The 144,179-nt window shown below is 36.4% G+C and overlaps 4 protein-coding genes and 1 pseudogene across 6 annotated transcripts; 2 read left to right on the forward strand and 3 right to left on the reverse strand.

Moving 5' to 3' along the window:
• Positions 1-3,734: 3,734 nt before the first annotated feature.
• LOC149820511 (coatomer subunit beta'-1-like) lies at positions 3,735-48,128 on the reverse strand. Of its 3 annotated transcripts, none has more exons than XM_089983139.1 (26): positions 47,952-48,128; positions 47,472-47,492; positions 47,246-47,307; positions 46,291-46,345; positions 44,569-44,605; positions 44,146-44,471; positions 43,890-44,021; positions 43,640-43,788; positions 40,230-40,298; positions 39,869-40,019; positions 39,690-39,755; positions 38,084-38,272; positions 24,184-24,324; positions 23,921-23,995; positions 23,557-23,733; positions 23,366-23,457; positions 23,171-23,287; positions 21,266-21,380; positions 21,058-21,129; positions 18,238-18,434; positions 18,022-18,115; positions 17,797-17,903; positions 14,679-14,814; positions 6,533-6,647; positions 4,865-4,984; positions 3,735-3,911 (listed from the first exon to the last, which is right to left on the reverse strand). In XM_089983139.1, exons 1-25 carry the CDS (start codon positions 47,952-47,954, stop codon positions 4,965-4,967), a joined length of 2,718 nt encoding a protein of 905 aa, XP_089839265.1. In that variant the 5' UTR covers positions 47,955-48,128; the 3' UTR covers positions 3,735-3,911; positions 4,865-4,964. The 3 variants fall into 3 exon arrangements, with proteins under 3 accessions (XP_089839265.1, XP_089839264.1, XP_089839263.1); XM_089983138.1 differs by having other exon boundaries at positions 6,481-6,647; XM_089983137.1 differs by having other exon boundaries at positions 6,458-6,647.
• A 6,708-nt stretch (positions 48,129-54,836) lies between these two features.
• Positions 54,837-70,084, reverse strand: LOC149820512 (sulfate transporter 3.1-like; annotated as a pseudogene).
• A 15,750-nt stretch (positions 70,085-85,834) lies between these two features.
• LOC149820513 (uncharacterized) lies at positions 85,835-86,765 on the forward strand. Its single transcript, XM_089983511.1, has one exon. It carries the CDS (start codon positions 85,839-85,841, stop codon positions 86,442-86,444), a length of 606 nt encoding a protein of 201 aa, XP_089839637.1. The 5' UTR covers positions 85,835-85,838; the 3' UTR covers positions 86,445-86,765.
• A 40,360-nt stretch (positions 86,766-127,125) lies between these two features.
• On the reverse strand, positions 127,126-129,831 carry LOC149820514 (uncharacterized). Its single transcript, XM_089981815.1, has 4 exons — positions 129,601-129,831; positions 129,414-129,518; positions 128,962-129,315; positions 127,126-127,327 (listed from the first exon to the last, which is right to left on the reverse strand). The coding sequence occupies exons 1-4, from the start codon at positions 129,829-129,831 to the stop codon at positions 127,241-127,243; spliced, it is 777 nt and encodes a 258-aa protein (XP_089837941.1). The 3' UTR covers positions 127,126-127,240.
• Positions 129,832-137,766: 7,935 nt separating this feature from the next.
• On the forward strand, positions 137,767-143,714 carry LOC149820515 (putative sulfate transporter 3.4). The gene is made up of 11 exons (XM_089983140.1): positions 137,767-137,900; positions 139,165-139,336; positions 140,527-140,592; positions 140,708-140,821; positions 140,895-141,011; positions 141,134-141,260; positions 141,503-141,789; positions 142,207-142,397; positions 142,710-142,795; positions 143,298-143,374; positions 143,545-143,714. The coding sequence occupies exons 1-11, from the start codon at positions 137,782-137,784 to the stop codon at positions 143,680-143,682; spliced, it is 1,494 nt and encodes a 497-aa protein (XP_089839266.1). The 5' UTR covers positions 137,767-137,781; the 3' UTR covers positions 143,683-143,714.
• Positions 143,715-144,179: the final 465 nt, after the last annotated feature.

Here is a 144,179-nt window from a genome sequence, read left to right on the forward strand (position 1 = left end):
TTTTATATGCCATATAATAGATCCTGTTCTTTTAACCTTTACGAGAGTCCATAGCTGTTCATTGGTATTATATTGACGCCAAAGAAAAGTTCATATATATATATATATATATATATATATATATATATATATATATATATATATATATATATATATATATATATATATATATAGAGAGAGAGAGAGAGAGAGAGAGAGAGAGATTAATTTAACTTTGAATCTTTTTATCTTGGCATTAGCGACTAATAACTGACTAAGCTGATCAAAACACTTTAAGAAGTAATATCAAATTTGAAAATAGGAAACTACTCTTAAATATAAATTAGATACTTTATTTATGAGAAAATAATGAAGGATACTTCATAATTCTAACTTAAAAAGTGAAAAGGGACCTTTTGAGTTTAAATGTAATATATTTTAAACATATCAATGTTTTGGTCAGCCAAACAGTTCACTTTAATACAAAATATTCAAGCCATAAATGATTATTATGTGTATATGTGTAAGGGATAAAAATTAACATTGACCATTCTCAATCCTTAAAAACATTGTTGATTCTTAATCGATTGAGATGACTAAATCACTCTCAAAAGCACTAGCTTTTTTAAAAGCATATGATTACTTTTTATTGTTGGCATGCTACTTTCACTTTTTAAATTAAATTACTAAAATACTTTAATATTTTACAAAAAATTTAGTCAGCTTTTTTAAAATATAAAAAATTAATTAATTTTCAGAAAGCAATTAATGTACATTTTCAAAAACCAATAAGAATGAATAGGATAAAATACAGATAGGTTGGATATGGACTTGACAAATAATGGATTTGCCCCATAGCGGCAGATCTAGGCAATATTTTGAAATTACTGCCATTTTATCACAATGTTATAGTTGGAATGTCACAATATTTTTATTTATTTTTTCTCTTTTTATATCTACATAGGCCTTTCATAGTCTCGTTTTTCTATGATTCAAAAACTTGTGTTCATTTTCTTTTCACCTTTTCTGAAAATTAGCAAAATCTTTCCTTGCTTATCTTTTGCAATTTTTTTATATCTGCCAAAAAAAGTGAACCTATTATAATATTTCTTGAAACTTTTGTAAAAATCCTGTATGCCGGCAATATTTTAGTGATTATGACACAAGACCAATTCGAGAGTATGGTTTACCTAAACGCACTTAACCTTAACTGAACTGTATCTTTATCCATTTTCAACCCCATAGTGAATATGGATTAACTCCAAACAAATTCATATCCAACCTGTTTTCACCAATGAACTTGTGGAGAATCATGCAACTTTTATTATGAGTGTCAATGGGTCCGATCTGGTTCAGACCCAGGTGGAACTGAATCCATATCCGACTTTGAGGTGTAGGCACTGGGTCCAGACCTCGGGTGCACCATAAGGAAAACCATAGCTGTGTCTTATAAGGATTACATGAACCAAACCCGGTCCATAACCTTTAAAATAATAACTTGTATATCTTTTACATTGAAAAATCATGGATTTTATGTGGAAGTCAGGTTGGACCTGTGTCTGGTACAAAATTTCACAAACCATACCCGGCTCCATATACTATTCTGACTTTTACAGTTCAACCCAGATCACCAAACCCTGGCCTTATAGGCTATAGGGTTCGATACGGGTTGGGTCTGGGTCAAACCCGACCCATTGACTGAATACCCAGAAATTGTACCCAGTAAGAATTAATTGTACCCAGAAACCTGCCAACTTTCAAAACACAGGTGCAGGAGAGGTACTGAATACCCAGAAATTGTACCCAGTAACATATGCCAGCTCAGCAGATTCCAACACATATATTATCTTCTATAATAATCAATTGTTTACTGCTTTCTTTAGCAAGCAACATAGCAACAAGCTGTCTTCATATCAGAAGTGAGCAACCCCAGTTTGTCTGAAACCGAAATAATATGATCCATGGTCCCTGAATGGGAGGGACTTGGGTTGTCGGAATCCAACCTGAAGGGTCCACTATTCAGGGAGCTCTCTCCTGATAAGATTTAAGTAAGACCTGATCCAGATGGAACCCAACATGATTATTGTGCGAAGACAAAGTTCATGTCCACATCAAAAACACCAAGGCCAGGTCTCTGTCCAAGAAACAAGTGGGCTAATTCCCCATCCAATGTCACAAACATGGCATCAGGATTTTCTTGGTGAGGAAAAAATATCTCAGGAAAATCTCGACAGGATATTCACATGTTTCATAATAAAAATATTTAAAATATAAAGAAAAGCAAAAAACATACACTACAATTTGCACTTAGTTTTTGAGGGGTTGATTCATTTTCAGATACAAAACAAATACACCCTTTGTGATTTTCAAAAGTCTGACAAACATTTTATGCATGGCTAATATTCAGGGTTTATAGTTGGTACTAATGAAGGTACAGAATCGGATCAATCTAACAACATATATGCATTCAACATGGTTTGTTTAGTAAGAATTGGACCTTGGATCATGTATTTTCAATGTAAAAATATGATCTTGAGTCGTGAAATTTAAGTACATTGTGGGCCGTTCATTTTTTAAGCCCTAGAAAACATTCCCTACATGTTCCAATCACATGATTCAAAACCCATATTCTACGTAGATCACATCTATGAGGTACGATCTACAAAAAGTTATAAAAAAATCTGAAACAAATGTGATAATAAACTCAATAGTATGTACCTTTATTAGTATCAAATGTTTACCCTAATATTCCTGCTTTAGTGTTCACACTTTTCAAATGAACACCCCCACTTCCAAGAAAAAAAAATGAAACAAAGGTGATAATAAGCTCAATAGTATGTACCTTTATTAGTACCAAATGTTTACCCTAATATTCCTGCTTTAGAGTTCGTACTTTCCCAATGAACACCCTACTTTCCAAAAAAAATGAAACAAAGGTGATAATAAACTCAATAGTATGTACCTTTATTAGTACCAAATGTTTACCCTAATATTCCTGCTTTAGAGTTCACACTTTTCAAATGAACACCTCACTTTCCAAAAAAACAATCGTATAAACCTTGCCTTGATGTTGCTGAATGTACGAGACAAATAAAGTGGCAGAAGGCTGATGGGTTAGCGGTTGGAGGCAAGAAAGTGCAAATATGAACCTGTCATAGCAATGTTAAGTCAAATAGTAATTAGGGTATTTTTTTATTACAGGAATTTGCGAATATTTGCCTCACTCAATTGAAACAGTTTGATGGTATCTAAACAGTGGAAGAAATGGTGGATATACTAATTAACGCCAGACAGCCTGAGAGGCATTTGAAAAATACCCAGTACAAATTGAACCTAGGGTTATTGGATGCGGACCAGGACTTGGGAAAGTTCACTGACAAAACCATAAAGTATCCAGATCCAGTTACCTCCACCCTAGATTCTCATGAAGTACCATAATTAGGTCTGACTCTGTATCGGATTCAAATAGATCTGGATTACTAATGCAATTTACCAGATCTGATCATTCGTGCAAAGAGGTGATAGAAGCGTACCAAATCTGCAAACGTAACTTGTTTTAAACATCCAAATGCGAAAATGTACTAATGACATCCCTAAATAGCTTTGCAAAGTTTTCTTAGTATTGAGCAACACTACTTGGTTACAATGTTAGTCATGCTAGCAAAATCAGTAACGTGTTTATGATTTTTATCAGATCATACATCTTCAGGTAAGATACAGCACTTGCTCATTTCGGTTCCCATTGCAAAGTCCAATTTTTTCCCTTGGTAAAATAGGTATTTATTGCTACAAATTAATCTTGATAACAGTTACATGAGAAAAAAAACAGAAAAAGAAGGCGCTTTTTTACTGGACAAATCTAAACAAATCAACCAAAAAAACTCTTAAGCAAAGCCAACCGGCCACACCACCCACAACCCTGCCACTAAAGCCTGAAACCAAACAAGATAAGAGGAAAGAATCATTAGCATCACAGGTTGCATCAGTTAGACTTGCTTCAAAACAATGTAACTGATGCCCTAACATGTAACTGAACCTAGATAGGATCTGATTCACTCAGGTCCAACCAAGACATATAAGACTGGATTGGAGTTAAAACTGACACAATCTAACACACTGAGAACATCTGATAAATCCTAACCTATATTGAAAACCAAACTTAGACTCGGCCACCCTCAAGCACCACAGCCCAAGTAATTGGGAGTCCAAGACTTAAAGGTGCACACAGGCCGCGCAATTTTGGCTCTGTGTCCTTGGTGACAGGACCAGACACACTATGGCCCTGTTTGGAAACTAGGCGTTGGAGGTAGCTGGAGCGGGAAGTGGGGAATACCCAGTTTCAAAGTTGCTTGGGAAGGATGCAGTTGTAAGAAATGATGGAACTGGGGCAGTATTTGACACTTCCAATTTCACATTTAACTTCCCACCTAGATGAGGTGGTAGTTAACAAATATTACACTAGTTCCAACACCCATGACTGCTCCTACCTTGCAAATGCACTTCCAGTTTTAATTGCAGTTTTTCAGCTGCATTCCAAACAACTGCACCAGTGGAAGTGATAAATCCCCAGCTGAACCCTTCCACTTATCTCAAACAACCTTGTGGATTTGCTAAAACCACAAATTTTGGGGATTCCATAGCTGCATCCTTAGCTGCCACAGATTGGCAGTTTCCAAACAGGGACTATAACACGCTGATACAGATTCAATATTATAGTTTCTAATGGTTTTTAATGATATTTCAAAAACAATTGCATGTTTATATAATAAAAATACCAAAAAACTATTTTTTATTGATTAAGAATTTCTTTAAATGCATATTTTTCAAAAACAAAAGACTGTCAAACACAGGTCACATTAAAGTACTGGCTAGAGAAAACACTCACATTAAACGGAATCTTGGTAATTCCACCCTTAGATGGATCAAGTGGAGGTTGGTGGTCACCTGCAGCATCAAACATGAAGTCTGCTAACTGCTTGTGAGAGCTACTGACGTGACGCTAACACTGCCAGTTCAGCAAAAGAACGTGTAATCAGTCATAGCTAGCTGGAGAGCACAAGCCCTTATATCTACCCAAAATCCCTCAACACCACAAGGAATCACCCAATTTCACAAACTACCGAAAAAGAAATCAAAATTCCAGCCCCTGACAGTACTGGCTTTTGACTTTCTCTAATGACAAAAGCACACCCCCTTCTACCGTTCATAGTCCACACACTCAAGGTGCACTCTGCTTTGCATCAGAAAAAGTTAAAAAGAGTCAGACGTCATGCCTTGAACCTAGGGACGGCTGTTATCATTTGAGCGCAACAACAGAAATTGATAATGATGGAATGGCTATCAGCGATAACATTTAATACTGATGATGATAACAATTCAAATATTCATCAGACAGATGATTAAATGTTCCTACGCAAACGCGTACGTTTGAACAAACGATTCACTGCTAAAGTCAAACAAATGATGTAACATTTATATGCTTTTCAAGTAGCTAAAGAGCTTTACAGCTATAAGAAATGTATTTAGAAAATGATTGATAGAAATCAAGAGCTTTACAGCTATAAGAATATCTCTAGAAAACAATAGATAGAATAAGTAAAGACAAGCCATGTTGACCTCTCCAGCTGTGTACGAATTTGGATAAGCTAACTCAAAAGTTCCAAAACGATTCTCATGGCAGAATCGGGCAGGCTGTAATTCTACAAAATCTTTAGAAAAAAACAGGAGAGATTGAAATCCGCCGACATTTGATTCCCCTACTGCCAAATTCTCAACACACACTACGACTAGTCATTTTGGGATATCAAGAAGCATGTAGAACACCTCTCTATATGATGAGTGGTCATGAGCACAATGTTCATGCAGCTTGGACAGAGCCAAATCATCTGGACAGTCAGAACTGAGAGGGCGTATATTTCACTCTCAAGATCGGATGATCCACATTGAAGGCTCATTTGATAAGGGTGGGCAACTGGCCAGGTACCCGATATGCTCTCAGGTATCAGCCCATGGTCTGGCCCATTAACTGGTTGGGCTTAAAGGGCCCAAACTGACCCACCTAGACCAAGCCCGATATGTTTTGGGCCCAGTCCAACCCCCCAGCAAGACTAGGCATGTTGGGCTTTAATCGGCTTCAGGTCGGGGCACTGTTACTCATCCAATGCACGTGCACAGTGCTCATATCCTTGATTCCGTATTAAACAGAAACGATAATAAAAAAGGATAAATAAAATGGATTTTGTGACCGAGCTCTTAGGTTTCGCATGTGTCCTAACAGCAGTTTCTTTCCCAAAATAACCTTCATTCTTAAATCGAAAAAAGCACTCCGGTTTTCTAGAAATGGCAGCATGGTACTGTGGTCCTGACTTTTAAGCTCTAGTCTCAGCCACTGTACCCACACTACACAGGTGATGATGAATGATAAAAGTGAAAGCGGGGAAAAACTAAGCGGATTTTAGAGGAAACTAAAATTAATCACCAGAGACAAAATTTGGATTTTACACTGCCAAGCAGTGGATGTATTATGCTGATGGAGTGCCTTCGTTATTCATACCCCACTGTTCATCAGCCTCGTTACCATTGACGAGGATGGCACTGTCTGTTGAATCCTCTGCCTCCACATCAACCGACTGCTCCTGACCCTCTTCCTCCGCCGCTACCTCCTCTTCCTGTTAAAAAACAAATCCAACTTCAACCACAACTGTAACAACAGGTAGGCCAAAGTGACCGTGATCTCAAATTGACCAATGAAATTAGAGCTGCCTAATAAACAAACTAACATTTGTCAAAAAGAATGGTGTTCTTCTTAACTTTCAAGGAATTCTTTAAACCTGCATTCACCTAATCGATCCAAATACATTGCAATTTGCCTACAGCGTTCACAAGATACAAAGAACCATGTACCAACGGGGTCTAATCAGTTCAGATGTCCATCTGACAGGCTCCATTGGACAGGGGCAGTAATGCCATTCAGGCACTAGTGGACAAAACGCCTTCCACGCTTTCCCGTTTTAACAGGGGCCCAGCACAGCAGCTTATGATGTCATTCATGGTGTGCTTTGACAGCATCATGCACCTCTTGGATCAGAGTATCCCCAATGGACACTAGAGAGAGAGAGAGAGAGTCCTGGATTCAGTTCCAAGAGCCTGCCCTTAAAATTAGGTCAGAGGCAGCTCTGACGGAACACTTCTTTCAGCCATTCATTTTTTGCACTGTAGATGCCGCTTATCTAAAATTTGAATGGCTCTCAAAATATTTGTGGGGACCCATCTAAGAAACAACCTATCCATTCATGGTGTTCTGGCTGCCGTTAATCAAATGGATGAACGGCATCCAAGGCAGCTCTCCCGGTATACCGTCAGAGCTGCCTCTGACCTCTCTCGATGCATTTTGCTGCTAGACAGTACAGAATCCAAGAGTAATTTAAGTAGCAGACAACATTCAATACATGGTCAAATTTGGGTACAGGTTTATCAATTTTAAAATGCAAACTTCATAGCTGTTCATGCATTACCAAGTAAACCCAACTGAACATCTAATAAATCCGGCTTGCAAAGATACTTTCATGATGGAAAGAACATACTACCCTGATGCTCCTTTATTAGGCATCACACACACACACACACAAAGGAACATTAATGGTGAGGTGTATGGCTTCAACTGTGATAACTCATTTCAAAAACCATGCATACCACATGCAAATCAAACACATTTGAAACTGTCCTTTCCTCATAAAGACAATAAAAAAATACTGCTTAGAATAACAATGATAATTATGTTAATATGATGATGATGATAACAAGGACAAATAGACACCAATTACTGAACAATAACCGTGATGAGGATGAGGATGAGCCAAGACAAACGAAATTATGATTTTCAGTGGTAATAACTTAATTATTAACCAGCAAACTGTTAGATTTAGGTTTTCTGAGGTTCCTGCAGAGAGAAAAAAGATGAGAAAGGTTTGGGTTGAACTCTCACGATTCCCAATATGAGAAAATTGTACCTCATTGTAACTTTATATTCACTTTACACTAAAATACATCTTTAATAAAACACCCTTATTAACACAAAATACAAGAAGACTAATAAAGGGTATTTTAGAAACACAATATATAATGAAATATAATAGAAAACTAAGAGACGTGAACAGTAACATCGTGAACACTGACGTTGTGAATAGTGACGCGAGTGATATGGATCTGGATCAAGATAAAGATCCGATCACCTCAAACCTCACGCTCTAATGGCAAAACTTGTTCTTTGTGAAGCCTTTAGTGAACAAGTCAGTCACTTGGTCTTCAGTCCAGACATAACTAGTCTCAATCTCATGCTCCTCCACTTTCTGACGAATAAAATGTTGATCAATTTCAATTTTTTTGTCTTTCCATGTTAAATAGGATTTACTGAAATCTTGATAGCTCTTTGATTATCATACAAGAGTAACTTGGGGATGACTTCTCCCAAATCATAGAGCATGTGTCTAATCAATGTCATCTCAATTATAACTGCAATCATGGAATGATATTCAACCTCTGTACCAAACCTCGCAATAGCCTTTTGTTTTTTACTACTCCATGAGACCAAAATTCTTACAAGAAAAACACAGTATCCAGAAACGGATCTTCTCTCATCCGGATCTCCTGCCCAATCAACATCTGAATAGGCCATAACCATTACCATATGTTCATGTGGCGACATATTTCTGTAAAGCAAGTCATCTCCAACAATGCCCTTTAAATATCTCAAAATTCTTTTCACACCCTCCTGTTCTAGGCTCTAGGCTGATACATGAATTGTGGCACCAGATTAACAACAAAAACAATATTTGGACGAGTGAAAGTGAGATATTGCAACATTCCAACTATGTGTTTGAACTGTGTTGGGTTATGGAACAATTCTTCATCATTTGCGCTCAATCTCTGATGAATGGGAACTGAGGTTCCAGTAGATTTACAATCTTTCATGCCCGTTTTATTTAGGAGATTCATCGTGTATTTATGTTGAGTTAAAATAAGAAAATCAGCTTGTCGATCTACCTCTATCCCAAGAAAATATCGTAACAAACCAAGATCTTTCATCTTAAATTTTTTTTACAAGAACCTCTTCACTTCTTCAATATGTTCACTACAACTGTCAGTAACAATTATATCATCAATATAAATTAGTAACACATTGATAAAATTGTTACTTTGTAAATGAAAAGTGAATGATCTAATGGAGACCGAGTAAAACCATAGCATTCAATTACAACCGAAAAACTCTCAAACCAAAACCTTGAAGCTTGCTTCAATCCATAAATAGCCCTTTTTAACCTACAAACATGAGTTCTTTGATCCTTTTTGTTATACCCGGGTGGTTATTCCATATAAACTTCCTCCTTAAGATGCCCATGTAAGAACACGTTTTTTATATCCAACTGACTTAGTTGTCACCCATGATCAAACTGTATAGTGCCTATTTTGACAACAGGACTAAAGGTTTCATCATAATCATGCCCATACACCTGAGTGAATCATTTTGCTACTAGGAAAACTTTATATCTCTTGATAGTTCCGTCAGATTTATATTTTATTTTATAGACCCATTTCAAACCAACTACATTTTATCAAGCGGTCTTTTCACTATCTCCCAAGTCTGCATTCATGCAAAGCCTGTATTTCTTCATTCATAGCTTATATTCATCTATTTGACTGCACTGCATGCTGAAATGTTTTGAGTTCTTACTATTGTCCGATTTGAGTAAAGAAGCATTGGGGATCTATGCTAAATTTTTCATAACTCGCTCATTTTTCAATCAGATGTCTCACCCTGCTTGATCTTATTGACTTAAGTTGTCTCTCTTGATCTGAAGATTGTTGTTGTTCATGTAGAACCAATTGGCTTTGATTACGCATTGTATAAATGCATCTCTCTTTGAATCTTCCTGATATGCTTTCTCCATTGCCTGAATCGATTTTTGTGTCACAATCCAATTCAGTTGGTGAATCTTCTAAGACATCTTGACTTTGATCAGGAAAAAGATTCGGTTGTTGTACCTTATCATTCATTGCTGAAAATAGGTTATTATTCAGCCAAGGCTAATATACGTCAATATTATTCTTGTCTTGCAAAACATAATGGTTGCACTGATCATTAGAGAAGTTGCACTCATCAAACACAACATTTTTACATATTTTAATTATGCCTGACTTGGAATCATAACACATGTAACCTTTGTAATAATCACAGCATATCCAACAAAATGGCAAACATGGGCTTTATCCTGAAATTTGTTTCGCAGCTGGTTGTTCACATGAACATAACACACACATCTAAATGCCTTTAGCCCATTATAATTTGGATGCTTCCCATATAGCATAAAATAGGAAGAATTGTTCTACAAAAGTTTCATGAGCAATCTACTTATGACATATACAATTGTATGAAATGCCTCTATCCATAACTTTATGGGAACTTTACACTCATGAATCATGGACATCGCACTCTCTACAATAAGACGATGCTTTCTTTCAACAATGTCATTTTGTGGAGGCATCAGCGGGCATAAAACTCTTTGACAAATTCCATTATTCTGTAAAAAATCAACAAATTCCTTTGACAAGTATTCACCACCAACATCACACCGGAGATTTAGAATATTTGATGAAAATTGAGTATGAACATAGGCCCAAAAGGTTTTAAACACACCAAAAACATCAGACTTATGCTTTAAGAAAAATATCCAAGAGTAACGAGAATAGCCATCAATAAATGATACATAATATTTGCTAACATAGGAGGAAGTGGAAATGGTCCCCAAACATCATAATGAATAATATCAAAAGGTCACGAAGCTCTTTTATTAAATAAATTAAATGTCAAAACATGACTCTTACAAATTTGACAACTAGGACATAAACTATCACAAGACTCTTCACCAAATACAGATTTAGATAACAATTTATTTGAAACTAGTCTTTCAAGAAAAAATTCACCACAATAACCTAACCTACTACGTTAAACATTTGACTGACTAGACTTTGAAATACTGAAAACACATGCAGAGGACTCAGGCTTCGAGTGACTATCCAATATAGCTAGAGCAGTTAAGGGATCTTCTTTGAAGACATACATGTTGCCACATTTTTCTTTCTCAACGAACGCCTTCCTCGTTCGAAGATCCTTGACATACACAGAAGATGGAGTAAATTTAGCATACGAATTGGTATCATTAATAAGCTTAGAAACAGACACTATATTCTTTTTTATATTACGAAAACACAATACATTAAACAACTTGACAGAATGAGATTTAGATGAAGGAAGGACAATATCTCTGGCGTTTGTAATGCGGTGGTGTCTACCATCTCCAGTAACAATATTATTTTTATCAGAATAAAGAATCGGTTTGAAAATTTTACCTGTGTCACATGTGACATGGCTCGCAACTCCTAAATCAATGTACCAAACACCCTAATCGTTTTGCTTGAAACTGAGTCTGGAAAGAGCATCCAACAAAAGCTTCTTGTCAGGGTCAGTTTGTCCCTTGTTTTGCCCTTGATCCTTAGGTAAATATTTGCCTTTAGCTTCAAGATTGTACCTCGGATCATTTTTAAACCAACACTTTGCTTTTACTAGTTCTTTGTTCTTGCAAATATAGCATGTAGGAATGTTATTATTGATTGCACTTCTTTCTCCTGGAAGGATGTTGGGACTAGCATAAATTACTCATCCTCCATCTTCAACGACATCTCACAACTGAAGAGTTTGGCTTTTAAGTCATCAAAAGTACAATGGTCACAATATACTCTAAAGTAGTGAACAACACATAGAATTTGAGTCCCAAGCCAACTAGAGCTTGCTGAATTTTGTCCTTCTATGACACTTGACATCCAATTCACGCTAGTTGATCTATAATGGACTTGATCTTGTTGAAATACTCCATAATAGACATGGATGCCTCCTGAAATTCTCTTTTCAAATAAATGATCTTAGCCTCTGAAATCTATGAATAGGTCTGCTATAATGTATTTCATAGCATCATCGCAATGCAATCATATGAAATTCTCACCAATACCTCTTGATATAGGGTCGAAGTGATGTAGGCCACTAAGGCTTGATCCTTATGACAATATTTGGATTTTTAACGGTCTTCGATGCAGTTATAGCCCCTTTGTCATCTTTATCTTCTTACATAAGAAACTAAGATGGATCTGCAACTGATCCATTGAGGTGACCAGCGAGATCCTGACCCCTAACAAAAGGAATAATCTGTCTTTTTCAAATAAGGTAGTTGGAGTTATTCAATTTTGCATAAATTAATTGGCTGAGAAAGTTAGCAGAGATGGATCATAAAGAGGATCTTGAATCCATGACATGTGAATAAAGCATCAATGCAAAAGGAACAAAACAGGGCAACAAATAATTAAAAAGAAAATGAGATAATCAATAACCAAGATACAAAAAATTATCGACAGTAATTGGCTGCAATAACAGTCGTGTCTGCTTTTTTTTAGAAAAGAACGTGAACAGTAAATCAAATATGCCGCTGCAAATAGAATATTTTAATGAAATCACCCGTCAAGGTCAACTTGGAATCCCTTTTTTTTTGTTGAATGACGCAAAACAGGAATCGCTAGCCTTAGGTGGCATCAATCTATTTTTCAAATTTGATATATTTTTCAGATCTGATAAATCTAGTTTGGCCAGAAAGATGAGACCCAAAACACAAATGAGCCAAAATTTATAAAAGAAATTTCAAATCCAAGATCTTAGGGAAAAAGGAAAGAGTCAAGAAATACTTAGATCTGATTTGAAGGGGAAGAAATAACGAGAAAACGAAGACGAAGACAGATTAGGGAATCAAGAAATACGCAGATTATGATTTAAGAATCAAGAACTAAGAGAAGAGACGTAGATTTGAGAGAAAAGGAAAGAAAAGAGAGGAAGAGAGAAAAAGAATAGAAGACTCAATTGTTACCTAGAGAAAGAAAGATAGAATCTTCAAGGTCACCAAGATTTTCTAGCCCCACTCCGAATCATAGCTATGATACCATGTTAGATTTAAGTTTTCTGAAGTTTCTGTAGAGAGAAAGAAGACAAAAGAAATGTTTGGGCTGAACTCTCACAATTCCCAATATGGGAAAATCATGCCTCATTATGACTGTTTATATTCACTTTACACTAAAATACATTTTTACTAAAACACCCTTATTAATACAAAATACAAGAAGACTAATAAAGGGTATTTTGGGAACACGATATAATGAAATACAATTGAAAATTAAATGATGTGAACAGTAACGTCGTGAACAGTGACATGAACAGTAACATCGTGAACCACCTCAAGCCTCACGCTCTAATACAAACCTCATGTGCATGGCACAAGTCATTCTAGAAGAAGCATATAGGAACCAAGCAAAACTCTTGGCCACAAACAAAAATTCTAAATATCAAAAGGACAAATATTTGTGTTTTGGTTTTTACAAAATTATGTGAGTGGACCATCGTTAACCCCTGAAGAAAATAAAAAGAAGCATGGATGTTCTCCACGTAAAAATTATATCCTGGACTTCCAACAAGAGATAATGCATTAACTAATTTTCACAGAACATGGTTTATCCTCCTAGAACAACAGCTAAAACCAAAAAATGTCAAGAAGTGTAGATGACATCAATATACAGAATCTGAAGTCAACTCTTTTCAGGAAGCAAACTACAGAATAAGTCAATTCTACGCCAAAGAGATAAAGATGAAACAATAGTGTGCATGTGTTTGTGTGACCGTGAAGATGTTTGCATGGATGCAGCGTTAATATTATTCTGAATCTTAGACTCCTCAACAGTATGGTCACTTTGCCATGGAGCTGGGCCAAAAGCCATACAACCTGATTCTGGTCTGATGATCACCGAGTTAATGCAAGTCATGTATGTGTAAAAGTATATATATATATATATATATATATATATATATATATATATATGACTTTTGTAATGTCCACTAGGGGCAAATTTGTCTTTTCACTTGTAAATATGCATGTCCATTAGGAACTTCCTTTTTTTATTTTTATTATTTTTGTTTTTATATTTTTATTTTCTTTTTGTTCTTTGTATTGGAATAGAGCCCACATAGAGTCGTTGGGGTGTGACCGTTGGAGGAGCTCCCAATGACTCTATGGGAGCCCCTTTTTGCTCCCTCCTGTTGTATAAATAGGGGGTCTTGCCCCACTATAATGTAAGGCTTTAGAGAGCCTTTTCAATAAGAAGTTCATTTATATTTTTAACTTCTCTCTCTCATATTGTGTGTTTGTCACTTGCCACTTTGTGGCCTATTGTATTTTGCCCATTAATGGCCTCTTTCGTGTATGCTTGTGCATCTCTTATAGTCATTTTTTGACATTGTTCTTTGCCTAGTGTTCCATTACAGTATGGACTCCATTTCAGACTTCTGAAATCTTGAGCAAAATTCAAAAAACTTTAAGTGCTGAGATGAATTACTTCAAATGTATGCGGACTTGGCCCCAGATTTGGGCGGTCAACTTAGATCCCCAAATCAGGGTGGAGGCTAGGAGATTAAAAGACGGTACATTCTCTTGTAACTTGAAACACTCAAACCGCATCTCCAAGTGGATGAAGAGACAGCATTGAAAATGCCATACAGTAACACCAAGAGAAAAGTTGACCATTGAAACTTCAAAGAATCAACTACTACATACCTCATAGACCAAATCACCATTTTCCAAGGGCACAGCTATTTCATCACCGAGTTGCATACTTTTAAATGCTTCCACAAGATTGATATGGCGTCTGCCTGACAAATTCAAGTACTCCCCAGCTGGTGGATGGTAGCCTCTGTTTGACAGCATTTACATCAGTATGTTGTCAAGAATTCCAAATAATGCAAGACAAACAAAATGCAATAAACCTGATTGATGGAAAATATGGAAGCTCAAACTTCAACAGTTGAATAAGTAAAACAACATAAAATCAAGTTAGAAGTTTACAGTATTTGGGAGCCTGTACATGTACCACTACAGTGACATAAGTTGTCAGTCTTGGTGTGAATATTTAGTCCATACATGATGCATGAAATAGTTTTGCCATTTCCAAGCAAGAATGATTTATTAACGGTCACAGCATGAATTGATAATTATGGTGACATACTAAAATGAGCAACACTGAAAGATTCAATAAAGTATAAGACAGAAGGATATAAGCGGACAATATGCTTGTCAACAACAAACAAAATCATCAGACACTTCAAATCCCATTACTCCAAAAGCAGAGTGTGGAAGACAGAGATGCACAACAAGCTTAATTTGAAGCACCAGTAAGACAAGACTTGCCAAATCATAAACCAAGTCAGCATCCCAAGAGAAGGCTATGCCACATGGACACTTCACTTAGCACGTGTATCTCGAGTCAACACAACACGGCACTAGACACAATTCTGGACACACCATGACACTTCATCAAATGATCAAACTTGTATCAGACATAGTTAACACCATGTCCTTAACTTTATTCTTTTTTTGTGATACTAATTGTATATTTTGTATTTGTTTTTTTCTTTTAAAGTACTGTTGATTGTTACATTTCACTTTGCAACCTGCATTTACACTTTAATGCTTCTAATCATTACTTATTTAGAATTGTTCACAAAATTGCACTCAAGATGATATTCATGCTCTATTGCTCTAGATTAAGAATTTTGAATCACATAATTACACACAAGTGTGACATACTTTTAGAAATTCCTGTATCATACCCTTTGCACGCACACTTGAACCTGTACCTGTACTGGTACCTCTGTAACATAGATGACATTTTGTCATCCAATGACTCACATAGATATGTGTATTTTTCTTATACATAATTTCAAATTTACTTTTCTTTCTTCACAAAGATCATTATACATAGGAATCTTCAAACTGAATCAGCACTTATGTGCTTCCATTAGGTGGCCGAACTAAGCTTTTTCTTGGATTTGCCCATCCAGATTTTGCAATCCTTGTGCTGTACTTTGGTATGCCTTGTCAGCTTAAATGCTTCCAAACCACTGTCACCAATATCGGTGATATTTTGAAAATATCGCGAGATATACCGATATTTTAAGGTAGCCAATATTAAAGGGAATATCTCATGATATTTTCAAAATATCGCCAAAAGACAAAGTATCATGATAATATACTTTGGGGAAAAACCCTTTTTATTTTAAGTTTGCATTTCCTATTTTTTTGTTTCTTTTATATTTTAAAACCTTTAAAACATGTTTCTTTATATTATTGGAAGAAAAATAATGAAAAACTAATTAATTTATTAGCTTTTTATTGTTATTTATATTTTTTCAATTTTTTAAACTCTCGAGATTTTTCAACTTTTGAAAATCTCTTCGAGAAATATCCTCGCCGAGATAATACCTTGAACAATATATGTGACTACGTTCCAAACCTTCAAAAGTGAAAACTCTATTTCTTCAAATTTTTCATTTGTTTTTTCACATCTGATTCTCCAGATGTGATCTATATTTAGGGCTGGTAAACGAGCCGAATGAGCCGAGCTTGGGTTTTTCGGGCTTCACTTGTTAAGGGGTGTACCCCAGCTCGAGCTCGATCCGTGTGCTCGTCACAAGCCGAGTCGACCCCGAGCTCGTTACGAGCCAATCACGAGATGGCTCGTTTTCTTTAAAAAAATATATTGTTAAGTTTTTTTAATCTTAATAATATATAAATTATATATAATACATATAATATTTTTAATAAATGTATAAAAGTAAAACACACAATATGCACATTAATATATATAATATATGTATAAACTATATAACATATAAGTACATAATATGTAAAACCAGACTATACGAGCCAAGCCGAGCTTGCCATGTTCATGCTCTGCCTATTAAACAAGCTGGCTCATAGCTCGGCTCAGAGAGTTCAATTTCAGAGTCGAGCCAAGCCGAACGGCAAGCTGCTTGTCTCATTTCCCAGCCCTACCTACAAGTTCGGTTTAGTAGAAAGCGGTCCTTTGGTGACATTTTTCCGACATGCATGTTGGATTTTTCAAGGGTTGAAAACTCAACAGCCTACAATATACCAAATTTTCAACCCTCAGTCTTATTTTTTGTCCAAAAAAATATTGATCCAAGGGTCAATTCCTACTATTTTGACCATGCTAAACACATCCATGATGTCAGATTTGGTCAACACAACCTCCCTATGAGTTTCAACTGCGAGGTTTGGAACCCATGAGGGTAGCTAATATCCCCCCCCCCCCAATATATATAGTGTATTGCCCAATGTAAAGCCTTGCGCCACATTCAAAAAATTGTTGTTTAGCCGCGGTTTTGGTCTGCTGTTAAATAATGTAAACACGCAAAAAAATTTGTGCCACTGATCGCGTTTGAGATCATCGACACAAAAACTGGCAGATTTTGGTCAAACTTTTTGGGTGTTTGATGATACACCCTACTCATATGTGTGTGTGTGTGTGTGTGTGTGTGTGTGTGTGTGTGTGTGTGTGTGCGCGTGTGTGTGAAGTTAGAACATTATTGTTGTCACCGCATGGCATTGTCATTCATGAATTCATGTGTTCAAGATGAAAATTTTCAAGATTTGTTTTGACTTCACCAAGCACCTAAATACGCATATGGTTCCCATATCTGCCTACGCAGTTCAATGAAGACAAGCCAAGACTAAAACGCATGACAGGATGAGCGTCTATGTCCATTCAGTTAACTTTTTAAACAATATTGAAAAAATCATGAGGGCAACATGGGTAAATTGGCAGAAACAAGAATAACATTCAAGTGAGTGGACATTAAACAGAGGGTGGTACCTTTGCTTAGCAAGACCAGTCTCAACAGAAAGAGCAATTTGCCAATCATCAAATAAATTAGGGTATTCCTCTGGATCTGCCAATGATTCTGCAGCTTTTTGGTTCACCTTCAGTCAAATTAGCATTTAATCAATGTTAAGAATAAGAGGTTTTCTTGATCCACGTACTATAGCAGCACAGGAAAAGATAATTGCAGTAGTAGTAAATCAGAGAAAAAAAAAGGACCTTATTTAGATCATTCCTCCAAAGAGATACTATTTCAGAAACTTTGCTTGGAAGATAGGACCGTGCCATCAAAGCAGCCTCTGGTATCCTATTACTGCAAGGAAAATAGGCATATCATCATTAAAGAACAAGTCAGTTATGAAATTTAGAAAAAAAAAAGTTGTAGAAAGACCTGGGCCAAATATCAAGTTTGCAGAATGAAGCAAAAATAGTTACCTATCCACCAATAACTGAAGACACTCCTCCAGTCTACCAAGCATGAAAAGACAAAGAAAGGCAACATTGTTCTTCCCTTGTTCCTTAGCAAGTGCTGCAAGTTTTGACATTCCTTCAGCATCCCCAAGAGCTGAATAGAGAAGCAACAAGCCACTCAAGTCCATAGCATGGACCAGACAATCCTCCGCCATTTCTAACTGCAATAGAAAATGATCACATTTTCCCAAGTCAAATTTCTCGGCATGCTACTTTCAACTGAATGCCTGATTTTTCATTAGGCCAGAAACGGAGAACATTTATTCTATTAACAGAGGACAAAATGACAAAATTTTCCCCAGTCAAACTTCTGGGCATGCTTATGGAGCTTCAGAACTTCTAACTGAATGCTTAATTCTGCAATAGCAATGAAAACAAAGAATCTATTAATGGGCTCAGAACAGTTCTGATCAAGTGGACAACCCTAGAATTAGGATCAGGACTAGAGAGATGAACTGATCAAATAAGGTGTTGGCTTGGGATAAAGACAAATACTAGGATCAGGTTTAGTCCATGTATCTGACCTGACCTTGATATGGTTGGGAGCAATGAAGAGCATTAGCATTAGCAATGTTGTAAAATTGTACCAGTGTGTCGGAAGTGTCTAAGACACGAGTGTGTCATACTGTATTGTAAAATACAACACCAAAAGAAGTAAATTACTTTAAAAAATTAATAAAATTTGAAAATAAAAGGTCAGTGAAATTAGAAAAAATCATAAGTTAATGAATAAAAAGAAAATATATTTAAGTACTAAAACTACTAGAACATCAAATAAACCTAAATGCAAACTGACTAGAACATGTTAATATAGGTATTTAATAAGTAACAACTAACAAAATAAAATAGTTAAACAAACAAATACATACAAATAACCAAAGAATTTGACGTGAATAAATAACCAAAGAAAGACAATTATAATAACTAAACAAAAATATTAGACAACTATAAGGTCATATTTCATGATTATACAAAAAACATTAAGGGATAAAGCCACTAGACTACTTCCAAAATCTTCTTAAGGGCACGCTTGTTTCATTCATTTTGGTAAAACAAACATGACAATTTGGTGAGAAAAATGTGAAAGAGAACTTTCCTTCCCTTTCACCACATAATTCATATAAAAGTCAGAATTTCTCACTTCCTTTTCTAATGGTGGGTCCTCTTAATAAATGCAAAATGTACTTTTTGTATATGGGACCCTCCAACTTTTTTACTTTTTCTCACAACATGAAACAACGGTTCTCACTAATAAATGCATGGTTGCCTTTTTGCATGTAGGGCCCACCAAGGTAATGACTTTCTCACTTGAAATGAAACACATATAAAACAATATGGTTTCTTACAAAAATTATTTCACATGATTGCAATATCATGTGAGGTTTGCCTTTCTCTCTCGTATGTGAAATGCATGCCCCTAAGTAAGTCTTTAATGTTTCATTCTTGTTCTATCTCTTGTTTCTTCATATCCCTGATTTTTTAAATTTGGCAGAAGTACATTTGTTAGTGATGATGGATCATCCTCATGAAACATTTCTTCAAAATCTAATATGACTTCTTGTAACAGTTGTCTGCTGCTTCTATTCATTTTGTGTAAGCTAGCAGTCATTTCCGCAAGAACATTGGCTGGAATACTAAGAGAGCTACATCATGTTACAAAGTCATCATGTTCTGCAACATGACATTTGAATCTATATAATCCACCATGAATAACCATTACACAAAAAGTACATTTCATTGATCTCTCTCCAACCAGTTCACAATATTGCCACATCAGGTCATTTCTAGATCTTAGATTTCTTGCTTCTGACATCATCAATAGATCTAACCCAAAAGTCCCCCAAAAAAGGTATTTCTCATGCACAATTACAACAACAATGACAATTTCAAAATTAGAATATCTTAGTTGCAAACTCTACACAAATTCTTGGGGGGAAAAGCTTTTCCAAATAATTTAACAAACAGTTCGCACTCAATGATGTTTTTGTTTTGGTAATGTTATGTTCAATATTGACAAGCATAATGATAAAGAGCATCGTGATGAAAACCATTTAAAGCTTACACTTAACATGAAAATTAAGATTTTTACTCTTGCATTCTTCATTGTAAATAATCAGCGATGTTGTGGCTGAAACAAGAAAGGAAAAACCTCCACAAAATTCAGAGCAATCTGCAAATTTTTATTAGCAAAACAAAAATAATGTCACCTGATTTGACCTTGTGAAAAGAAGGGAATGCCTCAAACTGAGGAGCAACTTTGACCTAAGGCATGTGCTTCGAGCCCCTGTTGCCTCAGGGAGTTCTGCTCCTCAACCTCACGCCTTGAGGCATGAAGGGCGACACGCCTTGAGGTGCAGTCTTGTGGCTCACACTTCATGCTTAAGGCATGAATGTTTAACATCGGCTTGGACTACAATAAAACTTGCAATTCTTTTCTTTTATTATTGCTTTTTTGCCTCTTTTTTACATGTCATGTGCTTCTAATCATAACACTTATTTGTAGAACTTTCTCACCTAGTATGGGGTTCCTCAAATACCATACATTTTTTTCTTGCTCAAAAATGACTAGAGAGTTCATGATTGTTCATCACAGGGAACTGTGAAAATAACTTATCAAGAATACTAAAACTACATGGCATAATTTCGCTAAGGCATCCTGAAGATATGAATAGCAAGCATAAGGACAGCTCTCAGTACCACACAAAGGCAATACGCACTGGAGCACAACTATAAGTTCTCCAAAAGAACATACAAATAAAGCACTTGGTCAAACAAACAACTTACCTTCCCGGTAGACATAGCCAATTCTCCTAACTGCTTCCATTTTGATTCACTCTGTACTTCAATGGCAATGGCCTGAAGAAAGCACATGTTCATTTATATAACCAGTGATTTCTGAAGATAATTTTTATTTTCCTATAGATAACAAGCAAAAAATACACAGCAATTTAAGCTTACAAATATTTTGTCAATTTAAATGGCACAGGCATACCTTTGCCACCTCCAGCCTTCCCAGCTGTACAGCCAGATCAAATCTATAATTAGGGTCAGTTGCCACTTCCAATGCATCCTCTATCATTCCCCGGGACTCCAAGAAGCGAGCCACACTTTTAATGAGAAGAATAATCCGTTAATAACAAAAATACAAATCAAGACCTCAACTTCAAAGTATCTCAGAGATAATACAGATGTCACTTTTGTGTTTTGATACTTTAGTAGTTTTTTTTCAATATTGCCAATATAAGAAGAAACAATATCTGATACAACCAGTGTTGTGAAAAGCGTTGAGGCGTAGCGAGGCGCTCCACCAAAAACCGAGGCGAGGCGTAAAGCGTAAGCCTCAATTTTTTTTTTTGAAAACTTAAAAAATATTATAAAAAATATCTAAAAATATAAATAAATAAATAAATGCTTTATTGATTAAATAACAATCAATAAGAAATAGAAAATCTCAAATAAGTACTAAATAATATGAGATTAACATATAAAAGTAACTAAAAACTGATTACATAACTGAAAATATATGAGATTAACCAACAAAAGTTAAAATATATGAGATTAACATATAAAAGTAACTAAAAAAATGATTATATAACTGGAAAACATATGAGATTAACCAACAAAAGATAAAATATACTAAGAAACCGATTACATAACTGGAAAATATATGAGATTAACCAACAAAAGTTAAAATATATGAGATTATGCTAAAAAATATGAGATTAACATATAAAAGTAACTAAAAAACTTATTACATAACTGGAAAATATATGAGATTAACAAAAAAAAGTTAAAATATACTAAGAAACTGATTACATAATTGAAATAACTGGAAAATATATGAGATTAACCTATAAAAGTTAAAATATATAAGATTATTCTAAAAACTATGAGATTAACATATAAAAGTAACTAAAAACTGATTACATAACTGGAAAATATATGAGATTAACCAACAAAAGTTAAAATATACTAAGAAACTGATTACATAACTAAAATAACTGGAAAATATATGAGATTAACCTACAAAAGTTAAAATATATGAGATTATTCTAAAAAACATGAGATTAACATATAAAGTAACTAAAAAACTGATTGCATAACTGGAAAATATATGAGATTAACCAACAAAAGTTAAAATATATTAAGAAACTAATTACATAACTGAAATAACTGAAAAATATATGAGATTAACCAACAAAAGTTAAAATATACTAAAAAACTGACTACATAACTGAAATAACTAGAAAATATATGAGATTAACCTACAAAACTCTTATTGATTATGTCTCGGAAGTATTGTTGTAAAAAAAATTGTTTTTTTTTGCGCCTCGGGCTTGTGCCTTGAGGCACAGAGGGCCGCGCCTCAAGGCGAGGCGCGCCATTTGTGCATCAAGGCGCGTTTTTTATAACACTAGACACAACACTAAGTCAGGTTGATGGTAAACCCGAGTAGCTAACATAATAATGTCATGAATTTATGACCATATTTCTTATCAAGGCATGTATACTCGCAAAATCATTTCTCATAGTTCAAGTACTAAAATTTACAAAAAAAAAGGAAGTTGGAAAGAAAAGTAAAGGCAAAAAATCAACTTAGGAAAGAGGGAAGAAGATAAAAAAAAAGAAGGAAGAGGACAAAAGACAGATAATGTATTCTTTCGCCTTATCTTACTTATTCTCTTCTCTAACATGTTCCACATTTCCCTACTTTTTCTATTTACAAAGAAAACCATGGTTTAAATTTCTTGTTATAACTTCTCAAATAGAAATTTGAATCAAAATTTTCTACAGACTAAACCTACCTTGAAAAAGAGAAAGAATATGCTTACATGTAAGGCTGAGTTATAGCAGATATACTGCACCATTTACAGTATAATTCTTGTCATAGATATACCTATTCAGATGCTCCTGGGGAATTGAAGGCAAGACTTCATTTGCACGTTCCAGATCCCCACGCATTACAAGAGTTTTGTATTCAATCAAACTAAGAAGCAATGTATATCCTACAACACTGGAAAGAAAGAGAAACTATAAATAGAATATCTGAGTATCGGAAGGATGATTACCAACAACTTTCAAGTGGCCTTACTTAAACTCTTTGTCTATAAGATAAACGCGGCTCTGATTTGCAAGATACCCAAGTAGGTACATCGGTCGATCCAAGTGAAACATGGTGGTTACCTGCAGTAGTTACAGAACAACAGCATCACATGACATAGTACCATTGATAGATTTCTGCACTTTGAGTGTTCACAATAATCAAATAAAAAAATTTCATACCTCACCACCAACACAGTAATTCAACCGCCAAGAATAGTTGTTGTAGATGAAACAATCTCCGACCCATATTCCTGTGCGCACACGCTCATTCATTTCATGAAGAACCTCGAATGCTTCTTCAACACCCTGCTCATCTATTGACCTTCCACTATCTAAATGCTTTGATACTATGTCTCTCTGTGAAGTTAGAAGACAATACATATCACAGTTAATAGTTGAAGACAAAATGAAACACAATATAAGTTTTAAAGTAACTCCCTATCCCAACAAAAAGCCAGCTAAGAAGCCTTTTGCAAGGAAAGAATGGCACACAGAGGAGAAATGGAAAGCAAAACACCAGTAGATTCATCATCTAATATCTTACATTATATTTCAGAATGTAAAATGAAGTATCACTTGCAACTGAAAGTAGATCGCCACTATCTGCCCAATACAAGTTCTGTTACAAAGATGGGAATGAATCATCAGAAAATTAGTGTATCTTAACTCTTTTGAGAGGACAAAAGCCCATTAATGAACGGAAAATTTTTACAAGTTAGCCAATGAAACCTTTTTCTCTTCTTTAGAGAGAGAAACCAACAAAACTAATTTGTAAGTAAAGCTCTCTAGAATAAGCTTTTCACTTACTTTAACAACAACATCAATTCGGCGGATAAGTCTGCAATCAGACCAATCATAGAAACAAATGAAGTCATTTGAACAAATGGCCAATAAAGTTCCCCCAAATATGCGTTCTGAAGAAAATGTTGGTCTGATGCTTTTCTTCTCCTGAAATTATATTTTTTTTAACTGGCATGTCAGTTAAAAGATAATAAAATCAGCAAGAGAACCAAGAAGCATTTCATCTAATAATTTAAACGTCCTATTTAAAGTGACAGATACCTACTAACAATAAACTGACAACAGATGCACAAAACAAAAGGAATATAACAGAAGGATCAAGAAATTATCAAGTGCATAGGCACACAAACAGGTAAGAGAGAGAGAGAGAGGGATGTTCCTCTGCATAAACGAACATAATTTTAAGAAAGCAGCAAGAACTTAACACAATGAAATAAAGGAGAATTTTTTATCTAACAATGAATACCCAAAGGACCACTATGCAAACCCGTAGGAACTCTTTTTTATTAATTTACACAAATCCCTATTCCCTAGGTACTGCTACAATAATCTTTTCTTCTCATATTTGTTATAGCCAGCAGCTTTTTCATTTTTTTGAGGATTATAACAGGTTTTCTTATTACTAGGCTAGCTCAGAAAATGTGAGGCCATGCTCAGCTAAGATTAGCTTTATTTTATGCAACCTAAGCCATTCCTGACTGGTTTTCATATTGTTTTCTTTTCTTTTTTGAATGGAAAGTGAGCTCTCAATAAATGAGAATAATCAAAACAAGATTGGGAGACCCAAAATCAACCCCAAGAGACAACAACAACTATGCCTTCATCCCAAAACAATTGGGGTCGGCGATATGAACCAACAAAGAAAATCATACTGGGTCTTCCACATGAATCCTTCTCCTCCAATCATTTCTATCTAATGCCATGTCCTCGGTGAGGTTCAAAGCCTTCATATCCTTTCCTATCATCTTCATCCAAGTCTTCCTAGGCCTACCCTGGCCTCTTTTAACTAATATATTCTCCTATTTCTCCATCCTTCTAACTGGAGCATCATTAGGCCTTCGCCGAATATGTCCAAACCACCGTAAACGATTCTCTCTTATCTTATTTTCAATGGGTGCAACGCCTACCTTCTTACGTATCTCCTCGTTCCGAATCTTATCTTTTATTGTATTTCCACACATCCATCTAAGCATACGCATCTCAGCTACACTCATTTTTTGAATATGTTTTCTCTTGGCAGCCCAACATTCTGTACCATATAGTAAAGCGGGCCTAATAGTCATCCTATAAAACTTTCCCTTCAACCGCAATGGCATTCTACGATCGCACAATACTCCAGTTGCACTTTTTCATTTCATCCACCCTACCTTTATCCTATGATTTACATCTCCATCAATTTCTCCATACTTTTAAATGATAGATCCCAAATATTTGAAACAATCATCTACCGGTATTTCTTGCTCACCAAGCTTCACTACACTCCCATCACTACTTTGTTGCTTACTAAACCGACATTCCATATATTTTGTCTTACTCTTACTCAACTTAAAACCTCTTGCTTCCAATGTTTGTCTCCATAATTCTAACTTAACATTAACCTCAGCTCTAGACTCATCAATCAAAACAATATCATCAGCAAACAACATACACCACAGCACATTTTCTTGAATTGATCTCGTAAGCTCATCCATCACTACAGCAAATAGGAAAGGGCTTAAAGAAGATCCTTGATGTAACCCAACCGTTATAGGAAAATTGGTTGTCACCCCTCCACAAGTGCGGACATTGATTATTACTCCTTCATATATATCCTTAATTATACTAATGTACTTGAGAGAAACACCTTTCTTCATCATTGTCCACCAGAGAACGTCCCTAGGTACTCTATCATATGCCTTCTCCAAATCAATAAAAAACATATGCAAATCTTTATTTCTCTCTCTATTTCCTCAATAAGTTGTCTAAGAAGATGTATAGCTTCCATAGTTGATCTTCCAGGCATAAAACCAAATCAACCCTAAGAGAAAAGAAATAAAACATGAAAAGCGATTTCTAAGTACAATGTTATGAAAACTGAAAATGTAGGATAGCCACTCCAAGTTTCTTGTCCTCCTTCCAATCCAGTCCAACCTAAAACTCACCCATTTTTGGGGCATTCTGCCGATTTTCCACTCTAATTATTTTTATTGAAGGAAATTTTACATTCATAATCATAAATTAAATTAACATCAGATTTTGATTCCTCGAAAATCCTTTTGTCACTTTCTAGCCATTTGAACCACTAGTCAAGAGACAACCATTTCCAAACTAAGTCATAGTGACATGCCAAAATGTAGGTGTGTTGCACATGACACCGTACAGACACGGCATACAATGCCATGTACATTATGACACGCCCATGACTTGTGTCATATACTTTGCTCATATATTCTAAACATCAAATAAAACCAAAAGTGTTAAGTTCGTATGAGTTATGAGAGAGTGACATATCACTTTTTGAATTCTCATGAATCATGTCACACTCAGTTGAAACTTGGGAGAGACGGGGTGAGGGTCCATCACATCTCATTTAATATGAGAGAGCATTCTCATCCCATTTATCAAAATTTACAAAAATACCCTTATAACTCGGCAATATAAAATGCTTTATGCTAATTATATGCTATTAATATTTAATATAAAAATACTTTCGGAATACAAAATACAAATTAAATAAACAAAGAACAAAAAACACCTTCTAAGTGCAAAATATAAAATAAATTTATATTAATACTACACACACACACACACATATATATATATATAACCAAATCAGCACAATGTTTATGAGTAACGTACATGTACATACTGTTAAATTATATCATGTATACATATATTTATATATAGAGAGGGATACATATGCATATTATATATATATATATATGCATATGTATCTACATTTGCCCCAGGGGCATTTCTATCATTTCTCATTTTACGCATATTCACACTTGTGAATGTGCATGTAACTTTTCTTCATTTTCTTTTCTCTTTTCTCTTTTCTCTTTTCTCTTTTCTCTTTTATCTTTTATCTTTTATCTTTTATCTTTTATCTTTTATCTTTTCCTTTTCCTTTTTCTTTTTCTTTTTCTTTTTCTTTCTTTTTTTCCTTTCTTTTCTTTTTTACCTTTTTGACTAAAAGTCAAAGGAAGGGGAGACGTTGGACCCCCCTCCAACGGTTAGATTTCTAACCGTTGGAGGGGCTCCAACATCTAGTAGGAGCACCTCATTTTGGTCTCCTCTTGTATTATAAATAGGGGTGTGTCCCCTCTAATTGTATTCTTTCTTTTGGGAGCCTTTGTGCTCACCCTTGCTCAATAGATTCAATCTTTTGCATTTCAAGTGTTCTCTTTGTACCTTTGTGTACTTTTTATTCAAGTGTTCTTGGTGTGTCTTTGTACACGTATCCCTTCGTGGAGCTTGTGCTTGTAGTGCACATCTTTGAAGATATTTTTACATGGTATCAGAGCTTGGTTGGGAGAAAAGAAGATCGTGTGATTTGTTCTCTCTATTGGGTGCTTTGAAAAGTGTGCCATCAAGTTTGGGTGATTGGGGTGAAGACTCGTCTCTTCATTCAATATTTTAGAAGCATCCTACCTCAAGTAGGACCTTATATCTCATTGTGGTACGCATCTCTTTCTCTTTTTCTTCTCTCTAATGGGCGAAAAAGACTCCCACTTCTCTCTTGGCTTCAAATTGAATGGATCTAATTATCATGTATGAGCCGAAAATATGGAGGCTCATATCAAAGGTAAGGATCTTTGGGGCTATGTTCAAGGAACTATTCCCGAACCCGAACCTAAAATTAATATCATTGAGAGAGAAGACATTAAGGTCCTTGACAGTGAAGAAAGAGAAAAGGCATTTAAAGAATACAATAAAAGGCATGAAGAGTGGGAGATGAAAAACTACAAAATTATTTCGTGGTTTTTCTCTTCGGTGGAAACCAAGATTAATGCCAATATATTGAAATTCAAGAAAGCATATCAAGTATGGGAGTATCTTGAATGAATGTATACGTCAAGAGATTTGTCCCATAAATATTACCTCCAAAAGAAGGCTTTGACTCTACAACAAGGAGAGATGTCGGTTAGAGAGTATTTTGCCGAATTATCTGCTATATGGGATGAACTTGCTATCCTTGAACCTAAATAGAGTGGAGAGGCAATCGAACTGAGGCAAAAACAACTTGAAGAGGATCACTTTTTTAATTAACTAAATGGGCTTAGACCCAAATTTGAACAATCTAGATCCTCTCTTTTATCTTCCTTTTCTTCTTCACCTTTAGAAGATGTTCTTATCAAATTAAGTGGAGAAGAGACTAGATTGGAAATGAATAAAACCAATCAAAATGTGTTGGCCGTCCCCTCTAAAAACGAGGATGAGGGAGCTTACGTTGTATCTAGACCGGGGAGCAATGTTAAACCTTATAAACCTCCCCACTTCAACAAGAATCAAGGAGGAAGAGAAAATAACGGGCAATATGGAAGAAGAGACTACAGTAAAATCGTGTGTCATTTTTGTAAAGAACCAGGGCACATAAAACCTGTGTGTCCCAAGTGAAAAAAGATGGTGGCAATGTCAACAACCTTCAGGGAAGAGACGTCGTCTACCTCCAACAATGTCAATCTATCTATAAATCAAATTATTGAAGCTCTTCAACCACTCCTCAAGGGATCTGTTTCTGGAGCTGTTGCGTCCTCTTTCTCTCCTCCAAGTATAATTCTTTGGCTATTAGACTCAGGTGCATCCTTTCATATGACTCCAAATGCTTTTACACTGACCAATTATTCTAAAAACCTCTCACCATCCTTTGTCTCTATTGCGGATGGGGCTTCTCTTGAAATTAAAGGAATTGGAGATTTTGAAAAACAAATTTTTTTTGTTCCCAAAGTTAAATTTATTCCAAAATTAAATTTGAACTTGCTTTTCGTCTCTCAACTTTCGGATCATGGATGTAATATAAAATTCTCATCACATAAATGTTGGATACAGGATCGCCAGTCCGGGAAGTTGATTGGGGAAGGCTCTAGGAAGGGTGACCTATATTTTATAGAGTCTCTTCAAGTTCCAAAAACTTCTTTTTGTAACATTGCCCAACATAAAGATATAAATGTTTGGCATAAACGCCTTGGGCATCCAAATATTGACAAGCTTTCTCATATTCATTTTGCTAAAACATTATGTAAAGAAAAAATCAATTGTAATGATTGTATTCTGGGAAAAATGAGAAGCTTGCCTTTTGGCTCAAGATCTATGTTTTCAACTAAGCCGTTTGAAATTGTGCATTAGGATGTATGGGGACCCGCACCTGTAGTATCTAAGGGAGGGTTTTCATATTATGTTATTTATGTTGATGACTATTCAAAATACAGTTGGATATACTTTTTAAAACATAAACATGAAGTCTTTTCCGCTTTTAAGAATTTTCATGTAATGATAGAAATCCAATTCAATAAAAAGTTACAAATCTTTAGAACAGATTCAGGGGGTGAATTCCTCTCAAATGAATTTAAAGACTATATAGAGAGTAATTGGATCATTCATCAAAGGTCTTGCCCCAAAACTCCCCAACAAAACGGTTTAGCCGAACGAAAACATAAACATATTATTGAAACTATAAGGACTCTACTTATTTCTCAAAAGATTCCAAAAATATTTTGGGCCGAAGCTGCCCTGGCCTCTGTCTATCTTATAAATCGTCTTTCTTCTAAAAATTTAAACCAGTGTTTTAAAACTCGCCGAGTCAACTCGTTGACTCGGTTGACTCGGCTCGCCCCTCCAGCGAGTCAACCCGGCAAGGCAAACTCGGTTTGCCAAAACTCCGGCCTGACTCGGCCTGACTCGAGCGAGTTTTGTGATGTTTGAAATTGGTTTTTTGAGTTTCAAATTACAATTTTTTGAGTTTTGGATGCCTATGGGAAGTCACATTTAGGTTTCATCATCCATTTGTTATGTGAACAAGCATTGTAAATATTCAAATATTAGTAGTCTTTTTATAGTTGTGCCATTAATATATTTCCTGCATAGTTTTATACATGAGAAAATTGCTTATTTATGTTGATATTGGGCATTCTGTAAACTTTCAATATGCACATATATCCCTGTTTTACATTTATGGATTTGTTAGAGAGGGAATTAAAACTTTTAAAACAAGCTAGCATATATGATTGGCCATTTTAGGAACCTTAGGTAGTAGCAAACTGAACTCATGGTGACCAAATCCTCTAATTCAAGTCATGAATTAGTCAAAGTGCTTGTATAGATATCAAATTCAATTATTCAAGCAAACCTCTATAGCTCTTTGCAGTTGTTTTTATATTCTTATAGACATTTGGAGACTATGTTTACTCAAAAACATGGTTTCAAACAAATTATATATTGTTTTTCTTTTAAAATCAAAAGTTAACAAAACCCGGTACGAGTCACCGAGTTGACCCGCCGAGTCACGAGTCAATAAAGAACGAGTCGAGTTCCGAGTCACGGGTTTTAAAACCTTGATTTAAACCAAATATCTCATTTTGAAGTTTTATATCAAAAAGAACCCGATTATAACAGATTACGAACCTTTGGCTGCAAATGTTTTGTTCTCACTGATAAAAATGATAAGTTATCTCCTAAAGCCATTCGAAGTGCTTTTCTTGGTTATTCAGAAACATAAAAAGGTTTTAGGTGTTATGACCTTCAAAATGATAAATTGTACGTCTCAAGGAACGCCACTTTTTTGAAAAATGAAAGTGGTTTTGAGAAGGACTCAACCCTCCCCGATAATGTTGATTACTCCTTTTTATTTGAATTACTAAATAGGAATGAAGATTTCTTCAGTGATGATGAGACAAATAATGAGAATGTTGATAATGAAGCTCCCCTATCTATTCAACCAGTAGAAGTTGTAAATAAACTAATTACATACTCACATAGAGATAGAAATACGTTTAGAAGTGCAATGAAAGATATAGTGATTTTAGTGAGTCCTCTTAAGATAACAACTTACAAAGAACTGAAAGAGCTAGGAGAAACCCTTCCAGATTTATATCCTATGAATCTTTTTCCCCAAAACATAGGGCTTGCCTTAGTGTCATTCACTCATACGAAGAACCCAGAAACTTCGAAGAAGCTAAAGAAATATTAGAATGAAGAGATGCAATGGATAATGAACTTTATGCCCTTAACAGAGCCAAGACTTGGGAATTTCAAAATCTTCCTGAAGGAAAAAAGACAATAGGATGTAGATGGGTCTTTAAGGTTAAGACCAAGAGTGATGAAACTCTTGAAAGATATAAGGCTTGGCTGGTAGCTAAAGGTTATAGCCAGGAATATGGTATTGATTACGAAAAAACCTTTGCTCCTGTGACAAGAATGGTCATTGTAAGGTGTTTGATCACTACTGCATCTATTAAAAAATGAAACATATATTAAATGGATGTTAAAAATGTCTTTTTGAATGGAGACCTAAATGAAGAAGTCTACATGGAGGGCCCCCTGGCATGGATATACCAAAGGGTAAAGTTCTTCGTCTTAGAAAAGCCTTGTATGGTTTAAAGCAAGCTCCAAAAGCTTGGTACAATCGATTTAATGAAGTAATGGTTGAAACTGGATTTAATTCTTGTTATACCGACACCTCTCTTTGTCAAAAAGTCTGATGCAGGAATTGTAATTTTGTTGTTATATGTTGATGATATGCTAATACCAGGCAGTGATATTAAGGGAATCAGAAATATCAAAACCACTCTAAAAGAAAAGTTTGAAATGTCAGACTTAGGGTATCTGACATACTTTTTGGGTATTGAGGTTGCTTACTCTCATAGAGGTTATTTTTTGTCTCAAACTAAACTGGCTTGCGAGATTCTTGACAGGTTTGGCATTACAAATGAAAAGATTTGCGAGACTCCTGAAGTTGTGGGCTCAAAAATGAAGGGTGATGATGGGATTTCTTTGGAAAATCCTGCTCCCTATCGGCAGCTTGTGGGATCACTTATGTATCTTAGTATCACACGGCCAGACATATCTCATGCCGTGCATATTGTGAGTCAATTTCAGCATGCCCCCACTTCAGTTCATATGAGTGTTGTACTTCGTATTGTCAGATACATAAAGGGCACAATAAACAAGGGAGTATTTCTTTCATCGTCTTCAAACTTAGAATTGATTGCATATACTGACTCTGATTGGGGAGGTGACCCAAATAACCGTCACTCCACCACTGGTTTGTGTATTTTTCTACGTGAATCACTGATCTCATGGATATGCAAGAAACAACAGAAGGTGTCTCTTTCATCAACAAAAGCAGAATATCGAGCCATGGCCTCCACGAATATGGAGACTGTGTGGATTTATCAATTGTTGAAGGATATGGGAGTACTAATCCAAGGACCTACAAGACTGTGTTGTGATAATAAAAGTGCAATCTATATTGCTAAAAATCACATTTTTCATGAGTGTACCAAGCACATTGAGATGGACTGTCATTATGTTAGAGAAGCCTACTTGCAGAAAATCATAAACCTTCCTTATGTGACTTCAGAATACCAGTTGGCAGACTTTTTCACAAAGGCGTTGTGTTCCCCCATATTTCATTTTCTTCTTGGCAAACTTTCGGTCATTACGCCCTAAGTTTGAGGGGAGGGTGTTAAATTATATCGTGTATACATATATTTATATAGAGAGAGAGGGATACATATGCATATTATATATATATATATATGCATATGTATTTACTTATATATATATATATATATATATATATATATATATATATATATATATATATTTGCCCCAGGGGCATTTCTGTCATTTCTCATTTTACGCATATTCACACTTGTGAATGTGCATTTAACTTTTCTTCATTTTCTTTTTCTTCTTTTCTCTTTTTCCTTTTTCCTTTTTCTTTTTCTCTTTTTGCTTTCTTTTCTTTTTTACCTTTTTGACTAAAAGTCAGAGGGGGAGACGTTGGACCCCCCTCCAACGGTTAGATTTTTAACTGTTGGAGGGGCTCCAACGTCTAGTAGGAGCCCCTCCTTTTGGTCTCCTCTTGTATTATAAATAGGGGTGTGTCCCCTCTAATTGTATTCTTTCTTTTGGTAGCCTTTGTGCTCACCCTTACTCAATAGATTCAATCTTTTGCATTTCAAGTGTTCTCTTTGTACCTTTGTGTACTTTTTATTCAAGTGTTCTTGGTGCGTCTTTGTACACGTAACCCTTCGTGAAGCTTGTGCTTGTAGTGCACATCTATGAAGATATTTTTACACATACTTGTATCTTTGTGTGACATAGTTTCCAAATAACCACTTGTCTCCACATTTGACCCAAGTTGTCAAGATGATTCCCTTAATATTCACCAACCATTCCAAGACTATATCCCACTCTCCTCATGCCAATTCTAGAAGGTTTCTGAAGAAAGGACAAAGCCAATAGGTGAATAGAAGTTCCTCCACCACATGGCATAACCAGCACACGCCAGCTAAGGAGAACCCCTATTCAAGTTCAGCTGTATTAGAGTGTTGTCTAATGAAACCATCCAAGAGAACATAAGGGCCTTTTTCCCAAAATAGAATTACTAGAAAATAGTCACAACCTAGGTTATAGCAGATTATTATAGCATGATTTCACCTTGATCAATGCTGCCCCACAATTCCAAAAGATAGTCTTCCACACCTGACAGCCTGTAGGGTCTGTGCTAAAGGTTCCCATGCGCCACATTCTTCTAGAGTGTTGTTTTTGCTAAAAGCCTAAAAACAACAGCCTGCATCCCAACTCTAGTGAAACACTCTATCACTTAACAATCTCTCTCCCTTTCCAAACCAAAAACTAGAGGGAATCTATTGGATAATAGAATATTTTCTAACCACATGTCTAACCAAAATAGTGTTTTCCTCCCATTAACAACTTTGATACCAATTGATGCCTTCAATTCTTGCAACCCTTTAAGCCACTCTCTCCAAATACCTGATCCATCTCTCTATTTGGAATTTGATTTCCAAGAGACTGAATCATTTCTGAAATTTTGTATTTAGATTTTAAAAATGGGTGATCATTGATTATCCTCTTTGAAGAGGCACCACCACCATTTAATTAAGAATGGCTTTATTTGCGGGGATTCCAGGGGAGAGTCTCCTAATTCCAGTCCCCTCAATTCTAAAGGAAATGAAATTGGACCTCAAGATACCAAGTGAATATCTTTTCAATCAGATTTCCTTTTTTTGAGGAACAAATAAAGAAGATAGGAGACACTATGGCGTAATAACTAATACATGTTTTACTAGAATTATTCTACTGCTACAGAAAGACAACTTGTTAATCATAACAATTTCCTCCATACACACTCTTCAATGGTACGCCATTGAGCAGCTCTTCAAAAAGCATCAGCTAGTGATATGCCAAGATATTTCATAGGAACCTCTCCAAACCTCACATCAACAAAATGTTGATGCCTCCCACCTTATGGTAGTATCCACATTAAACACAAGTAAACTACATCTGGATTCACCAATGTTGAATTCTCAAATATCTGTAAGATAAGGCATATGTGCCACATTTGGTAACAGTTGGATTCCCAAAAGGTTAAAATGTTGTTAGTGACTTGAATATGAGTGAGTGGTGGACTGCCCATGATGGAAACCTCATTCATGAGTGAAGTAAATCCACATTGTTTCCATAAGCCAATCAATTCAGCTTTGGAGGGATAAAAAAGTCATACAAAATTTTCAAAAAGTAACAAAGGCTATTTTAGCAATTTTAATTTGAAAGGTGAAAATGATTTTTTTACAAATAACTTCATTTTTTCAAAACTGCCACCACTTTGGAGAGTGTTTTGATCAGCTTGATCCGTTGAACATTGTTACTACTAATATAAAAGGTTTAAAGTACGTGTGTGTATATATATAGTGGGGAGTAGGTGCCTACCATAGTTAGGAGCCTAGTGCGAGCAAATGGGGCTTTTTGGTGTATTTTTTGCAAATATGACCCTGCAGATGAATTAGGCATGGTCAATTTGCTAGAAAATGACATTCGGATAGTGTTTTTTCAATAAAAAATGTGAATTTTTCAGCTTGAACATTTATGAAAATTGTAGACCATCGACTTTCAAAACTTATAGAAATCTGCCCATGTGTCAAAATCGGACGATCAAAGAGTCAATTCAGTTAAAATCAAGCATGTAGAACATGTCTGTATGGTCAGATTTGAGAAAAACATGAAAAAAAAACCTTCAGAAGCTCGATAGGTTGATGTTATGCACGGATCGGAGTAGGCAGTTACCCCCTATTATATATTTATATATCGAATTACATATATATATATATATGTATCACTCGATTGATTTAAATGACCAAAACATCCTCAAAAGTGGTAGAAATTTTAAATATATGAAATTACTTTTTGGAGTCAAACAAATCACTTTCACGGTTTCACCTTTCAAATTAAAATTAAACAACTTTGTTACTTTTTGAAATTTGTGTTTGACTTTTTTGTTTCCCTCCAAAACAAAATGACCTAATCTACCTCTAAAACCATATGTATAATTTTTGAAAAATGCCACCACTTTTAACTTTTCAATGTAAAAAATATAAAAATTATTATTTTACAGGGTGTGATCCGGGTTTAGTTCATGTAATCCTTATAGGATCCGAGTATGGTTTCTCTTATGGTGGGTCTGATTGGACCATGGTTCGAACCTGGTACCATCATATCAAATCAGGTCTGGATCTGGTTTCACTTATGTCCAAACCAAACCAACCTGTTGACACCCCTACCTACATAGAGCCACAGAAAATTCCAACTGAAGCACTTTGCCCAAATCTACCTTTAATATGAAAGTCAGCATCTTTTCTTTCTTAGAAGAATGAATAGCCTCATTGGCAATGCCACCATGAATTCATACTCTAGTTAGAAGCTGCTGATGCTAGGATAACAAATTAGACATAAGTCACACAAAATATTCCAATCAATCTGCCAAAAGTTCTGGAGACAATCTTAAAGGCTGAGATTAACAAGAATATAGGGCAGAATCTGCAATGTCCACTGCCAATTTTTTTTTGGCATTAAGATAACGCTCAATCTATTCAAATATCTCAAAGTAACACCATTAGGATGAAACTTCATCTGTAGGATGACCACTTGACACTTCCTAGGAAATCTTTAGAATATAAACCAAGCATCCATCTGGTCTTGAGCCTTCTATTCAATCCTGCCCCATATCACCTTACCCATCTCTTTAGAGGAATGAACCCCTAAACGGAGGCAAGAGATTCTGCTAAAGGGGATGTTCAAACATGGGTTAGATGACAGTTATTCTTCACCAAGACCCTGTGAAAAATGAAAAAAGAAAAAGCATTTCAAATTTCTATGATGAACACCAATGCCACCACAGTTAATGCCTCTTCCATCATGGAAAGTTATGCATGTTAGAAATTTAGTTAAAATAACCCACTTCTAACGAACTTATAAAAAAGGAAAGAAAAGAAAAAGTCCCCAAAAGCTTCTCCTATATCCTCCTCCTTTCTATGTTTTTTCCTGTTATTTTTCTACCATCCTGCTTCTCTTGAAATCACCTACCAAAACATTATCATTACTGCTGAACTCTTCCATCTCTTCCTGGTTAGGAATTTGTGAAGCCTTCCCAAAGCAAGTCATTTATCATCGACATCGGTGATTAGTCTAGGGTATTCCATGGTGGAATAGATGAGATTTGCCCTCCCTGTTGGACCTCTCCCAACTAGGGGTTAAGGTTACAATTAGAGATTTCTAAGCTGACCTCTAACTTGTCATTGTTCTTCTCATGGTGCGTCTTTATACTAGGTTTCTTAGATTCAATCTGAAGAACCTAGCCATCAGTGTTGACCTAGCCTTCTATCTAAGGATTTGGTTTTCGTTTCTTTTTATTCTTATTCTCTAAGCCTTTGACTGCCAAAAGAAAAGGTCATCATCTCAACAGTGAATTTTGTCTGGTTCATATGCTGCATCAGCATTTTTTGTTGACATTGCATAAACCAGATCAACCCTCATTTCAAATACTACATCAACCTCACCAGACAAATGAGAGCACTCCTTGAAGTGCTCTATGGCCCCTCCAATAATTCTTCCCCTTCAAACACTTTTGTATATGATCAGGTGATGAATATGATTGAATTTGTGTCAGACGATGCTATATTGGTTATAGTATGACAGTTTTTTTTGGATAGTCCAAGGGAAAAGCACCCCCATCACCGACCGCACATTGGCTGGCCTCTGGTTGGTAAAGCCCTTAGGTCCTCCCTGCCCACCGGGCAGTACACCCAACTTCGACCTTATGGCAAGAGAAGTATGACATGTTTTACTACACTATGTTATGATTGCTAACTGTTAAGGTGTTCCAAGCTATAATAGCCTATGTCATACATTGTGATTCCCTACTTATTTGTTTGCTTTCTATACCTGTAAAGTTGTGACTCCTTGGAAGCGCTTACAAATCTTGCAAGCATCTTCTAATGTCAGGTGCTTCCATAGCACACTTCTCATTCTTACTCTTTATTCTGAATACTGAAGATTTCCTAATTCACTTCTTGAAGGCTCCCTACCCCCTCATTGCTTCTTGATTCACATGGAGCTAAAGGACCCGTGTTTCTTGCTTACACTTGCCATATTGCTTCTTTACTCCACTTCCCTCTTTGCAATGATAGGAAGTTAACTGCCATATTTACAATGCTAGTCAAAGTGAACACATGACGGTAGACAAGCATTCTGTCAAAGATACATGATAAACAGCTAACATAATCCAATAATGGTATAAACAATATTGCATCAAGGACAGAGAATGTACACCACAAGATTTACAGAAGAGAGCTTTAGCATATTGTGAAAACTAACAAGCATAACCAACAGGAGAACCACATACCTGAAAATTTTTGTTAAATATCTTAATTCTTGAGGTACTCTCTCTAACAGCATATTCCCCTTCAGATGACCAAACAAATTCAAGGGCTGAGCCAAAAGACTTATTTCTCCAGGCCAGAGCTGTATAGATTATGTATTCTCCATCTCCACAGACCACAACAAATCTCCCATTAGGATTGTGCTTCAAGCTCTGAAGAAACAAACAAGATATGATCAATAGGTACAACCCAAAGCCAAATCCAGGTTCAAAAAAGAAATCACACGCAGCTAAACTTTCAATAAGCTGAGAGTACAACAGAGCCAGCAAAAATGTATTTTTAAGTTATATCCTACAAATCTGACCAGGTTACTAAAAAAAATCTATCCAAGAAGTGAATTAATAACATAAAATTCATTGTGAATACGAAATCATGCACACAGTGCACAGCTAGAGGAAAATGATAACAGAATAAGACACAAAGAACAAAAGTTTATCAGTCCAACATTTTATGAGTGACATTAAATCGTTCATTGCACGACAAACAAGTGATCACATTATTAACATTTTAGCAGCCAATGATTTTCTATTTGATTCTCAAAGATATAACTATAAATTTGGGCGACTAGTAAAAAACAAAATTTGAGTTCCAGGAGCTTGTTATCACTATATATTTATACTCTATAAACAAAGAAACAAATTAAGATCCAGCAGTGAGCAAAGGTGAAACCAATGTTGTATCATATGATACACATCGTAACTATGGCCTAACTCGATACAATACATACTCGTATCACAATATGAGTGTGTGCCATATCTGTATCAGTTGTATTGCACGATACAGCCTTGTATCATACGATACCATATCATACGCTAAATGGTGTATCATACAATACGTGTCTCATGCACTTTAAAAGGACCGATACTCGACTTTTTAATTTTGGATTTTAAAGACCTCCCTAAGGTCGATTTTCCCATTTGTGTAGAGACCTTTAGTTTAGAGGATAACCCATGCACCCTAAGAGGTGTGAGAGCGATTTGGGGGCCAATTTGTGCACAAGGGAGAGTGATTTTGCGGATTTCTCATATAAGAGTGCATTTTCATCCTTTTTCCACTCAAGGAAGAAGAAGATGATGATGATGATTGAAGTTATATTTTCAAAAAACTTGCTTATTTAACACTTAAGTGTTCATAAACTTAGTTATTTTGTTTTTGTTTATGTAATATGAAAGTATGAGTCTTGTGGCATGTTCTTAATTGCAAAATATTTAATATTTTGCATTTTGTGAGATATGCATGCAATATTATCTATATTAGTTGATGGTTGATGATGTCTTATGCAACTCATAGAGACATAAATGCTTCGTATATGAATTTATGATTGTATTTTTGCAATTCATCATTGTTTCATGTGTTATGATTTTTTAGATTTTTTGCTAATTTTTTTTTTTATTTTTTAGAATTTTTATAAAAAATTATTAAAAAATATGTTTTTTATGATATGTATCTAACTTTGGGCCCGACCGATACGGGTAACAATACGCTACTAACAACCTTGGGCGAAACATCTACATAAATATCAATAAGAGTGAGACCAAAAGTTCTAAGATTGCTAATGCAGATATTTACTTGAGGATATAAATCACAACTCCCCAACTCTTTAACAGCCAAAGGTAATCTTTCCCCATCTGTGACCTGAAAAAGCAAAGGCCACCACATTGGTCAAGGCAACAACACTAAAGTAGAAACTTTGTTCTTAAAAATGCTAAGACATCCAAAGAGGAAATGCAAATTGGATGAATTATAACCTCATAATCTGCTCCAACACTTCTGATGTTTACTGTTTGAATTTCATTATGCTTAGCCCAGATAATTTTTCCACTGCTATCCATGCTGGCCACTGGCTCTTCACGGCCAATTTTTATCATAATTGTGCCTTCATCATATCCAATTACAACCCTATCAAAAATGAAGCCACAAAAAAATTTCATGGCACAGATTAACTCAATCAGATAAGACAGCAAAGTGTTCTTTCAAGTGCAAACAAATTAACCACCATCATAACTTCACATATTTGACCTAAGATCAACTGTTAAATGGATCAATCTAAAAGGAGGATGTGCATGCTACTTCTAGAACCTTAATAACTATGAAAACAAATTTGCTCACCGATTAGAGCCTTTCATATACCCAACAGCCCAAACTCGCTCTAGGCCATAATTCAAAGTGTTCTCTAGCCTGAAAATCAAGCAGAAGTTAAATGTAAGATTAAGAATGACCATCAATCAATTCCAAGCGATTCATCCACAACTTGGAGAACTAAGATCAGTATTAATACAAATACTGCAGCAACTTAAGACGTTGGTTCTCTCAAAAACAACTCAAAAGATTCATCAGATAACCTTCCCACAAAACCTCTTTTCAGTTCACATAAATTCTTACATAGTGAAATGCAATGGTTGCCTCTCAACTAAACATTAGTGCATATTCTCTGAGTGATAGGTTGTGTACATAAAATACTTCACATTAATGTAAAGGGGTATACTCCATATGAATAACAACAATAAAGATTAAAAGAACAATGAAGCATATGGACAAGCAACTCACGTACACAATGAAACAAGAAAAAGAATCATATAAAAGAGAAGAAAAAAGAACAGAAAGAAAAGGATGCATTACCATATTATGAAGCACCACTCTAACAAATAATTTCAGCTGTTTGAAAACCTATCTATTGGAAATTCATGTTGAGCATATAAAGAATATAGGAAATGTATAAAAAAGCTTATGATCGATTGCATGCAATGAACTGGTTAATTGGAAACTTTTCCATTAGACTCAAAGATTATATCACGTTGATACAAACACCATCATGCAATATGACTAGCAACAGTAATTTTTTCAAAAGAATGCTCCCACTGCATGATGTGGTAATGTTTTGGCGATAGTGTGTTTGTGTGTGCATACGGAAAGACACATGTAAACATGCAGAATTATTTAAATCTTATAGTTTCCAGTCCAAATACCCAGTAGTAAGAACTAACCATCAACATGGGCACCTTGGCTATTCTGAAATATCCATCAGAGATAGCCGCAAGTGATTAGCACTGCACTATTAATTCAATGGTGATGAAGCCTAGTTAGAAGCAATGGGTATGGTAGATTTGGGGACGACTGCTCACACCTATTGGACTGTTGAAAAAATTGGTCTGTATTCTAAAAGATCCATGTTGAATTAGGATGGGACATGGTAACTCACAAGATTACAAGTGGATCTTTGGCTTGCAGAGCATCCACATGTGATCATATTTCTGGAGGTGAACCAATGAGACAAATTTGAGCTGTAAATTAGTCAAGTATGTGTCAGAGCTAGGTGGATCTGGATCTGATTGAGCTATACTCCTAATTGGACCTGGATAAGGATCTGACCAAAACTTTATTATAGATTCTAATATGACCTGCCTTCAAACAAAGTCTAAAAACAGAAAAAAGGGTTGATTTATAGTTCTGGTTGAGCATTTTGATTTGAACCTAGTATTAATTGTTTAAAGGTTAAAATGCATCCAAAATATTTTAATGAAAAGAAATCCACAATTGACCATACTAAAATAAACAAAAAATTTGCATTCAACTTGTTCTTCGGATGGGACTAGACAAATTTGGTCTGGATTTAAGATTAAAGGTGCATGGATAGCCAGTCAAAACAAGTCTGAATAACTCGGATGCAAAACCAGTTGCCAACTGTACCATATGTCCAAGGTGGCAAAATAATCAGAAGTAAGGAGGTGAGAGAAATATAAATGCAGATATCAACATGGGTCCAAGTATCTGATATGTATCTGTATCTTTAATGCATTTAAAATGACTCCTTGCAACAAACAAAACCTGGTAAAAAAAGAACATGTTCATGGTAAAATCCTGTAACTGGTCACTCTGAAACAACAGTTGGACCCGCAGTCATTGACAACATGAACTAGAGCAACACTCGGACTTCTAGTCTTAGTAGACAAAAGCGTTAGGCGGCACCTAGGCACGGTGGCCACTCAGGCACCTAGGCATTGCCTAAAGTCCAACAAAAATACAATTACTTAAAATAAAAATGTAAAAAAACATTAAGATAAGAAACAATAGAAACTTTTCTAAAATTTCAAAATACACAACTTAAAATACAAACCTTGGTGCCTTCACCTAGGCACGCCTAGATGGTAGGCTTGCACCTAGGCAGGATTTTAACTACTAAGCCAGCTTTGCACAAACAGCACCTAGAAAATGAATGGAAGGCAGTACAGTTTACAGAAATAAATGTGGTAACAGAAATTAGACTGCTATCTAAAACTGGCATAGGCTAAAGGCTGTTTTAAGTGACACCACATTATGCATGGCTAATCACTTAGAAGATTCCTATAGAGAAGAATTTCCAAGAGATTACAGAGCTCGGGTCAATATCTTATCTACTCTGCTCCATAAATGGAAAATTCAACCAAATCATTACACAGATAAGGGTGTGCATCAGGTCAGATACCCAATGGTTAATTGAGTATACGACCCGTTTTGGGCTGGCCTGTGTAGCCTGAATCCCAACAACACTTGGGCCTAACCCAGTCGAAGTAGTAAACCAGGCCATGTTCAGGTAGAGGTGGAAAACTATCTCACTGGAGCCCGATCTGGCCTGACCTCACCTGAGAACAGTCTGGTTTAGAAAGGGATGACTGACCCAACATGAGCCTGATAAGACCTTGACCGAGTGCAAACCTGATAAGGTTTGGGTTGAGTTTTTGGTAGGTCAGGCCTGTCAAGCCCCAATTTGCATCGGGGCATGTGAGGTCAGGCACATTAGATGCCACCTCTACAGATAATGCAAACTTTAAATGATTCAAGCATTGGTCCAGTATGTTAGGATCATAATTTCAGAATAAATCACAACAGTGCTCCTCTTGTTAAATTGGATAATAATAATATCATATCGTTGTGACACCAAGGGTGGAACATATTTTTTGTATAGGCTCCTCGCAGCTTGGTGACATGTGATTTAGAGGGAACAGTAACAGGTAGTGAAAAGCTTTCAAGATGAACTGCATGCAGCAATGAAACCAAAAAGATGACTGACCTTGCACTACAACATAACTGTTAGCCAATGGGACCTATTTAAAACAGGCAATAACAATGTGACCGAGCCCACAGCTTATCAAGTGCTTATACAACAATTGTCCCTCTATTGTTTTGCTAATCCTATGTGTTCACACTTTTTGGCTATTGTGCTTCTAGGCAGTGCAGTAATTAGACGATATCTTGTCAAATTATTGTATGCACTTTCTTATGCTTCTAGGCAGTGCATTTATTAGATGATGTCTTGTCAAATTATTTTAAGCAGTTTTTGAAGATCGCAATACAGTCAAATGTTTTGCTGGCCCCAAAAAGAAATCCAGAATCTCATATGGGGTTGTATAGCCATATATAGATGTCATAATTGATACCCACTGACACCAATCAATAATCCATACACATGTTTAAATAGCATAATCTACAAAGCATTCACAATCAAAATAACGATACAAATAATTATATCTATTTTGACTGACCTATAAGTGGTTGCATGCCATATGCGGACCGTTCCATCCTCGGATCCTGTGATGATAATGGGAAGCTCAGGATGAAAACAAACAGCTGAAACATTGTGTGTGTGGCCTTCTAGAGTTTGAACACAGCTTTTAGTCTGGTAGTCCCATACCTGTTCCCACAAAATATTAGAAGAAAAGAGCACATGAACCAACTAAAAGTGCACATATAAAAAGGAATAATACACAAGAATTAGCAATTTAGAAAGCATGCCTTGGCTGTATGGTCATCAGACCCCGTAATTAAGTAAGGTTTGTCACCTCCGGTGAAGTAATCAACACAGTTTACCCCCTTCATGTGAGCATCCAATGTAAAATTTGGATCTGGTGAACCAAGGTTCCATATCTGTAATTGATTTCAGGCCGCATCAGATACAAACATAGTTGGATGAACAAATCGATAGGTCCGATAGGAGGCAAATAAAAACAAGAATTTACAATCACAATGTACATCAAAAGTATGTAGACACCTTGATTGTGCGATCAAGAGAGGCACTTGCGAACGTGTTTGTGTCCTTTGGATTAAAGGTTACTTGCATAACATAGTGTGAATGTCCCTCAAAAATCTGAGTGCATGTCCAACCTTTTTCCCAATCCCAAAGCTTGATAAGCATGTCATCAGATGATGACAACACATATGGCAGCATAGGATGTACAGCAACACACCTGATATAATCAGTATGTGCTTCAAACACTTTTACTTTGTCCATGGTATTATAGTTATAAACACGAATAATCATATCATCTGCGCCAGCCACAATCCATTGTTTGCGAGCTATAAACTTTGATGATCGCACTGTAACAAAAAATAATCATGATATTCATGGTTACCGTCCTTGAGAATCAAAGATTAACAGGGAAAAGAAAAATAAACAAAAATTTAGATAAATTACCAGGAAGTTCAGTGACCTCAAATGACTTTACCATAGTCTGCATTAACATTTCACAATTTGAACCAGTTATATTCTGAAAAATCTAATACATAATGCTAATATAAGTAAAATAAAAATGAGCTACTTGCCCAGTCAGACGTAGAATTTTGTGAATTACCAGATATCAAGAAGGCTCATCTTGAACTTCAACATAAACTATTTGAGATCAAATGAATCCTAAAAGAGACTATCGAGGAGACTCCACATTCTTCAGACATACTTACGTTATATTAATTGCATGATATAGACAGGAAAGCATTTCAAGTTGCAACAGCAAGAAATAGTTAACTAGATGCATGTACACGTATGCACGCGCGTACACACACAAACACACATGTAAAGGTACCTCCATTCTAAATCAATGGAAGATACTGAATCCAAGGGAAGAAAAGTGCTACATTTTTTTTGGGTTTTTGAGAACTAAACAAAGCTTACTATGAAGGCAAGGATGTAGAGTAGAAAGGAAAAGCTCACCAGTGGAGCAGTGAGGCAGGCCAAACAAGCTTAGATAGAACAAGTAACATTATACAGATTCGTATAAAATCACATCAAATTAGGCTAGGACAAACTAGCACATGCCAAATATCAAACATCCCCAACTAAATTCAAATGGTTATAACTAAATCCAGCAAGATTTTTTTTCTTCTTATGATAGAGAAAAAAATCCAGGATCCCTTGGCCTAGATCAGAGTTACCGGAAGCTTCTTAGGTAGGTGGGAAGCTCGCTTCCCGGAAACTCTCTTCGGAAGCGCGATACTCCTCACTTCCGAAACTTTATGGGAATCTCGATTCCCCCACGCTTCTTCTTTGCTTCCCACACACATGGTCTATGCTTCCTATATGCTTCTCTCATGTTTCTTTTCATGTTTTTCATGTATTTTTTCACGCTTTCACTCACTTTCCATGTACTTTCTTTAAATTAGTAACCATCATTGTTAGATTTTAACAAAAATTTTAACTCTTTTACTGAAAAATCATGAAATATAAGAATGATCAATTTTATTTTAGTTTTTATTTGTTTCTTGTTTGATTCCTATTCAATTACCATATTGCTTCATTTTTTTAATATTTAGCTTTTAAATTGATACTTCGCTTCCCACTTCCTATAAATTTTAAAATGCCTCGCTTCTCGCTTCCGCTTCCCATATCGTTTCCTGCTTTCGCTTCCTAGTTTGGCAACCTTGGCCTAGATAGCATATTCAGCAACTTAATAAATGAAGGCAGTTTTAAATAAGTGAAACTACCCAGGCTAAGATTATAAGAGAGACTTATTGGAATTCCCTTGTTCGTGAAAGCAGATGCCTTGTGGAAATAAACCATTTCTAACATAGGGGATAAAACAATTAGAGAGTGAGCCACATGAAAGAATGCAAATAATTAGTGTTTGTTTGCATGGCCCTTTGAGAGATTTTCAAAAAAATCTTTCTCTCGTAAGAGAATTCCCACGAGAATGAAAGCCACGAACTCCACCCCATGACTCCAACTCTCACATTTGTGAGAGAACGAACCATATTTGGTTCATTATCTCACACCCCCATTTTCACACCATTGCAATGATGTGAGAAAATGGGGGTCGTGAGAATCATTCTCTCACAAATATGAGAGAACAATTCCCGTAAGGAAGAAAACATGTCCTTAAAAGATGAATCAAACTAAAGCAAAACCATAAATCATGTATCTTGCCTGAGATTGATAGTTCCAAATGCAAACACTTCCGGAATAAAGACTTGCTAGAATCCTGCAAAAGGGGAAAGTTCAATGTGAATCATAAACCAAAACTAATGACAATTTTAAAGACCAAACAAGACAATAATATCATCAGACAGGTAGATGAAAGACATAAAACAAGAACTATTTCTATATGCAATAAGAAATCACACTTGAAGTTATTAGTACTACTATCTTTTTTTCATAAATTATATGTCAATGGCACTTTGCTTTAGCAGATCTCTATGAAACATTCTTCTAGGAAAGGAATTCCATTTGCACAAAAAGCAAATGCATCGTATAGTACCTGAAATGGCCCATCTACTTATAGAACTAGACTAAGCATTGCAGACGGTAAAACTAACTTGTATCCATAAAAATGAAACAAGAAGTGGCGTTAAAACTGGCCTTTCAGATAACCAACCCAAGATGCCAAACAGGAAAGTGGAATCGAGAAGCAATGTAAGAAGTGGAAGTATGAAAATGAAGGGTCCATAAGTAAGCGAGAAGTGACAACTTACTAAGAAGCATTTAATAAGTAGATCAAAAAGTTTTTCCAGAAGAATCAACAAAAGGAGCCACAGATGTTATACAGAGAATGAATCCTATTTTTTCTCTTAAAGTTATTTAAAAAAAAAACTGCATTAGCCGACTATGATCCATCAGATCTTTTTTCTTTTTTCATAAGCAATCCAGCAGATGTCATTTCATACGCACTTAAGAAGAGCAATGGTCTTGACACAAATCATATTTTGCTGATAGCTATAGACAGCAGCATCCTAGTGTTGGTACAACCATATGCCACGGACTCTTCCCCCGTAGTCTATGTTTTCAATTTCCCGTATCGCATACTAGTTCATTTCATAAAACCAATGACAGGAAACGGCAAGATAAAGGTACAGAGTCTACAGAGAGAGGAGAGCAGAATTACCATGGCTCTGTCGGATGCAGATCCACCGATTTCACTCGCTCGGATCTTTGAGCAAGTTTCCTCTGATCAAATGAAAGGTATCCGCTTATTAGACTTCAAAGATCAAACGGGACAACACAAGAACATTTGGAAAAAATCATGACCAAAACCACTTCGAAAAATGTAACTACACAGAAAACTAGCACTAGTGAGCACACACACACATAGAGAGAGAGAGAGAGAGAACCTTAATTTCGAGCCTCAGAGGCTGTACGGATCATCACCGGGGCAGCGAAGCGAACCAAAAAAACAAAAGAAAAGTAAAGATCAGTAACTTTTCGGATCCAGACATTAGCCTTGCACAAAAACAAAGAAATCCGAACTAGATCAAGCGAACACACGGATCGGGAACAACAAATCACACTACATCCATCACAGAAACCCTAATTTCGCACATCAGATCAACCGAAACATTCGATCGAATTCCGAAAATTAGGCCTAGTGCCTCCAAAAACCAAGGAAATTGCGACATCCGAACCCGTTTTCGAGATCCGGAGCCCTCGAATTCAAAGAAACTTGTGTTTCCGGAGCACTCGATCGAGAAAACCATCAGAGTTGCAAACAGATCTAGGACTTTCCAAAGCAGCACATCACGAAAAGAGGGAAATTGCAGGAAATGAAATGAAGGGAAAAAAATAATGAAGAGAAAACTAAGAAAAAAACCTACCATTTTGCTACTCCCGAAGAGCGATAAGACGAATCCGAGCGAAGGAGCAACTGAGAGAGGGGCAGATCGAACAAGGGAGGAGAAATTCGCTAAAACAATCAGAAGAAAAATTTTCCGCTGAGAGAGAGAGAGAGAGAAAGATCTGACCCCGCGCTAACGAAGAAGCGAAGCGGGCCTTTGTAATTTCCTTCTTTGATTTCTCTTTAGTTCTCTCCATACTTTAATCTTGATGAAACACTTGATAATCTAAACGTCAAGTCATGTCGGAAAAATATGCCAGCTGCAGATAATTTTAGCGTTAAATGTAAAAATCCAATCAACCTTACAGGTGGCAGCTGTGTTGAAGGTAACTTTATTTTTGTGTATTTACAAACTTGTACTGTTTTCTTGTTGTTCCGAGAACGAATGAGATCGGGGTTTTCTTAAAACAACCCCAGTTTGGCCAAATATTACGAGGTTACCCCGCTGTTGACGGGGATGGACCCCGACTTGAGACCCGCCGACTGGAGAGGACCCGGGCCCATGTAGACTATTGAATAGGAATGAGAACGGATCAGATTAAGCCAAGTTTGCCGGAAGGTTAGGTCTGAGGATCTGGATCATCTGATTTGGAGTGGGGCAGTGCTGATGTGGTGCAATGGCCAGAGAAGAAGAAGAAAACTCAGTTTTTGAAGATTTGAGATGCATGAGCATAAGGGTAAGGGTGCATTTGTGAGACTCAAGGGATTTTGATTAGAGATCCTAGTAATTCAGAACCGAGGATCTCTAGTCCAACCTCCCAGCATTGGACTTAAAATACAGGGACTTGAGGATATTTTTTGGCCTAAAACAAGGATCTTAAATCCTCGGTTCAGAGATCATATCTTGGCATGGAGGTCGGGTTAAGCCATGGGCCCCATCCCTTGATCTTTGTTTTCGAGGATCTCCTATGAGTTCTGCTGTAATCAATCACACCATAAAGGGTGATTGAGGATCTTGCGTGTTTGAATATGAAACAAACATTTTTGGCATTAGAAATGTCTATATAATGTTAAAAGAATTACTGTTTTATTTTTCTTATAAAAATTGTTGGAACACAGTGGCCCAAAATAGGATTTTGAAAAACTGATATCTCAATCCTATAGGGCATGTTTTTAAGATCGCTATCTTTAGAACATCAATTGTCCCACTTCAGGATTTCTGAAGATGTGAACTGGGTTTGTGGACGACTAAATCCCCAAGATACAAATAGGCTTAAACCTCAAGAGTGTCACTACTCCACAAGACCAAATGAACTCTCCCACCTGTGAACTTGCTAAGTCAAACAAGCGCCAAAAAAGATATAAAATAAGAAAAGTTTGAAAAATAAAAAAATTTGATAATCAAAATAGACAAATCAAGTTTGACCAATGGTCAAGAACCTTCAAAATCATCCAACAACCAAAAAGCCTCTTAGTCACCACCTAAATGCTCTCAAATAGGTCAAATCAACGTGAAAAAGACAAAGTTGGCTCGATCAAAAAGTTAATGTGGGCTTTGTATGGTCAAAATGGATATAGGGGACTTCATGTCATTGCGAGCATGTGAAGTATAAAGTGCAAAGTGTGTCATCAAAGCGCTTCATGCAAAGTAAGTGTGTTCGTTTATGTGCATTGTGCAGCAACAATTTCAAGCCACCCTAAGATATAAAGGTTTTCAAAGTATTAAAAATAGTGAAAAGACTATTTAAACTACAAAAAAAAAATCTCTCGCATATATAGAACTAAACAATTTTCAAAAGTATTTTAGCGAAAAACAATAAATGAACCAAATCTTTATAAAGTGCAAGTGATATATACATTCTCATCATAGAAAATAATTTATTTTGAAAATTTTTCCAATAATCTCCCACTAGTTTCAAAATTTGTTTGACTTTTATAAAAAACCTATGCATTTGTTAGAGTGTCTTCTGAACTTGAACCCCATCTTATTAAAAGAAAATATAAATTAACCAAAGTGCTAAGTGAACTTACCTTGAACTTAGTTCCTTATATTGTTAACTGATTTTTTCACCACACATAGGTTTTCAAAGTTATATGCTATGGATTTTGAGTTGACATATTTAGAGCCTTTTGTTTGTCTAGATTCATGAGTGCTCTAGAGAATGTCGATTCTCATAAGAAGCATTCTACACTCACATAGGTCAAATTGTCTAGGTGTTTTGTAATGCACACATTAGCCTTAAGACTTACAAACTCATTCAAAGTTATTAGTTCAATTCTCACATTCGATATATCTTATGAGCACTAATAAGGAATGGGTTTACATAAATGTATTCAATACTTGTCATTCATTAATTTATTTTTTATTGAACCTAGATATGTAGGATCTCCAGTGTTTTAGGTTGAGTATCTTTAGATGATGACTTAATTGATTTAGTATTTATTTTTCTTGATGTTTTGATGATGACATCTTTCAAAAAAACTTTTATTAATAGGTGTGCTAAATTATGACATGACTTTACACATTTCAAAGATATAACATTGTTATCAATCATTTATCTGACAAAACTGTTACTTAAACTAATCTGTATAAACTTCTCATCATATTTCATATTACCAATTTTACATATAGCTTATTGGTTATCACAAAACATTTAAATAACAAATATGAGTTTCTCATCCAGTGGGATGTCCATTAGTATACTTTTAAGACACCCAATTTCTTTACAATCAGATGCTAAATCAATAAACTCATATTATATTATAGAATGAATTATATAGGTTTGTTTCTTAGAACCCCATGCAATTGCTTTTCCACTAAGGGTGAAAACTTATCCACTAGTATATTTAATATATTCAGATTCAGTGTTTTAACTTGCATCGTTATATTCTTCAATATTAGTAGAAGCTTGGTATAGTGGATCTCGTAGTCTATAGTATATTTAAGATATTTAAGAATCTTGTATACAATATTTCAATGATGATATATAGAATTATTAATATATCTACACATCTTACTCATTGCATAGACTATACCACTATAGCATATTTTAATTGTTGGACACTTGCACCATCATTAGAAGTTAATTTCATATTTAAATCATATAGAGTGTATGAAGGTGAATAATTAAAATATTTGTATTTTATAAGAATCTTCTCAATATAATGTGATTGAATTAATGCAATTCAATATTATTTCTTACAATTTTGATTCATAAAATAATATCTAGACTATCAAAATCTTTTGTACAAAACATGAAAGATAGAAAAGTTTTTGTTTAGTTCACACATTCAACATTAGAACCCCAAATAAGCATGTCATCAACATATAAATAAATTATAATGACAAATTTTTTTACTATAAATACATTTATCAACATCATGCATTTTGAAATCATGAGTTACCAGATCACTATCAAATTTCTCATGACATTGCTTAGGGGGAAACTTTTTTAATATCTATAAGAATTTCTCGAGCTTGCTAACTTTGATTTATTGCCCCTACACTATAAAGTTTTCATGTTGCTCTATCTCTTCATCTAATTCTCCATAAAAAAAGTCATTTGCATGTCCATTTAATGGATTTCATGCTTATATATGACAACTATAGTAATCAATTTTAATATTAGCTATTATGGTCACAGGAGCAAAATTATCAAAACAATCAACACATTTTTGTTTGTCATTTTGCAGCCAAAGAAACTTTAAATTTTTTAATTGTACCATGTGCTTTTAACTTATTTTCAATAATTCATTTGAAACCAATATTTTATAACCAACAAGTAAATGCACTAATTTTTAGACATTGTTAGTCATAATTGAATTAATTTTATTATTTATAGCTTTTCTCTAAAAGGCATCATCTCGAGAAGACAACCTCTTGAAAATATGCGGTATAATTCTCAATCAGGATTGCATAAAAAATAGAATTTAGTTGGTTTTATAATATATTTACTATGCATAACTTCAATCTCATATTCAGTATCGCTATCATTGAAATTTGCAATCATGTCATTAGCAAGTATTCATCAACTACAATAGGACTACCATCAAGAAGATAATCAAATATTTTATGATATATGAAAGATGCATCTTTATACTAAATAATAACATCATTATCAATATCTAGAAATCTATATGATTTACCATGTTCAACATAACAAATAAATGCATATTTGAGTGCTCTAGATCCAACATTTTTTTCTTTTGTTTTCAGGATTTTAACATATGCTAAGTGACCTCAAACACGAACATAAGTAAGATTAGGTTTCTTATTAAACAATAATTCATAAGGTGATTTATTAGATTGAGAGTAAGAAACTCAATTTAGAATGTAACAAGCAGTGAATAGAGCCTCTCTCCATAAGTTGGTATGTAGATCCGTATTAAGAAGTAAATCACAAGTGTTTTGGTTTTTCTTTTATATTACTCTATTATGTTCGAGAGTTTGGGGTGTATAAGTTTGATAAATAATACCATAATCAAATACAAAATTTATCAAATTCTTCACTTAAGTATTCACCTCCCTTATCTATTTTCAAATAAACAATCTCAGTTTTAAATTTCTTTTGTACTTAAACAAGATAAATAAAGAATTTAGAAAATGATTCAGATTTATGATCCATCAAATAAACATAATTTTTTTTAAAATAATCACCTATAAAGGTAATAAAATACATATTGCCACTACAACTTATAACATTATCCATGCTATACACATTTGAATGCATTAATTCAAACATTTTATAATCATTGTACAATAAGAAATGAAAGTCTAGTTAGTCTAATTTAAATACATGTTTCACACTTATGATTATATCTCATTTTGATATGGTAAGGAAGCAATAAAAAAATATTGATATTATGAATGCTACACGAATTAATTTGTCATAATCGTGAGTGCCAAAAAAATAGAGTTAACCATGTAAACAAAAGAAATAGATTTATTGATGCTCATCTTGAGCATACCACAACTACAATGAGTTTTCCCTTGATCACAGTTACAATCTCAGACTCAATTATAATTTTGAAACCATTTTGAGATAGTAGATTTGCAAAGATTAAGTTCTTATGAACTTTTGGAGGATAATGAACATTCTTAAGTATTAGAACTTTTTCGAATATGAACTTGATTTCTATACTCATTTTTCTCAACACTTTAGTTGATGAAGAGTTTCGCATAAAGAGATTACATCCCTCCCTCACTGCCACATACGACTTAAAAAAGTTCTCGTTGTTTGCCACATGCATAGTGCACCTAGTGTTTAGGTACTAACCTCCTATCCATATCCACTATGAAGGTTCCAGAGATTACAATAACAAACTTTTCTTTTGGCTTGGGATGAGTCTTCTTTCGATCTCAACAGTCTCTTGTATAGTGGCCAAACTTGCTACATACTTATCTGTTGATTTTTTTATCAGTTCACTTTTTATGTCACAAAATTCTTTTTGTTTTTTTGGAATTTTATTATATTCACTTTAGGCATTGTTAAAAGTCAAGACTCTAAGGTGGCTAAGGACTCCTCCCAAGGGTTGGATGGTTCAATAGAATCCAAGGAAGTCAAGGACTCTTCCCAAGGGTTGGACGATTATGTAGAATCCAAGGAAGTCAAGGACTCCTCCCAAGGTATGGATGATTATGGAGAGTTTAAGATTGGTGTTCACAAGGTGGTCTCTTATTGCAAGTCTTATTGCTTTAAGAGTTTATAATGAGAAGAAGATTGCATATCAAGAAAGAGCATTGATTGAAAGAAGTTCCTCTAGGAAACCAGTTAAGATGTATTGCAACAGGGAAACCTTAAGTTCCATTATTCATATTGTATCCAATTAACTGAGGTTATAAATAAACCTCTCCTCCTCTATGAAATTTTGGTTGGAGAGAGAGAGAGAGAGAGAGAGAGAGAGAGAGAGTTATTTGTGGATGTATGCAAGCCCCAACCAAAACCCCATATATATATATATATATATATATATATATATATATATATATATATATAATGGCCCTTCAATGACCCCTCATTTTTTAATAGGCCATGAGAAAACTCCCTCTCATTACCAACCGTACGTTGGCAGATTTCCAATTGATAAAAACCTTGAGGTTCCCTTGTCCACCAGGAAGTACACCCAACTTCGACCTTGCAGCAAGGATGGCCCCTATGGGTTTCAAACTTGTGACTGCCCGTGCACAAGTCGCCCTCACCATATGACTCATCATCCATTTTGGCAACCGGCAAACCAAAAGGCTTTTTGTTTATAGCCAAGCAACAACAGAAACATCATCAAAGGAATCACTTGATTTTCAAGTAATGGTCATATTAAAGATTAATTATTGTCTATGTGGGTACGGGTGTGGGTATAGGTACGGAGGGTATGACACAACAATTCCAAAAAATATGGGTATAGGGACATGGCTATATATATTAAATATCACATAAATTCAAAATAAACTGAATATAATATAAATATATATGCTATATCTAAAATATATATTATATAATGAAAATATAAAGTTATAAACAGAAAATATAATTATAAATTGTAAATTGAATAAAACTTTCTTGTAAAGAGGGTAAAATGGCGGGTCCAGGTGTCTATGCCTGTCAACACGGGTACGGATGGCAAAATGGAGTGTCCGTGTAACATAGATTACTGTTGACATAAATGTTTTCTTCAATTGAGATTGATGCCCTCATTCATACCCACATCACACATACTCTTTGATGTGCTTCTTGTGATCACCCATGTAAGCCATGCAAGCACACACTATTTTGGGGCAAACTATGCATTTTTCCATGCTGAAAACAAATATGTACAAGCGGCATGGCTTCACCATGCAAGTTCACTATCTTTGTGGAGCACTATGTCCATTTCACAAAATTTCATATATATAACTGATTGCCTGCATGGTCCTATTCTTAATTTGGACTCAGGGTTTGTCTCTGTGACCAATGCCTTCAATACCAACATAGTCATGGCCCTCTGGTGTCTTCCCTTGCTTTGTATTTTGCAGCATGAACTGGCATTCTGATACGGCATCAGCTCAGTGTCAGGAAAATCCAGTCAAGCCCAACAAATTCAGTGAAATTGGATAATGACAGCTTCTCCATAACCTCCCTTCCTGCGATCGTCAGCGCCAACTGCAAAGTGATTCACTGAAGCAGTTAATGTTTTGCTCATGCAGTAAGATAAAAAAATTGTCATATCCTCAGATGCATTTGATATCCCAGAAAGCATAACCAAGTTCAAAAACTCTAAATCTTCTACTGCTAATAGAAACAGTATAGGACAACAAATTTTGGATACTATATGATGTTAAAAATGCACCATTGCACTTTGTACTTTACCTTGATTCCCCTTTTGTCTAGTGATTTCTTCAAATCTTCTAGCATATTAATTCCACTAGTATCAATGCTGGTTATTCCTGCAGGATGAAATTGGTTGATCTAGACACCTCTACAATATCTTTTAACTCATAAATGGAAACAAAAGAAAAGAATATACATAAAAATCCAAGATCTATAACTACCAAGGAGGCATTCGGCATCAGTTGCAGTTCAACAAGTCCATGAACTACAATATTGCTTAGCACTAGAGTCACTGGAGTTTCATGAACTTCTTCAGGATTCACAGGACATCCAAATGCAACACATTGAAGGGTTTTCAAGAATTTAAACTCAAAATTATAATCAAGTAATTAGCAGTCCACATTATTATGGAGCATATACTTCAAAAGTTCAGATCATACAATAATTTGACTAGGAAATTATGAGCACTGGTGCTCAAAATTTCCACAGCAGCATTTTTTATCACAATGTTTAAAGGTTTATAGGATTAATTTTTGGAAAAATCTTGATGCATATTAACTAGGATTCTAAATATTTACCAGTGATATCAAGTATTAAGTAACTTAATTCACTTCCATTATGATTTTCTATATATTCATCTTCTTCAGTTATCCACCTCCATATCCTGCACACAGCAAAAGCTTAACAGTTAGAAATGGATAAAAGAAGATTAGCGTTTAAATTTTGAGTCATGAGATCAATTTAGATGCAGAAAAAAAATACAGTATAGGAATTGGTAAATCAGGGTTTTGATGTTCCTATAAACTATATAACAAGTAACTAACAACTAAAGGCTGTTAATAGGTCAGACCATGAGATAGCAATACCACGCCCAAGACCTGCCTAGTATGTCTAGCAAGTTTATTTGGTTGGTCCATATTGTGCAAGACCTTAAGCATAGAAAGAGCGCATCCAACCAAATAAAGGTGTGCAGATCCAACCTACTGTAAATTTTATAAAGAACAAAGAAATAACCCAGTTTGGGACAGATCAATGTTGAACCTGTCCATACCAGAAATGAATCCTTTTGAGTGCATGTTGGTTGTCATAGAGCACCGAGTAAGTTCAACCATATATATATATATATACATGTACCTATGTATGTATTATGTATGCATGCATAATTACAGTAGTAACTGCAATAGTTAAATGATGATTACTAGCTATTGCTTTGCTCCTTTTCTTACCTTTCCTTTAGGTATCCAGCATTTGCAAAGTAAACAGGTGAGCCCAACTGAAGAATTAGGATGCCAGAAATCCTAGTTGCATGAGGGTATAGCTCAATATCAATGTAACTCAGTGTGTCAGGTACACGGCCCAGTAATATGGTACCTGGCCTAGCTACATAGAGAAGAGCTTTCACAATAGAGATCCCAACCTGAAAAATCAAGATATGAGAACAAGAAATTACTAACACAATGGCAAAACCTTCTAATTCTACTTCTAAATAAGGCTCATTCTGAATCCATAATAGGGATGTTAAGACTGCAGTTATTGCCATCATTCTCACCAATGCTGTGCGTCTATGCTTGTTTGCATGTTTCAATGCTGCATGACATAAAACACAAGTAATGACTGAGTCCATGATGGAGCTGAGCTGGATCCATTGCCCACTTGAGAGGTCTTATACTCAATCATCCCATCTCTAAGAGTACAGTCATACTGATTCACAGTTATAATATAGTCCAAGTGCAAATGGGTGCTGCTGATGGCTTGATCCAGGGTTACCAGAAACTCCACTTGCATGTGGGAAACTCGTTTCCTGAGAAACTATTTCTGAAACGGGAAACCATGCATTTCGGAAGCTTGTAGAAAACTTTTAAAAAAATATGGGAAACCCGTTTCCCATCAAGTGAGAAACCTACTTAAATTATATGAGAAGCATGTTTCTCTTATTTGGGAAACATGTCTCTGTACATTTTTTGCAAGTTTTTCTAAGTAAGAATTTCTTCAATGAAAAGTTGAGATGTGTGTTATTCAAAATTTTAATTACTTATTTTAGTCCTAACATAATCATATATTTTATAGCAAAATTATTAATATTTACTATTTTTCATAATATTAGTAAAAAAAGTAAAGTTTATGTAAACTTATAATATTCTTCGTTTGTATTGTCGACATGTGCACTTTTGCTCCACACACACACAATATCCCGTTTCCCGTTTCACATGAACTTGAGAAAGCCTTATTTCCCGTTTCTGTTTCCCACATGTTTCTTGTTTCCGTTTCCCTTCATGGCAAGCTTGGTTTGATCTCACTTATGATCTAGGATCTCTAGATAAGGGACCTAAACTTGTGTGAACATATTCGGGTATGTGTGTGTGAATGCCCAGCATTCAGCTCATGATTAAATACCAAGGTTTGTTTTACCGGCTAAATGTGAATCATATTCATCTTGATCTGGATCTGATCAATATAACATGCCTTGATGAACAACATGGCTGGATGGTTAGGTCACACTATCACAACTGATGGGTCTTGGGTTTGAAGTTCGAACCAACAACAGTTATCCCCCAACTTGCCTATAAAAGACTTGACCCAACTTACCTGATCGAAATCTAATCAAAGTCTAATCGAATCTCAGTTGGAGTCCAGACTTGGGAAAACCCCAGTAACTCACCTCAATACTCCCAGTAGATATCCAAAATTGCTTGACTACTCTTATTTGCCTGATAAATGGCCTGAAATGTCTTAAAGGATGTTGACACTGTGTCCTAAGTACACCTCCCACAACAGTGTTCAATGATTCAGATTGACAAACAATAAATGCCTCAAAACTAGCTCAACTTGAGCATTGGCTGAGGACATCTTATTTAACCAAAACTGTGCATTGATAGTGTGCCCATGATAGGCTTTTGCTGAGTGATCTGCAATGCCCCTGCACCTATTCACTCGTAGTCCTTTTGTGCATCTAACTGAATTGCATCAAGTGCCAAATTGGCTATGCTTCCATACCAAGCATTTTTCATCAGCTAAGATTTCTTCTTGAGTACTAGTCAGATGTCTCACCGAGATCATAAGGCCTACATCCATGCTAACAAAGACTACTCCAACGAATGCAGAGATGCAGATGCAGAAATCAAACTTGTCGACGCTAAAGAGATGATAAGCTTCCTTTATATTGATCAGTCCTAGCATGGCAGATATTATGATTGCTGATAAGACCACCAGAGGAATGTATTGGAATAGAGGGGTTAGAAACAGGAGTGTCAGCATCATTCCAATAGCCATGACAATGTTGGAAGCCGCTGTCTTGCAACCAGCATTGTAGTTCACAGCCGACTTCGAAAATGGCCCTGCAAATTTTGAAAGGACCAGATGTCAGAAATAGTCAAGCATGAACTTGAATGTGCAATCAAACAAAATTTATGAAGACTTGAATTAACACATCTTGACTCAGAGAAATTCAAACTGAAATCTATCAGGCAAGGCCTTGCTTAATGTCCTATGTCCACTAGACATCATGGAACCTGATGACATGGTCTGATCTATTCAAGTCAATCCTAGCCTAAACTTAACCATGGATGTGGTCAAGTTGTTGCTCATATTTTAGCTGTGGTTCTCAGATCAACTAGATGCAAACATGAGCATACACACACAGACACACCCATAGTTCTTGGTCAACTTGGTGCCTATAGTGTTTGGTTCTGCCACTTATTAGTTCATTTTACACACGCCCAGAGAGAGAGAGAGAGAGAGAGAGAGAGAGAGAGAGAGAGAGAGAGAGAGAGAGACGAATCAAAGATATCAACATTATGACAGGTTCAACAGACGTTGAAACCGGCAAACAAAACACACAGGACCCAGACCGACAAAGAACACATAAGCCAAAAAAGAGCACAAAATATAAATCAGAAACAGATGTGCCTGTTGTCAAGTAGCAAAAGGTCCAAGAGCCAACAATATTCATCATCCCAAACGCTATCATTTCCTTGTTTCCATCAATTTGTTCGTGTTTAAATATGGCAAGGCTTCTTCCAACAGCAATACCTTCCTGTATTATAGGAAAAACAATTAGGATGCATGAATAACAGTATGATTATAACTGGTATGGCTGTCAATGGCTATGATCTACCACAATATATTCGCCCATTTCTCCATTCAGCTAAGAAATCCAAAATCAATTTATGCATTTTTTTTTTGCATCAGACTTGGTCCTTGTAGGACTGAACCTACACCAGTACCTTGATCTTGCAATAAAAGCAAAATTTAGATCCAAACTTGACTCAGACCAGAAAAGTCTTCCAATTCACAAGGAAAAAGCGCTCTTTTAAGTCCTAATTGAGATCAAGAAAAAAAAAATCACTTTTCCAAAAGCACCACAAAAACAATAAATGAATAAGAGGCCAAGTTTCTAACCGCAAGGGCCAGGAATCCTGTTATTATCCCAGCTTGCAATGTGGCACCAAAGTATTTGGATTGAAAATTCAAATCTGCTATTGACAAGGGATTCAATCCTTTCTTCAACCGGCCAACCTGCAAACAGATCCCTGCTTGATCAAATCACTATAAAAAAAAGGAAACACTTCTTGTCATGAACACAAACAGAGCCCTGCTTTGCTTGTCTGACACCAAAGATCAATATTCCACTAGTCATAGGCATAGGTCATAGAGTCAGCCAGTCAGGCATTTTATTTCATGTAATTGAGAATTTTGAACATAGCAGCCGCATTCATGGGGAAAGAGAATTCTTAGCTATTGGGATGTGGAAGCTAATTGAGCAATATATGTATCACCACGAACTCCAACACATTCAAATCCAAAACCTGATTCCTTTTAAATAAAGTGTATGAAGATGGTGCTTTTATGCATCTTGGTGCAAAGGAAATATGGAGAAATTTGGCCTTTTTGTTTTAGTGAAGCCTTCCTTTAGACTATCTGGGGAAGTTTGTATCTTTGTCAATTAATCCATATAAGGCATGATAAAAACATCTAAAATCTAGGGAAATGATTCAGATTTTGAATTCTTACTAGCAGTAGGAAAATCATAAGTTCAAAAGGATTTGAATTTCATGTGGCACTTGAATGCAACCAAATAGGTAGATTGGCTAGCCTTGGCACTAATTTCTCATTTTCCCACTCACAAATTGCTCATGATCTGTATATGTGGCACAAGCGCAAAAACCATTCTTTCTATTGACAAATGGAAGTAAAAATTGTATTAGTTAGGTGGTTAGTATGGTGTTACCATCACAGATATCTGATTAGTGAACTATCCAAGGCCCATTATCAATGAGCAGCCTGTCCAATGCAATCTTTATCATGTTTTGCCATTCAAACATTTCTTCAAAAGCAACTTTGCAGTTGTTTTGATGTGTTATTCATTACTATAATTATTAAATAAGACGATACAAAATCTTTCTTTTACTTTTTATCTTTAATTTTCTGAAGGAAAAAGCATGAAGTGAAAAGAGATAATCTTACAATTTGAATTCCATGGTTCTCACTCTCAGCATGAGTAAGATACACTAGAATGATTCCTAGTATCACAGACACCAATGGAGAGATGGCTGAAATCCAAAACAGCCGTGGCTTCCTCTTACTCTGCAGTCATTTTTGAAAGACATCAATACAAAGGATTATCAAAGAAAATAAAATTGAGAAATGTTATGCTGCATGCCGAAAAGTAGACTGGTTCTCTCTCATGGGGACAAACCACTATTATGGTTTGGACGTCCTGTTACAGGCCGCCAGGTGCCATCAGGAACAGGTGCAATGTGATTGCACACTTTTGGTGTGCTCCCGCTGCACCTGATCACCCACCGTATGCTGTAGGGCCTCTGCTGCTTACTCTTTAAATGACATGACTCCTGAATTGCATATAATTTACAAATCTTGATCTTGAATTTATGATTACATGAACCTCATGATCATGGGGACTCATACAAATTGTCAATATATGATTAATCCTTAAACATGGAAAAATAAACAAAGAAATATTGATTCTGGTTAGATCATTACTATGAAGCGTGTCGTAAGAAGGAAGAGAATGAATACGACTCCGAGCACCCCACTCTCCCATCTCCACTGCAAAGCCGTAGAGTGTAAAATTAGTGCATATCTACGCAAAAATGATCGTTATAAGTGCGTGCTTGGACAAAAACTGCACAGGGACAAAGCTGCACCGTGGCTTGCCCCCGCATTTGGTTAGCACGCGCGTGTCTGGGGACAAAACTGTCCCGGCCTCTTTTGTTCTGAAAAACAGCTGTTAGGCGCCTTTTGTCCAGGTTGTCAAACACACCCTAAGAGGGTTTTTTGACTGGGGGGATAAAGTCATCACTACATGTTCATAACTTCATCCAGCAGCGACTTTTTCTCCTTAAAAAATGGAAAGAAAAACTTCTTGCCAAGGAAAAAAAGGAGTAGTTTTCTGTTTCCCGTTCGATAACTGTATATTGTAGGCCCTACACACCGCTATGAAACACCTCCTAAGGCTGGTAAACAAGATGAAGGAACCCAGTTTGAAGTGTTCAAACTTGGCTCATTCTTGTGGCGAGCCAAGCCGAGTTCGAGCTCATAATGAGCTAGATTTAAACAATCTGAGTTCCAACTTGCATGTTTATAAAAAAAATACATTGGTCTAGAGCTGGAATAAATATGACTAAAAAAAAGTACATGTAAAATATATATTTTAATACCTAACGAGTTTATATGAGTCGAGCCGAGCCGAGTACCTATTGTTAAGTCTATTTTATGAGTTTGAACGAGCTCTTTATGAGCCGAACATGATCCGAGCCGTGAGGCGGTGATGAAGTTTGCCATCAAAGGGTAAAGATAAATAACTTAATCTAAGGATCCACTTGGGAGCGGTGGGTTGAGAAGAAACCGTTTCCTTGTGTTGCCTAGACATGGTTTTGCTAAACTGTAATGTTCCAAAATGGGGTGTTGGGATGGAGTTGCCAAGAATATTCTGTTGTCAAGGCGGTACTTTTGGCAACACCTTCGGCCCCTCAAGTGCTCTTGGGGAAGCCTCAACATACTGCCTCCAAACAGCACCTCGGAGCCTAAGTTGCAAACTTCACACAAGTGTTGTTTTTGAAAAGCAACAATAAATGTGTGAATTAAGTTAGAGTAGTCAAACAATTTCAGTCCACCTCAAAGACTTCAATATTTAGAATTTGTCAATAGTTATGGTATATATATAAGGGAATGAAAACCTACCCACTAATTAGAAATATTATATCAAATTTTCATTGTTTTTTCAAAATTATGACCTTACAGATGTGATCTATGTGCTTGTTGTTATTATATGAATCAGTTCTTGGAGCATTTGATTCTTATGCATTAATAGGTTTTTATAAGGTTTAAAAAATCAATGAGTTACAATTTTTATAAATTTTTGAAACTCCAAATATCATTTTTTTTTTTATAAAAAATGCAAGATCCAAGTGTCAATTTTAAGTAAATAACACATCTGTAAGGTCAGAATTTAGAAAAAAATATCAAAAAATCTGATAAAATATTTCTTAGTGAGTAGGTTTGGTAGGTTTTCTCTCTCTCTCTCTCTCTCTCTCTCTCTCTATATATATATATATATATATATATATATATAGCGAAGTCCAAGAGTCTAAAAAAGGCGGCCATCAATGAAAGCAAGAAATTGTTTTTGTATGTTCATGACTAAATAAAAGCATTTGATAGGTGCCCAAAGGGTTTTTTTTTTTTGAAAGGCAAGCTGGGGTTAGGCAGACCCATACAAGTTTTACAACTATATCATTGGGTTTTGAACCAGCAACGTCCCAACGCAAGGTGACGTCTTATCTGGTAAGAGCGACTTGTGAATGCCACCACGTTAACAGGAGGTCACAAGTTCAAAATCCTTAAAGAGTGTCCCTTGCCCTAAAATCAAAGCTTGGTGTACTCCCTGATAAGTAAGGGTAACCTTAAAGGTTTTCCTTGGTCTAACCACCCCCATTGCTAATTGAATACACCAACGATTAAACAAGCAAACAATACCTCATCAGTCTGAGAGAAAGCAGACCGCATGACTGAAACCATATCGGTTTCACCAGTAAACTTGGTTAATCCAAGCATGCCTTTGAGCTGCTGAAGAATGATGATCGTGGCCGTTCCCCCCATGAATCCAACGATCGTTGCATGGGAAAGAAAATCTACCAGTATCCCAAGCCTACGCAAAGAGTGAAGTCAAGGAAAACTAAGCCAGCTGACCAAGATATCGAGTTCGGCAAATAAATGGTGCAGCAATCAATGTGTAAAGACCTTGAATTCATTACTAAAAAATTAGTGATTTGGGTCAGATATTCGATCCCAATCCGACTCACATGTGTTCTTCATTACCACATGGGATACCACCTCGGTGGTATAATGCCCAAGATTTTGTACAAATAGCAGTGACACAGAACAGTGGATTTTAGGTCATGTCCTTGGTCGCTTACAATTACCCTAAAGTCAATACAAAATGAAGGACCATCCAAGCTAGGTGAGCGCACCAGCTGCTTAATGCTTATCTTATAAGGACCCCAGCCAAACATGGAAGGGTACAACTAGACTAGGTAAAACTGGGTCGGGTTCAAGACATGGTAGTGGAAGTAAGTCCGGTATCAGTCCCACTGCCCTACCATGCATTATATGGTAATTAAGGAAGCCATTGGTACTTCAATCCAGACGCCGATATTCTGATTAGGTATGGAGCAAGCTCAACAAGGACCAAATCCAGAATCAACCATGAAAAGCTTCTAAGTGATGAATTAATGATCGAGCATAGTCACAAATATCGGCCATTTTATGAAAAAAAATCTCCTGATTTTATCGTGAGATTGCTAAAAACTGATATAATCCAGGAAAAACATGATATTTTCAAATAGAGATTGCTTAAAACTGGTATAATCCCTAAAAAACACGACATTTTTCAAATATCACCTATTTGTAAATTATCATGTTTTCATCACGATATTATGATGCTAATAATGTTATATTTAGATTTTTAATTTCCACTCATATTTTCATACATTTTTTATATGTTTTAAACTAAGTATACTGATATTTTTTAGAAAACAACTTTTTCCTTTATCGAGAAAATGACAATAATTAGATTTGTGATTATGATCAAGAGCTTCTGTGCTCACTAGTAGGATGAACCAACGGGGGGGCGCTCTGCGTGGTTGGTAGGAGCTGTCAGTGCACGTCTCCTTGTGGTGGGACGTTGCAGGTTCAAAGCCCAGTGGTACGTTGAATAATAACGGGTGGGGTCTGCCTAACCTCAGCTTGCCTTTCAAACAAGAACCAAAAACTAGTAGGATGTAAATCAGCTTTTTCCGAGGGACTTGGTTACAGACCAGACCTGGCCAACTTGGCGTATCAATTTGATGGCCCGGGCCAGCCCATGGATATACACACACTCACTCAAAACTGTGCCGAAAACCGGTCTAGGCTGAGGCCCAATTCGGGCTGGGCCAACCAGTCTGATCAGTCCATGGTCATAGGCTGCTCGACCCGTTGACCATCCCTACTTTAATTTTGAGTAATGAAAGTCTTACCTGAAGAAGCCCAATGTAGCTTGGAGAATGCCAGAAATTAGTGTGGAGGTGAAGATCAAGTTGAGATAGAGGGTTGGCTCCTGTGTGGGTGAGGCAACCTGCCCTATTATGGAGGACATGAGGAGAGAAGCTGCGGCCACCGTCCCAACGGCTAGGTTCTTGGAGCTGCCCAACATTGCATAAATGAGAGGGGGTACGAAACTCGAATCTGCACAAGAAATGCGCTTGTTAATTGGTTTAACATTAGCCATTTATAAACATTGATGCTGCAGTCATATTTTGCTTACACACAAGCACGAGAGAGTTTGCCACAAATCTCGTTATCGGGATTTTCTCGGCAAAGGTAAATTTCATAATGAATTTAAAAAAAAAATTATTTTCTCAGGATATATAAAATATAAAAATGTATAAGAGTATAAGAGGATATATAAAATATAAAAATTTATTGGTATATTTAAATTTTAAAAGTGTATAAGAGAATATATAAAATATAAAAATAAAAAATATAAGTATTGGATTTTTTTTTTATATTTTCATGGAGAAACCATCTCCAAAATCGGAGACCTTGTCACGTTGACTCTGCCTGCCCGTACTTCAAGGTCATTGTCCTGATAACGTAAAATTCCGTGGGCTTACCTCTTGCCCTCGGAGAGTCACCATGCTTTGGCTTGTGCAAGGAGCGACTCCCATGAGATTTGAATCTAGACTAGGCGTGGCAATCGGGTCGGGTTGGCGGGTCAGCACACCTCAACCCGAACCCGACCCGTTTATTAAACGGGTCGGTTGTGGCAAACATTAACCCGACCCATTTAATAAATGGATAACCCGACATGACCCGCCAACCCGTTTAATAAATGGGTTGGATTGGGAAAACGGGTTGGCGGGTAGCGAGCGGGTTAGCGGGTTGGCAGGTTGACCCGCCCGCCTAACCCGTTTATTAAATGGGTCCGTCGGGTTGGCATACCCCCAACCCGAACCCGACCCGTTTAATAAACGGGTTAGGCGGGTCAACCCGTTTATTAAACGGGTTGGCTTAAGCCCAACCTGAACCCGCCTAAGAGGCGGGTTGGCGGGTCGTGTCAGGTTTTGCCACCCCTAATCTAGACTGCCTGTCTAGTGACCTAGGCCTCATCCCACTAGGCCAAACCCCTTTGGGGTTAAGTATTGAAATTATTTGTATTAACAAAGTGACCGTATAGAGGTAAAAAATGATATTTTTAAAATAGGTGATATTTTAAGAATAAAGTGTTTTCTAATTATATCAAATATTTTGAAAATCTTGCAATAAAAATAAAAAAATGGCCGATATTTGTAATTATGGTTTTAATAGTCATTCAAACATTGGTCGGTGCATTTTATCCACATTACAATTTTAGCACAATGTTATAACCTTCCATCCAAAGAAATTTTTTAGGGACAACTTACTAGCTCCACTTGAAGCTAAAGCATCTATTAAAAGGCTCAGGCCTCTCCAAAAATGACTTTACCATTGAAAATCATGATGCTATTTTCACTTTAAAATAAAGCTTTTTAAAGACTTCATTTTATGAACAAATATGAGCGGGATGCAAAAAAAGCATTAAACTTGAACTAGATAAAGAATCCTGCAATCTCTCATAACCCTCGTTTTATACGCATTGACTAGAGAAAAGAAGCAAACTGGCAAAGGATTAAGGGTGTCAACGGGTCCGGCTTACCCCACCTGACCCACATCAAACTCTATAGGGTCCGGGTCTGGTGAGAAATAAGAAGACCCAATTAAAACCCAGATTCAGACCCCAAAGGTACGTCCAATTGATTCATGGATCCGAGTATAGTTTATATTTTGATTAAGACCCTCAAATTTTCAATGTAAAAATGATAACAAATATTATTTTATAAGGTATGGTCCGGGTCTGGTTCATGTAGTTTTTATCGGGTCTGGGTATGATTTATCTGATAGTAAACCCGATTAGAGCAGAGTCCAGAACCGATACCATACCCAAAAATCTGGTTTAATTCTGGTTCCACCCAAACCCGACCTGTTGACACCCTACATAGGATGAGCCGCAGGTTGGGAAACCTTCCATACTTTTTTTAAGATCACTGTATTGGCAGCATAAAACTCCGTGGGATGAGCCTAGTAATTATTATTTTTATATAATAGACTTACTTGGCATTTTCACTATAATCACAAAAACTATGCACCCATACAAATTTATGACTTTACGAAATTAGAAAATAAAAAAACAATATACATGATTAATTTTATAGACGTTATAAGCATACAATAATAATAATAATGGGTAAAATTAACCTACACATTCAAATTCTTCTCTAATTGAATAATAATGTTTTACTATTTTCTAATCATTACGTTGACATTGATTTTTTTTTTTTCTCAAAAGAAGTCATTATGTTGGCATGACAGATGCAAATTATTAAGCTTTTTTGCAAAATATTTATTTTTTCAAAACATTATTATTACTTAATACAAATATTTGCACGATTGCAAGTAATCCAGTTTTTTTACAAAAACATTTATTTTTTAAAAACGTTGTGTCTAATCAATGTGGTTAGTGTAACAAAAATACGATTATTTACTTAGTTTTATAAATAAATTATTCTTAATAACTTAAAATTTCTAAACTTTACGTCACAAAAGACCTTGAGCTTACACCACCATGCGCCTCAAGGCTGACGCCCTGTTTGTATTTTTCAAAAAAAAAACGTGCCGCATGCCTTCAATAACCTTCACGATTCACTGTCTTTTTTTTATAGGATAAATCTTCATTAGGTAATCAAGACATTAAAATGAGAGAGAGAGAGAGAGACATGCGTTTCTCTGCATGTTCTCCATCTGTTGAGCTATTTTTTGTGTATTTTTTTATCTGCATGTTTTCCATCTGTTTTGCTTTATATATATATATATATATATATAGAGAGAGAGAGAGAGACGAACTATAACCATCAACATTACGAAACAGGTTCAACCAACATTGAACCTACCAGATAACCCCCCAGGCCCAAGACATGCCAAGGAGCCCCAAAACGAAGGAAAAAAAAAGAAGAGAAATGAAAAATGAGAAAAATGAAAAAAAAAAAAGTGAACAGAAAAGCACGGAACAACTCCAGTTTGTCGGCGAGCATCACCCTGGGTCATGAGTGATCCTAGTGGGCAGATTGTGTTGAAGATCAGGGATGTTGATGCGAATAATGGCATACACGTCCGCCAAAATAAGGTTCACCATTTTGTTGAACACTGCCGGAATATGCCGAAAGATAGCATTGTTGCGAGTCATCCATACAACCCACCATGACGAGAGAAGCCAGGTTCGCCAAATGATCCGCCAATAGTTGCAATGACGAACTTGCTTAGGACCCCACAACAAATCGCTGGCGAACGATTCCTGGCGCACGCTGACCCCCGGCTTATTCCAAGTCACCTTGAAAATGTTTTGAAAGACAGAGCACTCCCAAAAAAGGTGAATCGCAGATTCTTCGGCCGCCTCGCACAACACACATCTACTCGGCTGATGGAATCCGATGGATTTGAGGAAATTGTCAGTCTGCACCCGATCGTGTAAAATTTGCCAAGCAAAGAAACATGATCTCGGGGTCGGACCCTTGCCCCAGAGCAGGCTCGTCGGAAACCGGTCCACCCCCGATGGTAGGAGAGCGAGGTAGCCTTCTTTTGAGTGGAAAGATCCGTTCGAAGCAAAAATGCGACCAACGAACTGAGACTGCGAGTCAACATTTCCATTATGAAACAGAACCGCAGACCAAGCTTGGATCCATGATCGACGAAGCTTTGACATTGTGCGCTGACGCACGCTAGTGGCCCCCACCAAGGATTCCACACCTCCGTATTTAGCCAGAAACATGCTTGCACACAGGGACCCAGGTTGGTGTGCAAGCCAGCTCTGCTTCACGACGAGAATCATACTCCTCATCCTTGGATCCTTGATACCCAACCCCCCTGGATAGGGGAAGTCGAAGTGTGTCCCACCCTATAAGGTGGCATTTGTTTTTGGTACCTCTCCCCGACCACAGAAAGTTTGCCACTACCTGAATTAGCTTCTTACTAACCCCCATAGGCATCAGGAACATAGACATAAAAAATTCTGGCATAGCAGAAAGAACGTGCTTGATGAGAGTCAGTCTACCTGCGATAGAAAGGTAAGAAGCTTGCCAGCCCGATATTTTGTTCTGAACCCTTTGAATAGTAGCGCTCCAGGCTGCCGTTGTTACACGACTGATTTGAAGCGGCAGACCCAGGTAAGAAAAGGAGTTTTCCGATACCGAGCACCCGAATATCCGCTGGCCCATGTCCAGCATTGACGGAGGAGCATTGACCATGGATAGACAACACTTATCGTAGTTGATGGATAACCCTGACATCGATAGGAAAAAAAGAAGGACAAGCTTAAATCTTAACATTTGTTGGATGGACGCCCTTCCGAAGATAATTATGTCATCCGCGTAGGTCAGGATCTGACTACGGCACTCCTGAATACCGAGAGACTCAATTAGACCATCCTCCACTGCCCTCTTAACCAAAACCAAAATGCCTTCAGAGACAATGTTAAAGAGTAACAGAGACAGAGGACATCTTTGCCGAAGACCACGACCAAGTTTGAACTGATTTCCCTTGACCCCATTGATCTGAATCTGTGACTGAGCATTGGTAACCAGCTCCTGCACCCAGCTAGAGAAACGCCTACCGAAGCCCAGGTTCGCCAACATGTTGAAGAGGAACGACCAATGAACCGAGTCGTAGGCTTTATGAAAGTCAAGCTTAAGAGTGAAAAAGGCCCCCCCGCTGATCTTCAGAGAGTGCAACACTTCTGTGGCCAGAATGAAGGAATGTTGAAGCCTTCTGTTAGGAATGAAGGCAAACTGCGCCTCCGAAGTGAGAGAGAGAGAGACTTTAACTTTACTTGGTTTTTAAGGCATACGTGGAAAATTCGTTCCCGTAAACTATACTGTGCCGTCTGTGTCCTCTCTACGTGCTTTCATTGAGAGAGAGAGAGAGAGAGAGAGAGAGAGAGAGAGCACCAAGAAGAAAAAAACTCACAGAGACCAACCACCGGCGATATATTGGCCAACTTAGCGTAGCTGATGCCTTGTGGGATGGAAAGACTTGTTATGGTTATCCCGGACACCAGGTCTGCCTTCAACATCCCCATGTCATATCTCGGACCCCACTCCAATATGGGCAGGAAGTAGCGCAGCACCGATGCCACTTTCCGGCAGAACTTCCGGCCCTCAAATTGCCGGAACGGATCGTCGGCAAAGAATGTCTCCTTCAACGACGTTCTCAGCACGGTGGCAAACCCTCTCGGCGCCGGCATCCATCCCTTTCTTCTTCCTTCTTCCTCTTTGTTGCTCATGGCTTCCTTTGCCCAAGTCACAGGAGAGAGCAAGAAAAACCGCAAAGCAAAACGTGATATTTAACCAAGGTTCGGTGTGGCCCACATGTACACGTGGAATAAGGCTACTGGTTACACGTAGGTGGCGACCGAGTAATGCCTTGTTGGATTGACACCTGCGTGTCTGGTGTTTAGGCTTACCCTAACCTTCCGGCTTTGGCGGCTCAAAAGCTAAGACGGTTGTGGTTGCTCCGGTGAACTTCCGCCGTCGGATCTGCCATCCAATGGCCACAATGACCCAAGGTTGGAGCGGGTATGATTAGGATCCAAAATTGTTGAACCTTTAATGAAAAGCAACTTTTTTTTCTTGGGTAATCCAAGAAAAAAAAACCCTCATCACCGACTTACATTGGCTGGCCTCAACCCTTGGGAAGCAGATCAGGTCATGCTGAACATGAGTTTTTTTTGCTCATGCCAACATCGTGGCCGTCCGTTTTGTATTTTGAAAAGTTAAGAAGTCAACGAAATTGTTCCATGTTACGCCACATTCATCCAAAATGCAAACAGACTGCCACGATTTTGGCATGAGCAAAAAGATCATGTTCAGCATGACCTGATCTGCTTCCCAACCCTTGAAGTCTCTTCGCAGGCCACCGGGAAGTACACCTAAACTTAAAAAAAAGGAATGATGCCCTTTGTGTTGGTGCATTCGCCATTAATATTAAATTGTTTTACAATTTTGAAAGATATACATTTTTTTTTCACTCACATTTTAACATCTTTTTATAAAATCCATCACCAAATACTTCGAAAAGGGTTTACCATGAGAAGAGAAATGAGAATTATTCACATTACAGAAAACCGATTGATTGTTCCAAAAAGTATGAAAAAAGGCTTGAACAATACAACCTTTTTTTTTGTCATTTTCATTTTGCAATGATTTTTGTAATTATCACAGCAAAATCTAAGAAATATGCAAATCTCAACTAGGGATGACAGTGGACTGGGGCGGGGGACAAGGTCTCTATCTCTGCCCCATCTCAAAATCCCGTCCTCAATTAACACTCGGGTTTTGATTTTAACCTCTATCCCAGCTTTCATCCTGGTTTCATGTCCTCCATCCCCGATCCAAAGGTGGGGTTTCCCTCTGTCCATTGCCGTCCCTAAAGAAGGATTAAGATCGAGGATATGGCAGGAAAAGCGTAAGTCCATCCCCGTTTCATGTCCTCCATCCCCGAACCAAGCAGAACTAGGCAGGGCAGGGGCCAGTTTCCCCCGGTCCACTGCCATACTTAATCACAACTGCCAACAATGTACATGTCAAAAACAAATATAAACATGTAAAAGAGTTTGAAGTGACATGGGAAAAATTAGAGAGGGTGGTGTATGTTCACCCCCGACGATTCACTGAATCCCACATCTGTGTTCGGGGGGGCGAATGAGCGCCATGTATTTATGCACATGGGGCTCGTATTCCCGTGTATGATGACATAACTTTACATCGGACTCTGCTGCTGTTGCAAAGTCTTAATCACCCTTACTTGCTTTTCTTGCCCTGAAATGACGGTTCGAGGAAATGACAAAAATATCCTTCATTCAAAACTTGTGAAACTACGGTTTGAGAAAAGAACAAAAAAGTCCTCCATCCAGAAAGTTTGATGTTAACTATTTAAGTTGTGGACGTTCTCTATTCATTAAATTATCTACATGAAATAGATGAACATGAAATTACTCTGGCGTGGTGGGCACCGTTGTTCGTTGCCTTTTAGATCCTCGTGGCGGCTTCGTTAGTCTCTCCTCCGCTATTAGAAAGGCTGTCAATTTTTTGCAGAGTTCTTCGCGGAATCCAGGTATATCAACCTGCAAAAACAAATTGTAATGTGGAACCAATAGACATGCATTTAATCCCCAATAACAGAGGCCAAGAAATGACATACAACGTCGAAACAGGGTTCTGCACCATTGTATATCGCTTCAATGTACTTCATTACAAATACGCCACAATCAACACCATTATTTTGTAAAAGAACATGGTATGCCGTGCGATAGATCCACTCGCTAACTTCGACTCCCAAAATGCCTTTGACGAAACCGATCTGAGAATAATGCGACCAAAAGTAAATTCATGACCCCAATACACGACACAATACTCATATAGATGAAATCTTATGAGATAAGAAATGTCAAGCCGTAAACCACTGTCAACTTCTAACGAATTGTAACGTCATAGTTGTTTTTCATATAAATCCATCACGTATAAGACCCAATGTTTTTCAAATTGTCAGAGTGTAAGAATCAATATCTACAAATTGATCGTAAAAATGATGTTAGCACTGTTATGTTGTAACCTTGCACTGTAGGTTTGTTTACTTACTTTTTCACTTGACAAAAAGTCTCTGCAATGATTACCGTTAACACAATAAGGTAGACCGTCTTTAAATCCACTGGAGTATGGCAAACGACGTAAGATAGTCTGCAAACCGAAACATTGTTAACAACAATGTTAAAATACAAATTAAGTGGACTAAATCAATAACCAAAAGCAACATAAAATACAACCGATATACCATGAAATACGGGCTGACGATGTTTATAGTTTTACTTGGTGCGTTGCTTTTAATATAACTGATGAAATCGAATATAGTCTGTTTGCAGCAAATATGATGTTGTTAACGTACGTACACATGACTTACGTATATAGACAACTCCTACTAGTTTCATACGAACAAAATTACTGATCATGTTGCATTGTGCAAATTCATTATGCATTCGTTTGATGTCCTCCAGGAGTAATTGACTAAGTTTTCGCCCAACTTCGTCGGTGGATGTTCTACTGAAATGAATAAGGATTTTGCAATGAACGATATTGAAATTACATTATAGAGTACACAACACAAATCGCAAAAATGACATAAAAGAGAAGGATTTTGATGAAAATGAAGACGATGTGTAGACAATATATGCATGATTCACCATTGTTGGTCGTGTAGCTGTCTTCGTCTGCCTCATCGACCACAATTTGGTATGTAGCTGGTTACATGTTCGAGGGAGGAACTCTAGGTCTATAAAGGAACCGTCGGTAAGACTGTTGCTGGTTCACGAAGTAGAAGATAATCACACCGTCCAGTACTTGTGTGACTATTTATGAGCCAAAAGATCTACTGCTCAACCACTGTGATCAATGAATAATGTACGATCAACCAAAAAAATTTCAACACATGCTTCGCTGTCCGTAGGAATCACATATGTGTACTGCGATTTACTTTCAATGACGACGAGGAAAATTGTGATTTATGAACGATTTAGTTACCTTATCGCTGCTGACTATTATCATTCAACGGAGAACATTACCATCTTTTTTTGACAGCATACAACCCAAATTTATTTTGCGATTTTCAGTGCAGGAGGTAGAGAATTACAACGATTTGTGAACATCAATCATTTCGTATAGATCTTTACTTTTATCATTTCCGAACGTTGATTACATGCCTATGTTGACCACATAAATCGCAAATGTGTTCTCTGTTGTTCACTCAGTTTAGGGTATATGGTTTATGTTATAGGCTTCATGTTCAATTTTCGTCTCCATTTGTACTGTATTATGCTGTACGTACATCGATTTATGTGTTCAAATCGTTACTTTGTTATAAATTTCTCATAAAATCGATGCACATGATTTGTAATACGAATCATTGTAAATATGTATTAACCATATACGAATGACTGTTATAGATTACTCGTACAAATCGCAGCCGGATGACTGCACAAATCACTATACAACGAATATGAGATCGATTCACGCACCACCAACCACAGACCACAAATCGTCACCGACAAATCAAAATCCAAAGATTACGAAAGACTTCCTCGGCAAGATCAGTGGACGTCTTAGGAGTTCTGCTGCGGTTCGAATAAGAAGGGAAACACAACAATTTCTCAATAAATGACCTCTGCTGGAAACTCTAAACTCTTAACAAATCCGACAATGTGGAAATCGTGTCATGCAAAGAGGCATGACCACTTAGTTAATAGCCCAAACGAGATTCCTGTGTACCATTTTTCTCTTGCGAATTCATCAGAGCCTGTCATGAAATACAAAATATAAAACACTGCCTTAAGTTTCACAAGAAATGCAAACCTCATCCCAACATTGATTACATACCAAAAGACTTGTAAAACTGAAGCTATCGTTGCCAGAAATCTGGTTGGGAGGAATGAAGGTTAGCACGTTGGGTATTACATCTTTAGGGTATTGCTGCATGTTGAACATTACACGAGTTAGATATTGACAAGCTTCACGTAATGGGAAACAATATAATGTCTTACATGCCTGTTCATGAGAAGGGTTTTGTTGCTTTTGATTAGAGGTTGGCTGTTTCTTGGACCTTTTCTTACCAACCAATTCTAGTGCACCATTTGTCCTCCGACGATTGCGATCAGAGGCAGGTTTTCTTTTGATACCCTTCGCTTCATGAATATGTCCATTATAATCAACAACGTTCACTACCGACTTGTTGAAGATGATGTTTAGGCTACGCTGCAACTTCTCAGAAGTGTCAAGTGAAGCATGATTTTCACCTACGCTGTTCGATCCCATTATCTTCGACTGATATTCATTCGCTGCAACAGACTGAAGGTTAATTAACTGTACATTTTCAAGTAACTCCCTTGACGCTTTTCTCATGCATACATAGCCTTCTTCACTTCTCGATGCCAAATCAACAACATGCATAAATGACCTACACAGTTGTTGGTAACGGAAGGCTATGTGGCACTTCTCGTCGACACCAGGTTTACTCACATCGTCCATATCAAGCATTTCAATCTTTGCTTGTCTTCTCCATCTTCGCATTACATAAGACTTCGATATTTCTTGTATCTTCTCTTGATTAAGTGCCTTTAATGCATGACAATATAAAAAACCTTTGAATTCATACATTTTGCACAAACATTCAACTTGTCCATTGTCCACATTGTACGTGACATGTGCTTCTTGCCTTTTGTGATGCTTTTCGCCCTCCCATAAAATACAATATTTGCGCAAATTCTCGCTTTGCATGGGTCCTTCAATATTGCAATTCATGACATAAAATACCTCTTTCTTGATCCATTCAAATACAGTTAGTGTATATAGATCTGCAGGTTGCATCAATATTTTCATCCCAAAAGTTGGAGGTCGTGTATTGAAGCATTTCACGTCTTGTTCAAGCTCATTCTGTCTTAGACCGTCTATAAATAATTCATATTGTTCCATGAAGCGAAACATTGTTAAGCATGAATACAAGGTTTTCTTCAAAGTGACATGCATATATTCAGCTCTCTGTGTGCTTATCATACCAGCATAAAAGTATTGTCTTCCATATGCCAATGCCCACTTCTCTTTTTCTCCATATAAATTTTGTAACCAAAGACAATCTTCAAGGTCGTATGTCTGAATCATTTCCTCCCAATCAGACATAAAGGTGATCTCGTCTACGCTCTCAAGCACACACCTAAGTAAACTTTTTATCAAACCCTGTTTTCTGATTGAATATGTGTCATATGTTCTTTGCTGCATTTTGAAAGATATGCCACAAACATAGCCAATGATGTGCATCTGGCCACACATGAAGCACTGCAGCCGCAATTGCGTGATCACCATCTGTAAGTACAGTTCCAGGTTGCTTCTCGTTCATTGCCTGTGTAAATACTCTGTAAGTACAACTCCAGGTTGCTTCTATAGGTTGCGTCATTACTTATTTACTAGGTGGGTCATGGTATTCCAGCAAGTTTCAAAATATTGCTGGTCCAAAAGGCCACCGAAGTGCATATTTCGTAATCGATCCTTCTGATATGCACTCAGCTGACCATACCACGACAGAACTACAGGCCATTGACACCGACCTCCGAGATTTTCACCTGGTGCTCTACTTCTCCTATGACCTCCCTGTAACACAAAATAAATATTATTCCTACCAATTGCAAATTAGTACCATTTGTACTTATAAATAATATTCTATTAATCGCTATAAATAATATTGATTGCACACAAACTATCACAGTAATCGCTATACATATTAATACCTAACACAGTAATCACTATACAAAAATCGCTAAACATATTATTAAATCTTCACAGACAGAACAAACTTATTTATCTTCTTTTCCTCATCCTCCTTCTTCTGCCTTTGCATTTTCTTACCTTCCTCAAACTCCTTCTCCCTCCTTCGCCTTTCCTTTTCTTTCTCATATTGCGGCTTATTCCGTTCCTTCTCTTTCTCCTCCTTATTCATTTGTCTTCGCCTCTCCTCCACCTCCTTCAGTAGCTTTACCTTGATTCGCATTGCTTTAAGCTCCAAGTACATCTGGTCCGTTTCCATCTTAGCATCCTTCATTAGATTGTTAAATCTAATTTCCCTCTCCTCCTTATTCTTTTTTTGCCTTTCCCTCTGCTCTGCCTTCTTCCTTTGCCTTTTCTTTTCATTTTCCTCCTTATTTCTTTGCTTTGCCTTCTCTTGGTCATCCTTCTTCTGCATCTTTAGTTCTTCAGCATTCTTCCTTTGGTCCGCAACCTCGATATCTGATGGATAATCCTCCGCATAATACAATTCCAACGCTTTTTCCCAGTCTTTATCGTTCTCAATCTTAAGTATATTTTGGTACCTTTCAAAAACCTTAGATAGATGGGACTGACGGATCACTTCTCTAATACACAACCCATAGAACGATGGGGTATCTCTTATCTAATGAGCCGCATACATTGCTAACCTGCACAACACATTAAACGATCATCATGATTAAAAAATCATCGCAATATTTGGGTTTATAAGTACACATCGTTGTAAGATTTATCAAACTTACAAATCGTTGTATAAGAAACAACCTTCAGATTGAATAACGAAACCTTACATGAAACTAACCGAAATGATAGGATTTTGGATATTCCAACTGTAGAGTAAGAAATAGTAACAATGTATACGCAACAGATGGTGGCAACGATGCTACGACTGCGCGTAAGACAGAAATGGATGCTCTGGCGGCAGCAGAACAAAGAAAAGGATGCTCCAGCGACAACAGATGAAAGCAAAGTAGGCTCTGGTAGAGTTTTCTGCTTAGGGCGAGAATGGATTGTTTTGAATTATTTAAATCCTACAACATACAACTTGCTACATACACAAACTTTGCTGAACATTTTGGCGTGATAACGATGGAGGGCAGTTTTGTCCTTTTCATAAACCGCCGATTCAGTTTTCTAGATAGAGGGCATTTATGTCCATTCGAGGAAGAGGAACAGAATGACGGTAAAGGGTACTTAAGTCTTTGCGACGACACCAAATTACGATGCAATGTGATGCAGACACACATGGGGATACATGCCAGTCTGCATCTTATACGTGGCGCTCTTTGGAAACACCCGAACATGAGATGGACCTACCGGCCCTGTTCGGGGGGGGGGGGACATATAACCTGCTTCAGAAAAATTAAGGTACAACTTTAAAAATGTCAGTATTTTGGAGTGATGCAAGCGTGTTAAAAGTTTTTTGGGCTTATTTTATTTTTAAATTTTGACTATATATAGATATGATCTACATCCTTGTTTTTAATTATAGAAATTAGCTCTTGGAGTGTTTGATTCAGACACATGGGTGGGGTTTTAATAATATTTGAAAAGTCAATGGTCCAAAATCTTTATAAACTTTCAAAGCTCTAAACATCGTAACACATGATTCAGGTGTTAACTCACAGTAAACTGATCCTTTTTAACACATCTAAAGGGTCATAATAATAATAAAAAACACCAAAAAAGCTAAAAAGCTCACTTAGCGTATTTGCATCACTCCATTATATTGACATCTGTATAAACACATGTAAGAAATTTCTATCACAATTTGCATGCACGAGCTCTTTCAAGAGGATAGGGTTTGAAAAGATTAACCTTTTGGTTGGTTTCCTAACCTTAATTAATTGCAATGGATTATAAATCTTTTAAGTGGAAGGAAACTTTGAACGGTTAACTAGTAAATTAACTCTCTTAACTTATCTTGAGATAGTGATAACTTAGGTTAAATGGACGGAAGTTTGTTTTTTGTATAAACGGGGCAAAAATTAAGGTGCCTTTTTTAAAATTTTCCAAAACTTAGGTGCGTTTTTATTAATACCCAAACTTTAGGTGCATTTTTTGAAAATTTCCCTATGTTACAACTGAAATAATAAATGTGCGTTTTGAAAATATTATCTATTTTTTATAAAATTTGCGTTTTTATCATAGCATTAATGAAATGAAAACCAATGTCCAGTATTTTTTGAAATTATATTTTTTATATTGTATATTTTATGTTTTAGTATATGCTGATACTTTCTTGAGTTTTATTTGTTAAGAAAACCTGTTTTTTTTTCTGGCAAGATTTGTGCTTGTGGAGATTTTCCCAACAACTATATTTGTCACTTTTTTTTCATCAATTTTTGACATGTAAAAGTATATAAATTTTGGCTTGATCTATGCATTTGATTGGGATGCGGGGCAAAAATAAAAAATTTGAAAAAATAATTCATCGAAATATTTCACTAGTCTCAGTAGGGAACTTGTCCCAAATCATGTAAATAACATACCAACATATAAGAACATGCATTATAAGAAATTTAATGTTAAACATTCATTAGTAATATAATTACTACAAAACATATAAAAGTATGCATTATAAGAAATTAAATGTTTAACATTTATTATTGACAGAATTACAACATATCTCAAGGCATATTCCAAAGCTAACCATATTGTATTTACATAATTCACTATGTAAAATCAATTGCATTCAGAAATGTAAAGTTGTACAATTATCATTTATGTTCCACAATTAACCCCCTGCGAGTATGCACAATTCGCTTATGTCGATACATATGAGACCATTAAGGGGGTTATTATGCTTGAGTGTTTCAATACCCCAAATGACTATCAGAAATAGATTCTTAAAAAGACAGTGTAATGACCAATATAACTCCTTTAAAGATTGAGATTTCTGGATGCATTCGACTTTTAAAGAAGTTCTAACCTATCCAGTTAGGACAAAAGTGAAAGACTTGGTTTCCTAACTCTTTGGGGGCGAGGAACCACCAAGCTATTGCCACTCATAGCAAGTTTGGGCATACACCACTATCACATCATAGTTTGTACCATCTATCCTCTACAAGGTAACTCCGAGACTAGCTAGATGAGCATCAACCTTATTAGTTTATTACTTGTGACATTAATTATACCTGCCTTATTGAGCAACCAAGGTATCTAGAGCCCACGTATCATGTCAGGGTATACAAAATGCCTACTTTCATGGCAAGAACACCAACTACACTAGTGTGGTAGTCAAACATTATTTATTGGTACATTATGATCACCCATCCAGTATACTCATAGTGTCAGAACATTGACGATGTCCAGAACCAAGCCCCGATACAAAACAAGCCTGACCTTATTTTATTTTTATGTTCATGCAGTTCATTTTTATTATCTTGGACATACGTAGAGTACCCAATTGGTCTAATTAGATCATATACCAAACTCGTGGGTGAAACACACAGATGTACTTAGGACACCATCACAACACAGTATTGGCATGACACACAAACACAATCCCAAGCGCTCGTATGACACTACAAAGGTTCTATTGAACTTGCTCTGCACATTTTTGAGCTTTCACACATTCATTAACCATACACATGTCCACAACCCTACAATTTATCAAACACACACATTTAATATTATGCATTCATAATCGAGACTATGGATATAACATTCATATGTGAAATAAATATAATTTCATGCGAAATATAATTGCATATAACATATTATGCATTTTCGCAAAGTTCAGGGAAGATACATAAATCTTTTCATGCACAAGTGATAAAAATTACAACTTATGTCTTATCACATTCATGTACACTAAATCACATAAAATGATAAGAAAGACCATTCAAACCTTATTTTTTACTGCATTTCAAAAATGTAATAGTATACAACTTAATGCATTGAATAATGCATATATGCATGCAAGCATTAATTTTATATGTACATATGGATTCACACACACATATATATGTGTTTATTTTTCAAAACACACACACACATATACATATATATATATATATATATATATATATATATATATATATATATATATATATATATATATATATATATATATATATACCTTACCTGTTTCGCGAACTATAGGAGGCTGCAACCCAATTTTAGGCACGTGGGCTGGTTCAGTTGAACCCAGCTCGATGCACCTAAGCAGGTGCAACAACTACTGCCCACCCTGCTCAACACAGCAGGCTGCATCTGCTGTGCTCAACACGGTGCAAGCACCTTGTTGAGACAACTGGATGGTGGTCTGCAGACTGTAGCTGGTCAACATTATATATATATATTTATTTGGCTATGACAGTCATGTTGTCTGTCGCAACAGGTCTGATAACCAATAGGCTGGAGGTTGAACCGACACTTGCTTGCCCTGTGTGGTGTATTGCCATGAGCAGCAGCAGCGCACCCTGCTCCTCTTAGGTCCAAGCAGAACCAACCCAGGTTGGGCTGCATCTGATAGGACAGGTCTGGTCCAATTCTCTCGACTAGGAGGCTCGAGGAAGGGACTGGGGTCATGTAGGCCCTTGTCCTCTTGTCCATCCCCTGCAGACCCACAGACTGACACTCAAATATATATATATATATATAAACCATATTTTTTTGTGTGAGTGCGTGTGAGCAAGCAAAATCTGAAATCAATGAATCATAACTAAGACATAAACATCAATGAACTGGAAACACACTCCTAGATGACATTAATAGTAAAAATAAAATTGTAATGTTATCATATTTTCCAAATTGAAAGGTCTCATATTTTCCTTCTTACCTTTAAATCGATTCACAAAATAAGAAATAGTCGATCAACATGTATCATTTAACATCATGAAATAATAGCCATGTAACAAACATATTCAGATTCTTAAATCACATTTGATAAAAATCGATACACCAAAAAGAATGATTAAAGCAACCACAAAGCCTTAAAAATCTAAAATAACAAGTCATGTAGAATATTAATTATTTGGATTTTAGAATAAAAATTTGTTTCTTGTTATTCTTTAATCAAAACACTCGCATAAACCACATGGTTTAGATTCACATCCATTATGCCATCCAACTCACCGATCAAGGTGGATCGATGCACATCAGTGATGTGCACCCAACATGGTCCTATATGCTGGTCCATCATCTACGAGAAGTGGTCTAAGAAACTCTACTTTGATGCAATTTTGATAAAAATGCAGAGATGAGGATGATAAGCCCAATGTGTGCACCTTCTTCTGAACACCGAACCACACAACTTCTTTAATGACTGTTCTTCACTTAAACCGTGTGAGAGAGAAGAGTTGAGAGAGAAATTGATAGAGAGAAAAAGAGAGGCTTGAGAGAGATATAGAAAGAGAACAGGAGAGAAAGGCACGTAAGACTCCCTTCTTTGTGGAGCCCCTCACAAGAATGAGAAAGATGACAGAGCACATCCCCTCTTTTCCCTTTAGTGTTTCTACTCTAACAAGGCAAGTATTTATGTCTTATTTTTTTCTTCTTCTTCTTGTCTTAATCTTTCTATATTTTATATTTTTTCCTTTGTTTTATCAATTATCATAAAGAGAAGAGGGAAGGTCGATCCATCCTTTCCATTTCTTTCTTTGTTTTTAAAAATGGGTTGTGCCTTTCATTTAAGTAGGAGAGGTGACCCTCACTTGCCTATTTCTTTCCATTATTTTTTTTCTTATCTTCTTTTCTTTCTTTATTGCTTGCTATATATAAAAATAATTTTTTTGAACCATGTCTTACATGCCATAAAGAGAGAGAGAAGCGAGGTCGACCTTCATTTCTTGGATAAGTGGGTCCCACTAGGGGTTGAGCCACCCTATCCTCTTATGATAATTTAGAATAAATTAAATTTTAATCATGTTAATTACGATCCTTATTTGAGTTTCCTAATTGATCCACATCCAATTTGGATCTCATTGCTATTAGGATCAATTACAAATCCAAACCCAACCATAAAATGAATTTCAGATCTCTCAAAGATCTATTATTCAAACACCAGGTCTAATATATTTAGATCAGATCCAAATCTAATTTGAATCAGAGTTTATATCAGTTTCAAATTCAAATCTTTAGGCGAATAATTATCAAGTCAAATTCACATAAACCCTTTAAATTCGTATTGAATTTATTTTACAATTTTTTTCTTAAATGCTGAATGACTTATAAAAACAAATACTCAAAAATTTTGAACCAAAATTAATATTTAATAAATTTAATAAAAGTAAAAAATTTATGGATCTTACAAAGAGGCAGCGAAGGGCAACAGAGGGCACCCTATGTTCGGGTGTTCTCTGACCGACCACCAATGTGGCAGCCGTAGTTGCCACTGCCTTTCCAAGAAAGAAGAAGAAGAAGAAGAAGGGGAGGGCCTTACCTCAACCAGGGGTGACGGGAACCACCGCAAACTGGTGGGTGGCAGCAAGTGGGAGAGAGAGAGAGAGAGAGAGAGAGAGAGAGAGAGAGAGAGAGAGAGAGAACAAATTGGCAGGAGAGTGAGAGTCTTCAAGAGAGATTGTGGGGGGTTTAAATAGGCATGGGTGGGGTGGTGGATGTTTGGATCCGGGTTGGATGCAATTCTGATCCAAACTCTTTTAAGAAGAGGGTGTTATATGGTGTATTTGGATTGTGTTGGGTCCATTTGGATCCAACTCAATCTTTTGATATATATATATATATATATATTAGTAGGGGGTTAGGTTATTTAGATCCGGGTTGGATCCAACCTCAATCCAAATGAAATTTAAGAGAGAGAGAGAAGGGGGGGGGGAGGGGTTGGTTACGGGATTGGATTGGGTTGGGTCCATTTGGACCCAACTCAATCCTACTTATATATTGTGTGGTTTTGAATTGGATTTGGATTAAAAAATTCACATAAGATATAGTGCGTTGGATTGAGATTGGATCAGATCCAATTTGGATCTAATTCCAATTCAATGCAAATCATGTTGTGTTCTTTGTTGGGTTTTGTTCGAATAGACCCAAACCTTAAATTATCTTATGTGAGACCCACTTTAGGCCTTGTTTGGATATCAGATCCAAATATAACCATTCACATATATATATATATATATATATATATATATATATATATATATATATATATATATATATATATATATATATATATATATATATATATATATATATATATATAGGTCTTTGTATGTTTTAGAATTGGTCCATATTTTTTGATCCAATTCTAGACCGATAATGTTTACTAATATGGATTCATTTGGATCCAACTTGTTTTGAACATTGGACCCATCTAATCGATCCAGTTGACTTGAAGGTTTTGATTGATCCAGATCTCTTCAGAGATCCGGCTTTGAATTATTCTAAACCTGGACTGGTTCCATTGAATGTATCCGAGTCCTTGTTATGATGTTTTACAGATTTAGATCATACATTGGATCCAAACCTATTTAATTAGGAGATTCAATGGATCCTACGTATGTCAAATGCATGTATGAAATTGGAAAAGCTCGAAAAGCTTGGATTTCCTTACAATCCAAATCGTGCTCTTGCCAAGTCATACAATGGTACTGAACTGGCCTAACCTAGAGCCATTCTGAGTTGCAGATTAGGGATGTAAACTGTTTGGATTTGGGTCAGATATGGTCAATTAGCATACCCGACTAATCAGAGTCAAACTTGGATTCTGATGGAGAAAGCTTATACCGTATCCATACTATATCCCAATTTTTACGTGTAATTGGATAAGGATATCCATTAAGTCTGGATATCCGTTGGATTAGGTGAAAAATTCAAAACCATACTGATTATAATCAGATTTATACCATAGTGATTACAATCAGACATGGTTTTGGCTAACTGGATCCAACTAAAGAGAGTCAGATTTGGTCGGATATTGGAGGATATTAAGTATATTTTATGTGCAGCAAAACATTTCTCAGTTTTCTTAGTTCCAACCTATATGCCAGACCCAGATCTAACTTTAAACCAATGGTTCCAGGTTCAGGTCCGGATCTAGGCCTACCAAAAACAAAACCATACAAGGTCCCATAAGGATAACATATCAGATCTGGACTAGACCCAATAATAAATAGTCTTATTTTTTTACATAAAAAACTTATGGATCTTAATCAGAACTCACGTCAGACCTAGGTGTGGTACGGAATTTTCATAAACCATAACAAACTCCATATGCCAATTGAACTCCATGGGTCTGACCCGAATAGTTAATATATTGAATCTCCTTTATTACCAAACCTAGATCCTGCCAGTTTCGGTACGTGTGGATATTAGGCCATACTCGATCAGTATGTATCTCAACACCCCACAACTAGCTGTGGGATACGGGTCTTATTGAGTCAAGAAAATGATTGGGGTTGGCCCCATAACCCGAGCATTCAGGTTTGGGTGGGTCGAGTCAGGTACCCAACACAACCTCGACCATTGACATTGTTGGGCTGCAAATAGATCGGATCTGGGCTGAATGGATACTGGTCCGAGTGGGTCCAGTTCTAGATCAGGATTCTACTTGAAACACACGGTAGAGTTTCGGATCTGGATGTGATCTAACACTCTTTGACACTGAATCCGCAAGCGTTCCAAATCCAATCTGTTTGCGGCAAAGTTTCCATCAATCTGGTCGGAATCGGATAAAGATCCAACTCATTTGCAACCCTTCTTGGCACCATGTGAATCCATTTTTAAGCAGGAAATTTTAGTTGAAGAGGTCAGACTCCACCAAATCATTTGGAACAACTTCCAATATTTGGACCAATGTGCAGTCAGTATCCATTGCGAAGCAACCTGAATTGGCAGATTCGTGTCGTATCAGCCCAAAATCAATACGAAACAGGGCCGATTTTTTGGTTTATATTTCAAAAATGCTTAAAAGTTGTTAAAATTAAATTCTATTATTTTTAATATTACTTATGTTTTTATTTTACTGACACATGTCATCCTCTGGTTGAAAACTGGAGAATCAGAATCGGCGGATTCCATGAATCACTTTGAAACTTGATTCAGGGCCGTACCAGTACGGACAACATTAATTTGGACAGACGAGGGTTTTCACGGTATTTTCAAAATATCATCAATATTTTAAAAAATATCTCGGATATTTTCACTGTATACTGGAGACTAGGTGTGTCAACGGGCCTGGTTTACCCAGACCCGACCCGAACAAAATCCTACAGGGTCCGGGTATGGTGATAAATAAGAAGACCCGAAGGTCCGATCAATACATTTCGTGAAATTCTATACCAGACCTAGACCCGACCCGAGTTCTGATTAAGACTCGTAATTTTCAATGTAAAAATGATAAAAAATATGGTTTTACCGGGCATGGTCTGAGTTTGATTCATGTAGTTTCTATCGGGTCCGGATATGTTTTTTTTTTTTATAATGGACTTGATTAGACCAGTTCTGAACCCGATATCATGCCCGAAAATCTGATGGAAGTCTGGTTCCACCTGAGTCCGAACCAAACCCCACCCGTGGACACCCCTACTGGAGACCGAAACAACTGAGCTACGTTATTTAATCAAGGCAAAGAAATGGGAAAAAGGACGGGTGAGCTACGTTCGACATGGACCATTCAATCCATCCATATATCATCAATATGCACCATCCGAGAAGAAGCAGCAGATAAGCAAAATGGCGTCATCATCTCCTTCCCCTTTCTCTCTCTCCTCATTCCTTCCTCTCTCACCTCAATCTGCAACACCCAAGACCCCATCCCACCTTTTCCCAATCTCCCTCCCCACCAAGTCCACCATCCCCAAAAGACCCCTCTCTCCCCTTCACGTCTCATCATCCCCAACCAACAAGTCCACCATCAGGACCGTTGATCAGAAGCCAGCCAGGGAGGAACGGGTCTTCTTTGATGGTGGTGCACACTACGGCGACCTGCTGGCCAATCTCCTGCTGGGCTTCACCCTGTTGTGGATGCCACTGACCATTGCTGCCGTGTTCAGGGCCTTCTTCTTGAGGTACAGGTTCACCAACCTGAGAGTGACGGTCATATCAGGGCTCACCGGGAGTGACAGGAGTGACTTTACTTACAAGGTGATAAAGGACGTTCAGGTGGTGCCTAGGTTCATAGGGGAGTGGGGTGACTTGGTCATCACACTCACCGATGGGACCAAGATAGACCTGAGGAGCTTGCCCAGCTTCAGGGAGATTGCTGACTATTGCTTGTATATGGCTGATCTCCAGAAGGAGTCTGCTGAGGCTGTTGCAACTACGCCTAAAGGGTTTTAAAGGGGGGGGGGGGGGATATTTATTTTTTATTTTATTTTTATATTATGCTTGGAGGGGTATGGTGGATTGATTAGAAAAGAGATGTGAATAAGGATGGGATACTTTTTTTTTAGTTCCATATTTGTTTTGTTTCTATAATGTTTGTTTTGGTTGAGTTACGGTGATGGGTGTTTTGAATTTTGTTGGATGATGTCTTTCAAGGGAAGGAAAGGAAGACCATAGTTGGATTAAGCAATGCTCAATGTCCGTGTGTGTGTGTGCGCGCGTGCGCATGGTTTGTTCCTTCTCTGTTTATTTTTATGAGAAACCGGATGGTGTAATTCTGCATTTTACTATACGCGCGCGCCCACCCACATATTTGGCAATATTCACTGTCTTGGTGAATGTTGGTGTGTTCTTTCTCGTGTTTTTAAGTGCTCTGTTTCTGTAATGTGCAACTTCTAGTAGAACACATACACACACATTAGGTAATGTTCAATGTCTTTGTGTTCTTCCTCTGTTTCTGTAATATGCAGTTATTTCTAGAAGCACACACACAGGGCAATGTATTTCTACTAGAACACGCAACACACACACCATACCAGTTCGGGTGGGTGCTGTGTGTTCTCCCTCGAAGATGGTTCGGGGTCTGAATGAGTGCCATGTATATAAGCACGTGGGGCTCGTATTCCTGTGTGTGTCGACATCACTTAGCATCAGAGTCCGGTGCAGTTGTAAAGACTTAAGTACCTTTTCTTGCTATTCTTGTCATGAAACGATGATTCGAGAAAATGATAAAAATGTCCTCCATTCAAAAAAAAAAGAGAAAACGATGGTTCGAGAAAATGACAAAAAATGTCCTCCATCAAGAAAGCCGAGGATGATGTTAATTCTTCAAAGTCCAAACAGCAAAACGAACCTGAAGCGCTCTCTCTTTATTTTTCGTTTGAACTTTCCATCGTTATCTTCTTCTTCCTTCTCCGTGAAGCACTGTAAACCCTCCCCCCCTCTCTCGCTCTCTAGAGAAGAAATTAAGGAAGGCAAAAAGTCAGCGATTCGATGACGATCGTCGTCCTCTTCTTGCTAGTAGTGGCCAGAATACAAAGAAAGGAAAGGAAGACCATAGTTGGATTAAGCAATGTTCAATGTCTGTGTGTGTGCACGCGTGCATGTGGTTTGTTCATTCTCTATTTATTTTTATGTGAAACCAGATGGTGTGATTCTGCATTTTACTATATGCACGCACCTACACACATATTTGGCAATATTCATTGTCTTGGTGAATGTTGGTGTGTTCTTTCTCTTGTTTTTAAGTGCTCTATTTCTGTAATGTGCAACTTCTAGTAGAACACATACACACACATTAGGTAATGTTCAATGTCTTTGTGTATGTTGGTGTGTTCTTCCTCTGTTTCTGTAATATGTAGTTATTTCTAGAAGCACACACACAGGGCAATGCTCACTGTCTTTGATCCTGTTGGTGTGTTATTTGTTTCTGCAATGTGTAATTTCTACTAGAACACGCAACACACACACACCATACCAGTTCGGGTGGGTGTTGTGTGTTCTCTCTCGAAGACACACTGTTTGCTAAAGTCCGTGTTCGGGGGTCTGAATAAGCACCGCATATATAAGCTTGTGGGGCTCATATTCATGTGTGTCGGCATCACTTAGCATCAGAGTCCAGTGCGGTTGCAAAGACTTAAGTACCCTTTCTTGTTATTTTTGTCATAAAACGATGGTTCGAGAAAATGATAAAAATATCCTCTTTTAAAAAAAAAAGAGAAACGATGGTTAGAGAAAAGGACAAAAAATGTCCTTCATCCAGAAAGTCGAGGATGATGTCAACTCTTCAAAATCCAAACAGCAAAACGAACCTAAAGCGCTCTCTCTTTCTTTTCCGTTTGAACTTTCCATCGTCATCTTCTTCTTCTTCCTTCTCCGTGAAGCACTGTAAACCCCTCCCCCCCCCTCTCTCTCTCTCTCTAGAGAAGAAATTAAGGGAGGCAAAGAGCCGACGATCTGCTGGCGATCGTCGACCTCTTATTGCTAGTAGTGGCCAGAATACAAGGGAAGGAAAGGAAGACCATAGTTGGATTAAGCAATGTTCATTGTCTGTGTGTGTGCACGTGTGCGCGTGGTTTGTTCCTTCTCTATTTATTTTTATGTGAAACCGGATGGTGTGATTCTGCATTTTACTATATGCACGCACCCACACACATATTTGGCAATATTCATTGTCTTGGTGAATGTTGGTGTGTTCTTTCTCTTGTTTTTAAGTGCTCTATTTCTATAATGTGCAACTTATAGTAGAACACATACACACACATTAGGTAATGTTCAATGTCTTTGTGTATGTTGGTGTGTTCTTCCTTTGTTTCTGTAATATGCAGTTATTTCTAGAAGCACACACACAGAGCAATGCTCACTATCTTTGATCCTGTTGGTGTGTTCTTTGTTTATGCAATGTGCAATTTCTACTAGAACACGTAACACACACACCATACCAGTTCGGGTGGGTGTTGTGTGTTCTCCCTCAAAGATGCACTGTTTGCTAAAGTGCGTGTTCGGGGGTTCAAATAAGTCCCACATATATAAGCTTGTGGGGCTCATTTTCCTGTGTGTGTCAGCATCACTTAGCATCATAGTCCGGTGCGGTTGCAAAGACTTAAGTACCCTTTCTTGCTATTCTTGTCATGAAGCGATGGTTCGAGAAAATGATAAAAATGTCCTCCATTCAAAAAAAGGGAAACGGTGGTTCGAGAAAAGGACAAAAATGTCCTCCATCCAGAAAGTCGAGGATGATGTTAACTCTTCAAAGTCCAAACAACAAAACAAACCTGAAGTGCTCTCTCTTTCTTTTACGTTTAAACTTTTCGTCGTCATCTTCTTCTTCTTCCTTCTCTTTGAAGCACTGTAACTTCCCCCCCTCTCTCGCTCTCTAGAGAAGAAATTAAGGGAGGTAAAGAGCTGGCGATCCGATGGTGATTGTCGTCCTCTTCCTGCTAGTAGTGGCCAGAATACTGTCCTCGTCCAGCGGGCAACCGATTGCTGCGGCCCCTTCATAGCCTTCGAGGGACACCTACAACAAAATCTTCCTCCAGTACACCTACAACAAAGTCTTTCAAAGTACAATCCGTTTACCCCTACATCAGCAATACTTTCGATCAGGGCTATGCCTCCAGGCCACCCTAACGCTACTCAGCATGGGCGTTCGCACCCTCAAGTTCTGGTGGGCATTCGTTGCGTTTTGGCACCGTGAGATCCTCATCTCGACCTCCGACGTTGTGTTCTTTGACAGGACCCACCACCTGCCAACGTCGGGAATGGCACGTTCCTCTCCGGCTTTCCCGTCACGGACCTCAAGACTGCCATCGGGCTGGCTGGCGACTACAACCTCATCACGGCGAAGATTGTGTTCAAGGGGGTGGAGTTCGACATCATGATTCATAATTTACACACAATAGCGATTTATAAAAATCACTTATCAAAATAAATAAATAAATGGCAAATTGCTATGCGATTTTCGTAAATCGCTATATCGAGTAGCAATTTATGAAAATCGCATAGCGACAGAAAATGGAAAATCGCTAAATCAAGTAACAATTTACGAAAATTGCGTAGCAAAAAAAAACAACAACAGAAAATTGCTAAATCGAGTAGCAATTTATGGAAATCGCGTAGTGGAAAAAAAATGAAAAATTGCTAAATCAAGTAGCGATTTACAAAAATTGCATAGCAAAAAAAAAAAAAAAAACAGAAAATCGCTAAATCGAGTAGCAATTTACGAAAATCGCATAGCGAAAAAAAAATAGAAAAGCGCTACACGATGTTTGTAAATCACTAAATCAAATTGCAAAAAAAGCAAATTGTAACGCGATTTTTGTAAATCGCATAGCAAAAAAAAATTATCCTTTTCTAGAATCATCATTTTATGACACCAATGACGAGAATGGGTGTTACAAAAACCGCGAGCAAGAATCAACCGAAGGAAATAATAAACAAGAACGATCGAACAAAACACAACAACCAGATTTACGTGCAAAAACATCCCCTCAAATCTGACATGGAGTAAAAAACCATGGCCGCCAAGAGGAAAAACTTTAGTGCTCTTTTTTGATAGTTACAAGAGGGAAATAAAAGAAAGAATTTATACAAGGCCAAAAAAAAATTTCTTCTAGGGAGCGCTGCCCCTAAGGGCCCCCCGCTAGGGGCAAACTCTTGCCCGTTGAACGCGCAGTGAGACTCATGCTGGGGAAGCTTCTAGACCCCCCTCCTGTAAGGGCAAAAACTCTAAATCAGGCTCCACAACTTATCATGTTGAACCATGCTATAGTCAGTGTGTAGGTCAATCAATGCTTGATGGAGCAGTGTAGGATCGTCTGCTGGATGTGTACAGAGGCAAAAAGAGAAGGGAGAGAGAGAGAGAGAGTTGATGTTCATGGCCTTCAGGGGGGATTCCTTTCTCGGATAATCCTGCAGTGCAGGGACTGGGACTTAAATAACCATCTCCGGGGTACTTAAGTCTTTGCAACCACTCCTTTTCTAGAATCATCGTTTTATGACACCAATGACGGAAAGGGTACTTAGATCTTTGCAACCGCACCAGACTCGAGCACTAACTGATGCTGAGAAACATGGGGATATGAGCCGCACATGCTTACATACGTGGCACTCATTGGGACCCCCAAACACGCACTGTAGCAAACAGTGCGTCTTCGGGGGGGGGGGGCATATAACCTGCTTCGTACCAGTTCAATTTCACTCATCCCCTATCATACCCCTCTTAGATCTTATGATGCGAGTTGTTTAAATCAAATCTGACCCTATAGATGAATTCAACATGGTCGATTTAATAAGAATCAACCCTTGCAAATTATTTTTTTAAGGGGGAAATGATGTAAAACCTATAAAATTTTGACATTTATTTAAATAAATAAAAGTAAATTTTCTTTATATATATATGTTATTAAATAGAATAAAATTCATCCGAATGGGTGTTGGATCCGAATAAAGTTATATGGATCTAATATACAGATTTGGATATGGTAATTAGATCTAGATCTCGAATAGATGTGAGATTGCGTAAGAAATTGGAGTTGGATTCTTAGAGATCCAAATATTATGGGATCTAGATAGGATTTGAGATTTATTAAGAAACAAGAGTTAATAAAAAATAATTTATATGTATATAAATTATAATAAAAGAATTTTATGTTATAATTATGTGGATAGGGTGACATGCCTCTAGTAGGACCCACCTAGCAAGATAAAGAGAAAAGAATCGACCTTCCCCTTCTCTTTTGTTTTAAAAGATGAAAAAAATGTAATTAAGAAAGAACTTAAAAAAAGGAAAAGTTTTCAAGTAGCCTTAAAGTAGTATTTTTGAAATCAAGGAATGATCCACACATTTATTTTGTTTGAGATGACTCTACTTAAAAATATACGATAAAAGAATAGGAGAATCAAAATTTTAATTAAGGCAATGTGACCTTCTCCAAATATCCACGCGTTTTCTTTAGTTGACTCTAAGTAAAAAATAATGAAAGGAAAACAATGAGGGAAAGAATAAATAAGAGAATTAAAATCCCACTATGGCAAGTATTGACTCTCCTTAAAAAAAAAATAATAAGGAAGGTTGAAAGGCCAAACAAAAATTAAGGCAAGTTAAAAAAAAAATTTAACGTAAAAAAAAAATCGTATAAGAGAGGCCAGCCTCTTACACGCATATTGGGGGGTGGTTTTCAACAAATTAGGCAATACAAATATTGGGAAGTTTCAAAGGATTTAATGAGAAGATTTTTTAAAATGGGTTTCCATTTGATAGCAAGGAAACCCTATTACACGCATAACCGTTTCTCAAACTATCATTCCTCTCTCTCTCTCTCTCTCCTTCTTCAACCTTTGAATTCTAACTACTCACCTTGGTGGTGCCGGACGGCTTGTGAATAACGTGCAACATATGGGGCTGATGCTGAAACACATTTTGGTTTGTGCATCGATCCACTCTAAATAGTGGGATTGATAGCATCAGCCTTTGTATCCGATTCACTCAATCGTACTTGTAAAATATGACGGAATAAGGAATGTGTTTTATAAATGTATATAAATTATGTTGTTCAAAAGTGAATCTGAGATGCCTGGTTTAAGATGGGAGTTCTATATAAAAATAATATATATAGATTGAGATATATTCGAATGTATTGCTTAGAAGTAGGGTATATCCGTTATGATTAAAAAAAAAAAACCCATTTACACACATCCACCATGACTCACTTGTTGATACGTTTCAATAAATATATATATATATATATATATATTGGTTTTACCCTGCATACAATGTTCTTGTACTTTAATTGTATATGACAACCCATCATGTAATGGATGACATCAACAGTACGTGCATCGATCCACCTTGATGTGTTGATAACATTGTGAGCATAAACATTCAAATACATAGCTACATGCATGTGTTTTGATATAGCGAAAATTGTTGTTACTACTTGAAAAAAAAACTTGGTTTCAAAGTGGGATGCCGTAGATCTATTGGTTAATTATGATTTACTATTCAACATTTGGATTCATGTTTAATACATCAATGCAAGTCGTGAAATATATCAATCATACTGTATATCTATTTTTTGTTTATGCCAATTATGAATTTGCGGTTTCAACATATGTTTATGCATATTAAAAAAAAACAACTTTGCTAACTGAGAGCATGTTTGCAGCGGGCTGCAGGCCCGACAGCATGGTATAACATGCTTGATTGACCAGCCATGCCTGGTAAGCCTGACCAGACCGACCAAGGTCTGACAACCCTACATGGGCTCTGCGCTGCTATATATTTGACACACAACCAGTATACGGTGTTCCTGCTGGGTGCTGTAGACTTGAACAACACTGTATTAGTGTTTCAATTGGGCTCTGCCGCAGCCCCAGTTTGTCTTTCAGAAACTGATATAAAAAAACTATGATACCTACCTGTGGTTGACCAACTAGGCCTATCAACACCCACCTGGCTCCACCACCTTCATGCGGTTTAGGTGGATACCTGTTGCCTACAACTGACCTGTGCTGCTGTGAGGATCAGGGGTCACAGCAGCTGCACACCACATGGGTGCAGTCGGTGACTGGTACTACATGTGCATGGGGTTGCTGGAGTTGGTAAGCAATGAGTGTGAGACGTTGCAGGCTCAAACCCAGTGGTATAATTATTAATACCAGATGGGGGGTCTGCCTAACTCCAGACTGTCATTCAATAAAAAAAAACATAAACAGAAATAATGTTAGATCATGATATACGAAAAAAAAATGGCAAATGGGTTTAGATTGCCAATGTCATTGCCGACAATCGTTTTGGTTGGTACACTTGGTACGGCTGTAGTCATGTCATGAACTTATTGCAGTATGATTGTGAATAGAAAAGAAAAAAAATCTATAATAGATAATAATAACACAAAAATATAAGGGACAACCTAACTCCCATTCGAGATGGTACCAGAATAGACCGGAAGTGGTCTGTATTGCTCGGTCCAAGTAAAGCATATATATATATATATATATATAAAGTAATTCGAATGAGGATAATCCTAATGATTTCTCTATTTGCATCTCAAGTTACAAGAATAAACATGAGATATAAATGTTGCTCCTCATATCAAAAGTATGATGAAGATCATAAATTTACACTTCCCGTGATAAGTATGCAAAGTGACATTATATCCACGTGGAAGTGATGTATGTCCCACACACACTCATGTACCACATCTTTGGCTAATGTTAATGTCAAAATGAATCAGTGCTAGAGCTCAGAAACGAATATGTGGTTTGGTAGAAACTGTATGGTGTCATAGGAGTACTTGCAAAATTTGATAGGACAAATCATGGTCATATTGCTATATGTATATTTAAATTTTTAGAATGACTTAACATTAAATGCAAGAGTTCTTGGCTTGAATATGAGCCTATGGATTTGTGGATAAATATCTGGGTGTGTTATATGCACTAGGTCAGATGTGCTTACACTTGGATTCACCCGAGTGTGGATTGAGATTACGAAATCTGTGTGAGGTGCTCTGACTCACATCAAGTTATAAACAAATTAATACATGCACTCTTAACATATTTTTGAATTTTTTGGTATACTTGAAAGATGATATATGTTATTAGATTCTCTGAGTTCTAAGAACACTTGAAAGCTGGTGTATGTTATCAGACTCGTGGTTTACCTTAGAAAGGGTAGATGGTAAAAACTCTATGGGACATTCTTTATGTTTGTGAGAACTAGGCGTCTCACTTGGTCCTCAGTCATCGGAGTTAGGAGGCCAAGACCTACTAATATATTCTAGGTGGTAGATCCATGTCTTTTTTAAAAGCCTTGGAATGCATCATATTTTTAGTTCTTGCCATTGAGGAGTACTCTCTAAGTTACGAACCATCCCTTTTGGGTATCCGTACAGCTAGTCACTCGAGTTATTTAATAGAAACATAACAAACCCCTGGGTGGTCTCGGTCTACTACGATGTCAAAACCTGTGCGTACCCATAGAGCAAGTTAATAAGAAAAAAATCTAAATTTTTATATTTAAGTTCTAGTTATACATGTTTGTTTGAATTAAAACAATGGTACAAAAATTAAGATTAAAGTCTGTGGTGCATAGTTCTAAATGATGGTTTCATTTACCAGATGATAAAACGGTTTGTATTGAGAAATTTAATTCGACTCATATGAATTCTAAAATTTTGTACCTCTATATTTTGATAGTTTGTATGTTTACTTGTGCACATGGCACTAAGCACATTCATATTTATAATATGTTACTCAGACTGGGTGTAGTCTGACCCTTTAAAATTATATTTTTTTTCAAAAAGTGAATAGACTTCGTGGAGCAATTGTGGCTATCGTAGCGGATTGAGCCATGAGATCACATAATTCTTAGAATATCCTTCGAAACTCTGATGACATTATTTTTGCATTAATTATGATTATCATGTAATAATGCCAGACATTGATTCTTTAATGAAATGAAAATCACTATTATTGCCTGTAACTCGCCCAATCTATTTGACCAAAGTTGTAATAATTAAGTAATTCCACTATGATTTAAAAAAAAAACTCACAAATTTTTGAGTTATATATTTTGGGGCTTTACAGGTGACCCCTCCCATTGTCCCTTGATACAGGCGATGGGGGTGGGTGGAGGCCTTTCTTTCCCTAGACCAAGTGGTCAACCCCCACCCAATGAGTCAACTTGAGGAACCAATTCACACTTAGGTTTTGGGTTCCAAACCCAGTTCAAATAGATATGGGCTCAATTCTAGCCAAATTCAGCCGTATGAGACCAGATCTGGTTCGGGTTTACATCCGAATAAGTCCCAAACTCATTATTTTGGTCTAAATGCTATTGAACTGACCAAAACTTGGCCTAATCGGCTTTGGACGGAGCTCCAACTTAGTATTAGACCGAGTCAAAACTAGACCCAACCACTTTACGGACTTGGATAAGGTCTAGACCAGACCTATTATCCCTCAAATCCAATCCAGGTTTCGACCTATCCTAATCCGAGTCCGATGACTCATAATGTACCCAATTCAGTTATGACCTAATCGAATCTTAACCAAACCCATTATCCAAACCACATATACCCTAACTCAAATAGTGATCCACACATGGCCCAAATCCATACCTAGACCTACACCTAGCCCAACCCATTTTTTGCAACACACAACCCACCTAGGCCTACCTAACATAACCCTAATTCTCTGGTTGGACCTTCTCAGACCCAAAATCTCCAAATACAATCGAATTCACAATATGTTCATGGAATCTAGTTCAAAGATCTTGCACATATCCAAAGAGAACTACAATCAAAGCTCTTGTCAATTGAGCAACGTTGGGACCAAGAGACCAAGCAAGCCAACACTTATGAGATTAAGTTAGAGCTTCTCGAGTTTCATGGCCGATTGGATGCATATGTGTCCTACGACTAGGCTTATGGGGTGTTCTGCTTTAAGTATCATTTTATTCTGGAGCATCGCAGGGTTCCGTTGGCAGTGACACAACTTCGAGGTCCAACACAAGTGCGGTGGGATGGATTGCAAAAGGACTGAGAGAACCATGTTCATTCCCTCTTATCATGCTCCAAAAGCCTCAAAATAATATGTCCAAGAGAAGTTACTTTTTCCTAGTCCTATTCCCAAAACTAGGACCCGAACCCAAATAAACATCCACTAGAACCAATTTAAGACCTTTCTAAAGACCCAAATCCAATTCAAGAAGATTTGGATAAAGAATCTTATGCTGAATCCAAATCCATTTTATTGGATCCCTCAAACAGGGTCTCCGCTTGTCTGGTAAGAGCAGCTAGTGCACATCACCTTGTGCTGGGCCGTTGCAAGTTTAAATCCTAATGGTATCATAGTATAACTGGTAGGGGTCTGCCTAACCCCAGCATGCCTCAAAAAAAAAACTGTGCAGACTTAATGGTTAAGTGGTACCATGATAGATGACTATACTGCCATGCCATTTTTATATTCTTAATTTATACTGATTAGCCAAAATCTCTGCCAAATTAAAGAATGAAGGCGGTGAACTAAAATTTCAAACACAAAATCTTATTATGTTGGCTTGAGATATCTAGGTAAATCAAAGCTAATTTTGTTTTACGAGTTAGAAAGAAGAATAAAAAACTCCTACTTGAGAGCGCGCACGAGAGAGAGCAACACCTTTTTTTTTTCCAAATTAGAATAATTACAAATGAAAAAGATTTCTCTCTCTCTCTCTCTCTCTCTCTCTCTCTATATATATATATATATATATATATATATATATATATATATAACAAATAGTTAAAAAAAAGTCACCAACCAGAAAATTCTAGGATGTCATTTTTAGATTTTTCAGAGAGCACGCCAAGCTTATAATGGGCAACTTTGAAGACAGATAAGCCTGCCTGTGCTAGCTTATCTGAACTGGTTTCACCCTAACAGGACTAAAACGCTAGAATGTGGGCCGATATATCCAATCAAAATATGTATAGTTCGGACTTAAACTGGCTTATATTTGTATCGATCTTATAGCCGTGTCCTGGTGACACTTTAACATGCTCCACACATCTAGCTCTGAGAAACGAGATGACCACTCATGGTGTCATGGGCTAATTTTTTGCGAGCTCATGCAGCGCCAGGTGAACCCAACCTTGCTAGCCTAATGTCCCTAGGCCCCCACACATCACCCCATGTGGGACTGTCGAAACAATGGAAAAAAAACTAATGCCCTACCCATTACAGTAACAATGCACTTTTGAATTTATTTGCAAAGATATTATATATATTGGATTCACAATGAACCGAGCCTTATCGAGCATGTCAAGCCTTATCGAGCTCGACAGGTCATTCAAGCTCGGCTCTCGTTCGAGCTTCATACACTAGTTCAAGCTTGACTCATTTACAAAGCAGACGAGCCCGAGCCGGCTCAGTTCGGTGTGAATCCCTAGTTGGCGCTAGTAGGAACAAATATCTTTCAAACAACATTCTTCATGCCAAGCATCCTTCCAAAACCGAGTGCTAGTACTATTACCAAATGACACAAATATTGCACCAATGAACTCACGCGGGGATGAGCTTCACCAACCCCTTCCAAATGCCGGATCCCCCAACACATTTGTTTCCCCCACTCCACTCCCACGACCAGCCATGTAATCCATATTTGCTCTTGATAACACCCACCCTCAGTTTGTCAAGGGTGAGAATCATCCAAATCCATTTGATCAATAGAGCTTAATTTGTTCCATCTTTCTAGATCTCGAATATCCAAACCACCCTCTTCCTTATTGTAGGTAATGATTTCCAAAAAACAAAATGCATTTTCTCTTTTTTCACTTTTTACCCAATGAAGATTTGAAAGACTATTGATTAATTTCCTCATCTTGTTTAGAATATGAAAAAGTTGCACAAAACGTAAGAGGTAGCTAGTGAGGACATGTTTTACAAGCGTGACCCTCCCCGTGATGGCGAGGTTGAATCTCACTCAAGAGTTCAATCTTGACAATATTCTTTTCTCAATGTCCTTCTAAAATCGATCTCTAGTAACACCTTGGTGAAGGGGCAAACCAAGATATTTGATTGAGAGGCTTACGATTTGACAAAAAAGTAGTTGATGCAAACAAATTCATTATATCATCACTGATAAAGCATGAAATGTATATCATATTATCATAAAATCATGCATTTATATAAATTTTTATAGCTTAAACACCCTTGTTTATGCTGTTTTAGGTGTGAAGGAGTACAATTTGAATTTCACTTGAATCAGAGTTAAAATGAGAAAAATAGCGCACTTTCAAGGTATTTAGAACGATTTTCAAGGTAATTTGGATTCTGATCTGACCCAATAAATCGATTCTGGATCATTGATCAGTTCTCAAGCTAAGATTATCCATTGTCCACATGATCCAAGGTTTAAAATAGAAAAAATTTTAGAACCCCCCCCTCAAAAAATAACGCCTAGGATAGTTTTGTAGTTAACTTTATTTTAAGCTTGTTTTTGGAATTATCAATAATTTTTAATAGTTTAAATAGGAAAAACCCTAGGAACTACATGTCCCATATGCTGCAAAAACGTCTCCTCTTCTTCTTTCCTCCTTTTCTTTCTCTTCTCCTTCTTCTTTCTTATTTTCTCAAACTATCCTCCACCGTGTGTCATCTTCTTCCCCAACGCTCATCGTGTTTTCTTTTTCTTTCTTTTATTTGTTATTCTTGGTGTTGTTGCTGTATTTTGCAGGTTGCAGCCACTCAAGTGGATGCTTTGCTTTGGATTTGGTTCGTCGTCTACCAGCATTGAAGACTGCCCGTGTTCTCTCTTCAACCGGTCTTCATTCTTTTCTTCTGCCATGATTCTTCTCTCTCGTACCTCAGTTTTCACTTGGACGCAACAACCTAAGGAGTGTAGCAGCCATAGCAAGGACGTGTGGAGTGTCTTTGAGCACAAGGGTCCATTCTTTCCTCTCTCTTTCTATTTTTTCGATTTTTATTTTTTATTTTTTGTTTTTAAAAATATAAAGAAAATAAATTTTGGCCATTTTTCTTTTGAGTTTTCGTTTGGATTTTTGGTATTAGGTGCTATTTAGTGTCTAGAATACATTTATGTGGTCTGATCATTTTCTTGGTGGTGTTTCATTCGAGTCTTGTTTTGTTCGGGTCTAAGAACTTAACCGAAAAGGCCCGACGAGAAAGTTTGGGTTTGTAAAATTTGTATGTATAGATTCGTAGCATAGTATATTTTTATTTTTGCTTTGATTAGATTAAGTTTAGAGTAGATTTAGATCAGATCTGAGTTTCTTGGTTTTTAGATTTAGGTTTTTCTAAAAATAAATTAGGCAAATTTAGTTTTTATTGAATTTCTTGAATTTTTAGGCATAGTTTTAGGTTTTTCTTGAAATCGTTAGGTTTAGATTAGATTATTTTTGTGTTTCATGTGATTTTAATTTAGTTTAGGTTTAGATCTAGGTTAGATTTAGTTTAGATTAAGTTTTTTTTAATTTTTGGTATTAATTAGATTTAATTTATTTATATTTCTAAAATAGCCAATTTAGGGTTTTTTGTAGTTTTCTTATTTTTTTTTTTAATTTTCATGATTAGATCTGATTAATTCTTGTTTGTTTTTAGTATTATGTTAGTTATTGTTTAATGCATGTTCTTGATTAGGTTTAATTGTTTTAGTTAATTTTTATTCAATTATTTGATCGATAGATAGAATAATTAGTCATTTTAGTTTTTTTATTTAGCAAAATAGATTAGATTTTATTTATTATTGTTATCAGTAGTTAATTGTTAGCTTACTTTCAGAAACTTTATTTTTTGTGCTTAGATTAGATAAAAAATCATTATTATTTATTATATTTCTAAGTAGTAGAATTAATGTTAGCCGAATTAGTTTATTGTTAATCATGATTTATGATTTTTTTTAGCAGTCTTAGTTCACGTTTTATTTTTTTTACAGTAACTAGATCAGCATTATTAAGTTTAATTCATTAGATTAAATTAGTTTAGTTGTTAGAGAATTAGTTTAGTTAAATAATTAGCCGAATTTCTATTTTTCTCAATTATCATTTCCCTTGAAATAATTAGTTAATGTTATTTTTTATGCAAATGTAAGTGCTGTAGTTTAAAAGTTAGTTTCCAGATCTAGTTAGTTAGTTTATTTTAAATTGATTCACGTATTTAGTTTTAATTTTAATTGAGATTTGATTTTTGCCATGCATAGTTGTCAAATACTATTAGTCGATTTAATCTTTTTAGCAATTATCGTTTTTCTTTTTAGTATAGTTTAGATTACTTTCTCAAATTGTGTTTTGCTACAGATTTATATTTGTTAATTCAGTCAGTCAATTAGTTTGTTAGAGGCACGTCTGGTTAGTTTAATTGAATGCAATTCCAACCTGGTAGCTAGATTTAGTTTCTTGGTTCATATAGTGCTAGCAGATTCTTCATTTTTTTCATGATTGATTAGTTAGATTGGTTTCTTTAGTCTATTTCCAGTTTTGCTAGTAGTTTCATAAATTAATTCCGTACAGCTGAATTAGTTATTCTTGTTATTTTCATAGTTAGCAAATTAGTTAATTAGAATCTTGTATTCGGTTAGTCTAGTTCTCTTGTTCTTAATTAATTAGATTAAGTTGTTAGTTAGTTCTTGATTATTGTCAATTCACGTTATACTATTAGTTTTAGTTATTGAATAATTAATTTCAGTAGTTTAGTTATTTCTTTCTTAGCCCATAAATAGTTTAATTTTAAATTAGAATAATTGATATTTTTTCTTTGTTAATGATTGCCCTCTTTATTTCGTAGTTTAGTTTAGTTGGTTAATCTTGATAGTTTCCTAAATTTAGTCTCATTTTATTTTAGTTCCCTCAAGTATTTAGATGGTCTCTATATTTTCTTTATTTGATATTTCTTTGCTTATTGTTTAGAATATGGTAGGTCCCTTTTTGTTTTTCTTTTATATTGCAGGTCCCTACTGTGCCGGCATAAGAAGGAGGGTGGGCTGAGGTGGAAGTGTCCGATTATCTTCTTAAAGCTCCCTGAATTTCATCAGAAGGCCCAAGCATAATTAAAATTTTTATTGTTTTTGTTTCATTTTTAATTGTATTGGCTTGTAATTAAGGGATAGTGTACTTTTTTTTAGTTATTAATAAAGTTAAGTTTAGTTCATCATTTTTGCCTAAGTTTTGTTCCCTGTGGAGACGATCCAACTTGCTACTCTGCAACAAGTATAAGAAATAGGTTTTAATTTATTATTTGGTGCACAGTTCTTGATTTAAAAATATTATTTTCAAAATCGTTACCAAATTTTTGACGTTGTTGCTGGGGAACAGAGAAAGGCAAACAATTCACGTCCTTGCTTTATTAATATATGTGTAGTTAGTTTCTAACATAGTTAGATAGATTCATGTTTTAACATAGTAAGTACATATATGTTCACGTTCGTTTGTTTAGCATAGTTTGAGTTTTTTATTAGATTAGGTTCGTGTGCATACCTGGTCTAGGCACCAGTGTATCCAAGGGCGTAGGACTTTGGGTAACCTATTGCATTCGTTTGTCAACGATCTTTAGAGAATTATTCATTCTCCTCGAGGTCCATGCGAAATGGGTGATATGGAGCTTGCAGGACCTACGAGCCCTTTGAGGGAGTACTTTCTACCCACAGAGTACACCCAAGCATCCTGCATTAGAGAACTCAATGTAGGGGTGCCACAGTATGAGATTAAGGCCAGTGTGATACAAATGCTACATTTATTTTATGACCCTAGTCATGAAGATCCCTAGATTCACTTAGATGAGTTTCGCAGAATTTGCTCTACCGTGAAGATCTAGAACTTCGAGGACAATACATTGAAGTTGACTCTTTTCTCATTCTCACTGAAGGATAAGGCTAAGTACTGGCTAAAATCCTTAGACACCATCGAAATAGGGTCATGGGATCGATTGCAAAAGAAGTTTCCAAAGAAGTACTTTTCTATAGGTAGGACAAACCAGTTTAGGCGAGCCATTACTAGTTTTTCTGAACTAGATGATGAGCAATTCCATGAGACCTGGGAGGGGATGAAGGATCTCCTTAAGAAGTGTCCCCATCATCAAGTGCCGAAATGATAATTGGTGTAGAGCTTTTATGATGAATTGTCTGATAAAAACCGTCAGATGATCGATTCTTCATGTGGGAGAACTTTCATGCTGAAGAGTGAGTTTTATACATTGGTAGAAAATTCTCTTCACCATGCCTTGACCTCTCGTGCTGAGAGAGCCACATCCAGTGGGACAAAGAAGGGTGGTGTTCGAGAAATTGGTCTAACCGTTGAGTTGCAGAGCAAAGTGGATATGCTCACTCAAAAGTTGGATCAACTTCTTGCAGGCCCATCCCAAACACATATGGTGTATGCTCTGTGCGCTAGCCCAGCACATGTAATCACTGAGTGCCCTTCGGCAACTCAGTACCCTGAATTTATGCAGAAACAAGTTCAGGCTGCTCAGAAGTTCTCCAAACCCATGAATGACCCGTATTCTTCTACATATAATCCAGGTTGGAGAAACCATCATAGTTTTTCGTAGAGGAACCAACAAGCTGATGTTCTTGTATCTCTATCTCAACAGGTTAGGCCCAGTATTTTCACTCAGTCTTATTAGAGGCCGAATTACCCCCAACCCTCCTCGATCTTTCCTGCGGTTACCCTTCAGGAGACCGCTCTATAATTGTCTTTTGAGAAAAAATTTCTTCAAGTACTTCAGGATGTGAAAACCTCAAGTCATAATGCTTTGAAAAAAGTTAACCAAATTCTAAACTCCCATACTCACTCCATAGCTAAGCTTGAAATGCAGATGAGACAGTTAGCAGATGCATTAACAAGGAGAACCGAGGGTAATATGCCGAGCCAACCTATTATAAATCCCAAGGGCAAGGAACCTATGGCTTCCGGTCTGAATATGCCAGTCCTCCACCAAAGAACAACTTAGAATGTGAGCAGAATTGTGTACCATATGTGCAGAGTAGGAGTAGAATTTAATTTTTCATTTATCTTTCATTATTTGCTTTGCTTTTTTGTTTTCATTTGATTTATATTGTCATACATATATGCCTTGATCATTTGTGCTACATTGTGTTGAGTTTTAGGTTACAAGATAGCAACAGAAGCAATCAAGGTGTGCACTTCATGTCAAGTTTGCAAGAAATCGTGCAACTGTGTCAGCACGATGGTGGTGCATGGATGCGGCAATGGAGTATTCAGATGAGCTTCATCACGTAGATATGTTGTATCTATCATTTTTTCAATATTTATTTGTTCTTATTGCACATTCATGCATTCATATAGTTTCATCTAAGCATGGGGGAGTGCCACTGAGGACAATGTCATTCAAGCATGAGAGAGGGTATAAGATGCACACCCCAAATTTTTTTCTGTCCATGTATCTGTTAAAAACTCATAAAATTAAGCTTTTACGAAACAAGTTTTAAGCATATAAGAATGTTTTTACATAATATGATATTTTATTGAATTTTAAGCCCCATGTGATTTTTTTTTTGAAACTAATTCAGAAAGAGTGATTATTTATGTGGATTTCAAAGAAAAGATTGTATATGAATGTTAGAGTTTTTTTTGAATCACAAATATGAATATGCACAATCGTATTCTTTTAAAAAAACTAAACAAATAAAAAATATAAAGAAATAAGAGCTTAAAAGAAAAAGAACATATATTTAGTTTGTTTGATATCTTGGTTGTTCCTTAGCAACTGGGCTCAGACACAAGTTGAAGTATTTGCTTCCTATGTTGAAAAAGACAACGAAGGAAATCACTTCTTTGTCTAGTCGATATTTGTGACCTATTTGGTTTGAGCAAGTAGACCCTAAAGGGTGTATACACTTGGTACCCTAAAGCCATCTGGTTTGGGAGCCACCGGCCCGAAAGCCCGTTATATGAACTTTATAGAGAGTCTAATAGATGTTGACATTGCACACGATAAGAAGAAAGCTATACGTAAACTAGAAAAATTGAAGGTCTAGTGACTCGAGCAATTAAGTCTGAGAGATACTTTGTATCTGGTGCCCTAAGATTGTCTGGCCTAGGAGTCACTGACCCAAAGCTCGCTACATGGGTCATGAAAACCTGAAAATTGACATAGTGCTCTACAAAAAAAAGTAAAAAATTGAAAAAAAAGAAAAAGAAATGAGAGCTTAATGAAAAATTCATTGCTTAGAAATAGTTATGAAAATCTGTGCAGAAAATATGCAAGTAATGATAAATGAACAATAACATGATTATACTTAATTTTTTGAGGAAAAAGCATAGATAATTGTAATTTTTAGAAAAGTGAAAGAAGAAGTTTTTCTACTGTGCAGACATGCAAACTCTAAATATGTTATGAGAACGTAATTGTATGAAATATTTGTTTAAATTAATTTCTTAATTGCCTAATGCTTTTTAAAAAAATTATACTCATTCATGACAAAGATGTTTGTGGGTAGCATCACTGCAAACCCTCACGAGACCTTACTCGTCCACTGGGATAACCTAGGGGTTTAAAGGGTTGTTGCATATGCCAAATACAACCGTGATTTCTATGAAAGTGAGTTAAGATTTGTTTATTATTTATTTTTGAATTCATGCATTATTTATTTCTAGTTTATTAGCAGAGTAGTTTAGATTTAGTTTGCTCGGGGATTAGCAAATAAATAAGCATGAAGGCATTTGATAATGCATAAAATGCATACTATATTATCATAAAATCATGCATTTATATGAACTTTTATAGCTTAAACACCCTTTCTTATGTTGTTTTAGGTGTGAAGGAGCTACAGTTTGAATTTTACTCGAATCAGAGTTAAAATGAGGAAAATAGAGCACTTTCAAGGTATTTAGAGCAGTTCTCGAGGTAATTCAGATTTTGATCTGACCCAAGAGCTCATTTTCGAATCATGGATTCGTTATCAAGCTAAGATTATCCATTGTCTATGTGATCCAAAGTCTAAAATAGGAAAAATTTCAAACCCCCCCCTCAAAGGTGGCTCCTAGGATAGTTTTGCAGTTAACTTTATTTTAAGCTTGTTTTTGAAATTATTAACAATTTTTAATAGTTTAAATAGGAAAAACCCTAAGAACTACATGTTCCATATGCTACAAAAATGTCTCCTCCTCTTCTTTTCTCCATTTCTTTCTTTTCTCCTTCTTTCTTATTTTCTGAAACTATCCTCCACCGTGTGTCATCTTCTTCCCCAACGCCTACCGCGTTTTTCTTTTCTTTTTTTTCTTTGTTATTCTCAGTGCTTTTGATGTGTTTTTCCTTGGTGTTGTTGCTGTATTTTGCAGGTTACAACCACTCAAGTGGAGGCTTTACTTCAGATTCAGTTCGCCGTCTACCACCATTGAAGATTGGTTGTGTTCACTCTTTAGTCGGTCTTCCTTCTTTTCTTCCGCCACGATTTTTCCCCCTCGTACCTCGGTTTTCACTTGGGCACATTAACCTAACGAGTGTAGCAGCTATAGCAAGGACGTGTAGAGTGTCTTTGAGCATAAGGGTCCATTCTTTCCTCTCCCTTTCTATTTTTTTGGTTTTTATTTTTTATTTTTTTAGAAAAAATAAAAAGAAAATAAATTTTGGCCATTTTCTAGTTTTTATTTAGGTTTTTGGTATTAGGTGTTATTTAGTGTCTAGAATACATTTATATGGTCTGATCATTTTCTTGGTGGTGTTTCGTTCGAGTCTTTTTTCATCCAGGTCCAAGAACTTAACCGAAAAGACCTGTTAGAAAAGTTCGGGTTTGTAAAATTTGTATGTATAGATTCACAACATATTATATTTTTATTTTTACTTTTATTAGATTAAGTTCAGAGTAGATTTAGTTCAGATCTAAGTTTCTTGGTTTTTAGATTTAGGATTTTCTAAAAATAAATTAGGAAAAATTAGTTTTTATTGAATTTCTTGAATTTTTAGGCATAGTTTTAGGTTTTTCTTGAAATTGTTAGGTTTAGATTAGATGATTTTTGTGTTTCACATGATTTTAATTTAGTTTAGGTTCAGATCTAGGTTAGATTTAGTTTAGATTAAGTTTTTTTAACTTTTTTGTATTAATTAAATTAAATTTATTTATATTTCTGAAATAGCCAATTTAAATTTTTTTAATAATTTTCTTAATTCTTTTTAATTTACATGATTAGATCTCATTAATTCTTGTTTGTTTTTAGTATTAGGTTAGTTATGTATTTTTTAATGTGTGTTCTTGATTTGGTTTAATTGTTTTAATTAATGTTTATTCAATTATTTGATCCATAGATAGAATAATTAGTCATTTAGTTTTTTTATTCAACAAAATAGATTAGATTTTATTTATTATCGTTATCAGTAGTTAATTGTTAGCTGATTTTCAGAACATTTATTTTTTGTGCTTAGATTAGATAAACAATCATTATTATTTATTATTGCTTCTAAGTAGTAGAATTAATGTTAGCTGAATTAGTTTATTGTTAATTATGAATTATGATTTTTTTAGCAGTCTTAATTCACGTTTTGTTTTTTTTACAGTAACTAGATCAGCATTAGTAAGTTTAATTCATTAGATTAAATTAGTTTAGTTGTTAGAGAATTAGTTTAGTTAAATAATTAGCCAAATTTCTGTTTTTCTCAATTATCGTTTCCCTTGAAATAATTAGTTAATGTTATTTTTTATGCAAACATAAGTGCTGTAGTTTAAAAGTTATTTTTTAGATCTAGTTAGTTAGTTCATTTTAAATTGATTCAGGTATTTAGTTTTAGTTTTAATGCAGATTTGATTTTTGCCATGCATAGTTATCAAATACTATTAGCCGATTTAGTCTTTTTGGCAATTATCATTTTTCTTTTTAGTATAGTTTAGATTACTTTCTCAAATTGTGTTTTGCTATAGATTAATATTTGTTAATTTAGTCAGTCAATTAGTTTGTTTGAGTCACGTCTGGTTAGTTTAATTGAATGCAATTCCAATATGGTAGTTAGATTTAGTTAATTTCTTGGTTAATATAGTGGTAGCTGATTCTTCATTTTTTTTCATGATTGATTAGTTAGATTTGTTTATTTAGTCTATTTTCAGATTTGCTAGTAGTTTCATAAATTAATTCCGTACAACTGAATTAGTTATTCTTGTTATTTTTATAGTTAGCAAATTAGTTAATCAGAATCTTGTATTCGGTTAGTCTAGTTCTCTTGTTCTTAATTAATTAGATTAAGTTGTTAGTTAGTTCTTGATTATTGTCAATTCACGTTATATTATTAGTTTTAGTTATTGAATAATTAATTTCAATAGTTTAGTTATTTCTTTCTTAGCCCATAAATAGTTTAATTTTAAATTAGAATAATTGATATTTTTTCTTTGTTAATGATTGCCCTCTTTATTTCGTAGTTTAGTTTAGTTGGTTAATCTTGATAGTTTTCTAAATTTAGTCTCATTTTATTTTAGTTCCCTCAAGTATTTAGATGGTCTCTATATTTTCTTTATTTGATATTTCTCTGCTTATTGTTTAGAATATGGTAGGTCTCTTTTTGTTTTTCTTTTATATTGCAGGTCCATACTGTGCCGGCATAAGAAGGAGGGTGGACTGAGGTGGAAGTGTCCGATTATCTTCTTAAAGCTCCCTGAATTTCATCAGAAGGCCCAAGCATAATTAAAAAATTTATTATTTTTGTTCCATTTTTAATTGCATTGGCTTATAATTAAGGGATAGTGTATTTTTTTTTTAGTTATTAATAAAATTAAGTTTAGTTAATCATTTTTGCCTAAGTTTAGTTCCCTGTGGAGACGATCCGACTTGCTACTCTGCAACGAGTATAAGAAATAGGTTTTAATTTAATTTATTATTTGCTGTGTAGTTCTTGATTTAAAAATATTATTTTCAAAATCATCACTAATCACCATTGAATGAGACAAAACTCGTTTTGAGGCCATTGATTGATAGCCTAGATAGTTCAAAAAATATAAGCAACAAGACCCACAAATTTGCTATGTTGACTTTGCTAGCTTGGCCAAATATGAGAATGACATTGAAAAATAAAATGTGAAAAAAATAGTAAAGCTCGGCAAATCCACTCCATGGAATAAACCACCCTCGGAAGTTGATTCAATCATGGAGGTGAGACCCTCCATGATGATGAAAAAGAGGAGGGGTGACAAGGGATCACCTTATCGCAACCCCCGAGATAAGTTAAAGAACATACCTTGGGTGCCATTGATGCTGATTGTCGATACCGTGATGCGAAGTAACTCCTTCACCCATCTACACCATTTGCCTACAAAATTTATTTTCTTCATACATGCAAGAAGGAGGTCCTACCTCACAGAGTCAAAAGCCTTAGTTTGATCTAGACTTATTCAACTTAGGCACACCAGGAGTTCGAGCTTGGCATGACTCGAGGAGCCAAGCTTGTTGAGCACCCTTTGCTCGGTTTTCAGCTACTTTACAAGCCTTACCATCCAACAAAAAGAAAAATATTACATTTTTTGGTTTGAGTGGCTTGACAACTCGGAACCATAGCCCACCAACATGGGAAAGTCCCTTTATGCACTATTATTCAATCCACTGAGCCCCAAATCACACACCATGATCCCCTCTATCTACCATCCAATCCACCCAAGGTAGCCGTACCAATCCAATGGTGGGTCCCACTTCACAACCTTTTGAAAGCATTTAGGCCGAGTGTGGTGCACTTTTTCTCCAATTCTTATCTCTCAAGCTTCACTTCATGAAACCAAGCAAATGAAAAAGTCATAGGCAGCATGATTTAATCTAGAAACAGGCCCTACGTACATCAACCATACACTGCATGGTAATGCACCAACTGAACACCCTCACTTGAAAGCAATTCCAATGGTTCCTAGAAATTTCGAATAAGATAAATAAAGTTGGTCTATAAGGAGAGTAATATCCTCGGTATATTACCCTTGATGCTAGGGTTTGTTGTTTAATGCAAACTGCCCACCTCTATTTTTTGCGATCTTCAATCTATATGAAGCCTTCTTGTTTGTACACTAAAGCATGAAAAGGCTGTAGATGCTTTAGTGCTCTTTCTTGTTTGGGGTGCTATTTAGCTTCCCTAGAAATTAATATATATTGTATATGATTATAAAGCTTCCTGCTATTATTATATATCCTGTAAATTAGGAAAAAGCATTTTAGTGTCCACCATGATGTGTAAATTGAGTGTGTGGACTCAAATCCTAATAATGTTTTTGCAATTCTTTACAATAATTTAGAGCGCCAAAAACTAAAAAATGTTGCAAAGCACATCATGGCAAGACAAGAATGTTTACAATCTAGATGCAAGTCATTTTGACTCAATCCAACATCATAGATGTGTTCGCATGGTCGATTTTCAGCGAATCAAATCTTATACTGTGAGTTTCAATGAAAAAAATATGTTTCTATGGATTGAAAAATTTTAAAGTATTTATAACCATTGATTATTGGATCGCCAGAAAAACCCACTCATATGCTAGAATCCCGCTATGCATATGCTAATCCCCCAAAACATTATATCACAACTACAAGGTCAAATTTATTGAAAAAAAAAACAGAAAAAATGCACTTGTGAAGTCATTTGTATTTACAAACGAATGTGGCAAATCTTTTCCCAGTTTAAAAGTCCATACAAAAAACCTGTGTTTTTTCATTTACAATTTTAAAGAGGATTTAATTTTTATACAAATGCAAGAAAAATACTACATCCTAAAGAGCCTTTAGTTATATATGAGCTATGCAAATGCAAGAAAATATCATCAAGATTACAAGATTATAGATTTTGTGATCCTACCAAGCTCTTAATAGGATCGACATTGCCAGCCAATGTCTTTGATGTTTCAAGAAGCAAACAACCTATGCCAAGGTAGCCCTGAGTGGCTGGGCGGGTCAGCTTGAAGCATCCAAGTTAAAGGGATGTTTGATACTAGAGGTGTGCGCTCTTTGTTGCAAGGCCAAAGTTGATGACAGATTAAGTGCAACCACATTGCATACTTTAGTGTGCCGCTGCATCTGATCCACCCTCCATCTTCTGTTGAGCCCCACAGCTGACAGGCTGAATCCCAAAAGATGGAGGGCAGTCAGGTGCAGAGGCACACTCAAAGTGTGCAATACTATTGCACCTGATCGACCCTGCTGGTTCACATCCATCCCAGTCATGGGCGGTGAGAGCTTGCTTTCCCCTTTGCTTAGCCCAAAGAAAAGAAAAAAAAGAAAAAGAAAGAGAGCAAAGACAGTGTACTAATCTGACCGGATAAAGATTTAAAAGGCAAGTTTAAGTCCATTCCTTTATTATGTATAAAAAAACTATCGACATCCACACATCTCATACTAAGGCCAACCAACTTTGGAATGCAAGTTTCTAAGTTATTCCTAATTGGGCAAGATGGCACTAAAGCTATTCAAATATATAAAAGTAACCCTACTTCTAAAGTACAGTTTCATTGTCTATTTTCTTTACGTGATTATGCTTTCAACAACTAACCTACACATCTAAAGGTGGGGCCAGAAGCAAATCAATGCTTTTATGCCCACACGCTATAATGATGAGAGTCAATAGCAGTTACTCATTAATGACAACACAAAAAGTCACCACTATTGCTGGAGTTGAATTGCGGCAATAACATCGACTTCATATATCTCCGTTAAAGATATGTCTCTAACAACGATTAATAAATGTCACCGTTATAGATTATCTTTAATGAAGATATATGTAGATGTTAAATCTTTTCGTTAAAATACTTTTGATGGCAATATTTAACAGTCATTAAATGTTTCCGTTAATGATCAATAACGACAACACCATTATAGGGTTTTACTCTATAACGATGACCTTATACGTCATCGTTATAGATGTATCATTAATGATGACATGTGCAGTCATTAAATATATATACAAGGATTAGGGTCAATAGCAGCGACGCTTTAGTGCTGACATTTATGTCGCCGTTATATAATGATGACATATATATTGCCGTTATTGAGTCTATAATTAGGGCCCGACGAACCCTTCTAATTTTTTTTTGCTCCCTCTCTCTCTCTCTCTCTCTCTCTTTCTTTCTTTAGCCTCCTTCCTCCTTGCTGGGATGACACCGCCAAACCCTGACCTCTCTCCTTTCTGCGCGGCTGATGCTGCCAAACCCTAGCCTCCCTCCTCCTTGCTCAGCTGACATCGTCGAACCTCGACCCACCTCTCTCTCTCTCTCTCCCTCTCTCTCTCTCTCTTCTTCCTCCTCTTCTCTTTCTTCTTCTTCTTTTTCTTCTCCCCTCATTGACACCTCTCTCAAACCCAACCTGGGTTGGGTTCGGCTCTGTAGGTATTATTTTGATACATGGATGTTGATTCATTGTTCTTTCTTTTTCTTTTTTTCCTTTGTTTAAAGTAGGTATTGTTTTGATTATCCTTTGCTCGCTTTGTCTCTCCAATGCCATGAGCAAATACTCTCTTTCTCTCAAAAGATACTCAAGTTATCCTTCTCTCTGTGTTGTCTTTGTCTATATTTCTTTATGTTTTCTCCTTTTTTAGCGAATTATCATCTTTTCTTGGTATCAATTGATGAATGTGTGTGTTTGTGGTCTGTTTTTTGCTTTTTAGGTTTTCAATTGGTGTTTATGTTAGTTTTAGCTTTAATTGATGTTGAATAATAATATCCTTTTTCTATAAAAGTAGCTAGTGTGTTTTTTAGTTTTAGCTTTAATTGAATATCTTCTCTTTATTTTTACTTGAAAAGGAAGATGTTCTTTAGATGATTTTCATTTTAAGGAGGAAGGCTATGGAGAAAGGAAGAAGGATGCCAGGATGTTGTTTTTCCTATGTGAAAGAGTGAGAAAGGTTGTGGCAAGAAGATTATGTGGATATGTAAACCAGTGTTTGTTCTTCACCATCACTTCAGTGAAGATGATTGGCACATTCTCTATGCCATATTTTTTGTTAGATCACAAATTAACATTCAGTAGTTCTTTGGTTATGTTTTCCATGATAAGTTGTATCCAGTAATGTTATTGTTGTTTTAACATGGGTTTTAGATATAGGCATGTAGTTTTTTCTCAGTAGTATTTTGTAATTGTTCATATTTGTAAGTGTCGTGGAATAAACTAGGTTGGATTAAGATTCACCACATACTCATGTATGTTTGGGCACAAAGATTAAGATTAACTAGATGAGTTGCACAAGTTTTCTGATATATTTAGGCTTCTCTATTTTACACATAGGTTCTGAACTGTTTGGCTAACACACTGGCTTAGAAATATGTGATTTGGATTAAGCTCTTTCTTCTTACTCAGAACTTCTTGGTAAAGCTGATTTTTTCTCCTCTTCTTGGACCATATGAAATAATTAGGTGGATCGGATTTGATAGACCTCTTTGTGGCTTGTCAAGTATTGACTCAGATGTATCACTGAAATGTCTCCCATGATCAACAACATATGGTTCTCTTAAGAAGTTACTCTCTCTTTCTACATATTTTATTGTTACAATTGTATGTGCATGATTCCTATAGAGATGCTTCCTACCACATCATCCTAACACCTTTTTGTACATGTTTGTTCAATGAGACATTTCACTGTGTCTAACCTTACACAATGTAGGTTTCTTTAAAAATAATAATATTTTAGGGTTTTTTAGTGTTTTTTTGTTCACATACCACTTAGTTATAATTATGTTTGAACTCATTTATATACATACACCATTTAGTTATACATATCTAGGACTGTTATTAATGCTTATATTGATTGAATCAAAAAAATGTGCATACACCACTTAGTTGTAGATATCTAGGGCTGTTATGGTTGCCTAGCCCAACAACTTTACTTTGTCTGCGAGCCACTCTAAGATAGCAAAGCTGGCTACTTGTGCACACACAACTTAGTTATTGATATCTAGGGTTGTTGCATGTTTGCCTATAAGTTTAGATGTGATTTGCTATGCAGGTTAAGCAAATGTGATACTTAACACTAAGTATCCAAATAATGAGGCCAAAAACCTATGTGCATTATAAGAATGCAATGCTAATGAAAATGGGCAAAAGGCCCTGGGTAAGTACCAATTTTTAAAAGGAGTAAGAAGTTCCTATGACTGCATGATAGATTGTTTGAGAATATAAAATGTATATATATAAATTGCGTAGCCAGGTTGAGCTTGGAGGAGGTAGGAGTGGAGATAAGAAGTGTATGTGTTGTAGGTACCCTTAGGCATGGAACACTGAGTCCCTTGCTTTACTGTGTGAACATGATAATGTGATTGTTATATTGCATTTTTATCATGTTGGGTGGGCAAAACAAATGCCACATATTTATACCTGCTATACATCATGCACTTGTGATTTATCATGATAATGTGTGTTATGATTAGCATGTGAGGAATATATGTGTTTGTTAATGATGTTACATGCAATGCTACCATGTTGACGAGACTCCTTTCATATTTGATTTTGGTCAGAAACTTAAATTTTTTTTCAGTTAGCATATATATGTGAATGGCGTTTGTTTAGGATTTAAGGGTTTGATTTAGTTTTTATTTTTTAAATAGCATGAGCCATGAATCTTTCATTAGGTTTTATGTTTTTTTTGTGTTTTTTTAAAAATTAGCATTTATGTATTTTTGTATTTTTTATTTCAATCATCATTAAACTTGATCTCATGTTTGATATTTTAGGGTTCTTTTTTAATTAGTATATATATATATATATATATATATATATATATAGAGAGAGAGAGAGAGAGAGGATGCTTGTTTAGGATTTAGACTTTTGATTTTGTTTTTGTTTTTTAAATAGCATGAACTATGAATGTTTCATTAGGTTTTAGGTTCTTTTTTTTTTGTTTTTTTCTTTCAATTATCATTTAGGTATTTTTGTGTTTTTTTATGTCAATGAACCTTAAACTTGATTCCATATGCTTGATTTTAATTATAAACTTAGAATTTAATGGGTTTTCAATTATTATACATATGAATGATGTTTGTTAGGATTTAAGTTTTATATTTAGTTTTTTTAAATAGCATGAATATTTAATTAGGTTTTAGTTTTTTTTTGCTTTTTTAATTAGCATTTAGGTATTTTATTTTGGTTTTTTAAATGAGGCGAATATTTAATTATGTATTTTAGTATTTTTTATTTTTAATTAACATTAAGCATGATTCTACAAAAGGGCACGACAAACGTCCTACAAGCATTACAAGGCGCTTCAAAACCACACTAAAGCAGAAGGACACCCTCCTGAGAGAATAAACTATGAAGCATGGAAAGATCTTTGCAAATTTTCAGCGGAAGCTATTGAACGATAGATATTGAATATATATTGATAAGTAAATAAATGTTCAAAATTTTAGATTTTCATCTACTAATTGATCTTCGTTTGGTTAACAAAAGACGTCTAAGAAAAATTCAATGAACATAGCCCAACAGATGGTCCAACATACCACTGGACCATTTTTGTACCTCCAGCAGTTTCATATGAGGGCAATTTTCTTATTATCTAATTTATTATTTTCATATAATAGTATAATATTAAATATATTTGACGCAATAGATTCTAAATTTGTTATTTGTAAACTCTTAAAATAGAAATAAAAGAACCAACAATGGGTGAGTTCTACTTAGAGATGCACACCCATTCAGACCGCAAGACATTCGTCTGCAGTGAAGCATCATAAAATAATGTAACTCACACTTTGTAGTGCTATATTCATTCATTATATTCTGTACATTATCATTAGTTATTGATAACCAATTATATATAATCAACATGCAGAACAAATTGTGAAATGTGAAGATTGAAGATGATAAAATATGTTCTTCACGAGGAGGCATGTCGATGTCGCAATGAGAAGTCTTTGCGAAGGTCCTCAGAGAGTGATTTGGACATGTGAGAGGGATGGATGCATTTTTTATTCTATTAAAAGGTAAAACCCGAGTTTCAAAACTATCTTCTTAGTTGGAGGTGATGCAGTCAAAGCTTGAATGACTTAAACAATAATTGCAATGACAGAGAGAAGAATAAATGATGAATCGGTTGTGACTCGAACAACAACTGGAGTGAAAGATATATGAAAATAGGAAGTTTAGAGAGAACATGCTGAATATAGTTGCATCACTCAGACCAAATCCTCCATCCTAGATCTCTCCATGGTATTGGTATGCCCCATTTCCTCATCATCTCTCTCTCTCTCTCTCTATATATATATATATATAGTAATGGGTCTATGCTAAATCAAATATGCTTTCATCTTTATATTTACCATCACGTCAAGTTGCTTGTCTTCTTGAGAAATACATGAATCTACCTTCTGCTGCTTGCTTGTCAAGAGAGATGACCCTCTATGATGGTAGTGAGGATGACTCTCATCATCATCTCTCTCTTTCTCTCTCTCTCTCTCTCTCTCTCTCTATATATATATATATATATATATATATATATATATATATATATATATATATATATATATATATATAGTAATTGGTTCATGCTAAATGAAATATGCTAAATCAAATGTGCTTTCATATTTATATTTATCATCATGTTAAGCTGCTTGTCTTTTCAAAAAATAATTAGATGTGAAATAATCTTACCTAATTTAAGAATAAAATTGATTTTTTGAAATACTCTTATTTATTTTTTGTGGCATTGTTGTGTAGCTGATAAATGAGTCACATTTCTCTCAAGACATGTTCAACTTTGACTACAAGGTAAGCGTCTATCAAGTGCTTTGTTAGTATATCTTAAATTTTTATTAATGTACATAGCAAGTGGATAATATTTTAGTGTATTTTCATATTTAATTGAGTGTTTGTGATTTTAGGAATTATGTTCTTAATAGTTGTCATAGGTATTAACATGCTATTCTATTTTCTTATGGCAGAGAAGCATAGATAAGTAGAATTAGTTCATTGGCACATGAAGCTGCTTGGTTGATTAATTCACTATTGAGTGATTTCATTGGTCCAGTGATGAGAGAGATTCCAACCAATCATGTCAATTATTGGGCAACTTGAACCTCTATTTTTGTTATATTAAAAACTATCATATACTTTTATTTGACTGTGTAATTGTTTAAGTGATTTCATTTGCAATATTGTTATTGTTTGAATTTTGTTGAATGTAATGTTTGAATTGTTATTGTTTGAGTGATTTTATTTGCATTGTTATTGTTGAATTTTGTTGAACATAATGTTTTAACTGTTATTGTTTGAGTGATTCTATTTGCATTGTTATTGTATAATTTTGTTGCACGGTTATTGTTTCATATGCAAATTTTGTAAAAAAAAATATTTTAAAACTTATATAAAAAATTATTTTTGCAAGTTTAAGGCCTATAACGATGACATTCTTGTGTTGCAGTTATAGGTCTTAAACCTATCATAGCCTATAACGGCAACTATGAGGACACCATTATGGGCTATTATGGTGACATTTTTGTGTCACCGTTATAGGTCTTAAACCCATCATAGCCTATAACAACAACTATGTGGTCATCGTTATAGCATATAGCAGCGACTTCATGCTTGTCGTTATAGGCTATAACAAAATTTAATTCTCTCTGTTATATCCTATAATGGCGAGCCGCCGTTATATCCTATAATGACGATACACCGTTAAAGGCTAGTCGTTGTTATAGGCTAAATCATCGTTATTGGGATGTATCCTTTAACAATAATCTATAATTGTCTGTTATTACCCAACAAAAGTTAAAACTAGATGGCCACTTTTTGTCGCCATTATAAGTCTATAATGGCAACAAAGAGAGCAATAACTGTGCCTTTCATCACCGCTATTGACCTTCATCCTTGTAGTGGCATGTCCTTCATGGGGAGAGTGTTTTTCAAATTTTATTATTCTTCTTTGCCATGCAAAAAAAAACAAACACAATATTAACCAGAACTTTGCTCATCTGCTAGGGGCATCTTGTGAATGTCACCAAAGTTAAAGAGATGGCACAAGTTCAAAACTTATGCGGATGACCTTCTCTACATGACCTAAACTGGGGACCTCAAGGGTTTTACCAATCGGAGGCCTGCTAATGTGCATCCAGTGATGGAGGAGCTTCACTTCTTTTTCTTTTTTTGTAGTCCAAGGAACCCCCTCCTCCCTCCTCCACCGACCACACATTGTCTGGCCTCTACGGTTATGCTTGAGGTCCCACTTGCACACCAGGCAGAATACCCAGATTCGACCTTGTGGCAAAAGATGCCACCTGTAGGTTTTAAACTTGTGACATCCCATCGACTTGGTGACATTCACAAGTTGCCCCTACCAGATGAGGGCCAGTGCCAAAAGGAAAAAAATATACTTTGTGCATTGATATTACATGTGGAAACTGAGAGTGGGATCTACCCACATCTCTATCAAGTGAGATGTGTGATGGGGATTTAATATAATCAATGAATAGGTTATATGCAATATAATCATTGACCAATGAATAGTTTAGCTTGTATTGATTTAACTGGTGAGAATTTGAATGCCCAAAAAACATGTCAAGAATAAACCCTTCTCATTTCTGGGCAATCAAAGACCAGCTAGCTAGAGACATTTGTCATGAAGATAATTGTTTTCTATGACATTGATTACTTCAATAATGGATTGCATAATCCCTTGGCCTAAAATGACAATGTCATTACTTGAGAATTAGCACCATAGAAAGTGATTAAATAGATGGGAAATTAACTAATAACCCTTGTACTGCTTGAAATAGATCATGACCACAGTGAAATTAGGTTTCAGACCACAGTGAAATCAAAATCGAAGATGACCCATAAAAAAAGAAAACATTAATCAATTGCAGTCATACATGCCTGTTAAAGTCAAGACCTCAATGAAAAATAAGCTATTCATGCATTCCCCGATCTATGGCAGTAAAAGCCGTTATTCAATCTACGGGGAAGAACTTGTCTGAAAAGAAAAAAGTAGCTAATTTGCAGCCTCTCAAGATAAGAATCAATACTTTGCTGTCAATAACTTTTGCTTCTTGATATCACAAGGAGGTAGGACATTGGCCAACTCACAATGCGCGCGCGTGTGGTTTCATACGTTCAGTTTTCTTGGTTGCCACTGATCATAACTCACTAATATAGATTTGCGGAACAGCAAAAATCATGATCACTGATTTGTGTTAGATTAAAATCACAGTATGTAATGTGAGGCAATAAAATTTGATTGGAAATGTGAGCATATAAAACAACTTTGCCAATCTGAATAAAGGTGTCATTGTCATCGATCCTCCCATGTTAGCGTAGGGTGATTTAAAGATTGTGTGTGTGCATGCGTGCGTACTCACGTGTATGGAGAGAGAGAGAGAGAGAGAGAGAGAGAGAGACGTTCTTTCATTAGCTTTTGATGATTGGAATATTTACGGTCACTTTTACTCTGATTCGATATTAAAAAACATTAATTATATGCTTGCAAGAAAGTTGCTTGGTGTGTGTTCTCCCCCGAAGACAGACTCTTTGCTTCAGTGCATGTTCGGGGGTCTCAATGAGCGCCACGTATGTAAGCACATGGGGGCTCATATTCCCGTGTGTGTCGGCATCACTTAGCATTGGAGTCCGGTACGGTTGCAAAGACTTAAGTACCCTTTCTTGCTATTCTTGCCATGAAACGACAATCTGAGAAAATGACAAAAATATCCTTCATTCAAAAAAGGAAAACGATAATTCGAAAAAAGGACAAAAATATCCCCCATTCAGAAAATTGAGGATAATGTTAACTCTTCAAAGTCCAAACAGCGAAACAAACATGAAACACTCTCTTTCTTTTCCGTTTGAACTTTTCGTCGTCATCATCTTCTTCTTCCTTCTCCGTGAAACATTGTAAAACCCCCTCTCTCTCTCTCTAGAGAAGAAATTAAGGGAAGCAAAGAGCCAGCGATCCGATGGTGATCGTCGTCCTCTTTCTGCTAGCAGTGGCCGTAATGCTACCCCCGTCTAGTGGGCAACCGACTGTGGTGGCCCCTCTGTCGCTTTTGAGGGACACCTTCAATGAAATCTTCCTCCAGTACACCTACAACAGTCTTTCAAAGTACAATCCGTCTACCCCTACGTCGGCAATACTTCCGATTAGAGCTATGCCTTCCAGGCCACCCTAACGCTGCTCAACACGGGCGTTCACATCCTCAAGTCTTGGCGGACATTCATCGGGTTCTGGCACTGCGAGGTCCTCATCTCGACCTCCAGCATCGTGCTCTCCGACAGGACCCACCTCCCCGCCAACATTGGGAATGACACATTCCTCTCCGGCTTCTCCATCACGGACCTCAAGTCTGCCATCGGGACGGCTGGTGACTATAGCCTGATCACGGTGAAGATCGTGCTCAAAGGGGCGGTGTTTGACATCGCGATTTACACACAGTAGCGATTTACGAAAATCGCGTAGCGCAAAAAAAATGGCAAATCGCAAAATCGAGTAGCGATTTATGAAAATTGCCTAGCAAAAAAAAATAAATGGCAAATATCTATGCGATTTTCGTAAATCGCTATATTGAGTAGCAATTTACAAAAATCGCGTAGTGAAAAAAAATTGGCAAATCGCTAAATCGAGTAGCGATTTACAAAAATTGCATAGCAAAAAAAAATGGAAAATCACTAAATCATATAGCAATTTACAAAAATTGCGTAGCAAAAAAAAACAGAAAATCGCGGGAAAGGGTTTTACGAAAACCTCGAGCAAGAAACAACCGAAGGAAACATATGAGCGCCATGATCAAACAAAACACTTTATTGCTCTTTTTCGATAGTTACAAGAGGGAAAGAAAAGAAAGAATTTATACAAGGCCCAAAAAATTTTTTTTGTTCTGGGGGGGCCTGCCCCCCCAGAGACTCCCTGCTAGGGGCGCCCCCCTTCCTGTAAAGGCAAAAACTCTGAATCAGGCTCTACAACTCATCAACTTGAACCATGCTACAGTCAGTCGGTGCTTGATGGAGCAGTGTAAGATTGTCTGTTGGATGTGCACAGAGGCATAAAAAGAAGGGAGAGAGAGAGAGGGTTGATGTTCATAGCCTTCTTCAGGGGGGAATCCTTTCTCAGATAATCCTGTAGTGCATGGACTGGGTCTTAAATAACCATCTTCGGGGTACTTAAGTCTTTGCAACCGCTCCTTTTTTAGAATCATCTTTTTATGGCACCAATAGAGGAAAGGATACTTAAGTCTTTGCAACTACACTAGACTCTAACGCTAACTGATGCTGACAAACATGGAGATACGAGCTGTACATGCTTATATACGTGGCACTCATTGGGACCCCCAGACACGCGATGTAGCTAACGACTGTCTTTGGGGGGGGGGGGACATATAACCTTGTACGTTTGTGTCTTTCTCTCTTTTTTGTTCCAGAGAAAGCTAAAGTTAGGCTAGGGATGACAATGGACCCAGGCGGGGGTAGGGGACAAAGTCTCCACCCCTGTCCCATCTCAAAATCTGGACCTCCATCCCTGCATGGGTTTGGATTTTAACCTCCACCCTCGCTTCATGTCCTCCATCCCCGGTGCAAACGGGGGCAAGGCGAGGCATGGCTCTGTTTCCCCTCGGTCCATAGCCATCCCTTAGAAGGATTGAGGATAGGGCGGAGCGGGGCATAAGTCCATCTCCGCCTCTATCCTTGCACGGGTTTTGATTTTAACCTTTATCCCTGCCTCCATCCCCATTTCATGTCCTTCATCCCCAGTCCAAACGAAGCAAGGTGGGGCAGGGCCCCGTTTATCCCCGGTTCACTGCCATCCCTAGGTTAGGCAAACTCCTACCAGTTATACATCCATATCCTCTGGCGTTAGAACTTGTAATGTCAACACAAGGTGACATGCACTAACTGCTTCTGCCAGACAGGTGGAACCCTCATTGGTCTCTATCTATATATCAACACTCTTGATATTTTGGGTTGATGATAAAACGCTCATCAACCTCTTTGCCCCTATACATTAAATGTATTACTGAACACCACTAGAAGCATCTACTCTAGCGGGTTCACTAAAATTTGCATCATGTACAAGGCACTTTATATATTTATTTATTTAGGGTAGTTCTGTACCACTCTTGCTTGTATGGATCTAGCCATCAAATGTTAAATCTAAGTTGTGTTTATCATCAATTATTTTCTACGTTAGAAGATTTTATCATATCTCATGCACCATAAAATTCTATTTTTGAGATTGTTAAAAATCATTAGTTCGCAATTCATAAAAATAAGGGTGGTTTAAAAATGGTATAAAATATCATGTTTGAATCAATTTTCACTTACGGATATAGTATGAAACATGTTAAACATGATCCAAATGTTAGATTTTGCTTTTAGAACTTTAATCTATGTGAATCAAGTGCGGACCACAATAGAAACAGTAATATATATATATATATATATATATATATATATATATATATATATATATATATATATATATATATATATATATATATATATATATATATATATATATATATATATATATTTGGTACAATAGTTTGTACCAACAATTTAGTTTGAATCTCACAATGCCAGATGTTTTGACACAATCTAACCTCATAGAAGTGTTTAATAAAAAAACATGTTTTATGAGTTGGGAAAAATTAATGTCACTACAAGAAAAATGTTAATTAGCGACAAAAAATTATGACAGAAATAATCCATCTCAAATTTGTGACAAATTAGCTAGAGAAAACTAGTTGCCCCTAAAATTGGAATTAGTTGCAGAATTAGCGACAGACAAATTCTATCTTGAAATCCATCGCTAATTAGCGACGGATTCACGACAAAAATATTCTGTTGCAAACTCCGTTGCTAAGTGGCACAGAGTTTGTGATAGAAAATTTTCTTCGCTACTCCGTTGCGAAGTGGCGACGAAGTTTGCGACGAAATATTTTTGTCGCTAATTTTTTTATATAAAATGGCTCATCTAGGACACACAATTCTCCCTCTCTCTCTCTCTCCCTCTCTCTCTCTCTCTGGTTACCCCTAAATCAGTCAGAGCAGCATTGCCGCCGTGACCACCACTCTCCCCTCCTCTATTTTCTTTCTCTTAGGTCCACATCACCGGTGGTTCTGCCAGTGAAGGCCACCCCACAGCTATAGACTACAGCCAGCGTGACCTCCCCATCGGCGTTGGTGAAGGTAAGGGGAAAAGGGTTTTCATTCATTCATTTTTTTTCAGACAGCCACCGCCCTTTGCTGGGTGTCATTTTCATTGGCGATCAACCATTACAACCGACGACGATGGTCGATTGACAGTGACTAGTCCCACCGCGGTCATCCCCTCCTCACATTACGTAGGCCATCTCTCTCTCTCTCTCAAAAGACTCTCACTAGAGATGATGCCACAAAACTCCTCCACCGAAGCTGGCGAAATGCTACACGGCAGTCGCCATAGAGGGTGACTCATTGGCAGGGAGATCTCGATGTAGCACGGGTCCCGAGCGGAGAATCTACACTCGGAGGCTTCTGAAAGTGCTCCGATCCGTCAGACGGAGCACCGCTCCAACCACAGAAGTCTCCCGAACATTGGTCGTGAAGGAGGCGATCGACTCTGCCCTGGCGATGACCGCTCACGGGGAGTCGCAGTGGAGCTGGGAGATTTTTGGGAGGTTGTGCCGACGCAGAGGACGGTTCCAATGGTATCGGATTTGGGGGGTCTCGGTCTGCCAAAGAGCTAAGAATATGGATCCCTCTCCATCTCTGGCAGATATCATCCAGATTCCGGTGAAGTGAAAGTGAGGAGAGAATGATCACGGTGGGACAGGGGTTGGCAACCGGCTGAGGATGCTCGGTACGCCGATCCAAAAATAAAATAAAATGAAATAGTATCATGTCTGATCGTGCTTGTATTTTATTGACAGAGATGGGGAACATATGGTTTAGTGTCATGACCGCTTTGTAGGGGCTACAAAAAAAAACACAGCAGAAAAAAAAGGGATTTCGACGAGTGCCTCAAAAACGCCGACACACCCATACGCGCAACGAAATGCGAGGGGTGGGCCCATAACCATTTGGGTAAATAAAGAATACCATTCTCAATGCTATCAGAGGGGGTTCTTCTAATCATTGGAGGAAGCAACAGTAAAATCTTTTTCTTTTTTATTTATAAGATAATAAAGAGTTGTTAGGAACAGGAGAAGACAATGAAATGGACACTGCACCACAGGCACAATGTAAAAATGTATTTATTTTGTATATTTATGCTCTACAGGTACGTAGTAGAGCAAAATGCGCTATACTTAGTGCTAAGCATCGCATGCGACTTAAAATGTCATGCAAAAAGAAACAAGAAAAATGCAAATGCAAAAGCATGCAAATCGAGTAAATACCCGTGGTGAGTAAGTGATGCAAACACATCACAGGTTATTTACTTTCTTGGATGCAACACTTTTCTGCTCACACACTCACTTAGTTGTGGATATCTAGGACTGTTTTGCTTGAGTTTGAAGATCATGCATGATTGAATCACTATGAATTTTTATTGATAACATTAGAACACTTGTATGCATGACTGAATCACTATACATTTTTTTTTACAATCTTAGAACACATATAAGCATGATTTCATCACTATGAAAGTTTTTTGACTGCCTTATAACACATACATGCATGATTGAATTACTATGAAAGTTTTTTGATAACCTTAGAACACATATTTGCATGATTTCATCACTATGATTTTTTTTGACTACCTTATAACACATATATGCATATATGCATGATTGAATTATTATGAAAGTTTTTTGACAACCTTAGAACACATATAAGCATGATTTCATCATTATGAAAGTTTTTTGACTGCCTTATAAAACATATATGCATGATTGAATGACTATGAAAGTTATTTGACAACCTTAGAACACTTTTGACAACTTTAGAATACATATAAGCATGATTTCATCACTATAAAATTTTTTTGACTGCCTTATAACACATATATGCATGATTGAATTACTATGAAAGTTTTTTGACAACCTTAGAACACATATAAGCATAATTTCATCACTATGAAAATTTTTTGACTGCCTTATAACACATATATGTATGATTGCATGTACTATAAAAGTTTTTTGACAATCTTAGAACACATATAAGCATGATTGAATCACTATGAAATTTTATTGATAGCATTAGAACACATGTATGCATGAATGAATCATTGTAAATTTTTTTGACAACCTTAGAACACATATAAGCATGATTGAATCACTATAAAATTTTATTGATAGCATTGGAACACATGTATGCATGATTGAATCACTATGAAAGTTTTTTGACAACCTTAGAATACATATAAGCATGATTTCATCATTATAAAATTTTTTGACTACCTTATAACACATATATTCATGATTGAATCACTATGAAAGTTTTTTGACAACCTTATAACACATATAAGCATGATTTTATCACTATAAAAGTTTTTTTACTGCCTTAGAACACATATATGCATGATCGAATCACTATAAAAGTTTTTTGACAACCTTAGAACACATATAAGCATGATTTCATCACTATGAAGTTTTTTGACTGCCTTATAACACATATATGCATGATTGCATATACTATGAAAGTTTTTTGACAACCTTATAACACATATAAGCATGATTTCATCACTATGAAAGTTTTTTGACTGCCTTATAACACATATATACATGATTGAATTAATATGAAAGTTTTTTGACAACCTTAGAACACATATAAGCATGATTTCATCACTATGAAAGTTTTTTGACTGCCTTATAACACATATATGCTTGACTGAATCACTATAAAAGTTTTTTGACAACCTTAGAACACATATAAGCATAATTTCATCACTATGAAAGTTTTTTTACTGTCTTATAACACATATATGAATGATTATTATATATAACACATTTATTTGACAACCTTATAAACCATATATGCATGTTTGAATCACTATTACATTTTTTTGACAACCTTAAAACACATATCTGCATGATTGAATCACTATGAATTTTTTTTATCAGCCTTAGAACACATATATGAATTTTGTTAATGTCCTTCACTTTATTGCTAGTGTATGTATCATTCAGCCATATTACTTTGATTGCCTTAGATTAGGTGCATTGCATATAATTTATTTCATTATATTTTATTTATCAATACTAACATTTCGGTTCTCTTCTAGGATACTAGAGATGATCAACGTAGAGGAGCTAATAGAGGCATGGATGAAGGAGCAGATCGAGACAATGAAGAGGATGATGCTCCGAATCTTGGCGAGGATTAAATTCATGTGTTGAATTTGTTTCACGTATTTGTTGTTTCAAACAAAACTCTTTGTATATGTTCACTTGTAACTAATTAGAACTTAGCGAGGATGATAGTGGGTTGTTAAATTTGTTTCACTTATAACTTGTGTTAAATTTGTTTCACCTGCTTTGTATATGTATTTTTTATGTGTACTTTGTTTTTTATACACAGGTTATATAAATTGTATAACGAGAATTTTTTTCTTGATATTTATATTTTAAACAATTTTCTTTTTTACTTTTTTTAAAATTTATGATGGATTAGCAATGAATATTATCCGTCACTAATATCCGTCATGAATTTAGCGACGGATTAGGGACAAATATTTATTTGTCTCAAAAACTGAATCAGCCGATGTTTTGTGATGTAATATAATCCATCGTTAATTTGGCGACAGATACATATTCGTCGTTAAATTTTAGCGATAAATTATCGATGGATATATATCTGTCGCAAAACAAAATAAGTCCTTATTTAGCAATAGATTAATGATGAATCATGACATTCGCTAATCCGTCATGAATTAGCGATGGAAGTATCGACATATCAGTTCTGTCGCTAATTAGCGACCAGGAAATTATGACGGACGCTATCCATCACTAAGCTGTCGCCAATCCACCGCTAAACGGATTAGCGATGAATAACATCCATCGCTAATCAGCAGAATTCTTGTAGTGTGCCTTCATAACTATTGATTTTTTTATTATCGAAAAAACCTGTATACATGTTAGATTGTGGCGATCCAAAATCCGGTTCCCACTAAACAAAACATGTATATCACATCTACAATGTTAGATATGAGAAAAGAAACCAAACAAAGGGGTTCCACTCCTTTTGCTAGGTCGTTTGCACATACAAATGAATGTAGCAAACATATATATATATATATATATATTGGATACTAGGTACATAACTAATGAACTAGAAATCATAGGTGCAAGTTGTATCTGACTCAATCTAACCACATAGATGTGTTCAGCATGTTTTTTTTGCTAAGGATGAAGACTTGAATCATGTTTTTCTGATGTAAAAATCACTACAACAAAGCAGTAGATTAGCGACGACCGCATTCCATCGCTAACCATGTTAGCGACGGATTAGCGACAACGCGGCGACAGTATGCTTACGTTGCGAATATTTCGACGCTAACTGGCGACGGAATAATTCCGTCGCCAAGTCCGTCGCTAATTGCGACGAAATAACGAGCGCTATATTCCGTCGCCAATCCGCCGGTACTAAACGGCGACCACGGCGTGGCGACGAATTTAATTCCGTCGCTAAGCCGTCGCTAGATTAATATGAATAGCGACGAAATCATCCGTCGCAAAAACAAAAAAAAATAAAAAAAAATTATTTAAAAATTAATTACCGAGAACTGTATAATTTATATTTCCTGTAAATAAAAAACAAACCACACAAAAAAATTCATATAACAAGTATCTATAATAATTAATCGTTCCACCTTAAAACTAAGAAGTTTAATTATTTACAATTCAACAATTACAATTAGGAAAAATAAAAAAAATAGAACTTCTTCAACACAGTCCTCTAATCATCGCCAAGATTTTGTGCGTCTTCTTGTTCATTGTCTTTATCTGTCCCTTCAGCTCCACTACCCTGATTATCGCTAGCAGCCTACACAAGAAAAGAACAGTCAGTATTGATAAACAAAATATAATGAAATAAATTACACACTATATGTGATTCTATCATGTGCTCATGTGTGATCTAAGGCAATAAAAAAACTCTATATGTGATTCTATCATGCTCATATGTGTGCTAAGGCAGTCAAAAAATTGAATATGTGATTATAGCATGTTCATATGTGTTCTAAGGCATATAAAAAAACTCTATATGTGATTCTACCATGCTCAGATGTGCTTTAAGGCAGGCAAAAAACTATATATGTGATTTGATCATGCTCGTATGTGTGCTAAGGCAGTAAAAAAATTGAATATGTGAATATAGCATGCTCATATGTGCTCTAAGGCAGGCAAAGCCAAAAATTTTATATGTGATTCTATCATAAATGATATATAACATGTTCATATGTGTTCTAAGGCAGTTAAAAAACTCTATATGTTATTATAGCATGCTCATATGTGTGCTAAGGCAGTCAAAAAACAGAATATGTGATTATAATATGCTCATATGTGTTCTTAGGCAGTAAAAAAACTGAATATGTGATTATAGCATGCTTATGTGTTCTAATGCAATCAAAAAAACTTTATATGTGATTCTATCATGCTCATATGTGCTCTAAGACAGACAAAAAGTTAAATATATATATATATATATATATATATGTGATTTTATCATGCTCATATGTGTGCTAAGGCAGTCAAAAAATTGAATATGTGATTATAGCATGTTCATATGTGTTCTAAGGCATATAAAAAAACTCTATATGTGATTCTACCATGCTCAGATGTGCTTTAAGGCAGGCAAAAAACTATATATGTGATTCGATCATGCTCGTATGTGTGCTAAGGCAGTAAAAAAATTGAATATGTGAATATAGCATGCTCATATGTGCTCTAAGGCAGGCAAAGCCAAAAATTTTATATGTGATTCTATCATAAATGATATATAACATGTTCATATGTGTTCTAAGGCAGTTAAAAAACTCTATATGTTATTATAGCATGCTCATATGTGTGCTAAGGCAGTCAAAAAACAGAATATGTGATTATAATATGCTCATATGTGTTCTTAGGCAGTAAAAAAACTGAATATGTGATTATAGCATGCTTATGTGTTCTAATGCAATCAAAAAAACTTTATATGTGATTCTATCATGCTCATATGTGCTCTAAGACAGACAAAAAGTTAAATATATATATATATGTGATTCTATCATGCTCATATGTGTGCTAAGACAGTCAAAAAATTGAATATGTGATTATAACATGTTCATATGTGTTCTAAGGCATATAAAAAAACTCTATATGTGATTCTACCATGCTCAGATGTGCTTTAAGGCAGGCAAAAAACTATATATGTGATTCGATCATGCTCGTATATGTGCTAAGGCAGTAAAAAAATTGAATATGTGAATATAGCATGCTCATATGTGCTCTAAGGCAGGCAAAGCAACTTTATATGTGATTCTATCATGCTCATATGTGTGCTAAGGCAGTAAAAAAATTGAATATGTGATTATAGCATGTTCATATGTGTTCTAAGGCATCTAGAAAAACTCTATATGTGATTCTACCATGCTCAGATGTGCTTTAAGACAGTCAAAAAAACTATATATGTGATTATACCTGAGAGGGACCTGGAATCGAAGATCCCCTATCCTGAACAGCGGCCTTGATCTCATTTTGGAGAAAGGGGGCGACGGTGTATTGGAAGTAGTTATTCAGTGATTCATTAATGATCTCGCGTACATCATCACCGGAAAGAATAGTCGGCTGCTTGGAGCTTATGTCGGCGCAAGAAGTCGGTGAGCCGTAACTGGAAGAACCAATAACTGGTGAAGTGTTCATATTACTCCCAAACCCGAACACGCGACCTTTTTTGGGTTCACCTGCTGCAGTCACCCATGCTGTATGATCAAATGATGGATGCTGAGTAGCGTCTTCGCCATATCGCTCTACCATCTGTTGCTCATATGCCTCCTACAAAATAATGTTTAAAGTATTCATTAATAATTAATGATAACATTATGATAACTTGCATATATATTGCAATGATTATTAATAGAATTAATACATACCGTTGTCGTTCTCGCCTTCTCTGATACGAAGACTCCCGTGGTCTTCCGTTTATGTGTTTCTACAAACACATCCTTATATGGTACACTGCCTCCTTTTTCTGCTTCCTGCGAAGTTAAATGACAAAAGATTTAGTACACAAATTTGCAACAATACTTATAAAATTAATATTATATATTGATGAGTTACCATTTTCTTTAGGTGGCTCCCAAATGTCTTAGATCCACCTGTGTGTAGATGGGCTTCGGGCATCTTCGATCGATTTTGTGAAGCCTTCGCAGAGCGATTTTTAAATGCATCTCCCGCCCACATATCGCACATTTCATCCCAGTAATCTCTCCTGATAGTAATAGGACCATGGCCCTTCCACAGTAATGGATCATCTACTACGCCAGATGCTTTTTTTGCTGCAGTCTTCATAGTGTGCAGCATATCTGCAAATCGATTGGCAGCCACCTTCTACCACACCTTCCTTGCATCATTTTCTTTCACCGTAGTTGCAAAGCGATTCGAAGCCTACAAATATTTTCAGAAAGTTAGTAGACATTGCTTAAATAAATTAAATATGAAACACATTAACTATGAGGAACAACTGTATACCATGAATGAGGACCACAATCTGTCTAACACCTCCTTTGGGTACTCTTTCCATTGAGCAACTGGTCCTGGTAGATGTTGAAGAAGTGAATTCCTAATCTCCCGTACTACTTCTTGTGGCTCAAACCTCGTGCTGCACATGAATTGTTACACAGTAAATATCAATATAAAATATTTAAAAGATATGCAATAATTGAAAACAAAATACTTACGGTCGATTATCGATATACACTATTCGAATGAGTCTTCTTGTGCCAGCCTGAGAAGACCCTGTTTCCTGTGTTGGCTGTTGACTTGTGCGATCAACTGGTGTAGGTGGGTCGTGTACAGGTGCAACATCATCTGTAAAAAAATACACACCAAGTTCTCAGAATGTGCATTTGAACTAATCAAGCATCTAATTAGTTATATGATATACCTATCACAGGAGCCCGTGAAGATGAAGGTTGAGCCTGGCTACTACTGGATGAGCGACCACTATAACCTCCACGAACCATATTCTAACAAATAACATATGTCATACAATACATTCAAATAATTCACATCAAGTATTACAATGCATTCAAGTCATTCACATCAAGCATTGCAATGCATTCAAATAATTCAAATCATTGACATCAAGTATTGCACTAATTCAAATCATTCGTTAATTGCATAAATTATAATACATTCAGATAATTGAAATCATTCACATCAAGTATTACAATGCATTCGAATCATTCGTATCAAGTATTACAATACATTGAAATAAATTTTTTAATCATTCACACCAAGTATTGCAATACAACTCACATCAAGTATTACAATGCATTTAAATAGAGGTTTGTAGTATAAGATTTTGCTCACTAGCTTGAGAATTCTTCCTCGTCACTAGTTTGACTTTCTTCTTCTTCTTCTTCTTCTTCTTCTTCTTCATTGTTTGCCCATCCACTTGGTACATCATTTGGATCACATTCCTCTATGAATATTTCATCAGCCAATGGAGATATGACATGCATATCATGCGCAACATCGTGACCATAAGCGAAGTCACAGACATCATCTGATTGATAGTAATCACTGTCTTCAGCTAACTCATCTTCCTGTAACTGATCATACTCGGGGTATAGTTTGGATTTCACCTTGCAAACTGCCCACCATTCATTTCTATCTGACTTTTTTATACTCGGATATGAAGTATAATAAACTTGTTGAGCTTGCGAGGCTAATATGAATGGTTCATATGTTCCAAACCTGGATTTATGATTCACCTCCACAATGCATGAAACTTTGTCGAGTCTTGTTGCAGTTGGATCAAACCAATGACACTTGAATATCGTAACCCTGTTATTCATGCCTAAGTAAGTCAACTCCATTATTTCCTCTATAACACCGTAGTAATCATGTTCATTTTCACCGTAGCTGCTACCCTTGACACACTTTTAATTCATCAATCAATGGCCTTAGATATACATCAAGATTTTGGCCAGGTGAGGTCGGACCAGGGATCAACAGAGACAAGAAAAGATTTGGACGTTTCATACACAAGCTTGGTGGAAGGTTGTATGGAGTTACAAATACTGGCCAGCATGAGTATGGAGTTGATCTACCCCCAAATGGATTAAATCCATCTGTACATAGACCGAGTCTAACATTTCGCACTTCCATTGCAAAGTTCTGATGAGTACGATCAAAGTGCTTCCAAGCTTCAGCGTCAACAGGATGCGTGATCTTGTTTTCATCGTGTCGAACTTTATTTGCATGCCATCTCATGTGTTTAGCTGTCTTTGAAGACATATACAATCGCTGCAATCTAGGAGTGATAGGAAAGTAGCGGAGCGACTTGTATGAAACTTCCTTTGATCTCGTGCTACCATTGCCTCTTGTCTTTGGCTTGAACCGAGGATGCCCACATGACGGGCATGATATGTCGTTTTCCTGCTCCTTGAAATACAACATGCAGTGATTTGGACAAGCATCAATCTTTTTGTAACCCATACCTAGAGCGTTGACCATAACTTTCGCACGATAGAAATTTTGTGGCAATTTCTCATCTTTAGGCAACATACTCTTCACAATCATGCACAAACGGTCAAAACATGATTGACTCAAATTATACTCGGACTTCAAATTCATTAGTTGAAGAACTGCAGACAAGATAGTGTGACTCTCACAACCGTTCCAAAGTGGCTCATCAGCATCTTTAAGTAAATCATAAAATCTACTAGCTGCATCGTTTGGTGATTCTTCATCTACGGCAGTTCTTACATCACTAGAACTCATAGCAGAACCTAGTTCTGTTCCTGTAGCATCAAATATCAAATTCGTATATGGATTATCGTGCACCACATTCACCCGTGCATCAAAATCGTTTCTAAATTCTTCTCCATGAAACGTCCAGTTCTGATAATCACTCACAAAACCCTTCCTGTATAGGTGATGTCTAACGCCATGAGGTTCTACAAATCGATTATTCTTACAAATCTTGCAGGGACACCTAATCCGACCTGTGGGATCTACCGTACTGACACTCGCCGTTGCAAATTCAATAAAACTATCGACACCATCCATATATTCATGCGATAACTCATTGTTCACTATCCTACGGTACATTCATTCACGGTTTGCAGTCATTCTGTCGTATGATGTTACGAATAGTATCCTAACGAATTAAGAAAAAAATAATCAGAATGCTACGATGAAGAAAATATCAAATTTATCATGCAATATACTATGTCAAACAATAACAAGAATTTTGATGCATGCATTGATAACTTAATATTTTTTATGTGCAAACTATTAATGACATGATACAATCATTTGAAGCATGCTTTTATTATAAAATTTCACATGGAAGTCAAAATCAAATTGAAAGTAACTACATGCAAGCATGGATACAATTACATCAAACATTGCAATACATCATAATCATTCATATCAAATAAATGGCAAACATGTACCTGCAGCAAACACACTTCAATATCTCACTAACTACTACCATGCTTAGCATGGACTCCGTACTCCAAAAATAAGAACACTTCCATATTTCTACATTAAAATCATGCTCAGCATGATCTCCGAACTCCAACAAAGCAGTCCTAGATATCAACAACTAAGTGAGTGTGTGAACAATAAAGTGCTGCATTCAATAAATTAAATAACATGTGATACGTTTGCATCACTTACTCACCACGGGTATTTACCCGATTTGCATTGTTTTTGTCATTTACTTACCACAGGTGGCCGAGCACGAGTTGGTTCCGTTGAAAAATCTGCACAAAAACAAAACAAATTAAGTAACAAACTAACTAATCACGAAACAAGATGAAACACTAACTAAAAAAATTAAAACAAATTAAAACAACTCTAACTAATTGAAAGAAGAGAAAAGAAAAATAGTATATATGTTAAGCCAAATCTAACTAGAAGATGCTAATTTAACAAACCAGCTATAACATGTTGAATCAGTCGACTAACATAAAGTCATAGACAATTTCTAATCTGAACTACTTAGCAAAGGAATAGTAAATCAATCAATTAGTCTACTAGAAAAGATGTGAACTCCGTTTAACCACCACTATCATAAAGAATTCAAATAGCTCTAATCTAACTAACTGATTGTGAGAACATTAAATACCAATCTATCTAAGAAAAATATAATTATAAAAGACTAATAGATTGAAATACTCTAACTAACCAGATTTCAAGAAAACAAATTGAAGTAAAACTAACTACCAGTAGACATTAACAAACTAACAAATTGAACAACATGGACAACTTGTATATATACATTACAAAAAAAAATTCAACTTAAAATCCATATGGACAACATATATGCAAACTACACTTAAAACCATATGGACATCTTATATACACATATTACAAACTTTTTTTCAAGCTAATCACATGGACAACATAGGGATCACATAATAACTTTTTTTTTTTTTAAAAAGAGATCACATGGGCAGCATAGGTATCCATAACAAAAATTCTTTTCAAAACAGATCACATAGACAACGTAGGTATCTCATAACAAATTTTTTTTCTTCAAACAAACACATAGGCAACATAGTATTCCTACTAAAGATTTTTTTTTTCAAACTGATTTACATAGGCAGCATATGCATTAAAAAACAGATTTTTTTGAAACCAATTCACATAGACAGCATAATATATCTCATAACAGATTGTTTTTTTCAAAAGCAATACACATCGGCAGCATGTTATTCCTACTACAGATTTTATTTTTCAAACGATTCATATAGGCAGCATAGGCATTCAAAAACAGAATTTTTTTTTTTTACAAGTCACTTAGGCAGCATAACGCAGGGGGTCGACCCCCCCTGCCGGAAAGCACGGCAGGGGGTTAAACTCCCTGCCTTTCCGGCAGGGAAGGGGGTTAAACCCCCTGCCGGAAAGGCAGTTCCGGCATGGGGGGTTGACCCCCTGCCATGCCTTTACGGCAGGGGGGTCGACTCCCTGCGTTTCCGGCAGGGGGTCGACCACCCATGCCTTTCCGGCAGGGGGTCGACCCCCCTGCCGTGCCTTTACGGCAGGGGGGTCGACCCCCTGCGTTTCCGGCAGGGGGTCGACCCCCCATGCCTTTCCGGCAGGGGGTCGACCCCCCCTGCCAGAAACGCAGGGGGTCGACCCCCTCTGCCGGAAAGCACGGCAGGGGGTTAAACCCCCTGCGTTTCCGGCAGGGAAGGGGCGTACCCCCTGCGTTTAGAAGAAGAAGAAGAAGAAGAAGAAGAAGAAGAAGAAGAATATTACCTGCGCGTCGCCGGACGGTGGCAGGAGGTTGACGGGTAGCGGCAGCTGGCGAGCGGTGGACGGGGAGCGGCAGCTGGCGAGCGGTGGACGGGGAGCGGCGGCTGGCGAGCGGCGGCGGCCGGACGGTGGCGAGAGCCGACGGGCGGCGGGAGGGAGCAATACAGCGAAATAGGGAAAAGAGAAAGAGGGATGGGATTAGGGATTTACGCGACATTTAGCGACGGCTTAGCGACGGAATTTTTCCGTCGCTAAGCCGTCGCGAAACCAAAATACCAAAAAAGCGACGGAATATATTTTGTCGCTAAGCCATCGCTAATTAGCGACGGATTAGCGACGACAGAGTTCCCTCTCTAAATCCGTCGCTAAAATGGTGTTCTTGTAATAAAAAGTAGCGACAAAAACATGCAGTTGCTAATCCGTCGCTAAGTAGCGACAGATTAGCGATAAAAGTCGTTTCCTCGCTAATCCGTCGCGAATTAGCGACAGATTCTATCTCTAGCTAATCTGTCGCTAAGTAGCGACGGGAAAAATCCGTCGCTAATTTCCGTCGCTAATTAACAATTTTCTTGTAGTGAATGTGATCTTTTGTGTTATGAAATTTTGGCACATTGTAGGCCATTGATTTTTGCACCCCTTTAAAAACCTAATTACTTTTCATAATCACATGATTCAAACCAAGTTTTCTACTAAACAAACCATGTGGATTACATCAGTAGCATTTGATCTACAAAAAACTGAAAGTTTTTGAAGAAAAGAGTGATTTTTACTCATTAGTTTCGTACCTTCATTAGTAGCAAGTATTAACCTTTTATATATATATATATATATATATATATATATATATATATATATATATATATATATATATATATATATATATATATATATATATATGAACCTTTTCTACTTGTGACCTTTTGATGCAGTTCTGTTAGGCATTCACATTCCCAAAACAGATAACTGTTTAGTAAGGGTATGTTATTTTAAACGACCTTGGTATATCCAATGCATTATATTTTATCTAAGTTTGTATACAATACTTTTCCGCTCTTTAAACTTCATAAGAATTGGATCAAGACGCAGTGTGGGTCATGGAGCAAAGCAAATGGTGCTGGCGTCCATCTCCAAATCTTGTGGGCTAATTGGATTGACGAACATGTTGGTTATTTTGGACATGTTTTATGGATATTGCATTAGCAAAGATGATCCAGTAACCTCGCTTTGTATGATAATAAACCTCAGCTAATAGCAGTTGAGGGCCACATTTGTCTGCTTCTGCTCCGTCCACTTGATAAGTCTTAGCACTGAACCTCAAAGCAACGCATGTGGGCCCGGCCTTTGTGTATTGTTGGCGGGACCCACAAATCACAGTTAAATTTGGTCCTCTTCTTCTCCCATGGTTTGTGGGACCGAATTGTGGCTATTCTATATTAGGTATAACAGAGAATATATCCTCTAGTAATAACATATAGTTATTACTATTATGTCACTACTGGTTTATCTTGTTACTATTAGACTATTTTTATCAAACAAATAATTATTATCATTAATGCTTGACCAATATTCATTCAGCAGTATATTGAAGCCTACCCTTATCCACATTAGTACTGCTATTACCACCACCACTACCGCCAATAATAATAATAATAATAATAATAATAATAATAATAATAATAATAATACGGGGTCGCCCGCATGGCCAGCAGGGTAGTTGTGAAGGGGTTGAGTTGAAGATGCAGGCTGACGCACAGGTGTCTTTCTAGCTTTTAGAGGCGGGCCATATAAGGCAGGGTGGTCGTGAGCCTCACCCGAGGTTTTCCCTCGTTTCGACAAGAGTTGTTAGTCATCAAAATAATAATAATAATTATTGTTATTGCAACGTAGCAGGAGGCATAGCAACAACAAGGAATAATTTTCATGAAATAGGCATATAAGTTCAGAAAGAATATTACTATAGCCACCATCCTTCCACTAAAATCAACCACCTGTTGACCCCTCCCTTTTCCCTCTATAAATTCTTTCATCACCCTCTTCTTTTCAGCTCTGCCCTTGCATGTCTCCTCTCTCAAGCCTGAGAGAGAGAGAGAGAGAGAGAGAGATGGTGGGGAACTCCAACAGAGTTGAGGATTTCACCTCTATTCCTGTTTATGAAGCAGCAATCCCTCTCCCGATACCTCCTTCGCCTGTGACAGAGCCTCACAAGGTCTGCTTACCGCCCTCAAAGACGGCTTTCCAGAGTCTGAAGCATGGTTTCTCTGAGACTTTCTTCCCTGATGATCCCTTCCATCAATTCAAGAATCAGAGTTGGTTCAGGAAGTTGGTTTTGGCCCTCCAGTACTTCTTCCCAATCCTTCAGTGGGCACCCACCTACAGCCTTAGCCTCTTCAAGTCTGATATCATCTCTGGGCTCACAATTGCTAGCTTGGCTATACCGCAGGTGAATGCAAAAACCATGCCCTTCCCATGGTGCTGGTTCTTGGTTGTGAAATATGAATTTTCACTGTTCAGTGTTTGGATCACATGAGTTTTCTCATTTTATTTACTGTTTTTTGCAGGGCATTAGCTATGCCAAGCTTGCAAACTTGCCTCCCATAATTGGCCTTTGTAAGTCGTTCATAACCATTTTGTACATGCATGGACACACGCAGCTTATATATATATATATATATATATATATATATGTGTGTGTGTGTGTGTGTGTGTGTGTGTGTGTGTGTGTGTTGGAAGATGCTATTATGCATAAGAGAGTGCACATGCTATTTGTCATGCGTATACTCGCGAGTTTATGTGTTAATTGGACTCTATGACAATCTTATGCAAACAGAGTATAGCTAAGTGAAACTCTGTACATACCTATACGCATAACTGCTCTGTCCCATTTTGTGTGTGTAGGTAAGTTTGTATCCTTATACGTTGTCTGTCATAAATGCAGATTCAAGCTTCGTGCCACCGTTGATTTATGCAGTACTTGGAAGTTCTAGGGATTTGGCTGTGGGCCCGGTCTCCATTGCCTCACTTGTGATGGGGTCCATGCTTAGAGAAACGGTTTCTCCCGTTCACCAACCCTTGCTCTACCTTCAATTGGCTTTTACTGCCACCTTCTTTGCTGGGGTTTTCCAGGCCTCTTTGGGCCTGCTCAGGTATTACTTTTTGAGTCTTCCCTCTCTGATAAATATCAGCGTATCTCATGTGGTAAGCGGGGCCCTGTGCCAAGCTAAAGGCCCAGGTTCGAATCCCTTTGACACATGGAGATTAAGAGATATTTGGTAGGGTCTGCCTAACCCCAGCTTGCCTAACAAAAAAAAAAAGAAATGTCAGCTTTTAATTTTTGTAACTCTCATGACAAGAACAGTTATTTTTTATAATTTATTCTAAAGCCAACGAATAATTTTTCAAAAGTTGCCCAACTTTTTCACTATTTTCAAGAAGCTGCCAAACATTTTACTTATTACATTTAACTGCCTCTAGTTTTATAACATATGTTTCAAAGACAGCTTGAACCTAAAATAATTCAATTTGACCTTTGGTTAGACAAACAAAGTGGCTGAAACAGCCTCACGTTGATTTGTTTAACAAAAATTTCTAAGATGACCTAAGCACTGTTTTATAAAAAGAAAATCATTTTTATTCCTGATGGGGGGTTCACATAAATCAGATCAGGCAGAGCTAACAGTAATAGTCCAAACGTTAGGCATCATTCTGTAAATAGCTGATAGGTTAGGTTGTTATCCGTGAAATACAGAGCGATGCAAAAACTTTATGTATGGTCGCATTCATGTCTGCAAAAACTTTATGTATGATCAATATTTCAGCTATTACATTTAACCTTCTTTTTTCTCATTTTTATTTCAACGATTAGTGAAAAAAATAATTAATAAAAAAATACCCTTTATATTTATTTCTTTATCGAGCAAACGTAAGGTGAGTCTGTTTTTCATGAACCAAGGTCAAAAACGAAATTTTATGCTTGAGAGGGTATTTTAAATTTTATACTTTGAGAGTCTGCTTTGTAATATTGTGATTTTTTTTGTTCTTTAATTATTTTGTATTTTTGATATTTTCACATTATATATTGTTATTTTCCTTTTCATGTTTGAAGCAATGTTGTCAGCTATATCGGCCCTGTATCGTTTGGCCAAAGATTCAGATGAATCGGCCGATTATACCGATCCTCAAGTGAATAGTTCTGAATCGGCCAAAAAATAATTAAAAATTTTTGTGTGTCAATCAGAACGTGACACATGTCAAAGTCATTAAAAATAAATTTAAGTAATTTTATATTGATTAAAAATAGCCGATTCAAGGGTGAATTGTATCGATTTTTACGCACCGATACTGACAACATTGGTTTGAAGTGACCAAAGCCAAAGAAATCCATTGATGGTGTGGGTTGTTGGTTTGCAGGCTGGGGTTCATAGTGGACTTCCTTTCGAGGCCAACGTTGGTGGGGTTCATGGCGGGGGCAGCCATCATAGTATCACTCCAACAGCTCAAAGGCCTACTTGGAATTGTTCACTTCACCCCACAGTTAAACATAGTTCCTGTTGTGCTATCTGTTGTCAAGAGAAGAGATGAGGTGAGATGAGAACCCTAATTGGGATCTTGGTGTTGCTTTTGCGGGCGCACGCGTGCACACACACATATATTATGAATTGATATTTGGTGCTATTGAAGGCACATAACTATTGAGTATAAAAATATCTTCTTTTGTTATTCTTTATATTTTTTTTTGATGGATCGGACCTTATGGATGTGATCTAGTAGAAAATGAGTTTTGAATCATGTGATTGTGACACTTAAGTAGTTTTTTTAAAAGCTTCAAAAATCAATGGCTCACAATGCACTAAAATCTCATGACTCAAAAAATCATATTTCTGTAACGATCCGAGGTTTTATCACTAGCAAACAAACCATGATGAACACATCTATGTAGCTAGATTGAATTGATAAAGCTCCCGCTCAATACTTCCAATGCAAGCTCAAAAGTTAACCACCTTTGGTCACTGTATGGCACAAAACAGGCTTTAGTGGGAGTTTTCTAGTGCTAAAGGGTCATGATCGACCTTTTTTCTATGTTGGTCAGCACAATTTCACATGAAACCAGGTTTGCACCATCCAGTTTCAGTGTGTGTTGTTGGTTTCTTTGCTTGATCTAAACTAATAGATGTGATTATCATGGCTTATTTACTTAAAAATATGCTTTATATTGAATTAATCTAACAAAAAATATAAATACTTTTTCATCCGGATTTAGTGATATGAGCCATTAATTTTTTTTAATCCCTCTAAAAAGCACATCCGAAGATGAAAAATACCTATATGATGTGTGTTTTATACTAAGTAAACTGTGATTTGTTTCATGGATCCGAAAGAAAGTACTTGGGTCCTCCCAATAACTAAAAAGTGTATCTAACTGGGGTTCGCCGTGGTGGAGAAACTGAATAGAAAAAAAGAGATTCTAGTTGTAAGATATCTAATGAGACAGTAGCTGAAATTGAGATCTCATTCAAAGTGAAAGATATCAAATATCTGGAAATTCTTTTTGTATCCTGTATGGATGATCCAATCTGCAAGGACCATGGTTGGGAATTGTTTGATCATGTTTCTTTGGTAGTTACATCTCTGTCAATCAATCTACCACCATAAATGCATTAAGCATAATTTGTTTGTTAGGAATCATACCTTAGATCATGCTATTGTGAAATAAAATCATGGTTTTTGAAGTCATGAAATTCCAGTATATTTTTCTTTTTAATCTCAATGCAGTGGGAATGGCAAACTGTCGTTATGGGTGTCTGCTTCTTGCTCCTTTTGCTAACTGCAAGGCATATTGTAAGTATAATCCTTGGACTCTGCAATGCTTCAATTACATGCTCCCCATGAATCGTCTTATGGTAGAAAAGAAAAAACATGGACATCATCTAATCTCTCTCTCTCTCTGTTGCAGAGCTTGAGAAAGCCAAAGCTTTTCTGGGTCTCAGCAGCCGCACCATTAACCTCTGTTATTTTATCGACCTTGTTGGTTTTCATCTTCAAAGCTCAGAATGATGGAATAAATATAGTAAGAATGGAACTCTTCTTGTTGTTGTTGTTGTTAGTATTACCAAGTCTTCTTGTGTGCTGTTTATGAGCAGATAGGACATTTGGATGAAGGGTTAAACCCACCTTCAGCAAACTTGCTTTATTTCCGGGGCCCACTCCTTGGTCTGGCAATTAAAACTGGGACTGTAACTGGAATACTGTCTCTAACTGTAAGTGTGACACTTTTTCATCTTTTATGTTTCCAGGGGAACATCTGACACTTTTCCATTTCCGCTTTTATTTTTTATTCTTGATTATTTGTTTCTTTATTTTTTGGTCATTGATGTTGCAGGAAGGAATTGCTGTTGGAAGAACTTTTGCCTCATTGAAGAAATATCACATTGATGGGAACAAAGAGATGATGGCAATAGGGTTGATGAACATGGCTGGCTCTTGCAGTTCATGCTATGTCACTACAGGTGATCCTCCCTAATACACTTTCAGTAATCAGAACCAGTAAATAGTTTGGATCCACTGGGTCCAGATCTGGGGCCCAACTTTCAGGAATCCTGCTTCCATGGATTGCACTCCAGTACTGCCAGATCCCCGTTTATGGGATAACATTTTCCTAATAAAATTTGAGTTTTTCTGTGACTTTGACTCCAGCACTCTTAAGAAATGAACATTAAAGGTCTAAACTCTCTGCTGCTTTCATTTGCAGGATCATTTTCGCGGTCTGCTGTGAACTACAATGCTGGATCCAAAACAGCAGTATCAAATATAGTTCTGGCATCAACTGTGTTGGTTACTCTTCTGTTCCTGATGCCACTTTTCTACTACACGCCAAACTTGATCTTAGCAGGAATAATAATCACAGCGGTGGTCGGACTCGTCGACTTCAGCGCGATTTATCGTTTATGGAAGGTTGACAAGATTGACTTATTGGCCTGCATGACTGCATTGCTTGGCGTGCTCTTCCTTTCTGTTCAGACTGGTCTTGGTATCGCAGTAAGTGATGTTTTCACTTGGGAGATGGAACATATGTTTTTATATATCTATGCATACTGTGCAGCTAAAACTAACATATTCTATTTAGAGGCCCTTTTTTGCTTTCAGCACGGTGTAATACAGAAATGTCATAATGAACCATCCATCTTGAAATGGATGGTCGTGGCAGTGCGGTGATTTTTATAAGCTCCACTACGATGATGTTCCCAGTTTAATTGACTATATTTATACCATAGCTATTTGGTTCAGTAGCCATAGTTCACTTGGAAAATGGATCCCAAAAACAAACAAACATACTTGTATCGATTTAAACCAACCAAGGTGGTTAGTAAACCATACTGGTTGTATCTAAAGGGTGCGTAGGCAGATCTACTGTTTCTGTTATTTCTTCTTGTTGCTGATGCATGGCGCTTGCAGGTCACAATATCAGTGTTCAAGATCCTGCTGCATGTAACAAGGCCGAACACCGTCGTTCTAGGGAATGTGCCACGCACCCAGGTTTACCGGAATCTCATGCAATACCCTGAAGCCAAGAGGGTTCCATCATGTCTCATCCTCAGCATCGAGTCCCCAGTTTATTTTGCCAATTCCAATTACTTGCATGAAAGGTGAGTCTGCAAAATTTTCTAAATTTTAATAAGTACAAAAAGATGAACTAGAGCTGGTGCTCAATCTTGACTTGGCTGACCCTGACTCAAATCACCATCTTTACTCTTTGAGAGTACAGTGAATCCGTTAAATCATGAGTTGGCCTATTGAGTTTTTTTGTCGATCAGTTGGTCCTGCATTTGAATGAGCTCAACAGAGAATGTAATAATACCTGTTAATTGTAGTAATTTTTCCAAATTCATAGATACTAAATCTTAAGTATGGTCTAAGTTGTCCTGTTTTAAAACCAATATTTATGGACTCTCCTGCAGGATTTTGAGGTGGGTACGTGAAGAACAAGACAGAATTAAAGCAAGGAAAGAGACGGCTCTGAAGTATTTGATTTTGGAAATGACAGGTAATTTTCTGAGGGGAAAATCCTCTCGAGTCAAGTGAGTGAGAAATCCTCCACATCATCATGCTGGTTTCCAATTTGAAATTGGTACTTGCTGGGATGTATCAATTACCAATTCTTCAAAACTTTAATATCCCTGTAATGCGTTTGGTATGTCACTGTAATAGAATAGAAGCAATATTAGTTAGTGTTGTGTTGCAGTACATACGGACTCCCTGTCACACCACTCCTGGGTCTCCAACTTGATAATTTAGGAACCCAACAGGCCTTCAAATTGGATCCAATAAGGTTACCAATATGGCTTGTCCAACCAGGATATGGATCCAACAGGAATCCAACCCATCTCAGATGTAAGCTTGAGAGAAAATTGAGATTCACCCATTTTTGTTTGAAAGGCCATTCTGGTTATTTTGAGTCTAAATCTTTAAATGTTAATTTTGGATCGCTACCATATGTTATTTTATGAAGATTTTGCATTGAATGGGTGCTTTGATCATTTATGCAGCCATAACAGCTATAGATACTAGCGGCCTTGGCATGCTAACAGAGCTAAAGAGGACGCTACAGATCCAATCAATCTGTGTAAGTAATCGAAACACTTTTTTTTTTATAGGCAAGCTGGGGTTTGGCGGACCTCTATAAGAATTAGAAACACTTGCGTGGTTAACATTTAACCCTAAACATCTGCATCATGCTATGCTCTTAAATGGCGATTAATCTTAACATTGTTTCAATTATTTTCTTTACTACAGCTTCTGCTAGTGAATCCTGTTGGAGAAGTCATAGAGAAGCTGCAAAAATCGGATTCTTTGGAGGCCATCGGATCAGACTGCCTGTATCTAACTGTAGATGAGGCGATTTTGTCGATTGCAGTAAAGGCACAACCATGAAGCAACTGATTCATCAAGGTGTTACTAGTGTTAAACTCAAGCAACTGATTCATCAAGGTGTTACTAGTGTTAAACTCCGGCTATAAAACCAAGATTTTGCATGAATAGAGCAATTTTAGGATTCCACAAAGAAATCCAAGTCTGTGTAACAAGATTTTGTTTCCCACAGGATTCGTGTATAAGCTTCTTTATGAGCTCTTTATGAGATTTTGCCTGCACAGATATAAATGTGTAGGAGCTGAACTCTTATAATTCAATTACAAGGGCATGTTTGGTACCAAGTGAAATATGGCCAAGTTCATGAATTTCAATGCTGAACTCTCTAGTTGTACCTATGATAGAGCCCACGAACCTGGCAAAGACGTTAGGCCCATGTATTTGATCACATCCCATAATGTCCAACATATCTAAATTGGCAGTTTGATGGGCTTGCCTATTTGATTAGGAGCACAGTCACAAACGTGGTTATCTCATTATCACAATTTTCTCAGCAAAGG

This window comes from Nuphar pumila, chromosome 12 (genome assembly GCF_984573655.1).
Source record: "Nuphar pumila chromosome 12, dmNupPumi1.hap1.1, whole genome shotgun sequence".
NCBI classification, from domain to species: domain Eukaryota; kingdom Viridiplantae; phylum Streptophyta; class Magnoliopsida; order Nymphaeales; family Nymphaeaceae; genus Nuphar; species Nuphar pumila.

What these genes read in the sequence shown, in the direction of transcription:
- LOC149820513 (XM_089983511.1), top strand. Translation starts at nt 85,839, where the DNA reads ATGGCGTCATCATCTCCTTCCCCTTTCTCTCTCTCCTCATTCCTTCCT.
- LOC149820514 (XM_089981815.1), bottom strand. Translation starts at nt 129,831, where the DNA reads ATGAAGACTGCAGCAAAAAAAGCATCTGGCGTAGTAGATGATCCATTA. An exon ending in AGAAGGCGAGAACGACAACG is followed by an intron (nt 129,316 to 129,413) that starts GTATGTATTAAT and finishes ATTATTTTGTAG; the next exon opens with GAGGCATATGAGCAACAGAT. An exon ending in CGATTCCAGGTCCCTCTCAG is followed by an intron (nt 127,328 to 128,961) that starts GTATAATCACAT and finishes TTTCTTGTGTAG; the next exon opens with GCTGCTAGCGATAATCAGGG.
- LOC149820511 (XM_089983138.1), bottom strand. An exon ending in CTCTTGATCGCACAATCAAG is followed by an intron (nt 44,022 to 44,145) that starts GTGTCTACATAC and finishes AATCAATTACAG; the next exon opens with ATATGGAACCTTGGTTCACC. An exon ending in TATTTAACAAAAATTTTCAG is followed by an intron (nt 24,325 to 38,083) that starts GTATGTGGTTCT and finishes ATATAATTTCAG; the next exon opens with GAGAAGAAAAGCATCAGACC.
- LOC149820515 (XM_089983140.1), top strand. Translation starts at nt 137,782, where the DNA reads ATGGGGTCCATGCTTAGAGAAACGGTTTCTCCCGTTCACCAACCCTTG. An exon ending in AGAATGATGGAATAAATATA is followed by an intron (nt 140,822 to 140,894) that starts GTAAGAATGGAA and finishes GTTTATGAGCAG; the next exon opens with ATAGGACATTTGGATGAAGG. An exon ending in TACAGATCCAATCAATCTGT is followed by an intron (nt 143,375 to 143,544) that starts GTAAGTAATCGA and finishes TCTTTACTACAG; the next exon opens with CTTCTGCTAGTGAATCCTGT.